We start from the raw sequence: 144,179 nt of genomic DNA, 5'->3' as shown, positions 1-144,179 counted from the left end.
ATGAAGGTTTTAAGGGGAAACTATAGATTTTAATGATGGTTTACAATGTGTTTTAATCAGGGGTAGTCTCTGTCTTCTTCCGCTCTCCAGTTTTATTACCAGATCTTCCAGATGAGGGAGTGTGAATGACAAAATAAATTGTGGGCGCAACGTGCACTCTTGCAATCTTTGTGTTGAAAATACTGTCTACTACAATAGACATCCCTTCCGAACCATGTTGAGGACACAACGTCCTGTCCAGGACACGGTGAAAGTTCCCCTCTTTCAAATATAAATTCTAAAACGACCCTCCTACCGACAAAAGAACAGTAGGGGTCAAAGCCCTCACTTAAACTAAGCTGCTGTCAAGCATTTTATATTACTTCCGTTGTGTGAAGTGAAGCCTTCAGTGGAATGAGGGATAAACTTTGAGTTTTATAGTTTGGAACAAACTCGAAATTTTGCTGCTATTCACTTATTCAGTAGGTAATTAGTACTGCCCTATTTGCTTAGAAAAAATGATTTAACAGACCTATCTGTAAAGAAGAAAGTAAAATGCATTCCAAATGATCTACAAGTTCTTCAAAGTATTGAAAATGACCAAAAAATGCCGAAAAAAAATATAAAAATGACCTATTAGTTCAAAAACGTCAAAAAATGCAATGTAAGGAATCATTTTTTAACGTTTATATTAACATAGAAGGGATTTCTATATTAATAGGCATCGTCCTAATGTGAAAAATAAAAAGATGACTTTTCATCAACATCCGACCCCTAGTAATAATACTTAACATGTGCTATTGTCAGGAAGTGAAAAGGAAGATAGCAGGAAATAGGAATGATTAGAGAATGCTGAGTTTGCAGTGAAAGACCTGCCCTTGGACAGAAAACTATAAATGAATAAATAATAATGTTTAGAAATTTGATCCGAACAAATGTAACATTTGAAAATTGCTTTCCAGAATGAAAAGTTACATTTGTTCGGGTCAAATTTCTGCACATTTAAAGGAGAAAACTAAAATATTTTACTCATTTATGTCATAAAACAATATTTACTTACTTACTTACGGAGGTTTATTGCCGCCATCACATAAGCCCGCCATCGGTCCCTATCCTGAGCAAGATTAATCCAGTCTCTACCATTATATCTCACCTCCCTAAAATACACTTTAACATTATCTTCCCATCTACGTTTCGGTCTCCCTAAAGGTCTTTTCCCCTCCGGTCTCCCAACTAACACTCTATATGCACTTTATGGATTCGCCCATACGTGCTACATGTCCTGCCCATCTCAAACGTCTGGATTTAATGTTCCTAATTATTTAATAAGAGTCTAAAACATGTAACGTCGGGTGAAACACGCCCCCTTGTCTGGATGCAAACAACTGAACAACTATACAACTATGGCATTCACCACGACGAATTAGACTGCGTGCTCTCCCACCAACAGCATTTGCATCACAGCTTCTCCATCTCTTTTAAATTTATACATTATATTTAACATTTTAACATAGTTAATATCGAACTGTACAAATTAATTTTAATGACACGATCTAATGAGAATACTTAGCCCTTAATTGTATAAGGTTAATATCATGCTGTGCCTTCTCCTTGTCTTATATACACACGAAAATCTAGCATCAGTGTTCAGCTTTACCATGTACAGTTTACCTCAAGAGGCACGAAATTTATATAATTGTAAATGCCAGTACGTGCATTATTTACCATGTTATTAATTCCTAGATCAACTTATCACCTATTTTAAATATTGTTTGCATCTCATGCACCTGAAGATGACTTTTTAAAGTCGAAAATATTAGTGACTTCGTACTAAATATTGTGATGTAACAGATTATCTGACCTCACAAATTGAAAAGTGTATTTGACTGAAAATTTATTATTATATATAATTATTAATGTCTTTCAAAAAGTTCCTAATTATGTCAGGTGAAGAATAAAATGCGTGCAGTTCTGTGTTGTGTAACTTTCTCCATTCTCCTGTAACTTCATCCCTCTTAGCCCCAAATATTTTCCTAAGCACCTTATTCTCAAACACAATAATAAAACGTCAATACTCTAGGGGAGATTCGAACTTAAGCGTGGTTTCCCAGATTGTTATTCCTGCTGCTATTGAAGGTCGCTCCTAGACAACTAAATACATCAGGGCTAGTGAGAAAGAGGTATTCGAGCATTACATTTTATACAAGTAGGCTATTTTATTTTTACCAATGTGATATCAACTTCATTATAATTCTTTACATACTACATATAGACTGAATTGAATTACATTAGCTCATAAATTATTACTTTTTCGTGTAGACTTTATCTCAAATTAAATAAACACGAACTAGTCGTTAAAACTTAACTGAAGAATTTTGCTGGAGAATCTTTTTAAGTGTATTGTAAATATTCATAATTGAATTGGTCATTGCTAAAAGGCCCTTTCTCCGTATTTTTGCAAAAATGAGTTAACTACAGATTCAACATCCTTACACATAAACACACAATCTGTGCTAAAAGGACTTTCCTGAAGCCTTCATACACACGCACAGTTGAGCATTTCATTTTTCGTGTCATGCTAAAATGCCCTTACTCCAGGATAGAGGGCCTTCTAGCTGTGAACTTGTCATTTAGCGGTGTTTCCATCTGATGACAAACCTTTATACTTACTATACTATCAGCTATCTTCATTGTTTGAAGCGGTCTGTTTATTCTGCTCTGATCTTTATTTGTGTTTTAATACAAATTATTATATTATACGCAATTTCGGCTAATTAAAATGGAGACTGAGAGTTTGAAAAGCAAAAAGAGATGTAGTGATACTTGCAGTTGGAAACGAAATATATTAAAGAAAGCCAAAGTTAAAGACACTGAACATGTGACTTACTCTGGAGAATTGGTGGCTGAAAGACGAACTGGTGAGGATTGTAGGTAAGTTCAGAATATTTACACTGAATCACTGACGTAAATGAATATTGCACAAAAATGTTATATCCTTAGGCCACAAAAATCTTTATAGGCTATATAAAATATTTATGCATGCACAAAAATAAAGTCACTCATTAACTGGTGGCCCATGTTTTACAAAAGAGGTCTTTCTGTAGAATCTTATGGTAGAAAGGTACCTCGGTGTTCGAAGTTGTCATTCGCCCCTGCGAGTTATTATGAATATATGTACAATGCCACTCTTCCTCATATTGTTTCAACATCCAAGTTCATTGATGGTTGTATTAGGCATACCTTTGCTCTTTGTCTACCTGGAATTGAAAACGTAGTCCTTCCCCAACGTCCTACTTATGATGAATTGATTGCAATCAACCCAGACAAAAATGCAGGATATCAAGAAAATTCTATGCTACATTCCCCATGAACAGTTACCATATTATGAGAAAGTTGTAAATTCTCCACTAGCAGAACATAGAGAAAATACAGAATGAAATCGTCAAGTTAGATTTAAAACAAGGGCCTAAAACTTTGTAATACGTAATTAAAATATATTTTAAGAAGAGAAATATCCTTTTAACTTGAAATAATGGTAGTTTATTTAATTTACAATCCTGTATTTTATTACAGTACTCCATTTTTAACCAAATGTGAAATTATTTTAAGTTCACTGCTAAAAGGCCCTTAAATTTGAAATTTTAATTAATAGTATTATACAAACTACATATGACAACAAAATAAAAATTGTGCTTCCAGAAAGCACAAATATACCTTTATGATGGACAGTCACCACATTGCTCTACGAAGATTAGTATTTCTTAAAAACAGTTTTTTTCGATTTATTCAGAACTAACATTTTTGGACAAAGGGCCTTCTAGCAATGATCAATTCAATTTAAATATGTATGTCACTATTGTATTGATTAAGGCTGGTTGTGTGAAAGAGAAGGCCTAATGGCCTTAACTCTGCCAGAGAAAATAAAACATTTTATTCTAGCCACACAGTAAAATCTTTATTTTTAAGAATATGCATTATTATAAGGCCACCACGAGAAAATTCTTGACCACATTGTGTGATTCTATCTATATATCACCTGGTCTAGTGATCAAGGTTGTCTGTTATTGTTTGAAGTCCTTTAAGAGGAATCTCATGTGGATAGAGAATCTATAATGAGAGTTTTATGAATTCCGAAAACGAAGCCTCAAGTTTCCCGAGGTCGTCTGGATGTCATTTCCGATACCAATACACGAAAGTCATGTTCATATATATCAAATAGTTGAAAAGCGTACAGTGTAGGCCTACCACTCAATAGATATACAACTTTTGATCGATCCAAAATACGTTTGTGCAGATCGTGTGTATTTGCTTGGTTTCCGCACAAAACCAATCCGCGGAAAGTCTAAAATTCCACATTCAGTATTCCCAACCCAACACACATAACAATTTCACTCTTCTTACCGCTTAAGTGACATATTGATTTTACTGCTTTAGGCTTTTAACATATTATTTTTAGAGACGTTCAATATAGTAATAATCAGGGAACGGATTTATATGGACTAAAAATATATGAAATATGTAAATATATATGTAGTTATTTTTACCAAAATATGGAATTAAATATGGATTTTTACCAAAATATGGAATTAAATATGGACTTAAAATTATAAAAAAATGACTATGTACGTTAAATATTGGTACATTTTAATCAAACTAAACAAAAAATATAATGGACGTACCTTATCTTCCAATGTAGTTTCAACAAAACACAATTTTTATTGTCTGTTACCATAACAATAGGTTACAAACATTTCTTTCAAGTGCTGAAAAGTGAATCTTCTTCTATTGTCTCTGAGGATAGATTTATACTGACTAAAAGAGCGTTCGACGTCACAAGAAGTAACTGGTACATAATTCAATTTCACAATGTCTGCTGGGGATAAGTCCAAGTTAATCTTCACTGTTGATTCACCACTCATCACAGTAACAACCTTTTGTAGTTCTTCATATCCAGGGTTTTTTGAAAGTACAGTGTCCACCTTAGCTCTTACTGCATCTGCAACTTTACCTCTACCACGATTCAGTTGTTCCACAGTACTATTTATAATTTCAAAACTTTCAGATAGTGAAAGGTGCCTATTTTGGAGACTTTTGAGCGTTTTTATGATGCATGAAAATGTATGCTGAATGTGAGCTAAGTCATTCTTCACACTTATGTCACAGGTAACTGTTTTCGCAGTATCAATTGAGACTGCATCTTCAGAGTCCAATGCAAGGAGAACATTGTTAATAGAGTCTATATGTTCGGCATAATATTCAACTGCTTCTAGCCATGTACCCCATCTAGTTAAAATTGGCTTTGGTGGCAATGGAATTTCAGGGTACATTTCTTTCAACACGTTAACTCTACTGGGAGCTTTGAGAAATACTTTTTTCACTGATGAAATCAACAAATCTACTTTAGGGAAATTGTCTCTGACCACTTCTGCCACACGATGAAATGCATGCGCCACACAAGTAAAATGAGTCAATTTAGGATATACAACAGATAATGCTTGTCCAGCTTTGACCATATAAGGGGCAGCATCGCTAATAAAGAATAACACATTATCGTACATAATACCCTTTGGCCACAGGATACCCATAGCTTCGTTGAACAGTTTAACTATAGTTTTGTTATTGCACTTTTCTAGAACATCACAATGTAAAAGAATTCGTTCAGAATATTGTTCACTTAACAAACCGATAACTACATTACCAACAAGTCTACCTTCTTTGTCGGGAGTCTCATCAATGGAAACCCAAATTGAACTATCTTTAATTTCATCTCTTATCTTCTGTATTGTCTCATCGTAGATGGATGGAGCATACGTCTTCCTAAGTGTTGACTCATCCGGGATTGTATGTTGAGTATATTTTTCAAGGAATTCCCTGAAGACCTTATTCTTTAGTTTGTAGAGAGGCATATCAGCAGAGATGAGAGAACGGCACAGGTCGATGTTAAACTCAGATCTTACATTCGATGTTGTTGGTTGTGTTAAAAACAATTGTCTCTGCTTGGAATTTAGTTGTTTGTTGGCCTGATGTTTACTAGTTGTAATGTGTTGTTGCACCAGGAACTTTTGTGTAGATGATACTGCACACTGACACAAATTACAAAATAATATTTTATTGTCAGTTGATAAACCATCTTCTTTAAATTCTGAAATGTAACTTGTTAGTTTTGATTTTAAATTGACTGAATGACGTACTTTTGGCATATTTACCGTCTTTATAGTATGATTTACAAAACTGAACCTATGTGTACTCTGACTGGCATTTAACTGTTGAGCTGCACAACTGAAGTCTGTTAAAAATTTTAAATTAAATTAATACAGTTTTGTAACTTACTTTCCCATTGTTGATAGGACTGCTAATTTTCAAATAACTCTGATGTTAAAGGGATTACTGAACATGTGTTTAAATCTCTATTGTTGAAATGTATTTTTAAAAGTTAATGGAATTTTGTTTTGTTTTATTGTTAAACCTAATATAATATGGACTGTTTTATATGAAATATGGAAAATATATGGAAATTAACGAAAATATGTACTAAACTCTAAAATATGGAAAAATATGGAAAATAAAAGTAGGATTTTTCAACCCTACACATTGTGAAACATAAAGATAATGCAAAATATAAATTATATTAGCTTTATAAGTAAATATGTATTTACATATAAATCCTTTCCCTGGTAATAATTATAAATTGGAAACTTACCACTGCAATTTCACCTAAATTGCACTGTTAACTATTGTTTTTAAATATTTGCAAAAATTAAGTAAACTCTACAACTCCACTAAAGTTACTGCATTCGTGATGCAAGTAACATTAAGGAAGCCCTGAAAAAATAAAAAAGATTCCAGACTCATCATAGACTGGGGAGGGGGGGGGAAGACAAACGTATATCACGGCCTGCTGGAGTGCTGGAGTATAGTAAACACAGAAAATATTTTAAAGCAACAATGTTGAAGATAGATATTTTTGTTTTGGAAATTTGCCGTCATTGAACAGAAACCAAGATGGAGATTTAATTGCAACTAATTAGAAATTCCTCTTTCAGGTATGTAATAAACGATCTTCGCACAAAATAATATACGATACACGAGCGGTATGTTTTCTTTCAATTCTCGGAAATTAAAAAAGCTCAACTACGTTTCGCTTTTTGAAACTTTTTCCTCGAACATGAAAACTTCAACATACCGCTCTTGTAACGCATATTACAATTTTACTCTTTTATAGTAATTTACGTATTTAAAAGTACAGCAGTGATACAATCTTTTGGTCACTGTAATTAACGCAATTAAATGCGACAGATAAGAATACACAATACAATTTCACACAATAATCACAATTAATAATAAAACATAAATAAAATACCTAATTTTGCAATACAACCTACATATGTATAGGTCCTACATAAGTTTCAATAGTCTTTCACTTTACTCTCATCTCACTCACTGTAGTTGCACTATGACGCATTTCACTGACACTTTAGGACACATTTCACTGACACTCTATAACACATTTCACTGACACTATAGAACACATTTCATTGACGCTATAAATTATCACTGATCAGAACTATTCACTGCACTGTAAAACCATAACTTCACTTCACTGACTCACCTCGCTTCACTGATACAACAGTTCAAATAAGTCAAATAATTACACCCTTATGCATACTTATAAACAGAACTACATTTAAGCTAAACATTTCTAGTCTAAGGCCCTCTTACACGCTATTTTTAAATAATTTACAATTCAAACCAAGGAAGTAACTCGTCAGGCTAAATAAATACAGGTCACCTTAAAAAATTAATGAAGAAAAACTCAGGAAAACTAGCTCGACTGAAGACAGAAGAGGCAGTAAGTTTAATTGTGTCCCTACAATTCATGAGGTTGCACGCATGGGCCCTCGAAATGAATAATGTTTCTTTTTATATTTGACTTATTTTAAATTAAATTGTAATTGTATATATTTGACCATGTCTATGCATATATCATGCCTTCGACAATAAAGTTAAAAATAAAAAATGATAATCCATGTAGTGTATGCCATGTGTAAAGCGATCGGTCTGGAAGTAAATCCCGAAAAGACAAAGTATATGATTATGTCTCGTGACCAGAATATTGTACGAAATGAAAATATAAATATTGGAGATTTATCCTTCGAAGAGGTGGAAAAATTCAAATATCTTGGAGCAACAGTAACAAATATAAATGACACTCGGGAGGATATTAAACGCAGAATAAATATGGGAAATGCCTGTTATTATTCGGTTGAGAAGCTCATCCAGTCTGCTGTCCAAAAATCTGAAAGTTAGAATTTATAAAACAGTTATATTACCGGTTCTTCTGTATGGTTGTGAAACTTGGACTCTCACTCTGAGAGAGGAATATAGGTTAAGGGTGTTTGAGAATAAGGTGCTTAGGAAAATATTTGGGGCTAAGCGGGATGAAGTTACAGGAGAATGGAGAAAGTTATACAACACAGAACTGCACGCATTGTATTCTTCACCTGACATAATTAGGAACATTGCATCCAGACGTTTGAGATGGGCAGGGCATGTGGCACGTATGGGCGAATCCAGAAATGCATATAGAGTGTTAGTTGGGAGACCGGAGGGAAAAAGACCTTTAGGGAGGCCGAGACGTAGATGGGAGGATAATATTAAAATGGATTTGAGGGGGGTTGGGGTACGATGATAGAGACTGGATTAATCTTGCATAGGATAGGGACCGATGGCGGGCTTATGTGAGGGCGGCAATGAACCTTCGGGTTCCTTAAAAGCCATTTGTAAGTAAGTAAGTAAGTGTATGCCTCTTAGGCCTATGTCATCATTATGGAAAAAAAAAAAAATTAAAAGTGAATAATAAAAATCGATAAAGTACTGTATTAGTGAATAAAATATAAATCACATTTACATAGAGTTTTGTTATAGTCTGGTTTGGGAGGACCTTGAATCTAAATTTGCGGAGAATCACACTGATCTAAGAATAATTTGTATGCAAAAAATAAAACAAGAAACGAAAAGGCGAAATCAGAACTTTTTAGTACTCTACGTATAGGCTCAGAATTTATATCTCCTAATGCAACAAGAAAACCTTGGATGTCTGGATCGGTATGGATTTCTGCGGTCTTGAATATGCACGATGATCTCATGGTCAAGCTGTTACGTGCCTCGCATCATTGCATGTATAATTGCCTCCCCATCAGGCCACATTTCGACCGAAATCTACAGATATTATCTGATAATGACTGCTCTATATACAGAAGATTGTTCCCTTGTAATAAATGTGAGCAATGGAAACTTGAATCACGCTTACAGAGCGTGGGAATACACAGTATATCGGTTCTTGCCTTCGATCTGTCGGAGCTTCCTTAGAAGATCACAACAAATACTGGCATTTTTCTCACATCGTTACACAACGGAAGGTAGAGTACTTTAAGTAAACAAATATTAAATAAGGGTAAATTTTAAACAACTTTCCCTTACGATTTAGCATTTCATGTTGATTTTCGTGCATGTAGCGGCTTAGATGATGCTTGCAATCATAGTTTTTTTTGCTATCATGCGAACCACAAGTTACAGCAGACGTATCGTGTGAAGATCTACCGGGTGTTAAAAAAGTATCCAATATTTTAGGAGGTGATAGTATGCATCAAAACAAAAAAGTCTAATAAACATGGGTCCTACAACACATACTTTCTGAGATCTGAGCACTTGTTCACAGGAGGTGCTCAATGTGACGTACATTTATGGCAATGCATTCCTCTGTCCTACAATACAGCAGACTACCAAATAATCATAGAGTAATTGATGGAATACTGATACGTCGCAAGGAATACTTAAAACAAAAGTTTCGTTGCGGATATGAGCGGAGTTCAGCAGAGATGGTGTTGTGAATTTTCGTAATCAGCATATGTGGGCTGATGAAAATCCCCATGCAGTTGAAGAAACAAGGCATCAGCACCGATTCTCAATCAACGTATGGGCAGCGTTCTTGGTGATAGATTAAGGGCCATTCGTGCTACCACAGAGATTAACTGGGGCTCGCTATCAGGACTTTCTTATTAACGCATTGCCTACCTTGCTGGAGTATGTGCCATGTCAGCAAAGGCTACAGATGTGGTTCATGCATGATGGCACACCACCACATTTTTTCCGCAATTAGCGTGAACACCTGACGCTGGCATTTCAGGACCACTGGATTGATTGGGGAGGCCCCACACCTTGGCCTGCTCGTTCCCCAAATCTAAATCCCCTAGACTTCTGATTATCAAGAACAACCAGGTCAATTTCAACGACTGTGTGATTTCTTATGCCGAAGGGCAGAGGAATGCATTGCCATGAATGGACGTCACATTGAGCACCTCCTATGAACAAGCGTTCAGATCTCAGAAAGTATGTGTTGTAGGACCCATGTTTATTACACATTATTTTCTTCTTTTGATGCATACTATCACCTCTTAATATTGGATACTTTTTAACACCCTATATAGTTAGATTGGGAGTAAAATAAATCAAGATTGATTATATTTTACATATTTTTTGTTTTTTAGGGTTTACATTTGTGCTTTACTTTTAAAGAGACCTATTACTGTCGGATAATACCAAAAATATAAAAAGAAAAATTGAAATAGAAAAGAAAAATGAAAAGAAGAGAAAGAAAATAAAAAATATGAGAAGAGAAGAGAAGAGAAGAGAAGAGAAGAGAAGAGAAGAGAAGAGAAGAGGGGAGGGGACGAGACGAGAGGAGAGGAGAAGAGAGAAGAGAGAAGAGAAGAGAGAAGAGAAGAGGGGAGGGGAGGGGACGAGACGAGACGAGAGAAGAGAAGAGAAGAGAAGAGAAGAGAAGAGAAGAGAAGAGAAGAGAAGAGAAGAGAAGAGAAGAGAAGAGAAGAGAAGAGAAGAGAAGAGAAGAGAGGAGAAGAGGGAAGAGGGAAGAGGGAAGAGGGAAGAGGGAAGAGGGAAGAGGGAAGAGGGAAGAGGGAAGAGGGAAGAGGGAAGAGGGAAGAGGGAAGAGAGAAGAGAGAAGAGAGAAAAGGGAAGGGAAGAGAAGAGAAGAGAAGAGAAGAGAAGAGAAGAGAAGAGAAGAGAAGAGAAGAGAAGAGAAGAGAAGAGAAGAGAAGAGAAGAGAAGAGAAGAGAAGAGAAGAGAAGAGAAGAGAAGAGAAGAGAAGAGAAGAGAAGAGAAGAGAAGAGAAGAGAAGAGAAGAGAAGAGAAGAGAAGAGAAGAGAAGAGAAATAAATGCAAGAATTATGCAAAAAAAAGATTAAAAAAGCAATGGAGAAAATAAGCAAAGAAACGAAGAAAATAAAAAAAAAATAATGAAGAACCAAACTCAGGAATAAATAAACGAAATCATTTTGAAATACCTTGGTACGTAATTATGTGCACAGACTTTAGATGTCCTCATTACCACAGCTTGTCGCACACATTAGGTACTAATGCAACCAAACTTGTTATTAATAAAACATTTATTAAAATAACTGAAAGGTTATTTATTTATAACATTTATTTCTTTAACACTGATTGCATTTGGGAACCGAGGTAGCGTCGCAGTTAAGGCGTAACTCTGCAAGTCGAAAGGTCGCGGGTTCGTTTCCCGGTGAGGTGATGGATTTTTCCATTGATCTAATTCTTCCAGCCGCATTATGGCCCTGGGTTTACTCTGCCTCTGACCTAATAATAGCAGGAATTTCCCATATTTATCCTGCGTTGAATTCCCTCTCGAGTGTCATTTATATAGTGCGATCGAAAAGTTCCTCCGCAGCTCTATTAGTTCTAGTAATCCTAAAATACAACCCTGTAGAAAGTTGGTACTCCCCCATTCATTCCGGTTTGACAACCTCACACTCTCAGTTCATCATATGCTTAGCGGCCAATGCTGCCACTTGAATTCTCTACCTGGTGGATTCTCGGCTACACAACCACTGCGGAGAGACTTCTCGATCGCACTGTATTTCTTACTATTGCTCCAAGGTATCTGAATATTCCAATTTTTATTTTTCCATTTCGCACTATATTCTGGTCACGAGACATAATCATATATTTGCTCTTCCGGTATTTACTTCTAAACCTAACTCATTACTTGCTTCAAGTAAAATTATCGTTTTCTCTAATAGGCTGGTTTGTGGATTTTTTCTTAACATAGTAGTAGTAGTAGTAGTAGTAGTAGTAGTAGTAGTAGTAGTAGTAGTAGTAGTAGTAATAGTAGTAGTTTTAATTTGCCTGGCAGAGTTAAGGCCATGAGGCCTTCTCTTCCACTCAACCAGGTTTCAATAATATACATGGAATACAAAATTAGATTACAAAACAACACAAAAGAAGATACCTTAGAAATTACATAAAATATAGTAGAAAATTACAAATAGTCAAGAACAGTTACATAATATAAAATTACAAATAGTCAAGATCAGTTACATAATATAAAATTACAAATAGTCAAGATCAGTTACATAATATAAAATTACAAATAGTCAAGACCAGTTACATAATATAAAATTACAAATAGTCAAGACCAGTTACATAATATAAAATTACAAATAGTCAAGATCAGTTACATAATATAAAATTACAAATAGTCAAGATCGGTTACATAATATAAAATTACAAATAGTCAAGATCAGTTACATAATATAAAATTACAAAAAGTCAAGATCAGTTACATAATATAAAATTACAAATAGTCAAGATCAGTTACATAATATAAAATTACAAATAGTCAAGATCAGTTACATAATATAAAATTACAAAAAGTCAAGATCAGTTACATAATATAAAATTACAAATAGTCAAGATCAGTTACATAATATAAAATTACAAATAGTCAAGATCAGTTACATAATATAAAATTACAAATAGTCAAGATCAGTTACATAATATAAAATTACAAATAGTCAAGATCGGTTACATAATATAAAATTACAAATAGTCAAGATCAGTTACATAATATAAAATTACAAATAGTCAAGATCAGTTACATAATATAAAATTACAAATAGTCAAGATCAGTTACATAATATAAAATTACAAATAGTCAAGATCGGTTACATAATATAAAATTACAAATAGTCAAGATCAGTTACATAATATAAAATTACAAATAGTCAAGATCAGTTACATAATATAAAATTACAAATAGTCAAGATCAGTTACATAATATAAAATTACAAATAGTCAAGATCGGTTACATAATATAAAATTACAAATAGTCAAGATCAGTTACATAATATAAAATTACAAATAGTCAAGATCAGTTACATAATATAAAATTACAAATAGTCAAGATCGGTTACATAATATAAAATTACAAATAGTCAAGACCAGTTACATAATATAAAATTACAAATAGTCAAGATCAGTTACATAATATAAAATTACAAATAGTCAAGATCAGTTACATAATATAAAATTACAAATAGTCAAGATCAGTTACATAATATAAAATTACAAATAGTCAAGATCGGTTACATAATATAAAATTACAAATAGTCAAGATCAGTTACATAATATAAAATTACAAATAGTCAAGATCAGTTACATAATATAAAATTACAAATAGTCAAGATCGGTTACATAACATAAAATTACAAATAGTCAAGATCAGTTACATAATATAAAATTACAAATAGTCAAGATCAGTTACATAATATAAAATTACAAATAGTCAAGATCGGTTACATAGTATAAGGACAATATAAAATAAAGTAGAAAATTACATATAATCAAAATCAGTTACATAACATAAGGGGAATAGACACACACACAAACACAATTTATAAGACCTAAAATGCTCGAGATAAATTCGACGATTAATTCACTTGAGATATATTATACAGTTAATATACTAATAGGAGAATACATAGGGTTACAAGACATAAAATGTTGATTAGCAAAGTCGTACTAAATGGCATACAAATACAAATGATTAAGTAATATATCAAGATAATAAAAAAAGGAAAAAAAAAAAAGAGAAAGGAGAAAAAAATAACAACTTGGTCATTTAAGACTATTTATAGACTTCCGCAAGAGACTAGTTCTGTTCAATAAAAACATTTCTAAGTAGAATGTACTTAAAAGATTTTAGACTCCGACTGCTCCTGATTTCCTGTCATATTCACGTTATCCGCATAGACAAGCAGCTGATGTAACCCGTTCAATTCGAAACCCTCTCTGTTATCCTCGACTTTCGTTATGCCATATTCTAGAGCAAAGTTAAAAAGTAAAGGTGACAGTGCATCTCCTTGCTTTAGCCCACAGTGAATTAGAAAAGCATCAGACAGAAACTGGCCTATATAGAATAAACATGACACTTGGTTACAAAATGAAAAAGGGATGTAGAATAAAACTTAGTTACACATTTGTGTTTAGTGGACTGTGGCTATGCTGAATAGCTTTCACATTTGGTAGCATGTATTATGTACACCCTGTAGATTTCAATTAAAGAACTAAAAATTAATTTAAAATTAAAAAAAGAACGAAGAAGCAGGAAATTACGGAAGCTGCACGTGATAGTGTACTACGCCATTAGCGTTTTGCAGGAGAACATTTAAGCATACAAATTTGCGCAGGAAGCTGAGCATTCCTATGAAGAGAAAGTTTGCAAACTTACATTTAGCTACATGATAAGATAGGGCCGCAATTTATGAAAACCCGACTCATTAGCTTAATTTTTCGTGCCGTGTGGGTCGGAGTGCAGGAACATTCGCAGACCGGGTGTCTCGCTGCAACCTTGGGAGGAACGGAAACGAGTTAGCGTGCAGCTCATCAGAGAGCGGGTCAGTCGAAACGACTTGTGTAGGTGTTAGGAGAACAAACTGCATCTCTTGGGGCACGGCGGGCAAGGTCAATTGCCACATTCTGTCGTCTATGAATGTGCACTGATTTACAAGTTTATCGAGGATCATATTTTGTCTATGAAGCTACTTATAAATCAATAATAATAATAATAATAATAATAATAATAATAATAATAATAATAATAATAATAATAATAATAATACTTACTTACTGGCTTTTAAGGAACCAGGAGGTTCATTGCCGCCCTCACATAAGCCCGCCATTGGTCCCTATCCTATCCATTCTCTATCATCATATCCCACCTCCCTCAAATTCATTTTAATATTATCATCTTATCTATGTCTCGGCCTCCCCAAAGGTCTTTTTCCCTCCGGCCTCCCAACTAACACTCTATATGCATTTCTGGATTCGCCCGTACGTGCTACATACCCTGCTCATCTCAAACGTCTGGATTTAATGTTCCTAATTATGTCAGGTGAAGAATACAATGCCTGCAGTTCTGTGTTGTGTAACTTTCTCCATTCTCCTGTAACTTCATCCCTCTCAGCCCCAAATATTTTCCTAAGCAACTTATTCTCAAACACCCTTAACCTATGTTCCTCTCTCAAAGTGAGAGTCCAAGTTTCACAACCATAAAGAACAACCGGTAATATAACTGTTTTATAAATTCTAACTTTCAGAATTTTTTACAGCAGACTGGATGATAAAAGCTTTTCAACCGAATAATAACAGGCATTTCCCATATTTATTCTGTGTTTAATTTCCTCCCGAGTGTCATTTATATTTGTTACTGTTGCTCCAAGATATTTGAACTTCTCCACCCCTTCAAAAGATAAATTTCCAATTCTTATATTTCCATTTCGTACAATATTCTGGTCACGAGACATAATCATATACTTTGTCTTTTCGGGATTTACTTCCAAACCTATCTCTTTACTTGCTTGAAGTAAATTCCCGTGTTTTCCCTAATCGTTTGTGGATTTTCTCCTAACATATTCAAGTCATCCGCAAAGACAAGCAGCTGATGTAACCCGTTCAATTCCAAACCCTCTCTGTTATCCTGAACTTTCCTAATGGCATATTCTAGAGCAAAGTTAAAAATTAAAGCTGATAGTGCATCTCCTTGCTTTAGAATAATAATAATAATAATAATAATAATAATAATAATAATAATAATAATAATAATAATAATAATCACCAGGGAGCGAAACTTGTTACCCGATGGAAGAGGGGCGAGTGGTTTCAGATTAACTGTGTTCTAGAGTCCCTTCTGTCTACAATAGCAGGCGGCGTGGGTCGTGCCCCGTTGAACTACTGTGCCTTAGTTGTTCGGTGTTTACTTGCTTTGTGTGTTACAGTCGGCGAGTAACTTTTCTGTAATTGTTTTTTTTACGACGCTTTATCAACAGCGACGAGTAACTTACAGACGTGTGCAAATTATTAGACTCAAACGATAATATCTGCAGTGCTCGGGAAAAGTAACAAAAGTCAGTATCCACAAACATGTTTTAACAATTTATTGACAACTGACGGAACATCTGCTCGCTTGGGAAAAGAGACATAGTCTAAGTATTTCTCCCATTACAATAATGCATACAGAAGAAAATCAAATCGACATAAACCAGTGTAAAGACAGTTTTTTTTTCCTTCTCCTGTAAAATTAACATTTTTGACTTGTGCCACTTTTCCCGAGCACTACAAATATATATGAATCAAGTAACATTTATTCTACAAAAGCCATTTATTACACTCCATTTGCAACAATTAATATTTAGTGTGAAACCCTTTGTTCTTTATCATCAATTTTATGCGGTTCGGCATGCTGTTCATGAGATTTTCAGATTGTTTTTTGATGTCTTCATCCCTGTGCCACATTTGGATAAGTGCTTCTATGAGGTCCACCTTGAAGGTAATCGTCGTCTTTTTTTAGTTTTCTCTTTACGATAAACCAATGATTTTCAATTGGATTTGCGTCTGGGCTGTTACCTGGCCACGGAAGGACGTCTTCATTATTTTCAGCCAGAAAGTTAGTTACTGATCTGGCTTTGTGATAGATGAAGACACATTCACCATCAGGGAACCAGTCTCTCATTTGTGAAAAAATTAGGGTTTCTAGGACTTTTTTCCACTGATCCTGTCGCATAGAGTCTGTGGGTGGGTGCCGTTATTGAGGCCCCACGTTGGACGCCATTTGTGGGTGAGTGGTTATTGTGACCACACGTTGGGCGCCATTTGAGGGTGGGTGCGTCTCGATGTTGCGTGAGATTCACTCAGGGTAGCCGAGGTACGGTTGCGGTGCAGGTTGATGTCGGGAATAATACCAAGCCGGCTACTTAAATAAAAGGCAGCGTAAACTTCAAAACTATAAGTTTATTGTCGTATCCACTTGGTAAACCCTAGAATATGTATTTCCGGCTGACATATAATTCAATCGTTGGTCGCACTTCTGTATCGACTCTATGGCGGCTCTGAATAAGCTCTATCCGATACTACAAATTCAATACTCTGTCGAGTACACTATGACACGAAGCGAAATAGTAGTCCTGTCGACACCAAACGAAGTAGTTATTCTGCCCTGAATGTAGGGCCGCCGACACGATGTAAAGTTGTTTTGATGATCTCCGCTCCGAAGCGGAATAGTAGTCCTCATCTCCGCTCCCCGTCACCCTTATTTATAAAAACCTATCCTACGCTAAAACTAACTATCCTATTGGTTAAAAACTACGTCACTAACTGGCCTAAAATCTATTCCCTATTGGTCCAAAGTGACCTCATAAGCTGGACCAAGATCTCTTCTTATTGGGCGCGAAATATGTCATCTCTAAATTTAAACTTTGGATTTCCCATAACATCTAATTAGTTTGCATATCTCACAAGAATACCCGTTCTTTGGAAAACCCAAGCTTGGCAGTATCTTTCCCACGGGTCTAGTCCGACTCCGGCTTTTATGCTTCATCGAGTCTATACGAAACCCCGCTCAAGGTGGCCCTAAATCTGTCCGATGCTGACAAGTGACGAAACACCTGTGTGAGGAAGCTAATTCTAACGAAGTCGCCAGAACATCCCCGCGAATACATGTAATAAAAATATGGAGATATCACTTCGCTAATAAATCGGTCTCTCCCTCTCCTAATTACTGCTTCAAGTCCTACAGAATTATTTTGTGGCCAGCAATTCATGATAATTTATGAAAATGTAAAACATGTAATCCGCGTGTTTCAAATCCTGCTTGGCCTAATAATTACTATGTTATGTTCTTATTCGGTTTTTTTTCCAGCTGAAAGGCGAATATCAGACTATCACATGACAAATCTCGAATTAATCTCACCGTAATATCAATTCCGCCGACGGTAGATAACCTCACTATGATGCTACGATTTTATACAGTTGTGGTGCCGTTCTGAAAGTGACATGGGCAAATAACAGTCCACTTAGCAGTGATTCAGTGCGTGAGTTTTCAGCAATAATATCTAAAATTTTGAAGTTTTATTAGTTTTGACAGTCTCCCTGTGGAAAGAGGATAGGGGTTTTTGTTTATAATTCAATTATTAAAACAATTGAATTTACATTAGTTGTGGTACCGGTAACTAAGTCACTGTAAAAAAATTAGTAGAAAAAAATATTTTTCATTTTTAGTCATAATTTCCTTATCACTGTAAATAAATACAGGGACATCATTTTATTTTTACTCTAATTTTTATTGTACCTCAGTTTTTGAATGTACTTCACTCCTACCCCTTCTATTAATGAAGATCAACCGTCCTCCACACAGATCCAAGACAGCATATATAGTCATAGTAACCTTACGGTCATAGTAAAAAAATACGTTCCAAAAATATGTTCGCGTTTTCCAGTGACGAAGAGCTTTCAATATTGAATCATTTTCGCATAGGTACTGTCGTCCATTTGCCTAAGTCGTATCCCGGTTTCCTCCACCAGTTTTATTCGTCAGCTAGTGGCTAGGCTGTCTTAGCTCTTTTCTGAGAACATTAATTTCCGTTAGGAATTGGACGTCTACGTAATATTATACCCATACAACTGTTCAAAATAACTTAAATAAAAGGGCCTAGATAAGTAATTAACTGTCACGTGATTTCCTCCCTTTCTACGATCCTACGACATAACCACTTGGACGGACAATGGATAGTATGACTGAATAATTTTATCTTTTCGGATCGGGCAGAAGTGAAGATTGAATTTACAGTACGTAAGGTACTCTTTTATATAGTAGGTACAGAATTATTTCAACGTGAGTTACTAGTACGAAGGACGAAACTGGTAATTGGGATTAGGTACAGTAGTCTATAGTGCGATAATATGCACATTAGAACTGAAGCCTGTATCGAAATGAAGGGCCACCATTTTAAAAAATGTGTTTAAATATCCATATTATGATTTTTTTCAATTTAACTTCATTCTCTATATTGTACGCTAATGTGCTGTAGACAGTATAATATACACTGCATAATGAATACGTTCGCATGGACAGCTCAGTTCGTGAGTAAAAACATTTATTGTTAATACTGTACTGTATTTTGATTAAACAAAAACCTAATGAAAATTATCAAACTCAAAAGCGCGATATTTCCTAGTTTACGTAAATGGAGAACTACTTTTCTTCCCTCCTATACCTAGTAAAGTGATTTGTTTGTATATTAAGCCAGTATCATCGAACTCCAGTCGTGGAAGGGGGTAGCAAACGGCGTTGATCCAGAGGTATAGCCAAGTTAATATTAAAAATGTTGGTAAAAATAAAATTATGTCCCTGCATATATTTCAAGTGCCGAGGACAGCTTCGACATCGGACTCGCTCTGACAAACCGTAAAAAATGTGTAGTTGATGTGTAGCATAAATAATTTAATCTACATATCCATTTCAACATGTGCTTCATTTTATCGCATTAGTGTGAAAAGGCATTTCATTACGACATTTTTATGAGTTTCACATCTATACTAATAATAAATCTGTAGCCGAAATTTTTCTAGTAATTTTCGATTTTCCAAAAATAATTGGTCCTAACATATATAATCAACCATCCTGAAACAGAAAATCGCATTTTTGAAATTTTTGTTTGAATGTCTGTCTGTATGTTTGTTACCTTTTCACGCGATAATGGCTGACCCGACTTATATGAAAATTGGAATATAAATTAAGTTCGTTGTAACTTAGATTTTAGGCTATATGGCATTCAAAATACTTTATTTAAAAGGGGAGTTATAAGGGGGACTGAATTAAATAAATCGAAATATCTCGCTTATTATTGATTTTTGTGAAAAATGTTACATAACAAAAGTTTCTTTAAAAATGATTTCCGATAAGTTTTATTCTTTACAAAATTTTGATAGGACTAATATTTAATGAGATAAATGAGTTTTAAAATTAAAATAACGCCATCTAAGACAGTGGAATGAATTAAGAACAAATGACTTCGTCTATAAGGGGCCTTGGACAACAACAATCGAAACAGGGGCCTTGGACATCAACAATCGAAAGCTATTAAACATAGCCTACAGAGAATGTTTCTGTGTTTGTATGAAGTAATATCAGAAGCTAAATTAACCGATTTGTATAATTAATTATTATTTCACCATTGAAAAATGTAGTTTCTCTAGATGGACATAATGCTATAATGTTATTACAGTAACGTCTGAGTAAATCGAGGACAGGTAAGATTAAAATAGCTTCTTATGCACAGAAAATTTGATAGGCTATTTTGTACATTCGTTTTCTGTATTTCTTAAAATAATATTTATGTACACTCATTTTAATCTCAGAGAATTAACGAACAACGAGAGTGTATTGATTTAGTATGCAGTAATAGTACGTTAGCTTAGCAATCCATTATTTTGTAATTCAAATTTTAACTATGCTCAATTGAATCGTGTTAAAATATATAAAATATATATGCAATAAATGGAATGCAAAAGAATTGGGTAATGAGCGAAGCAGATTATCTTGCGCTGTTGTAAAAGTTGTTCCCTGGATCAAACGTCCTATTTTAATTATGTAATTACTTTATATTTATTTCTTACAGGTGCAGCGGAGCGCACGGGTACGGCTAGTTACGTAATAAAAAAGATAAAGAATTTTACCGACAATAAGTGTTACTTACTGTAGTTCTTTTAATCTAGTAACTGTCTATCTTCTTCTACCTTACAGAGTCGAGGTTTTATTTTTCTTTGGCCTACTACATGTTAGACGGACATACAAGAAGGTAATCTCAAGTCTTCGACATATAAAAATGCATACCAACACAATGGCAATAGATAAAACATCCATGTCCTAAAAATAGAATTCGAACACAACCGTGATCTTCATCTAACGCCACAGTTGCTCCTTAACTGCCGCGTACAACTCAGCAATATCTGAATTATTACGATTTTTTATGTGTTAGAGAAGATAAAAAGTTATGACTGCATTGATATTTCAAACAGACCCATAAAGGCGGTACGTGTTGTTGCTATAGAGAATTTCTCCTTTGCTGAGCAAGGTTAGCCTGTCAGATTTCTCTGAGACAAGTGATAAAGTTCCTCATGGCTTTCTTCACTTAACAATAGAACTGCCAGGGAGTAGGTCAGGGTCAATTCGCTTTAACAAGTAAACAAACCGTCACTCATAATCACCGCGGATTTTTAATTCTACAGCTTTTACAACAGAGTACAATAATCAATAAAGTTAATGCCAGGTACATATTATTTTTCGTCTAGAACTTTGTCTCATCAAATATTAAATATAAGATTCCTAATAAAGTTTCATCATTTTCTGTATAGTAAACTAGCGGTTTCAATATTTAGCTATATACGGAAAGAAATGTATGTATTTCGCTACTGCATGTGCAAAATTTAGTAACAGCATGATAATTTTAGTAGTAGTAGTAATAATAATAATTACTTACTGGCTTTTAAGGAACCCGCAGGTTCATTGCCGCTCTCACATAAGCCCGCAATTGGTCCCTATCCTGAGCAAGATTCATCCATTCTCTATCATCATATCCCACCTCCCTCAAATACATTTTAATATTATCTTCCCATCTACGTCTCGGCCAACCCTAAAGGTCTTTTTCCCTCCGGCCTCCCAACTAACACTCTATATGCATTTCTGGATTCGCCCATACGTGCTACATGCCCTGCCCATCTCAAACGTCTGGATTTAATGTTCCTAATTATGTCAGGTGAAGAATACAATGCTTGCAGTTCTGTGTTGTGTAACTTTCTCCATTCTTCTGTAACTTCATCCCTCTTAGCCACAAATATTTTCCTAAGCACCTTATTCTCAAACACCCTTAATCTCTGTTCCTCTCTCACAGTGAGAGTCCAAGTTTCACAATCATAAGGAACAACCGGTAATATAACTGTTTTATAAAGTCTAACTTTCAGATTTTTCGACAGCAGACTGGATGATAAAAGTTTCTCAACCGAATAATAACAGGCATTTCGCATATTTATTCTGTGTTTAATTTCCTCCCGAGTATCATTTATATTTGTTACTGTTGCTCCCAGATATTTTAACTTCTCCACCTCTTCAAAAGATAAATTTCCAATTTTTATATTTCCATTTCGTACAATATTCTCGTCACGAGACATAATCGTATACTTTGTCTTTTCGGGATTTACTTCCAAACCTATCTCTTTACTTGCTTCCAGTAAAATTCCCGTGTTTTCCCTAAATGATTATAATAATAATAATAATAATAATAATAATAATAATAATAATAATAATAATAATAATAATAATCCGTGATGCCGATCATCCAACCAGAAAAGCATCTTATAAAGTGAAAAATACCTCGAAATATTGTCTAAATCATATAAACAATTTTTGTTACGTCTATGGTTAGTTAACTTTGAAAGCACATAGGCGAATTTTACTTTACTAGTTAAAAGAGCTTACGGGTGTTATTTTGATTGCAAAATAAATTAGGATAGGAACTGGGCCCCTGAAATCTGTTGTGCTCCATGTATAGGGCCTACTTTCCGCCTGGGATCTGCAAGTTTGAGTGACGTCACGCAGTGGGTAGAAACAGTAGGGGAGTAGTGGGTACAGTGAGACACAAAATATTAAGACATATGTATTCAAGTGAAATTTCAAGTATTTTTAAAATCAAGTGCAACAGAAATATACATTAGAACATGGAGTACAATAATACATAAACAGAAATGTTAATAGATAAAGGACATAATATACAATGCGTGTTTGTCAAAAAAATGCAAATGACTCACTGTTCCCATTATGGAGGGTACAGTGAGACACCAGTGTCTATTAACGGACATTGAAATTATTTACATTTATTTCAAAAGAAAAGGAAGCTTGCTGTATCTTTATGTTGCCATGTTCTGTAGACTTATTTAGAATCATTTTGATGTCTGACTTCGAAACCATTGAAACATCTGGAACATTTGGAAAAGTGAATTTTCCATGACTTTTCAAACTTCTGTTAAAAATAAAATGAATTTTTGGTGACAACAAAGCTTATAATTATAAGAATTTAATTTAATTCTTTATTATTTTTTAATATTTTTAAAATTTTGTGAATAATTTTTTATTTAAGAAACCATTAAAATGTAATGTATCCATTATTTTAAGCTATAGTTCTTAAATTAGTTACTAGTATGTCCATTTTTAATGTTAGTTACCGGTAAATGTAATATAATTACAGTTTAGTTTTGCAAATCATTGGTAAATGGGAACAGTGAGACGTCTCAATGTACCCTTCAATGGCATGTCTCACTATTCCCTTTACGCATAGTTCGTTTAAAAATGGCACCATCACTTCAAAATCAAAACAAGAAAGACGAAACTTTGCAAAACATAATGTCAAATACTATATGATTAGGTAACAAAACATTCATATTTCTATTTAATTTGTATATCCAATAAAACCTTCATTAAACACAAGCCAAAATTTTACTTGTAGAGTGAAAAATTACGAATTATTTTTTCATCACTCACCTTTATAACTACAATAAAATCGAGTATGAAAATACCGTTACTTTACTCATGCAACATACAACTCCACTGTTACAAACATTTCAACATCAAAATTTACCATCTAATAAAAAATGTCTCACTGTTCTCCCTGTCTCACTGTACCCACTTCTCCCCTACTGTAGTATATGCTCGCGCATGCGCACTCTCTGTTTTACAGACGAAGCTAACGGCCGTTATGCTTTCAGATTCCAAGCGACTAGTATAATTATATTAACTGATTGGCTGGAATGATTCCGTCATATGCCTTTTCCAGTTCCAATGATATTCCGGGAACCTAAGGATCATTCAACAGACTGTTACTTTCTAGGAACCACAGATCAGAAGATTACAGAGAACTTGTCAGCGAGCTGATTCAGAACTATAACGTGATGTCTGTCAAAATATCTTCTTGGATCCTAATCTAATTTTTCTTTCCCCAAAACCTTCGAACGTGTGAAGCATTTTCATCAGGACTTTTCTGAAATGGAAAGGCGATACCAGAAAGAATGGAGACCAAATATTCTGGCAGACTACTGCTGGACACTCAAAAGAGATGTTTCTCAAGCCAAGTATAGCCTAAAATCTATTTCACACACATTTTAAGTAAGAAAATATAATTTTAGGTAAAATGTTACAAGATTTCAATACTAGAAAAGTTTGAACTATATTTCATACAAGTACTCAAAAACCCAGGGTCATAGAGAAATTTTGAAAACAGATTTGAAATCAGCACGAAAAATACTATAAGAATCGCCCATTATTTATATATTAACAAATATATGTTTAATTTTGTTGACCAATGCTGTTAGCTGTCTGGTGGCTATCTAGAGAAAACAGATGGGTTCATTCGCTTGGTAGTTGCTAGGCAACACGTCAGGTTGCAGACCGGTCTCGATTGTTCCCGAGTATTCATTTACTTGGATTACTCATCCAGGCGACTACCCAAGGATCAAGCGATAAGCAAGCCTATTTCGGTGTGACTGCAAACCTCAGGCAGATGGTCTACAACGCTTATGATGAATAATGAAGGATTTAGAGCAGGCCTGCACAAACAGCGCTCAACGAGCGCGCGCTCTCTTTCGGAGCGGGAGAGCCGTGTTTACCGCTCGCCAAAACGGAGAGGAAGATACGTCAGAATGACATAGACTTGCTATAGGTAGAGGAGAGGGAAACGACCACTCAGCTATCTAGTGGAGTGCAGTGTGTAGGCCTATTCTCAGTAACTGTTTCACGTTGCTTACCTACTGCTATAGTACAGAATGGAGGAATCTAAAAGACGGAACGTAACATTTAACGATTTACAGCTCGAACTTATTGATCTTCAATGTGACCTAAGAGCTAAAGATCGTTTGAATAATACTACTAGCCTGGTTGAGTTTTACAAGACTAAACATTAGCAATAATATCCACGACTACACAGGCTGGCTGTGAAAATGATTGCTATGTTTGGCTCAACATTTATATTTGTGATCAACTGTTTTCTATAATCAACTTTAATAAAGACAGACATCGAACATATGTAACTGATGTTTCATTACGATCAGTAGGCTACTGTTCCTTTCAGCTGCCAACAGCATAAAACCTCGTTTTGATGTACTGATAAATAAAACTATAACAAAATGATATTGTACATTTAAGTAGCTATATAATTTCTATTATTTCTGTAAAATAAATATTTCTTTATTAATTAATAATAGTCCAAGATAGTTTTGCAAACACTGAACGGGAATTCATTTCATAAGCACTCGTAATAGTACTTCCTTTTGTGTATATTTTGTACGAGATCATCCCTTCTTCCAGTCCACCCTTATACAGAGCGCAGCTAATATCTGCATTCCGCTCAAGAGCTGTGAGCCGGCTCGGAGAGCGCAAACCTTGTGCAGGCCTGATTTAGAGGAATGATAATGGGGAAACTGGAGTATATCGCGAAAATCTACTACCTAATTCGTCTTTGACCACCACAAATTCCACATGGACCCTCTGGGACACGAACACGTATTACCGGCCTGGAAAGCCGACGCTCTAGCAGCTCAGAGGACAACGCGCTATAGTGAAACATATATTATCCCAAATAATTAGTAATATAGTGTTATTGTACGAATGATTAATATGGTGGTTATGGTGATGATTGTGACTATGTGGTTAAAGTGGTCATAGTAATGATGATTATGATGATGATGATGATGATGAGGAGGCGGAGGAGGAGGAGGAGGAGGGAGAAGAGAAGAAGGCTATGGCAAGAAATAACGGTCATGAAAGAGTTCTTATAATATTTTCTGAGGCATTAAACTGAACAAGTCAAGAAACTGAATGAAATCAGCATCATTTTAGTATGTGTGGACATATGGGAATATTTCCCGCATCTGTTTCCCACATGTATTGCATAAAAGATGCGTTCGAACATCAAGCGCCCGTTGCTCGCGAGAGTATAAGCTGAACGAAGCATGGAAATCTGCAAGAAACGGGCTGACTGACGGATAACTTCCGACAGGCTGACAACGGGCGCTCTTTGCTGTAGAAGGATCCAAGTCTCAAAGAAATTCCCAGAAAATTATCGATTCCATAATCCAGCTAGTAACTCATGGTCTATTGTTCAGGTTTTCAGAAGAGAGTGGGTGTTCGCAATTCAGCATAAAACCACAAGCTTCGCTAATGTATGGATTCTAGGATTCTTGAGTCATTTCACAGGAAAGTTTGGCAATGTATTAAACTTCAGTTCCTCCATCATGACCCAGAAACAAATCATAAAGTTCGATGCGATGTGGGAGAAGTGTAGATAAATTTCCACTTCCTAAAGACATTATTTTCATCATAATTATGTACATTTCAATATTCGATAAGTATTATTTCCCGGTTGTGTACCTAAATTACACCCAGAAACTACATCCAGCGGACTCGAAAAATCCGGTTTTCTTCAATGTTCCCCAGGATATTAATTGAGAAGCATTTACTTTCTTACAAATGGCTTTTATAGAACCCAGACATTCATTGCCGCCCTCTCATAAGCTCGTCATCAGTTCCTATCCTGAGCAAGATTAATCCGGTCCTTACCATCCCATCTCCCTCAAATCCATTTTAATATTATTCTTTCATCTACGTTTCGGCCTCCCCAAAGGGCTTCTTCCCTCCGTCCTCTCAACTAACACTCTATATGCACTTCTGGATTCGTCCATACGTGCTACAGGCCCTGCCCACTTAAACGTCTGGATTTAATGTTCCTAATTATGTCAGGTGAAGAATACAATGCGTGCAGTTCTGTGTTGTGTAACTTTCCCCATTCTCCTGTAACTTCATCCCTCTTAGCCCCAAATATTTTTCTAAGCACCTTATTCTTAAACACCCTTAGCCTCTTTTTCTGTCTCAAAGTGAGGGTCCAAGTTTCACAACCATACATAACAACTGGTAATATAATTGTTTTTCGAGAGCAGACTGGACGACAAAACTTCTCAAACGAATAATAACAGGCATTTCCCATAAAATTTCTTCTGCGTTTAATTTCCTCCCGAGTGTCATTTATATTTGTTACTGTTGCTTCAAGATATTTGAATTTTTCCACCTCTTTAAAGAATAAATCTCCAATGTTTATGTTTCCATTTCGTAAAATATTCTGGTCACGAGACATAATCATATACGTTGTCTTTTCGGGATTTAAATCCAAACCTATTGATTTACTTTCTTTAAGTAAAATTCTCGTGTTTTCCCTAATCGTCTGTGGATTTTCTCCTAACATATTAACGTCATCCACATAAACAAGCAGTTGATGTAACCCGTTCAATTCCAAACCCTCTATATTATCCTGGACTTTCATAATAGCATATTCTAGATCAAAGTTAAAAAATAAATGTGATAGTATCTTTTTGCTTTAGCCGCAGTGAATTGGAAACGCATCAGATAGAAACTGGCTGTACGTTTCAGTGAGACACATTTTAATTAATCGAACTAGTTTCTTGAGAATACCAAATTCAATAAGAATATTAAACTGGGAAGGCATACAAACCAAAATCTCATGCACGTTTCTGTCATGCTGAATCTTATTATGCAACACATGTATAGTAATATTGATTTGTTCACTTCATTCAAACACACTTTTAACAGGATATGTCATTCAGCGTTAATAAAATTATACAAGACAAGAGGCAAAGAAAACGACTAGCAGCGTTAAGTTTTGATACGGACGAAATATGGCGGAAAATATCGTATATAATCTCATCATGTTATTCTTCAAACGTATAACACGTGACCCCCGACAAAAGATGCAATACTAAGAAGTTTAATTGTTGTAACAGAAATTTCGTCCTCGATCGTTTACGAGCCAAGAAACCCCTAATCTACACAAATTTAATTCACTTCATATCTTACATCTGTCTCCCGAAATCCAGTCTCCGATCCCTCGTCCACTGACTACGCTGTACCTGACCCTCAAAGGACGTCTTGCTTAAGACGAAAAATGCATTGACCCCACCACAGTTTCTAAGTGACATTTTGGAGAATGGAAGTAAATCAATAATCTTAAAGATCTCGAATAACATTTTACTCTAAAAATAAACCACCACCTTCAGCGTTCTAGAATTAGAAATCACGTCACTTCATTGCACGCACATATGCGGCATCACATTCAGTGACGTCACATAAAGTTTATGCAGATTACTTAGCCAGATCTTCAAAATGTCTGTACAAACAGCTTTCACTTTTCCATAATTTATTTTTATTGTTGCATTTTCAATGTGAGCGGCTGTCAATTATTTTATTTCAAGAATAATTTGTATGAAACTAATTAATATGTAATTCTATTGGACTTGCTCCACTTTATTCATACAAATTTGAATGTTTATTTAGAAAATACAAATCAATATATTTAATAAGTATTATTATGATCAATATGCTAAAAAGTAAGATTTTTCAAGAAAATCAATAATATGCCTTTGTACTCCAACATTTTTTTTTCGTTGTTGGTAACTCTATAGCATCTATTAGATGCTTTATGGTTGTGCTAACAGATGGAGTTACTTGTCAACAATGTGACGCTGAAATGTGTGTTCAAGTTACTGCCCAGCGACAGTCCTGATGTATTTTCATATGTGATGATTGGTTAATTAATATTAACCCGGCGGCACACTCACAGTCACATAAATTTCCAGACTCCAGACACCCAGGGAATTCCTCTTCTTCAAGAAAAATTCACTGAGAGCCGAGCCCGGGAATCGAACCCGGGACCTCCTGATCCCTGATCTGGAAGCCAGAATGCTGACCAACAGACCACGTAGGCAGTCTACTCCAGCATTGTAAATAAAAACTGTTTACAACTGTTATCTTTAGTGAAAATCATGCGTAATATGCGTATGCCACAATATTATTGTACGCCACGAGAAAGACAGGCTTCGGCACGAATTGGAGTCACGTGTTTATCATGGTCCAGCCATGGCCATCTTGACAACCGCCTAACGTAAATACATGTTCAAAGTTCTAAAAAACAAAGAAATGAATTTGTTCAGCACAGAGCACGCTGGGGCTAGTCTGCCTTACCCGCGGAAAACGCAGTGCACTATAGTGCTCTCGTAGCTGCTAGCCGGTATGCTCTCTATCTCTCCCTCTTGCACGACAGTGCACACGGGACAGCACCGCGTACGCTTTGCACATTTCAGCGAGTGCTGACGACCACTGATTTACAATATTAATGTTATTTCTTCATTAAATGTTTTACAAATTATGATGTACAGCACGTTTATAATATTGTATAGTATGTAGGATAGTTATTGCATTTGTCAAAATCAGGCAACTCGCTTCACTCGTACCCTAACATTGACTCATGCAATGAGGTATAATATTATAAACTAGTTTCATAATACTTACTTACTTACAAATGGCTTTTAAGGAACCCGAAGGTTCATTGCCGCCCTCACATAAGCCCGCCAGCGGTCCCTATCCTGTGCAAGATTAATACAGTCTCTATCATCATACCCCACCTCCCTCAAATCCATTTTAATATTATCCTCCCATCTACGTCTCGGCCTTCCTAAAGGTCTTTTTCCCTCCGGTCTCCCAACTAACACTCTATATACATTTCTGGATTCGCCCATACGTGCTACATGCCCTGCCCATCTCAAACGTCTGGATTTAATGTTCCTAATTATGTCAGGTGAAGAATACAATGCGTGCAGTTCTGTGTTATGTAACTTTCTCCATTCTCCTGTAACTTCATCCCGCTTAGCCCCAAATATTTTCCTAAGCACCTTATTCTCAAACACCCTTAACCTATGTTCCTCTCTCAGAGTGAAAGTCCAAGTTTCACAACCATACAGAACAACCGGTAATATAACTGTTTTATAAATTCTAACTTTCAGATTTTTGGACAGCAGACTGGATGATAAGAGCTTCTCAACCGAATAATAACACACATTTCCCATATTTATTCTGCGTTTAATTTCCTCCCGAGTGTCATTTATATTTGTTACTGTTGCTCCAAGATATTTGAATTTTTCCATCTCTTCGAAGGATAAATTTCCAATTTTTATATTTCCATTTCGTACAATATTCTGGTCAACTAGTTTCATAATATACTATCATAAGTAAAATTATAAAACTGTAGAACATATAACATAGTTTTTGATCGGTTATTTAGCGACGCTGTATCAACTATTAGGTTATTATGCGTCGATGAAATTTACGATGGCAATTTCACATAGAATGATATTTACCTATTCAAATTCACGATGTTTTACATAGCAATATTAACACTTTTAAGTTAATACCTATAAGCCTATCAAAATTTAGTAGTACCTGTTTGAAACAAATATAAACGAGTGGGAGCTTTATTTCTTTAACTGAGTCCATTTTTCTATGTTCTGTTGTTAGGTAATATCTGAATTAATGTTTCTTTTGTTGTCGGTTTCACCCTCTATGTAATATAAATCCCCCGGGGAAAAAAGTCTGAATTCAATCTGTACAGCATGGTTAAGAAAACTGCTTAAATTAGAGTAAAGATGGAAGAGTAGAAGAGCACCAAGATAAAGGTGTTATCTGCTCATTTGCCGCGTCTTGGCATTAGTTCAAACTAAGTCAGTCACCTTTATCGTCAAGGTCAACGAAGCACAGGTGTGAGAGAGTGCGAAACGCTTAAGAGAGAGACAGTGATAGAAATACAACGGGAGATAACGTAACCAAGAAACGGAACAACCAAAACCCACCCAACTAGCATACAGATCGCTTGACCGCAAGCAGGCTGGCTTTTAAAAGCCAACTCGAGTTACAGTGAGTGGTGCGGAGTTTAAATAACAGTGTATTGAAATGAACAGTTTGCAGGTGGCAATAATTGTATGGCAGCACGTCCAAATGCGTGGAAACCTGTCTCTAGTATCTGCCGTCACCCATTGTAACAGCAGATGACAAAGTGGCGTCAAATTATTCTGTTTACACACGTGGATGTTATGTCTGTGTTCTATTTATTCCATAGCGATCAAACTGATGACGAAAGTGACAATTTAGAACTCAATTATTTGTCTGTGAACGACTGTGAAGTTTCAACTCTTCTAGTGAATACTCGTCAAAATATGGATTAACATCTGGTATGTACGTACAGTGTACCGGTATACAATATCTCACATTATTTGTTAAAAATTTCCATCCTTGGTTGTGGCTCAAGTTGTAGCATTCCCAGTTATAAATAGTAAAAATAATAATAAATAATAATGATAAACATAGAATCTTCGATCTCGCTACACACCACACATGAGACTGACATGTGATGTGTTACTACGCTATTTCACAATGAAATTAAACTGAGAAATGTTATAACTAGAGCCCGTATGTTTAGGAATTTATAACAGTTAAAATAAGCAGGCAAAAAAGGCACAATAATCTTTGAAAAAGGCATTATAAATTTTAAAAAGGCAGAATATATTTTAGCAATACATTTAAATTATATCAACGTAATTCACATATTTACTTCGTAGGTGACACATGTTGACTTATAAAATACTTTTGTGCGAGATCGTGCGTATTTGCTTGTTTTCCGCACAGAACCAATACGCGGTAAGTGTGAAATACCACATTCAGTATTCCCAACGTAACACACATAACAATTTCCCTCTTCTTACCGCTTAAGCGCGACATCCATTTTACTGCTTTAGGCTTTTAACATATTATTTTAGAGACATTTAACATAGTAATAATTATAAATTGGAAACTTACCACTGAAATTTCACCTAAATTGCAATGTTACTTGTTTTTAAATATTTGCAAAAATTAAGTAAAGTCTACTACTCCACGAAATGTATTGCATTCCTGATACAAGTAACACTAAGGAAGCCGTGAAAAAATCAACAAGTTTCCAGATGCCGATGTTATTACTGCAATATGTTATATAAATAATATTGTTAAAATATTAAAATGAAAAATAAATCATTACATAACCTTACCGTTTGTTTTAAGTTCGCATTTATAGACTTAGGGGAAAAAAAGACAGACGTATATCACGGCCAGCTGGAGTATAGTAAACACAGAAAACATTTTATAGCAACAAAGTTGAAGAAAGATATTTTGGTTTTCCGAAGTTGCCGTCATTAAACAGAAACTAACATGGAGATTTCATTGCAACTAATTAGAAATTCGTCTTTCAGGTATGTAATAAACGATCTTCGCACAAAATAATGTACGATACACGAGCGGTATGTTTGTTTTCATGTTCTCGGAAATTAAAAAAGCTCAACTACGTTTAGATTTTTCAGTCTTTTCCTCGAACATGAAAACGTCAACATACCGCTCTTGTAACGTATATTACTATTTTCTCCGTGATTAACTGTCTTTTCACAAATCTTACATAACAAAACTGTTCCATCGGTTGAAAACACATGAGCACCAAATTTCACTAGTAAGCATGAAGTTTACTTTTCAATAGTTTACTGAATTTAGACATTCTTGCTAACCGATCTTATACATTCTGTCACCCGACAATAACTGACTGTTCCTCACTCAAATTTCTTTCTCCTACAATAATAAACACGTTTAGCACAAAATTGTAACGGTAAGATTTGAAAATATGAAAGAAAACAATTGGAAATGCTACGTGACAACTTCTATGAGAACGGGCTTAATATTTAAAATTATAAAGCTGATTGTTGGTATCGTGAAGACATGACAATAACTTATTATATTTGTAATTGTGGATTGTCCATTATTATTCATATTACACCAATAGTATTAAAACACGATTATTAGCAGAAGAAGCACCGAAATGAATTACTTTTATTTAGTCTTGTTAGTAAAGTTAGTCATTGTTTCAAATATTTAAATTTCATACACATTACATTACAATTAATTAGAAAATTGCAAATAAACAATAAATATTGCTTTAAAATAACAAAACACCTTAAAAAGGCAAAATAGGCAAAATAAAAATTGGTCCTATCACTTTGATTTACTCCAAATCACATTATATCTATGCAAATAATGATTGACTTGCACCCAGTAAAAAAGGCATTTTGCCAAACAACAGGGGTCTAGTTACAACATTACAAATATACTGTAGAGTGCATATACCTGGAAAAATAAATAAGCGAGTTTTCGTAAGGTGGAATATCAACGACAGGGTTAGGTTTGGTTTGTTCAGGCCTTTGGTAGGCTTTGCATATACGCTTTTTGATAGAGAGGTATACAAATAGATTTACTCTGGATCGAAGGAAAGAATGTTTTCCTGTGCAGTGCAACATAATAGTGGTACCACTGGGTTATGCACTAAAGATGTCCATTATATGCATTTTAAGTTGTTATATTTTTCTTGTACAGTAATTTGAGAGATTTAGTTCTTGAAATTGTAAAAGTATTGAGATACATATTTTGGTTAGAAGTCGTTAAGAGATTGAACTACGAATATTATTTGCGAAGTTAACGATTGTAATAGCTATGCACATTGGAATTGTAAGTTGAATAAGAGGAGAAAATAAGGGTAGAACATTTATTTCACTTTTCAATAAATAAGATATTCACAAAAAATAAAATACTTTCTCATAACATTTTTAAATGTATCACCATATTACCACTACGTACCACCGAGATAATTACCATCAACATTAACTGCATTCTAAGACTGAACCTTTGGACTCATTTTGTTTTCGTATATAAGGACTTTGAATCAACAGATTGTTCGTGTCACAATTCTTAAACTGTGTGAGACTTTTATACAGGGACATCATTTTATTTTTACTAACATTTTTAATATTAACCTGGCTATATCTTTGGATCAACACCGTTTGCTACCCCCTTCCACAACTGCAGTTCGATGATACTGGCGAAATATGCAAACAAATCACTTTGCTAGGTATAGGAGGGAAGAAAAGTAGTTCATCCATTTACGTAAACTAGGAAATATCGCGCTGTTGAGTTTGATTATTTTCATTAGGTTTTTGTTTAATCAAAATACAGTACAGTATTAAAAATGAGTGTTTTTACTCACGAACTGAGCTATCCATTCGGACGTATTCATTATGCAGTGTATATTATACTGTCTACAGCACATTAGCGTACAATATAGATAATGTAGTTAAATTGAAAATAATCATAATATGGATATTTAAATACATTTTAAAAAATGGTGGCCGTTCATTTCGATACAGGCTTCAGTTCTAATGTGCATATTATCGCACTATAGACTATTGCACCTAATTCCAATTACCAGTTTCGTCCTTCGTAACTAGTAACTCATGTTGAAATAATTCTATACTTATTCTAGAAAAGAATACCTTACGTACTGTAAATTCAATCTTCACTTCTGCCCGATCCGAAAAGATAAAATTACTCAGACTTACTATCTACTGTCCGTCCAAGGGGTTTTGTCGTAGGGTCGTAGAAAGGGAGGAAATCACGTGACAGTTAATTATTTAACGAGGCCCTTTTATTTAAGTTGTTTTAAACAGTTGTCTAATATTACGCAGACGTCCAATTCCTAACAGAAATTAATGTTCTCACAAAAGAGCTAAGACGACAGCCCAGCCACTAGCTGGCGAATAAAAGCAGGTGGGGGAAACCGGGATACGACGTAGGCAAATGGACGACAGAATCTGTGCCAAAATGATTCAATATTGAAAGCTCTTTCGTCACTGGAAAACGCGAACATATTTTTGGAACGTACTGTTTACTATAACTGTAAGGCTACTATGACTGTATATGCGGTCTTGGATCTGTGTGCAGGACGGTTGAACTTCATTAGTAGAAGGGGTGGGAGTGAAGTATATACAAAAATTCAGGTACAATACAAATTGAAGTAAAAATAAAATGATGTCCCTGTATATTATGTACGTAGTAATCAACCCAACAAAAAAGATTGGTAGACTAGTAAGTAGGCCACAAAAATGAACGTCTTTGTTCACAAAATTAGTTAATAAAATAGCCACAGTTGAATGTAACAAATTATCGGTGTTATTTACAGCTCAGTGATGTGAAGTTACCACAAAAATGAATCGTTATTTGTTATCAAACTACATTCTGAGATACATTTATAGCATACAATCTGCTGTTTGGAGGGATTTCTCCTGAAATTCTAATTTCAACATCATCCCATTATTACGTATTTTTATAATTGGTTTAAAATGTGATTGTGACGTATGTGATGGATTTATTTAAAAATTTGCAGTTTTTATTGTTCCGTTTTTTTACAAAATGTCCCAGGTTTTTAAGTAAACAAACTGGAAATGTTCCAGGTTTTTAAAAATACATTATGGGAACCCTAATCTATACTGAAGTAAACATATAACGTTTCAAAGGTTTGTCTATCAGCTCTTCAAGTTAAAAAAAAAAGGATGAGAAACGCATCCTACATGTGCCTAAATATACATAACAGACCTCATACAAAATAAAGGCAATTTTTTACCGACATTCTTGGTAGCCTATATTACTTATGAAACTCCGTGTAATGTGTTGATTCTCAGAATAGATGAATCGTACTTGAGAGCCGAGATAAGATCGTATCTGACACATAGCGTGTACATAGTCGACACTAATAATTCCATAGGCAGAAATTCTGATGCGGCAAAACTTTATGTTGAAAATGGAAAGCTTAACACACGATTTCGAAATTTATATATAATTCACAAACTAGCATTTTAGCGACAAGAGAAATTACGCCTATGTATTAACTTACATTCTCCGTTTCTGCTCAAAGTAAGAAAGTCATGATTAGAACCCGGAAGTTCACGCCCTGAAAACAACTAAATATTCATGCAAATATGCCCCTAAAAATGTAAAATGTGCCAATAAATATGCACTAATAAATAAATAGAAATTACGTTTCTTCTAACAGCACGAATGATAATGAATATGAACTTAACATTATTCCTTAGAAACTGAAGCAAAGGTAATTATTTCGTCTAAAATCAGCTAAGAGTTACAGTTCACAACCAATGCGTGGCTGAGGTGTTCGATTGAGTAACTACGTCTGTTGTCACTAAAACTTCTTCCCATGTCCCACGAGAATGGTGTTCGATTGAGTAACTTCGTCTGTTGTCACTAAAACTTCTTCCCATGTCCCACGAGATGGTGTTCGATTGAGTAACTTCGTCTGTTGTCACTAAAACTTCTTCCCATGTCCCACGAGATGGTGTTGATTGAGTAACTTCGTCTGTTGTCACTAAAACTTCTTCCCATGTCCCACGAGAATGGTGTTCGATTGAGTAACTTCGTCTGTTGTCACTAAAACTTCTTCCCATGTCCCACGAGATGGTGTTCGATTGAGTAACTTCGTCTGTTGTCACTAAAACTTCTTCCCATGTCCCACGAGAATGGTGTTCGATTGAGTAACTTCGTCTGTTGTCACTAAAACTTCTTCCCATGTCCCACGAGAATGGTGTTCGATTGAGTAACTTCGTCTGTTGTCACTAAAACTTCTTCCCATGTCCCACGAGATGGTGTTCGATTGAGTAACTTCGTCTGTTGTCACTAAAACTTCTTCCCATGTCCCACGAGATTATTAGGGTGTATGATGTTAATTCTGTGTTGTTTGGATAAAGGGAGGTAAGTCATAAAATGAGTTTGGAGATAAATGAAAATTAAAGTTGGAATAATTTTGTACACAAAACACATCAACTGCTAGTATTCTTTTGATTTTTGTACGCTCACTTGTATAATTTAAGAGATTAGGTATAGCAACAACAGTGAAATTTTGGAACTATTCAACATTTTTTTCCTCCATTATTGTATCTTGTAAAATAATGAAAATTATTATGTCTAGAACACTGTCCTTCTGCTATATGAAAAACAAATATTTTTACGATTTAAAAAAGATATTTACACTTTTTTTTTTTTTTTTTTTCAAAATTCAGTTCACTGTGCAGAGATGAAGCGTTTCCCGCATAACTAACAAACTACCCAACATTCTGAGATGAATTTTTTGTGTGTATTTATGCATGTCATATCTACAACATGAGACAAGATCACTTCTCTACCTTTGATAGATTGTTTGATAAAAAATAAGTTCATAGTCTGATAAAAAATAAATTCATAAAAAAATGATCAAATAACAGTATTTTCGTCTAACACAAAATAAAAAAAAATATTTATTGAGGAATGTAGTTGAAAGAGCATGATATTGTAAACATGGGTTTCAGCAATAAAATAAAAAAAGAGAGAACATAAAAAAGTTAACAAGTTTATGAGTTATGAGGGCACTTTTCATCACTGCACAGAGAACTACCACCATTATTAATTTTGAAAAAATACATATAAATAACTTTTTAAATGGTAAAAATATTTTTTTTCATATAGCAGAAGGAAAATGTTTTACACATACAAATTTTCATTATTGTACAAGATACAGTAATGGAGGAAAAAAATGTTGAATATTTCCAAACATTTTACTGCTATAAACTGTACCTAACCCCTTAACTTGTGTTTTCATCTGGGGAACAAATTTCCATCTGCAAAAAAAAAAAAAAAAAAAAAAAAAAAAGACATCCCCTTTACCCGAACACCGTAGAATTGTTCCGCAGATAGAGATAAATCTTTTGGTTCGTTAGAGATTTTTCCTTCGAGAATATATCGAATATAACAAAGCTTTTGGTAAGCCTATAGGCCTACTGAATTTTTTTAAATAATGTTGGTCACCTTTTTCTTTACTTTTTGTCCTATATTTGCTGGAGCAGAACTCATATTTCGCCTCTTAAAAAGAGGCCAGTGACACATGTAAGGGAGAGAGCCAACAGTTTCCAGTGATGTAATTGCTTTCGGTAAATCGGATTAATGAGCAGATATAAATATAAGATTCCCTTCCAACTTATTGTTTGCCAGTATATTTTGAGCTGTCTCAATAGATTTAACCAATATGTTTTACTACGACAATCTCTAACCGACCACATACAAGATGTTAAGGGAGATAACCAGTAATTAGTAGTAAAATAAAACGACACCCAGATTCATAGGTGATGATTTCTAGAATGAATTATTTTTTTATGCTCGACCATGCCGAAATGTAGTAATTATACACCTGGTAGCAGTCCTTTAATGTATGTTATTAAAGTACACCTATTCATTAAAGTTCAGGTTTTCGATTATTCTCGGATATGCAATCGAAAGACAACTAGCAAAATGTCACGCAGGTGGAAATCCAATACTGTCGCAGAAGGTTATGTTCTGTTACTATAATAATTAGCGTTAATTGTAAATAATATTCAAATAAATTCAATTTGTCATCTCGTTTTTCAATGTCGAATTCAAATTCAAGGTTATATCAAGTTTAACGTTTATCTTACTTTCTAGAATCTAGATTATATCAAGGTCGTCGACATTCGTTGCCCGGAAAAATCAATACTTTTGCGTCTGCGCACATCTCACAATTTATGAGATTGCACAAGGTCAGTTCGCTCCCCAGTCACATAAGAATAACATAAAAACTTATGAATAAATTCAAGTTAGAAATATGGTCGAGCATAAAAAGTCGTATGAAACTTGCCTATAATGGTAATTAAGACGCTCGTATGAAAATTATGAAACTCGCTTGCGCTCGTCTCATAAACATCCTTGCGTCTTAATTACGAGGGTATTCATAAAGTAACTTCCGTTTTCATATAGCGTGCGTAACAACAGAGGCAGTGGCGCCGCTCTTGCGAAGGAGTGTACCTTGAAGAAGTACACATCGAGCAGCGGTAGAGTCAAGGTCGTGTCTTTGTTCCTCTCTGAGCCACAAGCTGTCAAAATGTGTGCTGCAATCGCAAGTCCCGCCAGGTGTGAGGTACGTCCTGTAATAAGATTTCTTGTGACCAAAAACTGTAAAGCTAGTGAAATTCATCGCCAACTTTGTGAAGTTTATGGGCGAGACGTAATGAGTGAAGGTGGTGTAAGACAATAGTGCTGTATGTTCAAAAATGTACGAACCAATGTCCATGATGAAGAGAGAAGTTGTCGACCGAGTATCGCGAATGCAGATCTGATTCGTTTGGTTGACGAAAGGGTTAGAGTAAACCGCAAGTTCATCATGAAGACATGGCTTGGCTCGAAGCGCTTTGACGATGACGAAGAGTTGAAAACCAGCGTCGTAGGTTGGCTTCAGTCGCAGGCGGCCGAATTCTACGATTGCGGAATTTCAAAGCTCGTCAAACGCTACGACAAGTGTCACAATGTGATTGGAAACTATATGGAAAAATAAACTAGAGTGTATACTTTCAAACGTATTGTAACCAAATTCTGTAACGTCATTCACAGGTTTGTAAAAAATAAACGGAAGTTACTTTATGAATAGCCCTCGTACTACCATTATAGGCTCGTTGCATAATGTACTAATTTGGATTACTTGGAAAGGGATGATGGTGAGCGTGAAGCTATGTTAGTGGAAATAGGGAATTCTTACCAAGTACTAGGTGACAGAAAATTTCAGGAGAGATTTCATTTATCGAAATATACCGTGAATTTCTGCTGCAACAGATGGATCACTTGGAATATACGAGGGGGATCCAGGAAATAACGACCGTTTTGTTGTAATAATTAAAAAAATATATATTTATTTGAAAAAACAAAGTCTGTTACATAACTGAAGCTTCCTTTACTTCTCTAAATAATCACCACCTACATTTAAACATTTGTCGTATCTGTTCACTAGCTTTAGAATTCCCGTGTTATACTCCTCTGCCGCCATTTCTTTAAGCCAGGTGTTCACTGTCTTCTTCAACTCTTCATCACTTCCAAAACGCGTACCACCCAGAAAGTCTTTCAGCTTAGTGAAAAGGTGAAAATCGCTAGGAGCAAGGTCTGGACTATAGGGCGGATGATCAAAGATTTCCCAACCGAATTGATCCAGCAATTCTCGAGTTGAAGCAGCAGTGTGCGGGCGGGCACAGATTTTGTGGTAGCCAAGATGTTGCGACACAATTTCACCAAGCAAAGAACGAGAAATGTCAGGAAAGGCAATATGCAATTCGTCGAGTGACGTGCGCCTGTCTTGCAAGACACTTTAGTCTTCAGGTCTTCTGTGATGAGTGATGGGCGTCCGGGTCGAGTTTCATCGTGGACATTTGTTCGCCCATTGTTGAACATTTTGCACCATTTTCTCACATTTCTTTCATTCATTACAGTATCACCGTACACTTCTTTCAATTGCCGGTAAATTTCTGCAGGTTTCAAATGTCGGGCATTCAAAAATCGAATCACACTCCTCACCTCATAGTCGGCGGGATTATCAATCACGTCGTTCATTTTGAAGCAACACAAAATGCACAATGGCGACTTGTTGCAACCAGTATTCACAACATTATGAGAACACATGTTAAGGAAGCCAGTTGACCTTCAAACAAGGAAGGGGAGTCAGCTGCGCGGCGGGTATGCGCGAACGGTCGTTATTTCCTGGATCCCCCTCGTATTAAAAAACAGAAACAATCCTCTTTCTCCTATGAACCAGCTGCTTACAACATTACGAGTTATTCAAATCATGTGTTGAATATTTTAAGAAGGAACACTGCATAAATGAATATAGCAACTACAGTACGAATCATTCACGATGTAGGCCTAAGTAAAAGGTGTATGCCTATCTCCTTATCTGCGTCGCAGGCTGGACGAAAGGAGATTATGGGTGAATTCTAGGATACTGCACAGTTTCTAGGCGTAATTGGGACCCTGGGACATTCGCATTAATCTCCTGATGGTCTATGCTTCATCATTTTACTTTATAGTTAACATATTCCGTTTTTTTCAGTTACATGTTTATAAGATAATTAATTCTACGAGAAGACGAAAATATAAGATACGTTCGCTTACACGTCACTTTCAAACGTGACTATCATCTTTGTAGAGGTATAGCTATTCATATTTCGGCCTACGCTTTTATAAAGGGTTAGATATAGCTTACAGCAGTAACATTTTTGGAAACATTCAACATCTTTTTCCTCCATTACTGTATTTTGTAAAATAATGAAAATTTCTATGTATAAAACACTGTTCTTCTGCTATATGAAAAAAAAAAATATTTTTACGTTTTAAAAAATTATTTATATGTATCTTTTTTCAAAATTAAAAATGGTGGCAGTTTACTGTGCAGTGATGAAGCGTTTTACTCATAACTCATTAACTTTTTTATGTTCTCTCTTTTTTTATTTTATTGCTGAAACTCATGTTTACAATATCATGCTCTTTCAACTACATTCCTTAATAAATTACATTTTTTTATTTCGTATTAGACGTAAATACTGATATTTGACCATTTTTTAAATTAATTTATTTTTTATCAGACAATCTATCAAAGATAGAGAAGTGATCTTGCATCATATTGTAGATACGACATGCATAAATACACACAAAACATTTTATCACAGAATGTTGGATAGTTTTTGAGTTATGTAGGAAACGCTTCATCACTGCACAGTGAACTGAATATTGAAAAAGAAAATAAATAAATATATATTTTTTTAAATCGTAATAGTACATTATGCAACCAGCCTTTAATGAAGGTAATTAAGAAGCTAGTATGGATATTTATGAAACGAGCGCAAGCGAGTTTCATAATTTTCATACGAACTTCTTAATTACCATTATAGGCGAGTTTCATACGACTTTTTATGCTCGACCATATTTCTAACTTGATATTATTAATTTTCTTTGTTTCTGACCTGGAGCAATGTCCCGTATGTTGTGAGATGTTGGCAGACGCGAAAGTATTGATTTTTTCCGAGGAACAGATGTTCACATTTACCTTGCTAGGCCATAAGAACCTACAGAGATAACATTGAAATTAAATTAGACATTGAAAAACGAGATGAAAATTGAATTTATTTGAATATTATTTACAATTAGCGCTAATTATTATAGTAACAGAACATAACCTTCTGCGACAGTATTGGATTTCCATCCTCCGTGACTTTTCGATAATTCTCTTTCGATTGCATATCCGAGAATAATCGATACTTGCGGTTTTATAACGGTAGAAAGCTGACCTGTCATTGGCTGAACAGTTGTAACCTGAGTCGTCATTGGCTGAAAGACCTGACCTTTAATGAGTAGGTGTACTTTAATGACATGCATTAAAGGTCTGCTACCAGGTGTATAATTAGTACATTTCGGCATTGGCGAGCATAAAAATATTTTTTCATATAGCAGGACAGTGTTTTACACATACTAATTTTCATTATTGTACAAGGTACAGTAATGGAGGAAAAAATGTTGAATATTTTCAAAATATCTCTGCTGTAAGCTGTGCCTAACCCCTTAATCGTGGTTTCGTTACTTGTGGTTACTAGGTTTTTAATCGAGATTAATGCACTTCGCCAAGAGTGTAATTCTCTAGAATAGATGGTCTCTTCTTGAGCGAGGTTATGTTCAGACATATCGTAGGTCTGTATCACAAAATTAGTGTTATATTGCTGATAGTATGGTGTCGGTAATGATAGTGGTGCTAATACTGATATCAGTAGGAGTAAAAAGTAGAATGGTTCGACACCTGATACTTTCTGAACCCAAGTTCAGTTCCGTCGTCTTCCTCCGATTGACTCAGCCTTGCCCTACCTTCTTCCCCGCCCCTTGACATAACCCAGGACTTGTAATAAGTGTTAAACAATGCGGGAAGGGTCATTACACTGTGTGATCAATAGAGGAGCCATGCACAGATCAAGGTCCTGATAACTTGTCCGCTCTAAGTGCTCCCGTGTCTATGCGATATTGTCAATAACGATGCTATACAAAGGTCATGAACTCTGCTTTTTATTAACTTCGTGATACACCCTCGAGTGTCGAAGTAACAGACGCCCACACCTACAGTGACGGAATCAAGTCACGGAAGTATTTTTCTTTGGGCATATACGTACATTTTTTAGTTTTCGATTTCCAGCAAATTTTGAGATATGTGGTGATCAAAGCGACCATAGGGCATAACTTCTCTGATTATTTTGTGTTTCCTGCTATTATTATTCCATGATTCTTCCATTACTGCTTTTGTAATTTTTTAATGAAACTCGAGTAAAGAATTAACTACTAAAATTGTACATTAAATTACTATTTACAATTTTCAGCATACTGTTTAATTTGTTTTTAACCTGATAACTTAGAAGACGAACTTATTCAGTAATATACGAAGGTGTACAGTCTCAGATTAGATATATTTCTGCAGGTGTACCTCAAGGGAGCATTCTAGCCCCTTTTCTCTATTTAATTTACACTCATGATATACCAACACCTAAATCAGATTCTCTAACTGTAGCTCAGTTCGCTGATGACATTGCTGCCTTAGCAAAGGAGATACTGGTGAACAAGTGACAACCAATCTACAAAACTTTCTACAAGAAATTGAAATATGGAACAAAAAATGGAGAACAGTATGAATACAAATAAGTCATCAACAGTAACATTCACATACCTCAAAAAAGAAAAAGCACTTCCATTATACCTCAACTGTTCACCAGTACCACAGCATGAAGTACGATATCTTGGACTCATCCTAGACAGTCGCTTGACCTGGAATAAACATCTCACTTACACCCTCCAGAGATTAAGATACAGGCTTCATCGATTGAAAGCAATACTTTCCAGCTCTTGTCTTTCCCTTTCCAACAAAAGGTTAATATATGTAATGCTTCTCAAACCTATTTGGCTTTATGGATGTTCATTATGGGGATCGGCTTCTATCAAGCGTATTCAAACATTCCAAAATCGGGCACTAAGGATAATCACTGGAGCCCCATGGTACATACGAAATTAAACACTTCATTCAGATCTAGATCTAGCCAAAGTAGAGACTGTACTTCGTTCTTCCTACACACGGTTATATGCAACATTGTCAACACATTCTAACAGCTTAATCAACCAGATTCCTCGGAACCTGCCCCCTGCACGGACTGATCGTCGCCTCAAGAGGAAAAGACACACTGATTTGTTGATGCTTTGAGGAACGTTAATGGACGTCACCCTCTCCACAAGTCTCATATTGTTGAAATGTTAATGTACAAAAATTGTCAAATAAATTTAAAAAAAAAAACCTGATAACTAAGAATACATTTTCAAAAAAATTATACTGACTTTTTAAATTTCAGCTGAAAATTGTAAATTATGCAACCGCCTCTCCACTTAGAGTTCTGAAACGTTACTGTGAGTTCTGAAACAGTTATCGTGCGAGAGAGAAGTATGAAAGATAGGGATGGGTAGAACAGCTTCCACTCCGTCCCAATTCCAGAAACACTAGAGTCGACGGCAATTCGGAAGGCGGTAGTCTGCTAGCGTTTGCATCGAGAGAGACAGATAGAGAGAGCAAGGCAGCGTACAACATTGCCACATCGTACTTCACGAGCACGTGCAATACAAATAGTGCAGGGGAGAATTTAAATTATCAAAAGACAATAATGACCTTAGCCGTTGATTACTGTAAGCATGACACCAAACAAACCCTCTTTCCTTCACTAACAACATTCTTTGCACGGTTCTCAATCCCACACCACATGCTTCTGTAGTCGTTTCTTGGGTGTTGGCAACGTTGCTGCCAGCATCAAGATGGCCGGCAGCGTTCTGCTCGTCAACGTTTTTAAAATAATTATACACCTTAAACACTATTTTCCGCACCTGCTTGTGTAATACTTGCCTTTTTATAGACTCTTCTTCCATTTATTTACCTTACATACACACAGTAAATGTTAGTTTTACTTATTCAATGTATTGAAACACTCACACGTGAACAGACGAACTCTGGAAGTACTTGTTATAGACTGATTCTGATTGGTTCTACTGTACAAGCTTGTGACGTCACATACCAGAAATGCTACGGCGCATATACTGGGTGTTCAGTTCAAAGTGTGTCGTGGCTCGCTGTATGCCGTCATATGGCTAGTCGATGAGCCTAGAGAATTCAATCTTCCTACACTTCCGCAGAGGTGTATTACCTATGTGTCAGAGAAGTTGCATAGCAAGTACGGCATTCATTCTGAAGAGTACTTACTGATATGTATGGTAACGCTGGTAGTGGCAGGAAAGTGAACTGTTTGGAAACATGTACTGAGATGGGTTTTTTCTTGCTGTCAGGATATGGGGAGAGGGTTAAGACGATTTCTTACGTATTTGTTGACATTAACTTCGATGGTCAACATGGACACGGAGCATTTGATTTGAATTGTGGAATGTTGCCGTACGCAACCGATGATAACAAATACCCTGCGTACGACTTGACCGTGCAAAACACAGTTCGAAAGAGGTTATGGTAGCACACAGACAGTACGGACCGCCATCTGTTGCTACGACGTTCAAGTTATTGTAATACACGTTCTCAAGTTCAGATTGAACGCCTTGATTAATAGGCAACTTCTCTGACATAAAAGCTGAAACTCGCTTCAAATCGCTGACTCACAACAGTGACGTCATGACATACTTTGAAATGAACACCCAGTAGAAGCTAACCGCCTTCCGAAATGCCATCTAGTCTAGTTGTTAAAAAAAAAAAAACACACACGTTTATAATTTTACGTACCAGACATATATTAAAATAAAATAAGCATAAAATAAGAAACTCTATATAAGAATAATTCATAAACACTACTTTCTTCTTAAAACTATAGTCCGGATCAGCTTACTTCATACCCTAAGTGTGAAACCTAACCACTTTTCCTCCCATTGCTACATATGAAGAGTCCACTGCAAGATTGATGGATGTCACTTTCTTGTCGAAAATAAACCAAGACTGTCAATGTATAGCTTAAGACATATAGAATGTACATAGAGAGTTACATGGCATTAACACTGATAGTCATTGTCCAGTAATGATCGGAAAATCACAGTTAAGCTTTGAGCGCTAAGCATTTCAAACTTTCAATTGTTTCTCCTGCAAAATGCATTCCAAATGACATCCATCATTCTTGCAATGGACTCTTCATATGCTAGTGGATTATGGTGATTTTCTAGTTTGAAGGTTGAATTTTCTTTTGCCAACTTCGCTTGTAATTTCGATACAGAGAAATACTACAACTGGTAGTGATTTTCTAACGGTTATGTTGGCAGCAGGAACAGCTGTTGTCGGCAGTGCAAATTCTGAAAATTCAAATTGTTCTAGATTTCTGAGTCGATTACTGGAAGCTAGTGAAATTCGAACATAATATTAATTAATTAATATCGGTATTATATTAATACATAATTAGCAATCTTACGGTTCAAGTGAATATTTTGACTTAGAAATGTCATAGTTGTTTTGAAACTGGAAAAATGAAGAACATCATCTCATCTGTAACATCCGTGACAAGATGTGTGTAACATCCGTGACATGGAAGAAACAGGTATAAAATATTTACCGATTATGTTTTTGTGAACTGATTGGATGCCATGAGATTTACATAGCTTTCACATGGACACTATGAGAATGAATCTCTTTTTGCTTGAGGCAGAGACCTGAGTTTTACACTTTTTGATAATAAGATGTGAAGTGAGTTCACAAATCTTGAAACATCTGTGACGGAACCTTTTCTTTATTTTATGCTTTAATAATAAATTTGATTCAAACAACTTTTTTCTGTAAAATGATACTGATCTTGTAAATTGATTCTAATAATAAAAGTTGACAAAAGTCGTTTCATTTTCAATGTAGGCTATAGACTTTCAGTCTTACTACTAACAGTTTATAGTTTTTATACGAGACTTATGCAGAGTTGAGACAAAAAACGTTACTAATAAAACGTGAATGAGCTATGGACGTATAAATAGGCTGTAACTATACAATGGGAATTGCTTTGCAGTAGTTATATACACGAAACCCCTTGTTTAAGCGTTGTATATAGGGAAAAAATGGCCGCCCCTCTAACAGCTGTTCGTATCGACTGTCATTTTATGATGATGGTTATCTTGTAACCACAGAAGAACAAACCAAATATCATAGAATTATTAGAATAATATTGCTGTAGCTTGTACTCTTTGACCAAAATGTAGTGTGGTAATCGATTAGAGCCAGTTGTACTATCGATATTTAACACGCCACACTAGAGCGCTCTACCGGATGCAATAGAGAACCTCAGATATTCTATTACCTTTCGTAACGAAGTAATGACGAAACTATGACGTAGCTATGTAACAGTTATACTGTTATACACGACGTATGTAATGATTAATTATTAGTAAGGAATTTACACACGACGTATAAACGAGCCACTCATTGTATAAGACAGTTAAACGTCTTTATATAGGGTTTTTATTAGTAAGACCGTTTGAAAATAGTAAAAATGTAACATCCATAACGCCCACCGCTGTGGAGTAATGGTCAGCACGCCTGGCTATGAAACGAGCGGGCCCGGGTTCAAATCCTGGTTGGGGTTTTTTCCGGGATTTTCCCTCAACCAATTGAAGCAGAATTTCTGGGTAATTTTCGGCGTTAGACCTCGGACTCATTTCGCCATAATTAATTCACAAATCATCATCCATACAATAGCCCGGGTTAAGTTCATGGTGCGGCGTGCAGTACTTGTACAAGAGCGCGGCCATTCGGCTACCCAATCATTCACAGAGTAGGAGTGGTAAGCACAATAAGCCTCAGGCTGCAGTGTAAGCCTTCGGGTCCCTCCTCAGTACAAAGAAGAGAAAAAAAATATTCGTGACAACAGGAATGGCTGCTCTATGAATTACATATTCTTGTACAGTAGATTAAATACGTACGTGTAGGTACAATTTTATTATTTGGGTGCGTTGTTTGCATCAGTTACGTCAGAGAACGCCTCATTGTTCTGTACTACGCAGTACGCACTTCGAATTCCATGACTCACCATGCATTTCCTTATTTGTTTAGTGAGATATGTTATCTCTATTTTGTGACTTGACTACCTTCAAGAAAAGGAAGGACTGCATCTCAATTGAAGCCAGGGTTCCTATACGTACGACTATTTTGACTAATTGTACGAGGTACGACCGAACTCTAAGTCGTACGAAATTTTGTACGACTATTTTACTGAAGGGACAAAATTATTTTGGAACTGAAAATGTCGGACTATAATAAAAAGTAAGTTAATTTGCCCCTTTTCTAGACAACTTTTCTTCATTCAGTATGTCATTGATTAATATCCCTGATCACACACATTATATGCTTTAAAGGGATAAAAGATGCTTTGAAAATCAATATGGTGACTACACTCTTTCCATGCAAATCATAAATTCGACATCTCGAGCTCCAGGTTTCATGTACGGTGCAGTTATATCAAAGTAACACGAGTTCAGAGATCTGCTAACTTCAGGAAGTATTTTTATGAATGAAATAGTACCGCGCTAGGATTAAGAAATCTAGACGCGCTGACATTTTAGCGGTATCGGATTTGAGTCGACTGCAGGTGGATTAATTTGATGTAATCATCAGCTGCCGCACTGATTGATATTACTCGTAAATATCTGCCGTTGTGCCGGCCAAAGATAAACTTTCTGCTGGCTGTTGTTTCCGACCAAGCGTCATCGTGCATGCTTTACCGAAAATGACAGTATTGATGAAGAAATGGTAATTTGAATGCTAAATGCCATTGTGGATATTAACTATAAGTACTAAAATTCTTGACTGACTGGAGAAATGGATAGGAAATACTGGAGAATGCTGGGTTTGCAGTGAAAAATCTGCCCTTGGACAGAACACTATGAATGAATATAAATTTATAGGCCTATGAACCACTTTTTTTGGTGTTAAGTGAAATATATTCGTGCGCACTACCTATGAAATAGTAAAATGATGAATGTACGACAATTTTATGCTAAAGTAGGACTTTTTCATAAGTTGGTACGATTGCGTTTCATTTATCTGGCAACCCTGATTGAAGCATCGAGTTTATAGTTTTTATAGTAACGAACAAGACACTGCGTTAATTCAAAAGCAAACAACAGCGTTACGTTAGCTTGCACTTCGAAGGAAATAAAGCCTGAGACAGTGAACTATAGGGGAGAGTGGGTAGGAATGGGACATTTTTCAGAATATTTGAATTTCAACAAAAATTTAATTACTTATTTGATGTTGTTAAATCTCGGTACAATCTTTATTTGTTGAACATACTTGGAACCTAATGAGCTCCACCCAACTTTAAAAAATATTTATGAAAATCACTGTTATACTTTGTATTGCATATTGTGCCATTTCTCCCACAGAGTAGGAGGAATGGGACAGCTTGCAGGAGCTTTGAGACACCACTTAATGGACATTAGCAAACATCTGAAAACTAACTCCAAATGAGTAAAGGCACCTAGATCTCTGTGTCCCACCACACTTTGAAGGATGTGGCAACTTTGTAACTACATCAGATATTTGAACACAACTGATATCCTCCTTGTCTGGGAATATAAAATCTTTAGACTCCTGTTTCCTCTTAATAAAATTCACTATCAAATCTCCATGTCTTTCTACTTCTTCAACTCTACCTACATAATGAACAACTGACTTTTCTCCCTCAAATTTAACAAGAACAAAATCGTTCTTTTCAAAATCTTTACTATTGAAGTCAAAATCTTCTTCATTCTCAACTTCAAAGTCATTGTCAGATGAGTCAATATATTCTATTTGTTCAGAGCTGCTCGAATCAGTGACAAAATTCACAGACTTTACGGAACTGGTATTTGTTGATTTAGGTGCACTCTTAGTCTTCTTTCGGCCTGCCTCTTCTTCAATGTATTTCTTCTCAGGAGTGTCAGTTATAATTCTCGTTCTTGCTCTTTTTCTTCCACGAGCGGAGTTTTCTTTTCTGACTCCTGCCTTAGGATAAGGACGAATATCTTGAGGCGTTAGTTAAGGATTTCAATGCACTAACATGCCTAGCAAGAGCAGATTTTAAATACTCATTTCTTTCGCTACAGCTCTAATTGATCGACCTTCATATATGACTTGTTGGAGAGCAAGTCTTAGTTTACTTTCGTTGTTTCTAACTCTCTGAGTTTTCTTTTCCCAAACCTTTGGCATTTTTCTGCACCTAATAAAATAAAAATATTTAATCTGAAACCAATTATTTATATTCATGTTACTAAAAATTACATAATATATAGTATACATTATGTAACAACATGCCAGGAGGCATGGGACATGTCCCATAGCTCCTGCAACTTGCTGTCCCATTCCTCCTACATACACAAAAAATTGGTGAAGGTGCCACATGTTAAATCTAGTTGTAAGGTTAACCTAAACTTATCCATAAATATATAGCCCATCCTTATGGCTTTGTATATAATAAGTATAAAATGCATACCTTCAACAATGAGATGACTAGAAGAGTTTGTAAGAACTACTAAAATATTACTTTTTACTCACAAAAACACAAAATATGGACAGCATAAATATTAGCAAGCCTTGTGCTGTCATACAACATAACAAAGTTGCTTCAAGAGACATCTATGGGTGGATAGAAGAACTTCTAACTGTGCGCCAAATTCAAAATGAAACTTATGTCCCATTCCTCCTGTGTCCCAAACCTACCCACTCTCCCCTATGCGCTCACTAGTGTGTATGACTGACTTTTTAAAGTAATCTATTATTTTAACGAAGGAATTCACGCCAAGACATAAGGCTAATTACTTAGACATGAAAGTATATTCAAAGGAAATAAATTATGTATATAATGAACAGATGCATAGCTTTACTATGCTGCATAGAACTACGTTAGGGTCGTGCGAGAAAGGAAATGAGGTTGTATATGCAGTCATCATCTATTGCAGGGCTGGGCACATTACGTGATTCTGAGAAATGAGCGCTGTGTGCTTTAAAGAGCGGGTCTTGCGAGCGCTGTGACGTATGCATACTGTACGTCATTCAGTGTCGGTGCAGTGGTGACTGTGCAGTATGACGGCGAACTTTGAAGACGGAGCTTCCGCTCATACACTAAAGCGTCCCGCTACTCCCAATGCTTTTAATGTATCATGGGAGGAGGAGTTCTTTTTGGTAGAGAGCAGTGGATTAGCAAAGTGTTTAATTTGGCATAAAACACTTCAACTGGTTAAGAAGTTCAATATCCAACGACATTATTCTTTACAACATGCTACTGAATATGACAAATATGTCTGTAATGAACGCCATAAATTAATACAACTTAAAGAAAATGTTTCTCAGCAGGTACATTATATTAGAGTATCTATTTGATATTTACATTGCATTATAAGTTATTATACATTTAGTAATATATAATTTTAAATTATACAAGTATTATGATATATAATATATCATTTTATATATCATGAACTGTAATATACTATACTATGATATATCATAATATTTGTATAATTTAAAATTATATATTACTAAATGTACTATAATAACTTATAATGCAACATAAATATCGAATAGATATTCTAATATAATGTACCTGAGAAACTTTTTCTTTAAGATGTATTAATTTATGGTCATATCATATCATATCATATCATATCATATCATATCATATCATATCATATCATATCATATCATATCATATCATATCATATCATATCATATATCTCGCATCGCATCACATTATATTATATTATATTATATTATATTATATTATATTATATTATATATTAGCAGGATGACAATAATGCACTTAGAGAATCGGCTATGAGAATTAGCTACAAAATTTGCCACGAAATTGCAAAGGAATTGAAAACATTCAACGAAGGTGAATTCATCAAGCGATGTTTAATTATATTGGCAGATGAACTCTGTCCACAGCAAGTAGGGGAAGTGGAAGCCATACGCCTTCTCGTAGAACCGTGGTGAGGAGATTGCAGTATGTGCGTATGGGTTATGTAAATAAGCCTAATGATTTGTGTGTGTGCATAGAGCGAAGTTTATTCCATTAAATTAATAAGAGCGTTATAAATTCTGTAATGTACAATGGATTGATGTAATATCCTTATAAACTATTACGTACTGAACAACCGTGGCTCTTGTTACATTAATGCAGGGAAGGTAGCTGTAATGCGAGTCCGCCACTGCGTGAGCGTTCTTCTCTGGCTTGAATTGAAGTGCCTTGCGGAGCGAGAGCAGCTCTGGCCGACTAGACTGAGCCGCTCTCTTGCCCGGGCCTGGTCTATTGGGTGATAAAATATGGCAATTTACAGATTCAATGGAATCATACACGGCAAGAACAGGGCGATGATATGCTAAATATGAGTATCGTATGTGGTCGCAAGCCGTCCAAATTTCTTACGAAAACCATGCCGATGGACGAGATCAAGGAGAACAAAGACAATGGGAACAAGGCGAATACAGGGATAACAAGGGGAATACATGGAGAACAAGGAGATGTCAAGAATGACGGTACTACAAGGAAAACAAGGGGATGACAAAAACAAGGTGAATGCAACTGGTACAAGAGAGTACATAGCGAATAAGAGAACGCCAAGAATGGGGGACTACAGAACAAGGAGAATACAAGGAGAACAAGGAGAATATATCCAGAACTAAAAATAGATCCTATACTTCATTTTGTTCAACGATATAGACTTCAGTGGAAGAAATATTCCGAAAGGATGGATAGCACTAGATGGCCTAGACAAATGTTTGCCTATGCACCAAGAGGAAGGAAAAATTTGGGAAGATCACGAAAACGCTGGCGTGAGACCGTAAGGAATCCAAATAGGGTCTAACACGTGAAGGATATGACAATATAAAACATAAAACATTACATGAAAGTACCCCGAAAGAGCAAAGCTCGTGTTCGGGAACAGTTCCGTTTTGATAAAATAATTTGAGAATGACACAAAATTTTACATAATTCACAAAAATATCACTTTTTATCTGAATTAAAATTTAAAATTCTAATAGCAGAGTATTACATAGATCATAATACTTCACAAAAATAAAAGTGTCTGTTGTTTTTAAAATAAAATGTAAAATTCTTATACCAGGATCAGATTCTTAAGAGGAGTAGATAGATAAAAACATATATAAATCATAAATATAGATACTTTGTAGACTTAAGGCTGGTTCACAATAAACCGGAAACGAGAATCGGAACGAAAACGAAAACGTTAAAATTGTTAAAATGTGTACATTTAAATGTGAGCATTCACAATTAACGAAAAGCTTGCCGGAGCCCGGGATCGGGAACGGAGAATTGGCCAAGTTTCAACTTTGGCGTTCACGTTTCCGATCACAGCCCACTAGATTCATTCTATTGCCATCTAAAAGCTATTTTGTCGTCGTATATTTTGTAGCAAGAAGACCGTGACATAACCTATGCATTATTTTGTTCTGTGCTGTGCATCATGGAGCAAGTTTTATTTGATGAGATTCTAATATTGAGTGTTGAGGAAAATCCTCAAGTTTACGATAAGCGGCGCGCCTCATATAAAGATGAGAAAATGAAGGAGAATACGTGGCTTTCAATAGCTGCATGTTTGAACACCGATCGGAAGCCAATCATATTTTATTACTGTATTGATTGTATTACACACTACATATTCATGCTTAAATTCAATAACTACTGTTGTGTTCATTTTCGATCTATTACAAATGTTTCTTCTCTAATTATTTTAAGTTATGGTAGACTTAAAATAGATTGTGATAATAAAGATGCATGGGCATATTTATAGTACCCTACCTAATGAAATGTTCCAGTTGAAATTTCGAAGTTGGTTAACCTGTGTTTATGTTGGCTGCCTTGTACTCATGAGAGAACGCCATTGGTCAATTATACACAAATAACATCAGAATGCGTAATATCGACTTTAGATATCGTTATTGACATACATATCGATATGCATTGTCGTCTACGTTCTCGGTTTATTGTGAATAAAAAATTTTCATATTCACGTCCTCTGCTTTTCGTTTTCATTATGGTTCTCGTTTCCGGTTTATTGCGAACCAGCCTTAACATTTAAACACCAGGGTAAGATACTTAAGAAGTAGGCTACATAAAGATTATGATAATAAAGTTAATAAAAATAATAGTAGTAATGATTGAGATAATTTATATTATAATTTCAGAGTTAAAAAAGAGATGGTGTTGAGATTGATGATGAATTAATAATAATAATAATAATAATAATAATAATAATAATAATAATAATAATAATAATAATAACAACAACAATAATTATATTATATTATATTAGGCTATATACAATAATATATTATTATTATTATTATTATTATTATTATTATTATTATTATTATTATTATTATTATTATTGTTATTGAATTATTATAAGACTCTTGTTCACAATCTGAAATTAATTTTCTTTTCGATCTAAATATTTTTCCTCTAGAGTATCCCTCAATTTTATAAAATTAACATCAAGCCGTCTTCTGTTTTCAACGTCACACCTGGAAGATAAAGATATGAACTCACGCCCCAATGAGATAACACGATACCCAGCATAGACATGAGAGAATATCTCTGTATAATGCAGAATGCAGATCCTCATCCAAAGGTTCCACATGGCTTCACAGCTACGCCTTTGACTGCTCTCTCTCTCTCTCTTAGTGTTTTTATTATTTATTTAATGACTTGTCACTGATAAAACATGTCAATTTGAAGCCGACACACGCCTTTGCGACGGCATTAACAAGTCACTCAGAAAAGCAGAATGCATAAAATTACGGAGCCATACACTGTTGCCGATATTTCGCGACACTGCTATTCATTCAAGACATTTTGTATTCTGTCAATGTTAGCTGAGAAACTGAGTTAACTCTGTTAAATTTTCATAATGTCATTGTATTAGATGTTGCTACTCAAATAATCGGCATAATAGTATACACTAGTAATCGTAATTTTGAAAGGTTAAGTAGCGTTATAGTTTGTTTATAATTAATAAGTCAGTTAAGTCACAAAGAAGAATTTATCGGAAGTTAGGTTAACCAGGTAGCCTACGTCTTGTCTCATGAGGTCAGCCTGATTTACTCACAATTAGTGAAATCAGTCAGTCGGGTCGGTTAAGGCAAGCAGTCTCAATACATGAGATCAACAAACCAGTCAGGCAGTAGTCGCAATACATGAGATAAACATACCAGTCAGTCAGGAAGAGTAGTCTCAATACATGAGATCAACAAACCAGTCAGTCAGGAAGTAGTCTCAATATATGAGATCAACAAACCAGTCAGTCAAGGAAGTAGTCTCAACACATAAGATCAACAAACCAATCAGTCAGGAACTAGTCTCAATATATGAGATCAACAAACCACTCAGTCAGGAAGTAGTCTCAATACATGAGATCACCAAACCAGTCAGTCGGGAAGTAGTCTCAATATATGAGATCAACAAATCAGTCAGTCAGGAAGTAGTCTCAATACATGAGATCAATAAATCACTCCGTCAGGAAGTAGTCTCAATATATCAGATCAACAAACCACTCAGTCAGGAAGTAGTCTCAATACATGAGATCAACAAACCACTCAGTCAGGAAGTAGTCTCAATACATGAGATCAACAAACCAGTCAGTCAGGAAGTAGTCTCAATACATGAGATCAACAAATCAGTCAGTCAGGAAGTAGTCTCAATACATGAGATCAACAAACCAGTCAGTCAGGCAGTAGTCTCAATACATGAGATCAACAAACCAGTCAGTCAGGAAGTACTCTCAATATATGAGATCAACAAACCAGTTAGTCAGGAAGTAGTCTCAATAAATGAGATCAACAAACCAGTCAGTAAGCAAGTAGTCTCAATACATGAGATCAACAAACCAGTCAGTCAGGAAGTAGTCTCAATACATGAGATCAACAAACCAGTCAGTCAGGCAGTAGTCTCAATACATGAGATCAACAAAATATTCAGTCAGGAAGTAGTCTCAATACATGAGATCAATAAATCACTCAGTCAGGAAGTAGTCTCAATACATGAGATCACCAAACCAGTCAGTCGGGAAGTAGTCTCAATATATGAGATCAACAAATCAGTCAGTCAGGAAGTAGTCTCAATACATGAGATCAATAAATCACTCCGTCAGGAAGTAGTCTCAATATATCAGATCAACAAACCACTCAGTCAGGAAGTAGTCTCAATACATGAGATCAACAAACCACTCAGTCAGGAAGTAGTCTCAATACATGAGATCAACAAACCAGTCAGTCAGGAAGTAGTCTCAATACATGAGATCAACAAATCAGTCAGTCAGGAAGTAGTCTCAATACATGAGATCAACAAACCAGTCAGTCAGGCAGTAGTCTCAATACATGAGATCAACAAACCAGTCAGTCAGGAAGTACTCTCAATATATGAGATCAACAAACCAGTTAGTCAGGAAGTAGTCTCAATAAATGAGATCAACAAACCAGTCAGTAAGCAAGTAGTCTCAATACATGAGATCAACAAACCAGTCAGTCAGGAAGTAGTCTCAATACATGAGATCAACAAACCAGTCAGTCAGGCAGTAGTCTCAATACATGAGATCAACAAAATATTCAGTCAGGAAGTAGTCTCAATACATGAGATCAATAAATCACTCAGTCAGGAGGTAGTCTCAATACATGAGATCACCAAACCAGTCAGTCAGGAAGTAGTCTCAATACATGAGATCAACAAACTACTCAGTCAGGAAGTAGTCTCAATACATGAGATCAACAAACCAGTCAGTCACGAAGTAGTCTCAATAGATGAGATCAACAAACTAGTCAGTCAGGAAGTAGTCTCAATACATGAGATCAAAAAACCAGTCAGTCAGGCAGTAATCTCAATAAATGAGATCAAAAAACAAGTCAGTCAGGAAGTAGTCTCAATACATGAGATCAACAAATCAGTCAGTCAGGAAGTAGTCTCAATACATGAGATCAACAAACCAGTCAGTCAGGCAGTAGTCTCAATACATGAGATCAACAAACCAGTCAGTCAGGAAGTACTCTCAATATATGAGATCAACAAACCAGTTAGTCAGGAAGTAGTCTCAATAAATGAGATCAACAAACCAGTCAGTAAGCAAGTAGTCTCAATACATGAGATCAACAAACCAGTCAGTCAGGAAGTAGTCTCAATACATGAGATCAACAAACCAGTCAGTCAGGCAGTAGTCTCAATACATGAGATCAACAAAATATTCAGTCAGGAAGTAGTCTCAATACATGAGATCAATAAATCACTCAGTCAGGAAGTAGTCTCAATACATGAGATCAACAAACCAGTCAGTCAGGAAGTAGTCTCAATACATGAGATCAACAAACTACTCAGTCAGGAAGTAGTCTCAATACATGAGATCAACAAACCAGTCAGTCACGAAGTAGTCTCAATAGATGAGATCAACAAACTAGTCAGTCAGGAAGTAGTCTCAATACATGAGATCAAAAAACCAGTCAGTCAGGCAGTAATCTCAATAAATGAGATCAAAAAACAAGTCAGTCAGGAAGTAGTCTCAATACATGAGATCAACAAACCAGTCAGTCAGGAATTAGTCTCAATACATGAGATCAACAAATCAGTCAGTCAGGAAGTAGTCTCAATACATGAGATCAACAAACCAGTCAGTCAGGAAGTACTCTCAATATATGAGATCAACAAACCAGTTAGTCAGGAAGTAGTCTCAATAAATGAGATCAACAAACCAGTCAGTAAGGAAGTAGTCTCAATACATGAGATCAACAAACCAGTCAGTCAGGAAGTAGTCTCAATACATGAGATCAACAAACCAGTCAGTCAGGAAGTAGTCTCAATACATGAGATCAACAAAATATTCAGTCAGGAAGTAGTCTCAATACATGAGATCAACAAACAAGTCAGTCAGGAAGTAGTCTCAATACAAGAGATCAACAAACCAGTCAGTCAGGAAGTAGTCTCAATACATGAGATCAACAAACCAGTCAGTCAGGAAGTAGTCTCAATACATGAGATCAACAAACCAGTCAGTCAGGAAGTAGTCTCAATACATGAGATCAACAAACCAGTCAGTCAGGAAGTAGTCCCAATACATGAGATCAACAAACCAGTCAGTCAGGCAGTAGTCTCAATACATGAGATCAACAAACCAGTCAGTCAGGAAGTAATCTCAATACATGAGATCAACAAACCAGTCAGTCTGGAAGTAGTCTCAATACATGAGATCAAAAACCAGTCAGTCAGGCAGTAGTCTCAATACATGAGATCAACAAACCAGTCAGTCAGGAAGTAATCTCAATACATGAGATCAACAAACCAGTCAGTCAGGAAGAGTAGTCTCAATACATGAGATCAACAAACCAGTCAGTCAGGCAGTAGTCTCAATATATGAGATCAACAAACCAGTCAGTCAGGAAGAGTAGTCACAATACATGAGATCAACAAACCAGTCAGTCAGGAAGTAGTCTCAATACATGAGATCAACAAAATATTCAGTCAGGAAGTAGTCTCAATACATGAGATCAACAAACAAGTCAGTCAGGAAGTAGTCTCAATACAAGAGATCAACAAACCAGTCAGTCAGGAAGTAGTCTCAATACATGAGATCAACAAACCAGTCAGTCAGGAAGTAGTCTCAATACATGAGATCAACAAACCAGTCAGTCAGGAAGTAGTCTCAATACATGAGATCAACAAACCAGTCAGTCAGGAAGTAGTCTCAATACATGAGATCAACAAACCAGTCAGTCAGGCAGTAGTCTCAATACATGAGATCAACAAACCAGTCAGTCAGGAAGTAATCTCAATACATGAGATCAACAAACCAGTCAGTCTGGAAGTAGTCTCAATACATGAGATCAAAAACCAGTCAGTCAGGCAGTAGTCTCAATACATGAGATCAACAAACCAGTCAGTCAGGAAGTAATCTCAATACATGAGATCAACAAACCAGTCAGTCAGGAAGAGTAGTCTCAATACATGAGATCAACAAACCAGTCAGTCAGGCAGTAGTCTCAATATATGAGATCAACAAACCAGTCAGTCAGGAAGAGTAGTCACAATACATGAGATCAACAAACCAGTCAGTCAGGAAGTAGTCTCAATACATGAGATCAACAAACCAGTCAGTCAGGAAGTAGTCTCAATACATGAGATCAACAAACCAGTCAGTCAGGAAGAGTAGTCTCAATACATGAGATCAACAAACCAGTCAGTCAGGAAGTAATCTCAATACATGAGATCAACAAACCAGTCAGTCAGGAAGAGTAGTCTCAATACATGAGATCAACAAACCAGTCAGTCAGGAAGTAGTCTCAATACATGAGATCAACAAACCAGTCAGTTAGGAAGTAGTCTCAATACATGAGATCAACAAACCAGTCAGTCAGGAAGTAGTCTCAATACATGAGATCAACAAACCAGTCAGTCAGGAAGTAGTCTCAATATATGAGATCAACAAACCAGTCAGTCAGGAAGTAGTCCCAATACATGAGATCAACAAATCAGTCAGTCAGGAAGTAATCTCAATACATGAGATCAACAAACCAGTCAGTCAGGAAGTAGTCTCAATACATGAGATCAACAAATCAGTCAGTCAGGAAGTAGTCTCAATACATGAGATCAACAAACCAGTCAGTCAGGCAGTAGTCTCAATACATGAGATCAACAAACCAGTCAGTCAGGAAGTACTCTCAATATATGAGATCAACAAACCAGTTAGTCAGGAAGTAGTCTCAATAAATGAGATCAACAAACCAGTCAGTAACCAAGTAGTCTCAATACATGAGATCAACAAACCAGTCAGTCAGGAAGTAGTCTCAATACATGAGATCAACAAACCAGTCAGTCAGGCAGTAGTCTCAATACATGAGATCAACAAAATATTCAGTCAGGAAGTAGTCTCAATACATGAGATCAATAAATCACTCAGTCAGGAAGTAGTCTCAATACATGAGATCACCAAACCAGTCAGTCAGGAAGTAGTCTCAATACATGAGATCAACAAACTACTCAGTCAGGAAGTAGTCTCAATACATGAGATCAACAAACCAGTCAGTCACGAAGTAGTCTCAATAGATGAGATCAACAAACTAGTCAGTCAGGAAGTAGTCTCAATACATGAGATCAAAAAACCAGTCAGTCAGGCAGTAATCTCAATAAATGAGATCAAAAAACAAGTCAGTCAGGAAGTAGTCTCAATACATGAGATCAACAAATCAGTCAGTCAGGAAGTAGTCTCAATACATGAGATCAACAAACCAGTCAGTCAGGCAGTAGTCTCAATACATGAGATCAACAAACCAGTCAGTCAGGAAGTACTCTCAATATATGAGATCAACAAACCAGTTAGTCAGGAAGTAGTCTCAATAAATGAGATCAACAAACCAGTCAGTAAGCAAGTAGTCTCAATACATGAGATCAACAAACCAGTCAGTCAGGAAGTAGTCTCAATACATGAGATCAACAAACCAGTCAGTCAGGCAGTAGTCTCAATACATGAGATCAACAAAATATTCAGTCAGGAAGTAGTCTCAATACATGAGATCAATAAATCACTCAGTCAGGAAGTAGTCTCAATACATGAGATCACCAAACCAGTCAGTCAGGAAGTAGTCTCAATACATGAGATCAACAAACTACTCAGTCAGGAAGTAGTCTCAATACATGAGATCAACAAACCAGTCAGTCACGAAGTAGTCTCAATAGATGAGATCAACAAACTAGTCAGTCAGGAAGTAGTCTCAATACATGAGATCACAAAACCAGTCAGTCAGGCAGTAATCTCAATAAATGAGATCAAAAAACAAGTCAGTCAGGAAGTAGTCTCAATACATGAGATCAACAAACCAGTCAGTCAGGAATTAGTCTCAATACATGAGATCAACAAATCAGTCAGTCAGGAAGTAGTCTCAATACATGAGATCAACAAACCAGTCAGTCAGGAAGTACTCTCAATATATGAGATCAACAAACCAGTTAGTCAGGAAGTAGTCTCAATAAATGAGATCAACAAACCAGTCAGTAAGGAAGTAGTCTCAATACATGAGATCAACAAACCAGTCAGTCAGGAAGTAGTCTCAATACATGAGATCAACAAACCAGTCAGTCAGGAAGTAGTCTCAATACATGAGATCAACAAAATATTCAGTCAGGAAGTAGTCTCAATACATGAGATCAACAAACAAGTCAGTCAGGAAGTAGTCTCAATACAAGAGATCAACAAACCAGTCAGTCAGGAAGTAGTCTCAATACATGAGATCAACAAACCAGTCAGTCAGGAAGTAGTCTCAATACATGAGATCAACAAACCAGTCAGTCAGGAAGTAGTCTCAATACATGAGATCAACAAACCAGTCAGTCAGGAAGTAGTCTCAATACATGAGATCAACAAACCAGTCAGTCAGGCAGTAGTCTCAATACATGAGATCAACAAACCAGTCAGTCAGGAAGTAATCTCAATACATGAGATCAACAAACCAGTCAGTCTGGAAGTAGTCTCAATACATGAGATCAAAAACCAGTCAGTCAGGCAGTAGTCTCAATACATGAGATCAACAAACCAGTCAGTCAGGAAGTAATCTCAATACATGAGATCAACAAACCAGTCAGTCAGGAAGAGTAGTCTCAATACATGAGATCAACAAACCAGTCAGTCAGGCAGTAGTCTCAATATATGAGATCAACAAACCAGTCAGTCAGGAAGAGTAGTCACAATACATGAGATCAACAAACCAGTCAGTCAGGAAGTAGTCTCAATACATGAGATCAACAAACCAGTCAGTCAGGAAGTAGTCTCAATACATGAGATCAACAAACCAGTCAGTCAGGAAGAGTAGTCTCAATACATGAGATCAACAAACCAGTCAGTCAGGAAGTAATCTCAATACATGAGATCAACAAACCAGTCAGTCAGGAAGAGTAGTCTCAATACATGAGATCAACAAACCAGTCAGTCAGGAAGTAGTCTCAATACATGAGATCAACAAACCAGTCAGTTAGGAAGTAGTCTCAATACATGAGATCAACAAACCAGTCAGTCAGGAAGTAGTCTCAATATATGAGATCAACAAACCAGTCAGTCAGGAAGTAGTCTCAATACATGAGATCAACAAACCAGTCAGTCAGGAAGTAGTCTCAATATATGAGATCAACAAACCAGTCAGTCAGGAAGTAGTCCCAATACATGAGATCAACAAATCAGTCAGTCAGGAAGTAATCTCAATACATGAGATCAACAAACCAGTCAGTCAGGAAGAGTAGTCTCAATACATGAGATCAACAAACCAGTCAGTCAGGAAGTAGTCTCAATACATGAGATCAACAAACCAGTCAGTCAGGCAGTAATCTCAATACATGAGATCAACAAACCAGTCAGTCAGGAAGAGTAGTCTCAACACATGAGATCAACAAACCATTCAGTCAGGAAGTAGTCTCAATACATGAGATCAACAAACCAATCTCGTGAGGTTATTCAGTCGTTTAGGTCAGATTCATCAGCAAATCAGCCATTCCTTTTAGTAGGTTATTTTACGACGCTTTATCAACATCTTAGGTTGTTTAGCGTCTGAATGAAATGAAGGTGATAATGCCGATTAAAAGAGTTCGGGGTCCAACACCGAAAGTTATCCAGCATTTGCTTATATTCGATTGAGGGAAAACCCCGGAAAAATCTCAACAAGGTAACTTGCCCAACCGGGACTCAAACCTGGGCCACCTGGTTTCACGGCCAGACGCGGTAACCGTTACTCCACAGGTGTGGACTCAGTCATTCAATTTGTAAGTCAGTAAGTCCGGCCAATCAACCCACTCAAATTGATTAGTCAAACAATAGCGTCAGACAAGTCAAGTCAGTCAGTACTATTATATCACTCAGTGAAGTCAGGTTAGAAATGTTGGTCAACAAAAATGACGTCAGGTAAGTCATGTCAGTCAGCCAGTCAGTCAGTCAGTCAGTCAGTCATTCTGTTTGTAAGGTAGTAAGTCCGGCCAATCAACCCCGTCAAATTGGTTAGTCAAACAATAGCGTCAGACAAGTCAAGTCAGTCAGTACGATAATATCACTCAGTGAAGTCAGGTTAGAAATGTTGATCAACAAAAATGATGTCAGGTAAGTCATGTCAGTCAGTCAGCCAGTCAGTCAGTCAGTCAGCCAGTCAGTCAGTCATTCAGTTTGTAAGTTAGTAAGTCCGGCCAATCAACCCCGTCAAATTGGTTAGTCAAACAATAGCGTCAAACAAGTCAAGTCAGTCAGTACGATAATATCACTCAGTGAAGTCAGGTTAGAAATGTTGATCAACAAAAATGATGTCAGGTAAGTCATGTCAGTCAGTCAGTCATTCAGTTTGTAAGTTAGTAAGTCCGGCCAATCAACCCCGTCAAATTGGTTAGTCAAACAATAGCGTCAGACAAGTCAAGTCAGTCAGTACGATAATATCATTCAGTGAAGTCAGGTTAGAAATGTTGGTCAACAAAAATGACGTCAGGAAAGTCATGTCAGTCAGTCAGTCAGTCAGTCAGCCAGCCAGTCAGTCAGTCAGTCAGTCATTCAGTTTGTAAGTTAGTAAGTCCGGCCAATCAACCCCGTCAAATTGGTTAGTCAAACAATAGCGTCAGACAAGTCAAGTCAGTCAGTACGATAATATCACTCAGTGAAGTCAGGTTAGAAATGTTGATCAACAAAAATGATGTCAGGTAAGTCATGTCAGTCAGTCAGTCAGTCAGCCAGTCAGTCAGTCATTCAGTTTGTAAGTTAGTAAGTCCGGCCAATCAACCCCGTCAAATTGGTTAGTCAAACAATAGCGTCAGACAAGTCAAGTCAGTCAGTACGATAATATCACTCAGTGAAGTCAGGTTAGAAATGTTGATCAACAAAAATGATGTCAGGTAAGTCATGTCAGTCAGTCAGTCAGTCAGCCAGTCAGTCAGTCATTCAGTTTGTAAGTTAGTAAGTCCGGCCAATCAACCCCGTCAAATTGGTTAGGCAAACAATAGCGTCAGACAAGTCAAGTCAGTCAGTACGATAATATCACTCAGTGAAGTCAGGTTAGAAATGTTGATCAACAAAAATGATGTCAGGTAAGTCATGTCAGTCAGTCAGCCAGCCAGTCAGTCAGTCATTCAGTTTGTAAGTTAGTAAGTCCGGCGAATCAACCCCGTCAAATTGGTTAGTCAAACAATAGCGTCAGACAAGTCAAGTCAGTCAGTACGATAATATCACTCAGTGAAGTCAGGTTAGAAATGTTGATCAACAAAAATGATGTCAGGTAAGTCATGTCAGCCAGTCAGTCAGTCAGCCAGCCAGTCAGTCAGTCATTCAGTTTGTAAGTTAGTAAGTCCGGCCAATCAACCCCGTCAAATTGGTTAGGCAAACAATAGCGTCAGACAAGTCAAGTCAGTCAGTACGATAATATCACTCAGTGAAGTCAGGTTAGAAATGTTGATCAACAAAAATGATGTCAGGTAAGTCATGTCAGTCAGTCAGCCAGCCAGTCAGTCAGTCATTCAGTTTGTAAGTTAGTAAGTCCGGCGAATCAACCCCGTCAAATTGGTTAGTCAAACAATAGCGTCAGACAAGTCAAGTCAGTCAGTACGATAATATCACTCAGTGAAGTCAGGTTAGAAATGTTGATCAACAAAAATGATGTCAGGTAAGTCATGTCAGCCAGTCAGTCAGCCAGTCAGTCAGCCAGTCAGTCAGTCAGTCAGTCAGCCAGCCAGTCAGTCAGTCATTCAGTTTGTTAAGTTAGTAAGTCCGGCGAATCAACCCCGTCAAATTGGTTAGTCAAACAATAGCGTCAGACAAGTCGAGTCAGTCAGTACGATAATATCACTCAGTGAAATCAGGTTAGAAATGTTGATCAACAAAAATGACGTCAGGTAAGTCATGTCAGTCAGTCAGTCATTCAGTTTGTCAATAAGACCAATTAAGTCAGTCGTATTAATTGGATAAATGAGTTAGTTTAACTACTCAGTTACGTTAGTCGGTCAATTACTCATCCGTGAGACCAATCAGTCAGAACAAGCAATCAGGAAAATCTGTTACATCAGTCATATCACTTTGCCAGATCAGTCAGAAAATCAGTCGACACTGTAATTTTTTTATCAGATACGGAATTACACTTTCGAGCGAGACTTGATGGGAGTCCACCTGTATGTATGCAACAATTTCGCACATCTGTCCACAAGTAGCATATATACAGGTGCTCTTGTTTCTGCACATGTAAGGTAAAGTTGCCTAATCCCATGATACTCCTAATTTTGTGGCACGTTTTTTTTTTTTTTTTTTTTTTTTTTTCACTGCATTTCACGGGGTTGAATATCTTGCTAGGAAGTTCACCGATGTGTCAAAAGTAGGTGAAAGATGCACTCTTTCGAGAAATATGTCTCGCGCTATGGTCGAACGCAAAACTTTGACTGACATTCAATTCTAAAAAAGTAGCACGGAATTAGGGATATCACAGACATAGGACCCTACAGTGTGTTGTAAGCGAAACATATAATAAGGGAGCTTCAAATTTTATTTCCGTATCTGTACACATATTACAACGCTAGTAGATTTTGGTCCGGCTCTGTATACATGTTGATGACATTCATATACAGGGACATCATTTTATTTTTACTTCAATTTTTATTGTACCTGAATTTTTTAATGTACTTCACTCCCACCCCTTCAACCGTCTTCCACACAGATACAAGACCGCATATACAGTCATAGTAGCCACAGTACGTTCCAAAAATATGTTCGCGTTTTCCAGTGACGAAAGAGCTTTCAATATTGAATCATTTTCGCACAGATACTGTCGTCCATTTGCCTACGTCGTATCCCGGTTTCCCCACCAGCTTTTATTCGCCAGCTAGTGGCTGGGCTGTCTTAGCTCTTTTCTGAGAACATTAAATTCTGTTACGAATTGGACGTCTACGTAATATTATACAACTGTTTAAAATAACTTAAATAAAAGGGCTCCGTTGAGTAATTAACTGTCACGTGATTTCCCTCCTTTCTACGACCCTACGACATAACCACTTGGATCTTTTCGGATCGGGCAGAAGTGAAGATTGAATTTACAGTACGTAAGGTACTCTTTTATAGAGTAGGTACAGAATTACTAGTACGAAGGACGAAACTGGTAATTGGAATTAAGTACAATAGTCTATAGTGCAATAATATCCACATTAGAACTGAAGCCTGTATCGAAATGAACGGCCACCATTTAAAAAAATGTGTTTAAATATCCATATTATGATTATTTTTAAATTTAACTTCATTCTCTATATTGTACGCTAATGTGCTGTAGACAGTATAATATACACTGCATAATGAATACGTCCACATGGACAGCTTAGTTCGTGAGTCAAAACACTCATTGTTAATACTGTACTGTATTTTGATTAAACAAAAACCTAATGAAAATGATTAAACTCAAAAGCGCAATATTTCCTAGTTTACGTAAATGGATGAACTACTTTTCTTCCCTCCTATACCTAGTAAAGTGATTTGTTTGATATTACACCAGTATCATCGAACTCCAGTCGTGGAAGGGGATAGCAAACGGCGTTGATCCAGAGGTATAGGTAAGTTAATATTAAAAATGTTAGTAAAAATAAAATGATGTCCCTGTATATATCGTAATATAGAACAATATATCAAGAGAAGTATGGACAATATGGAAGTATGGAGGATAATTTAACCCAGAGCATTATTCACAATGGACGTTTTAGAATGGGGATTATTTCATTAACAATATACAGATAGATATTATGACTGGTGATCGGCAGTTACTTTCACATTCGAACCCACTACCAGTTGCATGCGGAACCCGCATTCCCAGATATAGCCTAATTGAGATGCTTCGTTCAAATATCCAACATGTAATTATGGGTATTTATTAAAGGCGCCACTAAAATCAGCTTTATTGCAACATCTACATAGGGGTGAAATGGGGATAACAATTTCGTTCATTGACGTATAAAATTACATTTCCTCTTTCACACACTAACGATAACAATATAACCTTGTCCTATTACCCAGACCTATCCTACTAAGACAGGTATGCTCAAAATTGTAAAAGCCCCGATTACACGAATGATGCTGCACTGCATAACACACACAGTGTACGGACTGGGCTCCGCAACTACATTGCAGCACCGCCCGTGGCATCGCTCTTACACTGTTACAAATACGGATAACAAACTGAATTTAAAATAGGAAAGAATATATACTATAATATTCAGTTATTACATTGTGTATTATATTTAATATAGTTACAATATTATTATTATTATTATTATTATTATTATTATTATTATTATTATTATTATTATCGCCCGACGCGATGTTGTACACCGAACGTAAATATAAGGGTCTCAGCCTTTTCAAAGCTCAATGGGAAGCATATTTACAGCATCTCAATATTTGCAACACATTATTGAGAACCTCGAATCCTCTTGTCGTTTCTACAAGGAACATAGCAGCAGAAAAGAAAGTATGTTCCAGGAAGTTAAAAATTCCACCTGAAGATCTGGATATAAGTAACATCAATGTCCATAAACTACGACAAAATCTTAGGAAACAAGAGTGCGACAAATGGTGTGCGCTTCCACATAAAGGAAAAGGTGTTATTTTATTTCAAGAATATACTCCCGGAAATAAATGGATTTTTTCTAAGGAGGGTCTATCTTCCTCTGAATGGCGGGACGCAATTAAGATGAATGCTAACGTAGCACCAGTGAGAAGTCTTCATGGGAGATCCTTGGACGGTTTCCGTTGCAGATACTGCAACGAGATTGAAACCTTAGCACACGTCCTAGGATCCTGTCAGCATGGAGAACTCCTGAGAAATTCACGCCATCATAACATCCGAAAACTAATAGCACAAGCCCTTAGAAACAAATCCTTCGAGGTCCATGAAGAGGTGCACTGCGTTGCGTCTGAAGGCGGCGGAATTAGAAGAGCGGACATCGTGGCTCTAGACAAGACTAATAGTAAAGGCTTTATACTGGACCCAACTGTTAGATTTGAGATGAGCCAGACCCAACCATCCGAAGTCAACAAAGAAAAACAACAAATTTATGAGCCTACTATTCCGTATTTTCGAGAAAAATATCAGATGGAAGGCACCTGGGAAGTACATGGTTTAATGATCGGAGCAAGGGGCACCATCCCACGATCAACTGTAAACACTATCAAAACATTTGGAATCCATGACATCATTCCAAAAATAATTACTTCAACCATTAAAGGGTCTGTGGCAATTCTGAAAAATCATTTATACGGAATATCATAATACCCCCCCCCCCTTTTCTATTCGTTAGTGTGTGATTGTTACAAATATATGTACAAATTTATTATTTCTTAAACTTAAGCTCCTAGTTCACATTTAAATTTGGCTCATCTATCTTACTGTAATCATTACTATTCTTATATGTGTGTTATTCTGTGTTTTTGGCAACCCAGGATGCCTGGGCAGACTATTTCTTGAAATAAATTATATATTATTATTATTATTATTATTATTATTATTATTATTATTATTATTATTATTATTATTATTATATCATAGTTAATGTTATTTTCATATTCCACCATACATTGCGGTCTGTTCAACATGTGCATAGTTTTCTGCAAGTAATCGGAAATCTATTTCCAGCGAATTTATTCAATGCGCAGCTGGCTCAAAAAATGCTCATCTGTTAATCGGGATCTATGTTTGGATTTAGCAACTTTCATTCTGTAAAATAATTCTTCGCACACATAAGTCGAGGCAAAGATACCTAACATAGTAGCAGCAAATAAGCTCGTCGTGGGATATTTCGTTTTGTTCATTTTTTAATACTTCTATGCTTGTCAGGTCATATTCTCTGCATTTAGTTCTCAATTCTACCTTACTTTGTAAATCAATTAACTCGTCCTGGAACTGCACTCTCACGGATTGTGCTAAATTTACTACGAAAGGATTAACAAAAAGATTAATATCACTTTCCATACGTCTAAAATCACTAAATCTGTGTTTTGTGAATTAAAATGAGTTGTTCCAGTACACAGATATAATTAACTATATTTTGTTCAGGCACCATACATCTCTTTACAAGTTCACCATCCGTGAAGGGTTTTAGCGCCTTAGCTAATTCCCAACATACTACATAACTTGCTCCAAAACATAGACTCTGAATTGTTCGACTCTCTTCAATGTTTGGCCTTTCATTAAGTGCTTTCAATTCTTGAAGCTGTACTGCCTCTGAAAAATTATTTTATCATAACACGTATTTCTGTTGTAATAAAATCACAATAATAATAATAATAATAATAATAATAATAATAATAATAATAATAATTTTAATATACCTAACAATAGTAATAACAATACTACTACTACTACTAATAATAATAATAATAATAATAATAATAATAATAATAATAATAATAATAATAGTAGTAATACTAATAACAACAACGTTGGTATATGAATACATATTACAGAAAACAGTTCCCTGTCACTTCAGCATGTTCTGGATGGCAGAGCGTGTAATGTCATTTTATGTTGCTCAGTAATATTCCTGACAGTACCTTACAACATAGTAGGTCTAAACACTTTACCGAACGCAAAACAATATGGTATAGGCTATGTCGTTTGCTTACAGAAAGTTTTGACTGTGTCATTGTCCCGCACTGTTCGTACTTTACTAAGTACTTGAACTGCCTTCCGCAGTCATCCGTCGAGCTTCGAACGGGGAACAGCACGCTCTACATTCGAAGGTCGTGATTACAGAACGTAATCGGGAGTCAAAGAATGAGCATACCTGTACTAAGACAACAGTAACGTGAATTACATTACGCACAGAGGTTTCCATTCCTGTAGCGGGTTTCTATATTTCTCTAACCCAGCCGTGGCGAAAATGTGATAGTGCGCCGAGCCACTGTGTAACCTGCAACGTGCATAGCACCTATGGAGGGAGGCGGACACCCGAAGGGGAAGTGAAGCAACTGTCTGACTTATTAACGGATTTTCATTTTCCTTACGTCAAGCACTTAAATATAATTTTATACAGTACAAGGCTACAAACTAATGTTTAGTACGTGTAACGAAGAAAGAAATGAACAATAAAACATAGAACACATTATCATAACCTAAAATTAACTGTCTTCAGAATGTCTCTGCGACAGAGTTTCAAAATCAGGAATTATGTCACTTACTGCCAGTCGTAGTTGATCACGAAGGTATTTGTCTGTCAGTCGTGATCTAAATTTGGTTTTTACTATTTTCATTGTTTAAATAATTTTTCACAAACGTAAGTTGTAGCGAACGTGACTTCAACAGAGCAAGCGAAAGAACGAAGCTTCGGATATTTATTTTTTGGCAAAGATTTGTAAAGTTCAACATTTGTCAAGTCCTTACATCTAGCTTTTATTTAACATCGCATTGTAAATCTGTGAGATTAAATTGAAGATCTAACCGCATTATTCGGTACATCTGCTGAAAAAGGATCGACGTACAGAGATGATGATGATGATGATGATGATGAAGATGATGATGATGATAAATATAATAATAATAATAATAATAATAATAATAATAATAATAATAATAATAATAATAATAATAGCACAAACTTTCAATGTTTCATCACGTAGTAGGAACCGTTTTATGTTACAAACCGTTTTCCTCGTAATACTTGTGAACAAATCATACATTTAATATTCTCATCATATTGGCAAGAAAAAATGCGACCTCCCATCCTACTTGAAACTTTCGTTTTTGTAGAGGTACATGGTTCCGAGCGAGACATTGCAACGATACGCCACTCGCAGGTCAGAGACAAATACAAATGGAACGGAGTTTGACTCCAGTGAGTGAGAGAGTGGGGGTTATGGGAGGTAGGAAGCAAGAATCATTGCGAGCCACAATGTGCTCGCGAGTCACATTTTCGCCACGGCTGCTGTAACCTACAACATACGGAAGTATACACATGGAATCAAACACGTCAGTTCTTCATCCAAGAGAATAAAGAATAATAACAATGACAACAAATAAACGTCCATGCCAGACACGGGATTCGAAACCATAACTATGAATTACATACAAATATTGTTGCATTCCTTAGCCGTCGAGTAGACTGGCATAATAATAATAATAATAATAATAATAATAATAATAATAATAATAATAATAATAATAATAATAATAATAATGGGTCATACCATGCAAAAAAGTATGTTTTTGAACCATGATGTCTCAAAAGTTAAAAATATTGTAGTAGGTTATTTTGTATGTTCTAAATATGAATTCCACGCATTATTATATTTATATCCTTCATAGTTTGGCAGCAATCAGAATTTAAAATATTGGTTTAGCAAAGAACACGGTTTCATTCATTGAAGTTTTCTTACTATGAGAAGGAAGGTGGAAAAATCATTTCAATACTTACAAATGGCTTTTAAGGAACCCGAAGGTTCATTGCCGCCCTCACATAAGCCCGCCAGCGGTCCCTATCCTGTGCAAGATTAATCCAGTCTCTATCATCATACCCCACCTCCCTCAGATCCATTTTAATATTATCCTCCCATCTACGTCTCGGCCTCCCTAAAGGTCTTTTTCCCTCCGGTCTCCCAACTAACACTCTATATGCATTTCTGGATTCGCCCATACGTGCTACATGCCCTGCCCATCTCAAACGTCTGGATTTAATGTTCCTAATTATGTCAGGTGAAGAATACAATGCGTGCAGTTCTGTGTTCTGTAACTTTCTCCATTCTCCTGTAACTTCATCCCGCTTAGCCAAAAAAATCATTTCAATGCAATTCGAAAAAGGAGAACCTTGTTTATAAATGCCCTTAAAATGAAAAAAGTACATAATTTTTAAATAGTTACCCACCGTAAAATAATTTAAAAAATATAGGACAAAAAAATGCACCTCATTTTTACAGACGAAAAAACATGTGTTTAATTTTTTTAGGGTATATTGATTTTACTGTGAAAATTTCAGAATGTAGACTTGAATATCATGTCAGTTTTTAATAAAAAATAACTCACCGGAACAAAGGAGCTCAGCAGATAGGTTCTCCCATCGTACAGAATGTTGCGCGATGAAGGTCAGGGAGATGGACGTTTGAGATCACTCATCGTTATGAAGTCTCGCGAACGCTGCGATTGCCTCACACAGCAAGCGATTTTCGACCGTCGGAACAAAGATTAATAATTTTGTTAATTTAATTATTCACAGGTTTTTTGAGATTATGTCATAAAACGTGGGAGATGGATTAGGAAAAAGATTTTCTTTAATACGAATGAAATTCGCATGAATTTAAATTGGCGCATTCGAATATAAAACTATTTCTTTTTTCAATGAGGTGTTTTTATGAGCATGCCTTAATATTATTCGGATTAGTCGTTAAGTATTAAAATATGGTTATTCAGGTTTACAATGGCGTCTGTTTAGTTTCGATGACACTTCATATAGGGTGTCTAGAATATTTTAAATGATGGATAACATATAACTGCCATCCGTATGACTAAAATATTAATATACCACTAAGTTCGAGAAAAATTCGTACCGGCACCGGGAATCGAACCCAGGACCTCTCAGCTGTGCGCGCTGAGTGCTCTCTAACCAAGTGAGCTATGCCGGGACCCGATTCACGACGCCGGCCGAACTCCTCTCGTAGTATCGTGTTACGGCCTTACTGCCTGCACTTGAGACGATACACGTCATATGTATACAGGAGCGCATATTACATGACTTTATGGCCATATTCAACAACAGTTTCTTTAAACTGTTAACATCATATATGTATCAAATATGAATGAGGTCTCGCCCACCTCATTATATTTTGCTCGACTAGTATGACTAGTCAGTTTGTTTTTATACCATTAAGTACGAGAAAAATACGTACCGGCACCGGGAATCGAACCCAGGACCTCTCAGCTGTGCGCTCTAACCAACTGAGCTATGCCGGGACCCGATTCACGACGCCGGCCGAACTCCTCTCGTAGTATATTGTGTTATGACCTTACTGCCTGCACTTGAGACGATACACGTCATATATGTACAGGAGCGCATATTACATGACTTTATGGCCATATTCAACAACAGTTTCTTTAAACTGTTAACATTATATATGTATCAAATATGAATGAGGTCTCGCCCACCTCATTATATTTTGCTCGACTAGTATGACTAGTCAGTTTGTTTTTATACCATTAAGTACGAGAAAAATACGTACCGGCACCGGGAATCGAACCCTGGACCTCTCAGCTGTGCGCTCTAACCAACTGAGCTATGCCGGGACCCGATTCACGACGCCGGCCGAACTCCTCTCGTAGTATCGTGTTATGACCTTACTGCCTGCACTTGAGACGATACACGTCATATATGTACAGGAGCGCATATTACATGACTTTATGGCCATATTCAACAACAGTTTCTTTAAACTGTTAACATTATATATGTATCAAATATGAATGAGGTCTCGCCCACCTCATTATATTTTGCTCGACTAGTATGACTAGTCAGTTTGTTTTTATACCACTAAGTACGAGAAAAATTCGTACCGGCACCGGGAATCGAACCCAGGACCTCTCAGCTGTGCGCTCTAACCAACTGAGCTATGCCGGGACCCGATTCACGACGCCGGCCGAACTCCTGTCGTAGTATCGTGTTACGGCCTTACTGCCTGCACTTGAGACGATACACGTCATATATGTACAGGAGCGCATATTACATGACTTTATGGCTATATTCAACAACAGTTTCTTTAAACTGTTAACATTATATATGTATCAAATATGAATGAGGTCTCGCCCACCTCATTATATTTTGCTCGACTAGTATGACTAGTCAGTTTGTTTTTATACCATTAAGTACGAGAAAAATACGTACCGGCACCGGGAATCGAACCCAGGACCTCTCAGCTGTGCGCTCTAACCAACTGAGCTATGCCGGGACCCGATTCACGACGCCGGCCGAACTCCTCTCGTAGTATCGTGTTACGGCCTTACTGCCTGCACTTGAGACGATACACGTCATATATGTACAAGAGCGCATATTACATGACTTTATGGCCATATTCAACAACAGTTTCTTTAAACTGTTAACATTATATATGTATCAAATATGAATGAGGTCTCGCCCACCTCATTATATTTTGCTCGACTAGTATGACTAGTCAGTTTGTTTTTATACCACTAAGTACGAGAAAAATTCGTACCGGCACCGGGAATCGAACCCAGGACCTCTCAGCTGTGCGCTCTAACCAACTGAGCTATGCCGGGACCCGATTCACGACGCCGGCCGAACTCCTGTCGTAGTATCGTGTTACGGCCTTACTGCCTGCACTTGAGACGATACACGTCATATATGTACAGGAGCGCATATTACATGACTTTATGGCTATATTCAACAACAGTTTCTTTAAACTGTTAACATTATATATGTATCAAATATGAATGAGGTCTCGCCCACCTCATTATATTTTGCTCGACTAGTATGACTAGTCAGTTTGTTTTTATACCATTAAGTACGAGAAAAATACGTACCGGCACCGGGAATCGAACCCAGGACCTCTCAGCTGTGCGCTCTAACCAACTGAGCTATGCCGGGACCCGATTCACGACGCCGGCCGAACTCCTCTCGTAGTATCGTGTTACGGCCTTACTGCCTGCACTTGAGACGATACACGTCATATATGTACAAGAGCGCATATTACATGACTTTATGGCCATATTCAACAACAGTTTCTTTAAACTGTTAACATTATATATGTATCAAATATGAATGAGGTCTCGCCCACCTCATTATATTTTGCTCGACTAGTATGACTAGTCAGTTTGTTTTTATACCATTAAGTCCGAGAAAAATTCGTACCGGCACCGGGAATCGAACCCAGGACCTCTCAGCTGTGCGCTCTAACCAACTGAGCTATGCCGGGACCCGATTCACGACGCCGGCCGAACTCCTCTCGTAGTATCGTGTTATGACCTTACTGCCTGCACTTGAGACGATACACGTCATATATGTACAGGAGCGCATATTACATGACTTTATGGCCATATTCAACAACAGTTTCTTTAAACTGTTAACATTATATATGTATCAAATATGAATGAGGTCTCGCCCACCTCATTATATTTTGCTCGACTAGTATGACTAGTCAGTTTGTTTTTATACCATTAAGTACGAGAAAAATTCGTACCGGCAACGGGAATCGAACCCAGGACCTCTCAGCTGTGCGCTCTAACCAACTGAGCTATGCCGGGACCCGATTCACGACGCCGGCCGAACTCCTCTCGTAGTATCGTGTTATGACCTTACTGCCTGCACTTGAGACGATACACGTCATATATGTACAGGAGCGCATATTACATGACTTTATGGCCATATTCAACAACAGTTTCTTTAAACTGTTAACATTATATATGTATCAAATATGAATGAGGTCTCGCCCACCTCATTATATTTTGCTCGACTAGTATGACTAGTCAGTTTGTTTTTATAACATTAAGTACGAGAAAAATTCGTACCGGCAACGGGAATCGAACCCAGGACCTCTCAGCTGTGCGCTCTAACCAACTGAGCTATGCCGGGACCCGATTCACGACGATACACGTCATATATGTACAGGAGCGCATATTACATGACTTTATGCGCTCCTGTACATATATGACGTGTATCGTCTCAAGTGCAGGCAGTAAGGCCGTGACACGATACTACGAGAGGAGTTCGGCCGGCGTCGTGAATCGGGTCCCGGCATAGCTCAGTTGGTTGGAGAGCACTCAGCGCGCACAGCTGAGAGGTCCTGGGTTCGATTCCCGGTGCCGGTACGAATTTTTCTCGTACTTAATGGTATAAAAACAAACTGACTAGTCATACTAGTCGAGCAAAATATAATGAGGTGGGCGAGACCTCATTCATATTTGATACATAAAATATTAATGATATGGCGGTCATAGTTGACAGTTTAATTTATTTTCATAATAACATTATTATATTAAAAGCCCCAAAAAAATTCATGACATCCCTGGCATATTCTTAAAATTTTGTATGGAATGACCCAATAATAATAATAATAATAATAATAATAATAATAATAATAATAATAATAATAATAATACGGAAATAATGGAATGAAAATGTTAGTACAGTACCGAACTGTAGTCAACCCCAAATTTGCCTATGCCTGAGATACGAGTAGCTTACTGCAGACTATTAGTTTCTTACTGGAATAAAATGAATATCTCGGAAAGTGCGCGTGTTCGAATAACTGAGATGACTTCGTCTTTCAACCACCACTGCAGGCCTATTACTTCAATTAACACCTCATTATTTATTTAGATTTGTTTCCATTTCACTATTTGCCAAATATGACAGATAACCTTAAAGACAGTTGTATCATTTTCATTAAACAATATTCCTACAAAATTTCACATCAGAAGTTGCACAGAGAAGTTTTGATAAACATAACCTTCGTGATTTACGAAATATTACATCATCATTCACAGTTTAGGAATATCATATGTTATTAATTTGTGGAGAAAGTCGTCGTAATTCAAGTGATGCAAGAAGGATGTACCGTCAACGTTTTCCTCAAAGAAGGTTACCTAATCGGCGAACTTCTGTAGCAGTTTCTTAACGATTACTAGAAACTAGGAGTCTCTTACTTCGTTTCGAAAATCACATAACCATAAATTTGTTTAAAAATGATAATGCTTTACGGAAAGGGAAGAGATTAAAATGTTGCATTAGAAAAAAAAGTTTGTGTGATTTTGTGCAGAAATCCAATATTGTTTACTTTTTAGACGTACAATTTAATAAATGGAGCACTATTGTTACATAAAATGTAAATTTACCATAATGTTCTACTAATGAGATTGAAAGTTTGTATTTGCTGCTCGTTTTATGTAAACAACAGTATTGTCATGGTCCGCTCCTGCATTAGAATAGAGCATCTGTTTTGTACCGATATGTCTGTACGTACCCCCCTCCACCCCGTTTGAGCTGTACTGTGTACTTCTAAACTCCCTCCTCTCCATCCAGCAACGTTGCAAAACGTCTAATATCGTAAACTTGAATAATTAGTTAAGTATTGCAATTAGAAAGAAATGTAAGGACATTTTTCTTCCTTATGACATGATTAATCATCAGTTAAAATAATGGCACTTATACCCCTTACACCCTGTATATTTTTGTTATGTGTGCATTCTCTATGCAATTTGTCTATTTTTATGCAATATGTCTTTCGTGTGTAATTTCTGTGTATTATTATTATTATTACTATTATTATTATTATTATTATTATTATTATTATTATTATTATTATTATTATTAAATATGAACTTATTTATATGCAATATTTCTGTTTTTTTCTTCATGTCATATGTATGTAATTTTATGTGATACGTCTGCTTTTATATATATATATATATATATATATATATATATATGTGTGTGTGTGTGTGTGTGTGTGTGTGTGTGTGTTTAATATGCTGTATATTAATCTTACATAATGTACTCGAATGTGATATAATTGTCTGTCTGTTATAAGTAATAATGTCCACACCGGTGGAGTAACGGTCAGCGCGTCTGGCCGCGAAACAAGGTGGCCCGGGTTCGAATCCCGGTCGGGGCAAGTTATCTGGTTGAGGTTTTTTCCGGGGTTTTCCCTCAACCCAAAACGAGCAAATGCTGGGTAACTTTCGGTGCTGGACCCCGGACTCATTTCACCGGCATTATCACCTTCATATCATTCAGACGCTAATAACCTAGATGTTGATACAGCGTCGTAAAATAACCCAATAAAATAAAATATAAGTAATAATTATGTATTCGCTAATAACCTTTGTGTATTTGTATCGGAATTATAATCGTAATATACCTTATGGTAAAATAGGGTTCAATAAATTTGGATATTCAATAATAAAATATAGAACTACTAAAAAGGATATTGCTTAAAAAGTCTATTGTCAAAATATTGACACATACAATATACAGTAGACATTGAATGCTAATCGATTTTTATAAATATAAGGTTATATATCTTGTTTGTAAAGAAATTCCATATAAATAACGAATATATAAAAATTTGTGTTTATTTTATATAAATCCTGTGAAATATAATTATGAATTTAAACACTGGAATACTCCATACAAAAATTCCTTATTTATAACCACAAATATTAACAATACACGTGATAAGCTTATATTTTCGACTTGTTGTAGAAGATCGGAATATAAATTAATTATATACGTTTTAGGTTATGTCTTCTAGTCCATAAACGAATTGCAATGAAGTAACAGGTTTCTTTACTGAAAAGTTAATGTCAGAGGTGTGTTTCCAACATGCAATATAGACATTGAATGCTAATCGATTTTTATAAATATACGGTTGTATCTCTTGTTTGTAAAGAAATTCCATATAAATAACGAATATATAAAAATTTCTGTTTATTTGTGCCCTCGGTTGTACATTGCTTTAACTAAATTACACCCAGAACTTCTAACATGTAACCCACTAACATATAACAAGAGAAACGTGTTAATATCTTCAATTTGATTAAATAAATTTATAGCCTATGTGTATGAATTAATCAACTTATATTATATTTGTATTCTATAATTTTGATATATATAGTCCTATTTTTCACGTGCGATATTATTCTTCTCTAGTGTTAATATTATATTATATAATTCCATTGCCGCTGTAATTTAAGTTTTAGTTCCTATTTTATTTTACTTATTTATTTTTATTATTATTGTTTTTTTTTTTATTTTCGGTAGTTTCCTAGTACTCGGTACTTGTTACATAGGTCGTTTTTGTGTTTACACAGTGGCTCCTTTCTGAAAAAAATTTTAATAGTTTGTTACTAGATGTGATTCTAGTCAGTTTGTAATAATTTTTGAATGCGTTCTTAGGTCAGGTTAGGTTAGGTTAGTTTAATTTAGTTTAGGTTGCAGTTCATTTCCGACAAAAAAAATATTTTTTATCGTTATCTACAATAATGTGTTCTTAGGTTAGGTTAGGTTAGGTTAGGTTGTAGTTCATTTCTGACAAAAGAAAATATTTTTATCGTCATCTACAATAATGTGTTCTTAGGTTAGGTTAGGTTAGGTTGTAGTTCATTTCCGACAAAAGACAATATTTTTTATCGTTATCTACAATAATGTGTTCTTAGGTTAGGTTAGGTTGTAGTTCATTTCTGACAAAAGAAAATATTTTTATCGTCATCTACAATAATGTGTTCTTAGGTTAGGTTAGGTTGTAGTTCATTTCCGACAAAAGAAAATATTTTTTATCGTTATCTACAATAATGTGTTCTTAGGTTAGGTTAGGTTAGGTTAGGTTGTAGTTCATTTCTGACAAAAGAAAATATTTTTATCGTCATCTACAATAATGTGTTCTTAGGTTAGGTTAGGTTAGGTTAGGTTGTAGTTCATTTCTGACAAAAGAAAATATTTTTATCGTCATCTACAATAATGTGTTCTTAGGTTAGGTTAGGTTAGGTTGTAGTTCATTTCCGACAAAAGAAAATATTTTTTATCGTTATCTACAATAATGTGTTCTTAGGTTAGGTTAGGTTAGGTTAGGTTAGGTTGTAGTTCATTTCTGACAAAAGAAAATATTTTTATCGTCATCTACAATAATGTGTTCTTAGGTTAGGTTAGGTTAGGTTAGGTTAGGTTGTAGTTCATTTCTGACAAATGAAAATATTTTTATCGTCATCTACAATAATGTGTTCTTAGGTTAGGTTAGGTTAGGTTGTAGTTCATTTCCGACAAAAGACAATATTTTTTATCGTTATCTACAATAATGTATTCTTAGGTTAGGTTAGGTTAGGTTAGGTTAGGTTAGGTTGTAGTTCATTTCTGACAAAAGAAAATATTTTTATCGTCATCTACAATAATGTGTTCTTAGGTTAGGTTAGGTTGTAGTTCATTTCCGACAAAAGAAAATATTTTTATCGTCATCTACAATAATGTGTTCTTAGGTTAGGTTAGGTTAGGTTGTAGTTCATTTCTGACAAAAGAAAATATTTTTATCGTCATCTATAATAATGTGTTCTTAGGTTAGGTTAGTTTAGGTTGTAGTTCATTTCCGACAAAAGAAAGTATTTTTATCGTTTCTCTTTTCAGAAAGGAGCCACTGTGTAAACACAAAAACGACCTATGTAATGAGTACCGGGTACTAGGAAATTACCTTATTTTCTATATTTCTCTTATATTAATATTGAATTATATAATTTCTGTAACTGTAATTTTAATTTTATTTCCTATTTTATTTCATTTTATATTCTCTTATAGGCCTATTAATATTATATCTGAACTGCGACCGAACACGAGCGCTGCTCATTCGGTCTCAAATTTTGTTAATACTACTGTATCTCCTTTTTATATTGTTTGTATTATTTTATTTCTATTTCTCTTGTTTGTTTGTAATTATATTCTTTATATTCTTTATTTTATAGAAATCCTGTAAAATATAATTATAAAATTTAAACAATGGAATACTGCATGCAAAAATTCCTTACTTATAACCACAAATATTAACAATACACGTGATATATTTTCGACCTGTTGTAGAAGATCGGAATATGAATTAATTATATACGTTTTAGGTTATGTCTTCTAGTCCATAAACGAACTGCAATGAAGTAACAGGTTTGTTTACTGAAAAGTTAATGTCAGAGATGTCTCCCGTGTAGAAGAGAATAAAAATGATTTTATTAGTGAAAATAGATGTAAATACTCACCGGTATGCGGGAGATGGTGACCACGGTTACTTCCACCATGTCGTTCCCCATGTCTGCGCACGATCACCAAGTACTGGACTGCATGTTGGACTGTTCGCGTTTCATGTGAAATAAAAGGCATGAAAGGTCGCCTGCGGCCAGATGACAAGAAATCTGTCCCGCTTTTCACTTCTAAGTTCTTAATATTGATTGACCAGGTCGTCGACCTCGACGGGACGCATTACCGGATTCGCATTTTGCACCGTGACCACCCCCACTACACATGTGTATCGCCGATTGATTAACGGCAAAACAAACTTTCTCCATCGCCTTGCTTCTGCCATCCCAACCCCGCGTCCGTTGAAGAGCGAATGCCCGTCCCCTCGGGGTGTATCGACCCCGGTCAGCTTTTCAAGTGCACCTTTACGAAGAGCCACAAAGTGCCCATAGACACGTCTGCTTCGTAATTTATGTCGGTGTCTATCAAACTGTGTTCCGCGAACCCTCGATTTTAGTCTGACTTAAAAATAGGAAAGGTAGTTAGGAACGGGGGCGGTAAACTGCACACACGTTTCAGGTATATGACCTAAAAGAAGGTAATTTACACACACCGATTTTGGATATGTAATCTGCACACTCAAACAACCCAGGTAATAAAAACAGGATGTAAATTGCACACAGAGCTATAATGGCATGTACAGGGATCAGTGGCGGCTCGTGGGTATTGAATTAAGGGGGGCTGCATACAAAAATAAACCAAGCAACTTACTTTATTTAGAGATTAGTTCCATGCGCCTTATCTTGTAAGTTGTGTTTAAACGAGACAGGCTCATGTTAGTAGATTTAATGGCATTTAAAAGAATCCTGCGGACAAAATTCCGGCACACCGGCGACGCTGATATAACCCCTGCTGTTGCGAGTGTCGTTAAATAAACCATAATTTAATTTTTTATATGCAGATTTGAACCTTAGAAATATCTAACTGGCGATGTTGTAGTTGGTTGTGTAATATATATACATGATACATCAATAAACGAAAAACATAACTGAGCCAGAAATTGAATTCAGGATATTCAAGAGTACGCACCAGGGCGCTTGCCTCATTTATTGTGATGTCAGATGTTTCAGATTCCATTATGGTTTGAAAACATTCTAGCAATGGCTCCTTCTTCTCATGAACAACATTTACTGTTCTTATTTTAAATCCATCTTGTTGTCCCAGCTGATGGAATTGTCTATGAAACACATTAATCTAATACAGGCTGTGTGGAGATCGAGAGAAGAAAGCAGGGATACTGGATAAATTATCAAAAAATGTGCGAGCCTTTGCATTTTGTTTAGTGGCTCTTTCCATTATGAGATTCAACTGATGGGCACTTAATTTCACATTTCTCCTGAATTGTTAAGGTACTGAACTGAATAGACTGTAAATATTGTTCAGAATTAAACATTGTTTCACTTGTTATACTCACAACATTAAAGAAAATGTATTTAAAACTGCGCGCTACTGACAAACTGCTGCAAATTTTGCAGCGCCTGGAAACTCTGGATTCACGGCAAGGGAGGAGGGGTAAAACTAACGCGTAAAGCATCCGAGACAAGACTGGCAGCTCCAGGGGAGGAAGTGGCTTCACCCTATAGTCCTTGTCTCTGGTTTCGCTCTGGCAGCACCAGGGGAGGAAGTGACTTCACTAACGATTGCGTGCATGATTGAGAGCGAAAATTTAAAAAAATTCGTGCCGCTAAACAGAGTCTGTAGAATAAATGTACTTCACAACATAAAACGAGACAATAGCAACAAATGTCTAGGGGTGCTGCAGCTCCGCAGCCCCTCTTCGAAAGCCGCCCCTGACAGGGACATCATTTTATTTTTACTAACATTTCTAATATTCACTTGGCTATACCTTTGAATTAAGAGTTGAGAACCGGAAATACCTTTTCCTACCCCCTTCCACAACTGGAGTTCGATGATCCTGGCGTAAAATACGAAGAAATCACTTTACTAGGTATAGGAGGGAAGAAAAGTAGTTCATCCATTTACGTAAACTAGGAAATATCGCAATTTTGAGTTTGATAATTTGTATTAGGGTTTTGTTTAATCAAAATACAGTACAGTATTAACACTAAGTGTTTTTACTCACGAACTGAGCTGTCCATACGGACGTATTCATTATGCAGTGTATATTATACTGTCTACAGTACATTAGCGTACAATATAGAGAAAGAAGTTAAATTGAAAAATAATCATAATATGGATTTTGAACACATTTTTTAAAATGGTGGCCGTTCATTTCGATACAAGCTTCAGTTCTTTTGTGCATATTATCGCAATATAGACTATTGCATCTAATTCCAATTACCAGTTTCGTCCTTCGTACTAGTAACTCATGTTGAAATAATTCTGTACCTACACTATAAAAGAGTACTTTACGTATTGTAAATTCAATCTTCACTTCTGCCTGATACGAAAAGATAAAATTACTCAGACATGCTATCTACTGTCCGTCCAAGTGGTTATGTAGCAGGGTCGTAGAAAGGGGGAAATCACGTGACAGTTAATTACTTAACGAGGCCTTTTTATTTAAATTATTTTAAACAGTTGTGTGGGCATAATATTACGTAGACGTCCAATTCCTAGCAGAAATTAATGTTTTCAGAAAAGAGCTAAGACAGCCAGGCACTAGTCTTTACAGGGGGGCGAACAGAAACGAGTGGGGGAAACCGGGATGCGACGTAGGCAAACGGACGACAGTACCTGTGCGAAAATATGATTCGATATTGAAAACTCTTTCGTCACTGGAAAACTCGAACATATTTCTGGAACGTACTATACTCACTAACTCAGTACTGTTTACTATATGCGGCCTTGGTTCTGTATGGAGGACAGTTGGAACTTCATTAGTAGAAGGGGTGGGAGTGAATAACATTAAAAAACTCAGGTACAATAAAAATTGAAGTAGAAATAAAATGATGTCCCTGTATATGCAGGTAGATAGATATGTAGGTATATAGGTAGGTAAGTAGGTATAGATATGTAGATAGGTAGGCCTATAGGTACAGACAAAGAGCAGGTGAATATAGGCCTATATAAATAAGCAGCTAGACCGAAAATAGATAAATAGGCAAATACATAGGTGGATACATATCTGGAAGAGAGGTTTAGTGAAGCTGGAATGCCCGTGTCGTAGATTTATAACACGTAAGATAACTCTGTCCCTGATACAGGGTTGCAGGCAAAATTTTTTCATCCATTTCTCCCCCATATGTAAATTTAGAGGTAGCACAATGGAACAGAATATATACCTCCCATTTAACTTCCTTTATTTTTTCTTAATGCGCCTTCTATTGTAATCGGTTATTTAACGACGCTGTGTCAAATGACAGGTTATCTAGTGCACTGGTATGGACCCATGGGATTACCTGGCATTCACTTTACAGTTCTCTGCTCGCGGTGGTTATTCGCCGTATACTTTTACAAAACAATATGTGAATTTTTATCATCAAATATACGTACATTTTCAGAATTTTTTTTTCACTGGACCACAGCTGAAATTAAAATTACCCATAAATCATCCTTAACCACATCATCAATTAAACTCACTTCTGTCCACCGTATGTTGTGTCCAGACATATCACATCTAGATACTTTTACTGGCTTAAGTAAGTAATGGTGTTTCAGTCCTGTACAGCCCAGTTACTTTATGGGGACAGCTCGTCGACGCGAGAGAGGAGAAGGTTCGACTGTGGGAGGGAGACCGATCCGAGACGGAGCGAATGGAGGGAGGGAAATACAGTCAGATCAGAAATGAAGTTTCACGTTGCAGCGTCTGCATAATTTTGAGCTCCTGTGACTGTGTTCACTTCATGCTCCGGAACAATAGTCACTAATAAACACTAATGTGGAAATACAATGAGCAGCAATCGAATCACTATATTTAACAGTTAATCACAAATTAACAATGAAATATACTCATGCGGAAATACCGGTAATGTTCATCAGTGCTTCACTGTTACCTTTCCCATCATCATCATCGTCATCATCGTCGTCATCATCATCATCATCATCATCCATGTAAAAGATGGAGCGGCCTTCTTCCCTGTACTTCTTTATTTTCCTCAAATACTGCAAACTTTTGGCCCTAATGCAGTGATGCTCCACCAGAATTTAGCGATTATTTTGTGTTTTTTTTTCTAATGACATCCTAATTTTATAATAACTTTCCTCAAAGTCGAGATACCTCCCTGAAAGTAGATAGTCTTTCAATTTCAATAATATGTTTTTTTAAGTGTGGGCCGCTATTTCTGTGAAATATAGAACTCGTGCTATGGTTTATCTTATGACAGCTTCATTAAAGTTGTCCACAGTTGATTTTGGCGCCGATTATCAATGTCTTTAGTCTCCCTTATTATTTGGCTAACACAGCGGTAAACTCTGCTACAAGTTTTCCAACATTTATTATGTTTTTTCTTCCGACGCTATCTTCATAAAGCGCTACACGTTGCTCACAACTTCTCGCGACTGCGAATGCAATACCCGACCTTCCAGTTTACTTCTAACAGGCAGCATTTTCACAAACAGAAAATAGCAGTGAATCTAGACAATAGGCCTAAATACTACACACTAAACAATACAAAACAGAAGCACTACAATTATTTAAGTAACTAAATGAAATGTACGTAACAAACACACTAAATTGCAATACACAAGACAGTGGTGGTGTAGTACGTCCTTAGCGCGACTGTACGCCCACACTAACGCTCCCGAGATGTGACCGTTAGCGCAGCCAGGGGAAGACTAAAATGAAAACCCCTTCGAACAAACAGTGAACTCGCCCAAACCACTGCTTCGCCAGGCCAGAGCTGTCACCATAAAGTAACTGGCCTGTACAATCCTACAGCTCACAAATTATGCGAAACTTATATGTAAACTAATTTTTCCCCGCCACCTCCACTTTCCGCGCTACTTGTTAATTGTCTTTCTCTTTAATATTCCCAGTGCCGTTACTTAACAATTAGCGACAGTGTCGTAAAATGTTTATGACTCCAGCATATTGAACTTTCCACGATGAATCCATTAAATATGGTCTACTTTTGTTCTACTAACATGAAGTAGTTCTGATCTTCTAGTTGTTTTGTGCAGGGACATCATTTTATTTTTACTTCAATTTTTATTGTACCTGAGTTTCTGAATGTACTTCACTCCCACCCCTTCTACTAATGAAGTCCAACAGTCCTCCACACAGATTCAAGACCGCACATACAGTCCTAGTAACCTTACGGTTATAGTAAACAGTACGTTCCAAAAATATGTTCGCGTTTTCCAGTAACGAAAGTGCTTTCAATATTGAATCATTTTCGCACGAATGCTGCCGTCCATTTGCCTACGTCGCATCCCGGTTTCCCCCACCAGCTTCTATTCGCTTCTGTGTAAAGGCTAGTGGCTGGGCTGTCTTAGCTCTTTTCTGAGAACATTAATTTCTGTTAGGAATTGGACGTCTACGTAATATTATACCCACACAACTGTTTAAAATAACTTAAATGAAAGGGCCTCGTTAAGTAATTAACTGTCACGTGATTTCCTCCCTTTCTACGACCCTGCGACATAACCACTTGGACGGACAGTAGATAGCATGTCTGAGTAATTTTATCTTTTCGGATCGGGCAGAAGTGGAGATTGAATTTACAGTACGTAAGGTACTCTTTTATAGAGTAGGTATAGAATTATTTCAACATGAGTTACTAGTACGAAGGACGAAACTGGTAATTGGAATTACGTACAATAGTCTATAGTGCGATAATATACGCATTATAACTGAAACCTGTATCCAAATTAACGGTCACCATTTTCAAAAATGTGTTTAAATATCTACATTATGATTATTTTTAAATTTAACTTCATTCTCTACAGTGTACGCTAATGTGCTGTAGACAGTATAATATACACTGCATAATGAATACGTCCACATGGACAGCTCAGTTCGTGAGTAAAAACACTTATTGTTAATACTGTACTATATTTTGATTAAAAAAAACTGATGAAAATTATCAAACTCAAAAGCGTGATATATCCTAGTACACGTAAATGGATGAACTACTTTTCTTTCCCTCCTATACCTAGTAAAGTGATTTGTTTGTATATTACGCCAGTATCATCGAACTCCAGTCGTGGAAGGAGGTAGAAAACGGTGTTTACGATTCTCAAACGTTGATCCAAAGGTATAGCGAGGTTAATATTAGAAATGTTAATAAAAGTAAAATGATGTCCCTGTATAATTTACTTTTTAATAGCTCATCAATTTTATAATATACATAAGGGAGAAAATCATTATCAATATCAGAGAGTAAATTTAGAAGGAGTAGGCCTAGAGTCATGCGCACATGTCCGCTTTTTGATAATGAAATAGTCGTCCGCAAACATTTTTGGAAATCCTCTAATTTGTCCACGTTTTTTATATTGAAGTCGTATTTATTCATTTTTGTTTCGTTTGGTTTCATGTTGCTGTGACCTGTGAGAAGCATATTGCAGTGTGTGTGATTGTTAAATGCGTAAATGCTGTTTATCCAGATACATCCTTCATTTTGTTAACTGTAAATAGCAGTGAACTCATCAAATAAGTTATTAAGTTCAATGAATTACACTTACCACCGAATCTGTGAAAGACTTGTTTCAGTAAAATTTAATTTCTGAAACTTTACATGCAAAGGTATGTTTGACTATTTGTAGGCCTGCAGTAAGTAACAAGAAATATTTACTTACTTACAAATGGCTTTTAAGGAACCCGAAGGTTCATTGCCGCCCTCACATAAGCCCGACATCGGTCCCTATCCTGTGCAAGATTAATCCAGTCCCTACCATCATATCCCTCCTCCTCAAATACATTTTAATATTATCCTCCCATCTACGTCTCGGCCTCCCTAAAGGTCTTATTCCCTCCGGCCTCCCAACTAACACTCTATATGCATTTCTGGATTCGCCCATATGTGCTAGATACCCTGCCCATCTCAAACGTCTGGATTTAATGTTCCTAATTGTGACAGGTGAAAAATACAATGCGTGCAGTTCTGTGTTGTGTAACTTTCTCCATTCTCCTGTAACTTCATCCCTCTTAGCCCCAAATTTTTTTTCTAAGCACTTTATTCTCAAACACCCTTAATCTCTGTTCCTCTCTCAAAGTGAGAGTCCAAGTTTCACAACCATACAGAACAACCGGTAATATAACTGTTTTATAAATTCTAACTTTCAGATTTTTTGACAGCAGACTAGATGACAACAGCTTCTCAACCGAATAATAACAGGCATTTCCCATATTTATTCTGCGTTTAATTCTCTCCCGAGTATCATTTATATTTGTTACTGTTGCTCCAAGATATTTAAATTTTTCCACCTCTTCGAAGGATAAATCTCCGGTTTTTATATTTCCTTTTCGTACAATATTCTGGTCACGAGACATAATCATATACTTTGTCTCTTCGGGCTTTACTTCCAAACCTATCGCTTTACTTGCTTCAAGTAAAACTTCCGTGTTTTCCCTAATCGTTTGTGCATTTTCTCCTAACATATTCACGTCATCCGCATTATGCATCCTAATGTACAGTCTTAAAGAATTTATAAGAGTGGCGTGATTTGTAACAACTTTTGTGATAAATGCGTAAGAAAATGTAAGTTTGTAGTTAAAAATCGAAAAAAAAAAAAATCTGTACGATGTAAGTATGGAGTTCACAACACATTTTTAGCTTGAGAATATTAGCTAATTAAATAAATGATACTCCTCAATAGTTCATTCTTTATCCGTAATATTCTTTTATCCTTAAAAACCAGTGGCGGCTCATGATAAAATATTGTGTGTTCACAATTTTCTGTTCCAAAATCGAAGAGAATTTGAAATCATGCGTTTAGCCTAATATGAAATGTCATGATTCCAATGTTTCACTATCGAAAAAACCATATATAAATTCAAAACAACATATAATAATAATAATAATAATAATAATAATAATAATAATAATAATAATAAAACCCAGTCTTTTTATTTCCAATTTTTCCTGGTAAGCCAGTTTACCTAGTTTTTTTACTTATATATATATATATATATATATATATATATATATTGATGTACAGAAGTACATATGATATTTCCATGCAGATATTCTGCGTCATCACATGATGAAAGAGTTATGGAGCGGAGAAAAATTCTCTCCGGCGCCGGGATTTGAACCCGGGTTTTCAGCTTTACGTGCTGATGCTTTATCCACTAAGCCACGCCGGATACAATCCCGACGCCGTTTAGAATCGTCTCAGATGTGATGACGCAGAATATCTGCATGGAAATATCATATGTACTTCGGTACATCAATATATATATATATATATATATGATATGCGTAATAAATCACTTTGTGATTTAAGACGGCGCCCATACCGTCGGATCCCGGCCAATCAGTCACTCATCTGAATGCACCTCAACACATGTATGGACTTCGGTCCTGCGTTCATAGACATCTATGACGTAGTGCAGAGGGCGGCCACCAGAGGGAACCCAAGAGATGGAGCTTAATCTGAGACGATTCTAAACGGCGTCGGGATTGTATCCGGCGTGGCTTAGTGGATAAAGCATCAGCACGTAGAGCTGAAAACCCGGGTTCAAATCCCGGCGCCGGAGAGAATTTTTCTCCGCTCCATCACTCTTTCATCATAGTTTTTTTACTGTTCAAAATTACTTGAACAGAGTTCATTGTTTACGTTTGTTAAAAATTAATACATACCACAGTGCCGTTATTTAGAAAAGCGTGTGTTCAGTAATACATTTTGATTCACAACACACTGATACACTATAGCCTATACCAGTACTGTAATCCCATTCGCATAGATTGATTACTATAAATACATGCCAGTAAATATTATTCTTAAATAATATACATCACCATACAGATATTTATATTCATACCAACATCATATTCAGCCAGCACGTGTTTGAAAGCCAAACTATGCTACAGTATAGTAATTCACGAACTACATTCTCGTGGCAGAACTGTACACACATCCACATAAAGTAAACGTTCCGACAGTGAGATGCTGACACCTGCAGGCTAAAATACAGACTTATTAAATGTTCTCCTCGAGATATATCACGTGAACGATAGACATCAATGCACCTGATATCTGTAGGATAGATTCACTGTTCACTTAACGCTTTGTGCTCTTGACGAGTCATAAGCAGCCAGCGAAAGACAATTTTCTCCCGCGCATACGTGAAATTCCTGTAACCTTCTTGAAAAGAGCACGGCTTGTACGTGAACGGATGTTGCCAAGTTTACATAAGACGTTTATGTAAGATGCGGGAAGTTTAAAATACTCGATTCTGATATTATACATCCCCACTACGTCAATACGGTATTAAATAATAAAACTAGTCGCGCATTCATGGAAACAAGATGTTCACGTGCTCTTGTGCTCTTATTGACGCACCGCCACTGCTTAGAACTCAAGAATAATAGTGTTTTACAAAAAAAAAAAAAAAAAAAAAAATCAAATTAGTGTAATTCTGAATTACACTAATTTGATTTTTTTTTTTTTTTTTTTTGTAAAACACTATTCTGTATTGACATTAGGACATATGTTTATATGACTTTTTTGCTCAGAATGTCTTCAGAAATAAGCTCCGTAAGGGACGGTAAATCCTCGTGAAAGTGTTAAAAGTGTGTATCCAACAATGAAGAACTTTTAAATTGAACTTTAATATGTTCGTTTCCTGTAGCCACAAGGAACATATCACATTCGTCCTCTCTAATCATACTTATACTATCCAATTAAGTTTTATGATATCGCAATCTATTTCCCTTCAACATTGTTTTCCTATTTCATCTCATCACACCTTATTTCAGCGGCGAAAATGTAATCGTGCGCCGAGTCACTGTGTAACCTGCAACGTGCATAGCACCTATGCAGGGAGGCGGACACCCGAAGGGGAAGTGAACCAACTGTCTGACTTAGTAACGGATTTTCATTTTCCTTACGTCAAGCACTTGAATATAATTTTATACAGTACAAGGCTACAAACTAATGTTTAGTACATGTAACGAAGAAAGAAATGAACAATAAATGAACAGTATCACAACCTAAAATTAACTGTCTTCAGAATGTCTCTGCGACAAAGATTCAAAATCAGAAATTATGTCATTTACTGCCAGTGGTAGTTGATCACGAATGTATTTGTCTGTCAGTCGTGATCTAAATTTGGTTTTTACTATTTTAATTGTTGAAAATAATTTTTCATTTCACAAACGTAAGTTGTAGCGAACATGGCTTCAACAGAGCAAGCGAAAGAACGAAGCTTCAGATATTTATTTTTTGGCAAAGATTTGGGAATTCAACATTTGTCAAGTCCTTACACCTAGCTTTCATTTGACATCACATAGTAAATCAGTGAGTTCAAATTGAAGAGCTAACCGCAAATATAAACCTTTTGATTACCCAACAAAATTAATTTTTCAGGAATTTGGTGTATCAAATCTAGAACAAATTTATAAACAAACATTACTGATTTACTTCCATAAAAACCACAATAAATTTAAATTTGATCCTCACGAATACCATACGAGACAAAACTACAGTTTCTTTCTAAATACTCCCAAATGCCACACAACTGCTGGATTAAAACACAGCAGAAATTTTGGATCCAAAATATATAATGCATTAATTAGAGATTACCCTGAGCTAAGTACATTTAACACACATAGATTTAAGAAACAAATCAGATTAATTATTTAATTGTTTAAGCTAATTGAGTTAAAAATTGATACTCTAATATTCATGTACTTTTGTATTTTCTATTTGTATATAGACCCTATTATTACATGCTGTATTATTTTACCATTTATTAATGTTATTGTGCTCAATGAACTCTCTTAATTTTGTGATATATTTTGTATAACTGCTCTGAACTGCGCCCGAGCACGAGCTTCTGCTTTTTCGGGCTGCAAAGCCTAATGTAGCTCAAGTGTGAAGTATTAAATAAATAAACAAATAAATAAATAAATAAATTATTCGTACATCTGCTGAAAAAGGGTCGACATACAGAAATGATGATGATAACAACAACAATAACACTTAACCTTTTAATGTTTCATCAGTAACATGTAGTATAATGCCGTTTTATGTTATACAACCGTTTTCCTCGTAATACTTGTGAACAAATCATACATTTAATATTCTCATCATATTGACAGCAACAAAAAAATGCGTCCTCCCAGCCTACTTGGAACTTTCGTAGATGGTTTCGAGAGAGACATATGCCACTCGCAGGTCAGAGACAAATACAAATGGAACGGAGTTTGACTCCAGTGAGTGAGAGGATGGGGGTTGGCGGAGGTTAGAAGCAAGCGAAATGCACAGCTATCACTGCGAGCCACAATATCTCGCGAGTCACGTTCTCACCACGGGTTGGGGACAACTCGCCAAAGAAAATTGGCCACAGAGGCAACTCGCCACATAATTGAAATTCGTATCAAAGACAATTAGCCACACATTAAAAGTCAAGACAATACCCAAATTCGCAACAATTTATAATATATTTTATGATAACACAAGACAAATCCAGAAGCTGTAAACTAATTCGGAATTATGGCGGAAGAAATTCGCTTTACAAAATCAGAAAGAGGCTCTGACAAATTAATATATCTTGGCTACATGTACACGAGACTTAGAGAAAATAAGAATGGAGTTGTTGGGCGCCGTGACATGCGTGGCGGTGTAATGCAGCAGTCACGTTATCAGAAGATGGAAGCAGTGTCGTCAAAGAACCGTCTGAACACAAGAATCATTCTGCAGGCTGGGGAAGGATTAAGGCAAAGGAATGTGTAGAGAACATGAAGGCAAGGGCGGGGACTTCCCGAGAACCAACGTCTGTCATTATTCAAAATGAGTTACAGCGTATTGCAAGCTAAGCCAATGTGAATCTACCGAAGAAACCATCTATTAAAAAAACTGTGCGCCGTGCCAGGAAGCTGCACCTACCACCTGAACCAAGGAATATTGACGAACTGGACGTTATAGCCGACAGACAGTGTTGCCAACAGTTGTTCGTATAATCCCGCTAGATGACTTTCGAAAACCCGCGATTTTCTAGCAAATATCTCTAGATTTTAATGTATACTTACTATTCAATAATAATAATAATAATAATAATAATAATAATAATAATAATAATAATAATAATGGTTAAGATAGAGCATCCACCCGCCAATGTAACGAATATTGCGTACTTTTTTCATTCCCAATGTGGCGCTATGAAGCAATTTTGAATACTTTTATCACGACACAACATATTTAAATTCTTATCGAATATATGTTACCGTTAAAACCCAAAATCCGACAAAACCAGTTTCAACTAGTAAAAACTAGTTTTAAAATATAGATAGATAGAGAGCGAATTTTCGTAAGATCTAGAATCAATGACAGGTTAGGTTTGGTTTGTATAGGTTTTTTTTTAGGCTTTTACCAAACAAAACCTAAACAAATCAAACCTAACCTGACATTGATTCTAGATTATACGAAAACTCACTTTCTATCTCTATTTGCTTAAATTAGTTTTTACTAGCTGAAACTGGTTTTGACGGATTTCAGGTTTTGACCGTAAGTGGAATTATCACTACATTAACACATACATTATTTCACAGAACACACACTGAACGAATTAAACGTAATTATAAAAGCCGCTTATAATGCTAATATGAATTTCATTTCAGAAATTTTAAAGATTAAAAACCGCTAGTATTCCCGCTAAGCGGGATAATATAATTTTACCCGCGAGATGGTTATCCAAAAAAGCTAGATTTAGCTGGAAAACCGCTGAATTGGCAACACTGCCGACAGATACATAGAGAGATTGGAAGGTGGTCATTCTCCTACCAAATGAAGCAGAAGTACATCGACATGGGCAGACGAATATCACGTATAGTTGAAGAATACCCCTGGTACAAGGAGAAGGCACCGTCATCCGGTACTTGAGAGCTGTAGGCCACAACCTAGAAGGACATTTTTGAAGCCAAATTTACATATACGTAGCAATTCACATACTTGGTGGAATCTACAATTATTAATCTCTGTATCCATTCGCACAATATAGAGCATACATGGGCACAATTTTCGGTTACGTGAGGCACTCGATTTGAAATAGTTTGTTTACTAGGACAGGAGACTGCAGAGTAGGATGGGAAATATAAACTGCTGTGACCTGCGTCACTTTATCGTAATCGCTAAAGCGGTCAGTGGCGAATTATTAGGAAAGCGCTTGGTTAACGTGAGAGACTCGAAAACTTTTATTCAATTTGGAAAATTAATTCGGCAGCTTTAATCATAAACCTCTTTACTATTTCTCCATCGTTGAATTGATTTAAATCACAGGCGAGGAATTGCGTAACTAGCCAATAATATTCCATCACGTTGTCTACGTTTATTTTCTTGAATATTCTGGCGTTTCTCAAGTTTACTTAATAGATTTGGACGTTCTCGACCTAAAATAATTTCAGAAAATCATATTTCGCTTTCTACGCACATTGATATATTTCTTTTATAAATTTCTTTTGGAAATAATACGTACAAACAACATTTAATTCCTCGTACCTTTTAATGCAGCGTGTTTAAGGTATAATGTCGTATTTAGTATACTATGCAAATGTTAAGATCATAAATTTTCTTCGGAATAGTACGAAAAATAAAATTTAATTTGTCTTACCTTCTAATTCAGCATGTTCTTTACGACATAAGGAGTAATGTCGTTGTATATTAAATTTATTAATACCTAATAGGATTATCGAGCATAACATACATCGTATGTTCTCCCCTTCTAAACAGCAAAAAAACTCTTCCTCTCATTTCTCATGAAATAATCGTTTTCTAACGCGTACACACTGCTTTGATAATGCCATTATGCCACCACTGATATTGCTTATGAAACTGATAAAGAACCTGACCACGCCTAGGAGCTGCGTGAGGGAGGAACGGGGATTGTGAAGATGATGTCACTCAGAGCGATAAGCTCTGTGAAGGTCAGTGAGGCACAAATTCTCAAGTGAGGCACGATGCCCATCCATGATATAGAGCTTCTGGAAGTCATGGATTTATCTTCGTATCTCAATGTGGCAAATTGTCTATCTGTGGCAAATTGTTTACCTGTGGCAAATTGTCTATTTGTGGCGAATTGTCCCTGTTACCAATTTTCTGTGGCCAATTGTCCCAGTTCCCAAGTTTCTGTGGCCAATTGTCCCAGTTCCCAAGTTTCTGTGGCCAATTGTCCCAGTTCCCAAGTTTCTGTGGCCAATTGTCCCAGTTCCCAAGTTTCTGTGGCCAATTGTCCCAGTTGCCAAGTTTCTGTGGCCAATTGTCCCAGTTCCCAAGTTTCTGTGGCCAATTGTCCCAGTTCCCAAGTTTCTGTGGCCAATTGTCCCAGTTCCCAAGTTTCTGTTGCCAATTGTCCCAGTTCCCAAGTTTCTGTGGCCAATTGTCCCAGTTCCCAAGTTTCTGTGGCCAATTATCCCAGTTCCCAAGTTTCTGTGGCCAATTGTCCCAGTTCCCAAGTTTCTGTGGCCAATTGTCCCAGTTCCCAAGTTTCTGTGGCCAATTGTCCCAGTTCCCAAGTTTCTGTGGCCAATTGTCCCAGTTCCCAAGTTTCTGTGGCCAATTGTCCCAGTTCCCAAGTTTCTGTGGCCAATTGTCCCAGTTCCCAAGTTTCTGTGGCCAATTGTCCCAGTTCCCAAGTTTCTGTGGCCAATTGTCCCAGTTCCCAAGTTTCTGTGGCCAATTGTCCCAGTTCCCAAGTTTCTGTGGCCAATTGTCCCAGTTCCCAAGTTTCTGTGGCCAATTGTCCCAGTTCCCAAGTTTCTGTGGCCAATTGTCCCAGTTCCCAAGTTTATGTGGCCAATTGTCCCAGTTCCCAAGTTTCTGTGGCCAATTGTTCCAGTTCCCAAGTTTCTGTGGCCAATTGTCCCAGTTCCCAAGTTTCTGTGGCCAATTGTCCGGAACCGTCTCGCCACGGCTGCCTTGTTTCATTTACAACGATTTCATTAAATAGCATTTCATTTTATCCAACTGAACCCAATGCTATCTCATCTGCCATCAAAAGGTATCATTCTTCATTACATCGCATTCCATGAAAATGTCTTGAAAAATGTCTCAACTGCGGTTTCTTGTAACGTATTCTATCCGACTCATCCCACACACCTGCTTTCATAGCATCTCATCCATCGCTCTGCATGCAATATGGCGTGCCGTGGAGTGAACTTGTGAACTGAACTTGATGCGTCCGTTTGCTACAGCCATAAAAGATGCGGCTCCGTCTGGTCCGGGTGCAGAGTTCATACCTGGTTGGGGTCGCCACGACGCTGGTAATACTGTTCTACCTCCACTGCAATGTTCGCGATCCACGCGAGAGCGGCAGCGAGATGGTGAGCGAGCACAGAGTCCACGAGAAAGAGTTCGATGGAAGTACGCCCGAGCTCAGTAAGTACATTGTAAGTATCAGAAAAATCCATTAACTCACAACTCCACATCACCATTACATGTACACAATCCTTACTTCGATTAATGACGCCGGCATGGCAACGGTTACCCATTACACGATATATAGCGGAAGTAGACGTAATTCAATTGCTTCTCATCAAAGGGACCGGCGATCGATCCATGTCAGATTCTGTGAGATGTACGATAGGATTGCGACATGCATTTTCTCCTCATATTGAACTTAGGCCTACTATTTTCATGGGCAACATTGTACCGGGGGAAATAACGAATGATTAATCAGGTTTTAAGGTATATATACACCTTTACATACAAAAAATTTTGTTTTGTATAATTTTGCTCCGTAAAATTTTTATACAATTGAGAATGGTACCAGAAAGAGAATGAAGTGAACAGATCCCTTGAAATTATGTCTAAATTGTTTTTAAAAATTATTTTGTTTATAATTTTGACATGCAACTTGAAACATGATAGCTCATGCAGTTTTAAAGATAGAGCCACAGTATTTTTTTTTTTTCACTGCTTTATAGCTAAAACTATTCTTCAGTGCCTGACATAGAGCTATTTTTAATTTTTACTTACTTACTGGCTTTTAAGTAACCCGGAGGTTCATTGCCGTCCTCACATAAGCCCGCCATTGGTCCCTATCCTGAGCAAGATTAATCCATTCTCTATCATCATATCCCACCTCCTTCAAATCCATTTTAATATTATCTTCCCATCTACGTCTCGGCCTCCCTAAAGGTCTTTTTCCTTCCGGCCTCCCAACTAACACTCTATATGCATTTATAGATTCGCCCATACGTGCTACATGCCCTGCCCATCTCAAACGTCTGGATTTTATGTTCCTAATTATGTCAGGTGAAGAATACAATGCGTGCAGTTCTGTGTTGTGCAACTTTCTCCATTCTCCTGTAACTTCATCCCTCTTAGCCCCAAATATTTTCCTAAGCACCTTATTCTCAAATACCCTTAACCTATGTTCCTCTCTCAAAGTGAGAGTCCAAGTTTCACAACCATAAAGAACAACCGGTAATATAACTGTTTTATAAATTCTAACTTTCAGATTTTTTGACAGCAGACTGGATGATAAAAGCTTCTCAACCGAATAATAACAGGCATTTCCCATATTTATTCTGTGTTTAATTTCCTCCCGAGTATCATTTATATTTGTTACTATTGCTCCAAGATATTTGAACTTCTCCACCTCTTCAAAATACAGTACAGTATTAACAATAAGTGTTTTTACTCACGAACTGAGTTATCCATGCGAACGTGTTCATTATGCAGTGTATATTATACTGTCTACAGCATATTAGCGTACAATATAGAGAATGAAGTTAAATTGAAAAATAATCATAATCTGGATATTTAAACACATTTTTGAAAATGGTGGCCGTTCATTTCGATACAGTCTTCAGTTCTTTTGTGCATATTAACGCACTATACTCTATTGCATCTAATTCCAATTGCCAGTTTCGTCCTTCGTACTAGTAACTCATGTTGAAATAATTCTGTACCTACTCTATAAAAGAGTACCTTACGTACTGTAAATTCAATCTTCACCTCTGTCCGACCCGCACAGATAACATTACTCAGACATGCTATCTACTGTCCGTCCAAGTGGTTATGTCGCAGGATCGTAGAAAGGGGGGCAATCACGTGACAGTTAATTACTTTTATTTAAGTTATTTTAAACAGTTGCGGGTGAGGGAAATCGGGATGCGACGTAGGCAAACGGACAACAGTACCTGTGCGAAAATATGATTCAATATTGAAAACTCTTTCGTCACTGGAAAACGCGAACATATTACTGGAACGTACTGTACTCACTAACTCAATACTGTTTATGTTTACTACGACCTTAAGGCGACTTTGACTATATACGCTTGGTTCTGTGAGGAGAACAGTTGGAAGTTCACTAGGAGAGGAGGGTGGGTGTGAAGTACATTCAAAAACTCAGGTACAATAAAAATTGAAGTAAAAATAAAATGATGTCCCTGTATAACAATATGATGAGCAAGTTAGGCAACTCCATTTTTTGCGATTTCGAAATATTGATTGTTTCTCATAGAATTTTGTGTGCTGAATGCGATTCTGGAACTGTTTAAGTTAAAAAACGGACAGAACAGGGCGAAAATGGCACTTAATTGTGCTAGAATCAAAATGTAGATAACTCCACTGTGGTTTGGTTTCAAATTAGGACAATTCCTTCAGTAGCTAATAAAAAGCCCACATTCGTATCAACTTTTCCGATCACGTATCGTGAATCCAACATGGCTGATTGTTTATATAATCGGTTTGTGGATGAATTACTGTTTTACGTAAATTTGCTTTGAAACCGAGTTAGAAGAGACTTAGATTCAAAAGTATACAATTTCACTTTAAATATGGGTTCGTTTGGTCTCAAAAACAGACAACTCCACTTTAAATATGGCTTCATTTGGTTTCAAAAACAGACAACTCCACTTTAAATATGGCTTCATTTGGTTTCAAAAACAGACAACTCCACTTTAAATATGTCTTAATTTGGTTTCAAAAACAGACAACTCCACTTTAAATATGGCTTCATTTGGTTTCAAAAACAGACAACTCCATTTTAAATATGGCTTCATTTGGTTTCAAAAACAGACAACTCCACTTTAAATATGGCTTCATTTGGTTCAAAAACAGACAACTCCACTTTAAATATGACTTCATTTTGTTTTCAAAAACAGACAACTCCACTTTAAATATGACTTCATTTTGTTTTCAAAAACAGACAACTCCACTTTAAATATGGCTTCATTTGGTTTCAAAAACAGACAACTCCACTTTAAATATGGCTTCATTTGGTTTCAAAAACAGACAACTCCACTTTAAATATGACTTCATTTGGTTTCAAAAACAGACAACTCCACTTTAAATATGGCTTCATTTGGTTTCAAAAACGGACAACTCCACTTTAAATATGGCTTTATTTGGTTTCAAAAACAGACAACTCCACTTTAAATATGGCTTCATTTGGTTTCAAAAACAGACAACTCCACTTTAAATATGGCTTTATTTGGTTTCAAAAACAGACAACTCCACTTTAAATCTGGCTTTATTTGGTTTCAAAAACAGACAACTCCACTTTAAATATGGCTTTATTCGGTTTCAAAAACAGACAACTCCACTTTAAATATGGCTTCATTTGGTTTCAAAAACAGACAACTCCACTTTAAATATGGCTTCATTTGGTTTCAAAAACAGACAACTCCACTTTAAATATGGCTTCATTTGGTTTCAAAAACAGACAACTCCACTTTAAATATGGCTTCATTTGGTTTCAAAAACAGACAACTCCACTTTAAATATGGCTTCATTTGGTTTCAAAAACAGACAACTCCACTTTAAATATGGCTTCATTTGGTTTCAAAAACAGACAACTCCACTTTAAATATGGCTTCATTTGGTTTCAAAAACAGACAACTTCACTTTAAATATGGCTTCATTTGGTTTCAAAAACAGACAACTCCACTTTAAATATGGCTTCATTTGGTTTCAAAAACAGACAACTCCACTTTAAATATGGCTTCATTTGGTTTCAAAAACAGACAACTCCACTTCAAATATGGCTTCATTTGGTTTGAAAAACAGACAACTCCACTTTAAATATGGCTTCATTTGGTTTCAAAAACAGACAACTCCACTTTAAATATGGCTTCATTTGGTTTCAAAAACAGACAACTCCACTTTAAATATGGCTTCATTTGGTTTCAAAAACAGATAACTCCATGACTTAGTTTCAGAGATCGACAACTCCACTTTTTAAACTTAAATTTCGACCTGAATATTAATTTTAATCACATTTTGAGACTGAAAAAATATTTCTATGACCCATGAGAATGTTTAAAAAAAAATGTACGTATAACGGTGACATTAGTTTCCAAGCATCTAGTTTTTCGTCTCTCCTGTAAAAAAAAAAGCGAAAGTGGAGTTGTCCAAATTTGATACCAAGCTTCTCAATACATAAAAATAAACTGTCCAAGTGCTTGGGAAAAGTGGCATAAGTCAGTTTCCACAAATATTTTTAATAACTTATTTATAACTTACGGAACATCTGCTCGCTTGGGAAAAGAGACATAAGTATTTCTCCCATTACAATAATTCATACAGAAAAAAATTAAATCGGCATAAACCAGTGTGAAGACAGTTTTTTTTCCTTCTCCTGTAAAATTAACATTTTTGACTTTTGTCACTTTTCCCGAGCATTACAGAAATACACCATCGACTGTAAGTTAAGAAAAATACATTTCATATTACACTAGTGGGATTTTTGTGAATCTTGTAGAATGATCGAATAAAGGCAAGCATAACTGAAGTACTAAAATACAAATTTCTTGCATTACCTTTCTAATCCACCACAAAATCTTATTTATTTTGTCAGAAGTCTAATCCACGAATTCAGCATGGAAAATCGACGCTATTGACATTTACTTGTAGAATTTGCTGTCCGAATTTACACACAGACGTTTCAGCAATTTTCAAATAGTAAAAGTGTAATACTTTTCTCCAGAAATGATCGGGACGAAATTGAAATACAAACTGCTGAGACATTTATACCCAAACCCACGCTTTCAGAAGTCGAAATTGCGATAGAAAATCTGAAAAAGTACAAGTCTCCAGGTATCGATCAAATTCCAGCAGAATTAATACAAGAGGGTGGAAGTGCGAAATTTATAAACTTGTACTTGCTATTTGGGAAAAGGAAATTGTACCACAACAATGGAAGGAGTCCATAATTGTACCTATTTTTAAAAAGGGGGACAAAACCAACTGTGGTATCTTTCGAGGAATATCACTTTTGTTGACGTCGTACAAAATTTTGTCCAATATTCTTTTGAGAAGATTAACTCAGTAAGTAGATGAAATTATTGGGGATCATCAGTGCGGTTTTCGGCGTAATAGATCGACTATTGATCAGATTTTTTGTATTCGACAGATAATGGAGAAAAAATGGGAGTATAATGGTACAGTACATCAGTTATTCATAGATTTCAAAAAGGCATATGACTCGGTTAAGAGGGAAGTATTATATGATATTCTTATTGAATTTGGTATTCCCAAGAAACTAGTTCGATTAATTAAAATGTGTCTCAGTGAAACATACAGCAGAGTCTGTATAGGTCAGTTTCTATCTGAAGCTTTTCCAATTCACTGCGGTCTAAAGCAGGGAGATGCACTATCACCTTTACTTTTTAACTTCGCTTTAGAATAAGCCATTAGGAAAGTTCAGGATAACAGGCAGGGTTTGGAATTGAACGGGTTACATCAGCTTCTTGTCTATGCGGATGACGTGAATATGTTAGGAGAAAATACACAAACGATTAGGAAAAACACGGAAATTTTACTTGAAGCAAGTAAAGCGATCGGTTTGGAAGTAAATCCCGAAAAGACAAAGTATATGATTATGTCTCGTGACCAGAATATTGTACTTAATGGAAATATAAAAATTGGAGATTTATCCTTCGAAGGGGTGGAAAAATTCAAATATCTTGGAGCAACAGTAACAAATATAAATGACACTCGGGAGGAAATTAAACGCAGAATAAATATGGGAAATGCCTGTTATTATTCGGTTGAGAAGCTCTTATCATCCAGTCTGCTGTCTAAAAACCTGAAAGTTAGAATTTATAAAACAGTTATATTACCGGTTCTTCTGTATGGTTGTGAAACTTGGACTCTCACTCTGAGAGAGGAACATAGGTTAAGGGTGTTTGAGAATAAGGTGTTTAGGAAAGTATTTGGGGCTAAGCGGGATGAAATTACAGGAGAATGGAGAAAGTTACACAACGCAGAACTGCACGCATTGTATTCTTCACCTGACATAATTAAGAACATTAAATCCAGACGTTTGAGATGGGCAGGGCATGTAGCACGTATGGGCGAATCCAGAAATGCATATAGAGTGTTAGTTGGGAGACCGGAGGGAAAAAGACCTTTAGGGAGGCCGAGACGTAGATGGGAAGATAATATTAAAATGGATTTGAGGGAGGTGGGATATGATGATAGAGATTGGATTAATCTTGCACAGGATAGGGACCGATGGCGGGCTTATGAGAGGGCGGCAATGAACCTTCGGGTTCCTTAAAAAGCCATTTGTAAGTAAGTAATACTTTTCTACCCACCCCTGACATCTGCGTGGAAACCAAGTTTGAACACATTTACAATCCTGGGGTAACCCACGAACAGCTGAGTAACGCGGTCAATAGAATTCATATGGCATGTTGCACGTTACAATGAAGCAAATTCAAAACAGCCTCCAAAATAACTTCTCCTGCAGGATTACGGAAAGTTTCCAAACCGATCTGTATAGAACAGAGGTAGTACGATACGTATGACGTCTGGAAATACAAAATTCGGAGTTTTGGATATTTTCCAGACTCAAAAATCAAAATATCTCACTCGAGACCTGTTTAGTCTACATGCCTTGTTAGATGAGCTCACGTAAAGAGTTTAAAATGATGCCAGTCCAGTTTCTGAACAAACTTGAATCGTTCTGTAACATTAAAATTAATTATTGTAATAATAATAATAATAATAATAATAATAATAATAATAATAATAATAATAATAATAGCCTAATGTGTCCCTTGAAGGGTAAAGGCCTCCTGCTAGAGGGTAGCTCTGTTTCACTAACGCGGTGAGCTACTCCGCGTTAGGTTGTGTCTAGTGTTTCTTTGTCTGGTTGGAGTTGATTTCGCTGTCACTTTGATTAATTTGATTTCACTAACACTTTTATTATATTGAATGCACTTTCACTGAGTCAACTTGGGATGTTGTTTGTGGCTGGCACTGTCTTCGTTTGTAGTCGACTTCCAATTGTTCTCCATGTTCCCCTGCTTCTTGCTATTCTGGACCATTGCTGGCCTGCTTGTGTTGTGTAGAAGTCTGCCCACCTCTTCCTTGGTCTGCCTCTGTGCCGGTCTCCTGTGCGCGGGTCCCACATGGTGGCTCTGTATGTCCATCTTTCGTCTTTCATCCGCGCGATGTGGCCTCCCCACTTCCACTTTGCTCTTTGTGTGACGTTTGTTGTTGATGCCATTTGGGACAGCGAATCATTGGAAATTCTGTCTCTCATAGTTATTCCCAATATCTTTCGTTCCATTTTCCTTTGGCATATTTCTAGCGCATTCATCTGTCCGTTTGTTGTCGACCATGTTTGGCATCCATAAAGTAGTGTTGGGTAGACGCAGGTTTGTAGTACTTCGAATTTGAGTCTTCTGCTGATTGTCTTATCCAGAAGTATGAACTGGAGGGACCAGAAGGATTTCCAAGCTAAGGATATTCTTCTTCTTATTTCTTTTCCAGTCTTGTCTTTAAAGGAAATTAGTTGGCCTAGGTATGTGTATTCCGTTGCATATGGTAGCGTTGTTCCGTCAATTGAGATGGGGATTTCTTGTCTGTTTGTCATCAGCTGTGTTTTTGTCATGTTCATTGATAGACCTGCGGTTTTGCTTTGTGTACAGAGTTGTTGGAGCATTGACTGTAGTTCTTCTGGTGTTTTTGCGAACAGGACTATGTCGTCCGCGAATCTTAGGTCTGTTAGGTGTCTTCCGTTTATGTTTATTCCCTGTTGCTTGTTCCTGTTCATTTTTCTGTATACATTTTCCAAAACGCTTGTAAAGAGTTTGGGAGAGATTGGGTCACGTAGCAGGACCAAAAATATCTTGTTACACTTCAAGAAAAAATAGCTGATTCCTATGGAATGACACAGAAGACTAACTTTATGCAGAATAATAATAATAATAATAATAATAATAATAATAATAATAATAATAATAATAATAATAATAATAATAATAACGGCTTTATTTAACCTGGCAGAGTTAAGGCCGTAAGGCCTTCTCTTACACTCAACCAGGATTAAAACTTGCTTATATAGTTGAACATACAACTGGATTGGTATTAAGTAATTACATACTGATACAATTTAGGTACATAATGAGATCAAAAGAGGTAGTTACATAAAAATTTACCTCATAATATAAAAATAAACATAGTGGAATACATATTAATGTTGTTAGAATCAAATACGAATCAAATAAAAACAGAAGCCGATAATTCAATAAAAAATGTACACAGTAAAAATAAAAATAAACACATTAGTATACATATTAGTATTAGATTACAAATAAATAGGATTCACATAATTAAACCAGAAACCGACAATTGAATAAAATGTACACAAAAAACATAGATTACAAATAAAAAACAACGCAGTGGGATACATATTGGCATTAAGTGATAAAGAAACACGATTTACATGATTACACAATAAAAATAATAAGAAACAAAAAAAATAATAAAAATAAATACAGTGGAACACATTCCATTAAATATTTGCAATGCGTTAGGTCTGGCAACTCATTATAGATATTTTTCTAATTTACATTTAAAGGAAATTAAAGTTCAGCAGCCCTTGACTTCAGGCGGCAGAGAATTCCAGTGACGAGAAGTAGCAACAGTGAAAGATGAAGAATAAAGAGATGATGTGTGCAGTGGTATTTCTAGCGTGTTATCATATTATTTTTAGAGTATGAGATATCACAGAAACCTTCACTAGTGATTCGTCCTTATCATTTTATAAGATAAACGATTGTATCAGTAAATCTAAATTTTGAGGTATTAACCTGGGACATTTTGAACTGGATTTATTTTTATAGATAAATCGGAAACTGTTACCACATTAAAATAGAAGTTATTCACATGACTGGGTGCTTTTCACCGATCAATAGGAACAGAAGACGATAAGACTCCAAGTGAACTCGGTAGGTTAGTCCCTGGTAAATTACAAAAAGCATATTTTCGGTTTATAAGAATATATTAGACTAGCCGTACCCGTGCGCTCCGCTGCACCTGTTAGAAATAAATATAAAGTAATTACATAATTAAAATAGGACGTTTGATCCAGAAAACAACTTTTACAACAGCGCAAGATAATCTGCTTCGCTCATTACCCATTTTTTTGCATTGCATTTATTGCATATATATTTTATGTATTTTAACACGATTCAATTGAGCATAGTTAAAATTTGAATTATAAAATAATGGATTACTAAGCTAACGTACTATTACTGCATACTAAATCAATACACTCTCGTTGTTCGCTAATGCTCTGAGATTAAAATGAATGTGTACATAAATATTATTTTAAGAAATAAAGAAAACGAATGTACAAAATAGCCTATCAAATTTTCTGTGCATAAGAAGCTATTTTAATCTTACCTGTCCTCGATTTACTCAGACGTTACTGTAATAACATTATAGCATTATGTCCATCTAGAGAAACTACACTTTCCAATGGTAAAATAATAATTAATTATACAAATCGATTAATTTAGCTTCTGATATTACTTCATACAAGCACAGAAACGTTCTCTGTAGGCTATGTTTAATAGCTTTCGATTGTTGATGTCCAAGGCCCCTTATAGACGAAGTCATTTGTTCTTAACTCATTGCACAGTCTTAGATGGCGTTATTTTAATTTTAAAACTCATTTATCTCATTAAATATCAGTCCTATCAAAATTTTGTAAAGAATAAAACTTATCGGAAATCATTTTTAAAGAACCTTTTGTTATGTAACATTTTTTACAAAAATCAATAATAAGCGAGATATTTCGATTTATTTAATTCAGGCCCCCTTATAACCCCCATTTTAGATAAAGTATTTTGAATGACATATAGCCTAAAATCTAAGTTACAACGAACTTAATTTATATTCCAATTTTCATATAAATCGGTTCAGCTATTATTGCGTGAAAAGGTAACAAACATACAGACAGACAGACAGACAGACAGACATACAAACAAAAATTTCAAAAAAGCGATTTTCGGTTTCAGGATGGTTAATTATACATATTAACACCAATTATTTTTGGAAAATCGAAAATTACCAGAAAAATTTTGGCTATAGATTTATTATTAGTATAGATAATGAGTAGCGAAACAGATTAAAATAATGATGTATCCGTATCATATTTTGAGTTCGCCCCTGCCATGTCATGCGTTGTAGAAATTAGTTTTTCTCAGTATAATCACTAGAGCTCGGAAGTTGAAAACCTATAAATTACCTAAAAAGACCTTTAAAAGATCTAAAGATATCCTAAAAAGAACCTTAATGCCCACGTGCATCAACGTCAGTTGGTGTAACCACCGGTTAAAATTGTCACCTAACCTCTGGTCAAGCATTTTTACAGTGGATCGACCTCGGTTACGACTTAAATAGGAGGTTAACCACAGTAATCTCTAACCTGCCATATTCGAGCGGTTAAAAGAGGTAACCAGTGATTAGTAGAGCAAGTAAAGCAAAATGGTGGCCAGAGCCACAGATGTTTATTTCGAAGACGATTATTATTGTACAGTACTTGAATTACTTGGATAGAGCGTGAGCGTGTAGTTTCTATAGTGGAAAGAGAGAATTCTTACGAGGAATTAGGTGACAGAAAATTTCAGGAGGGATTTCGTTTATCAAAATCTACAAATGGATCACTTGAAATAACACAAAAAGTCATATTTCTCCTATGGTTCGGCTGCTTGTATTACGATTCTATGTAACTATTATTTTCTCTATTTTAAGAGGGAATACTCGAATATCTCTTTCTCTATGTCACTGGCTGAACAAAGAGAAGTAATGGATGGATCTTAGGATAATGAACAGTTCCCTCGTGTAAATGGGATCCTGGATCGTATACACATTCCTATTAATCTTCTGCATCCTTTTTCTTTATAGATATTCCATCTGTTTATATAATATATTTGAATTCTAGTAATTAAGTCTAGCGATACTTCAACCACACATTAGGATATAATCATTTTTGCATTCAATTTTCTATTTTGTACGATTTTAACCTAACAGCAAAGAAATGCAACTCGTAAACATAACAGCGCCCAAAGGCAAACAAATGCAAAGCGAAAATGTAGGATACGTTCATTTCGATGTAGAACGGAGTGAGCGCAGTCATTTTTAGACGTTGACTATTACCTTTACAGCGGTATGGATGCTTTCCTTTAGTCATTTTGTAGAAACAGTACACCAGCATAGACTTTACTCTGGTTAAATGAGGTGTCAGCTAGCCATGTTTAAGTAATCTGTGATTATGAATAGTGCACACAAATTACATTTTAACCACTGTTACTGTTTAACCGTCGTTTCATAATCATCGATTACTGCGTTTTTAACCGATGTTGATACACTTCGCCATAAGACTGGAAAAAGGGACGTAAAAAGTGATCCAAATTAATTAATAATTTCAGTTTCAATTACACTTGTAGCGTAATGGTAGCGTTCCGGGCTGGTAGTCGTAAGATCGTGCGTTCGAATACCACTGAGTGCTTTGTATGGTTTTTTTTTTTTAAGATAGAGAGGAATTATAATTTCTGCACTCTCTTTTATGACTGTTTTAGTGGACCTAATTGACATCAGGTTCATGAATACATTACGCCGTGCCTTTATCATTATTTATTATGACATTATGGCTGCAAATGGAAAGAAAGAGAGAAAAATTTTATACTCAACAAAAATATCTTTTGTGGCACAAACAAAACAAGCATACTAGCGTCTGCTTAGAAAATTCAAACAATTAAAAGCTTAAAAAAAAAATCAAACCAAAAGCCACGATTAAATATTTAGTCCATCTTCCTCCAATGTCGATCACATTTTACAGTCGAGTGGAAATGTCCTGGACGAGCTTCCACAAATCATCAGGACGTCTTGGAGGGGGAATTGGGCCAATTTTTCCGCATATTATTATGCTTCTTTACTTGTGTATCCGTGGCTCAGTTGGAAAAATGTCTGAATTCAGATGTCAAGATCTCAGGCTCAAATCCTCGTCGTTCTTTTCATGTTATTTTGTTACAGGATAGTATAATTTAATAATATAAGAAGAAAAAAACTAACACTAGTATTATGCAACTGTATTTTTCAAAATATAACATTAAATTTATATTATTTATATCGCTAATGAACATAACAGAATATAAATGATAACTTGAATATTATTTATTTCGCTAAAGAACATAAGAGAATATAAATGATAACTTGAATATTATTTCGCTAAAGAACATAACAGAATATAAATGATAACATGAATATTATTTATTTCGCTAAAGAACATTACAGAATATAAATGATATATAAATGATAACATGAATATTATTTATTTCGCTAAAAACATAACAGAATATAAATGATAACGTGAATATTATTTATTTCGTTAAAGAACATAACAGAATATAAATGATAACATGAATATTATTTATATCGCTAAAGAATGATAACAGAATATACATGATAACTTGAATATTATTTATAACGCTAAAGAACTATAACAGAATATAAATGATAACTTGAATATTATTTATATCGCTAAAGAACGATAGGAAAATACAAATAATAATTTTAATATTATTTATATCGCTAAATAACAATAACAGAATTCAAATGATAGCTTGAATATTATTTATAATGCTAAAGAACTATAATAGAATACAAATGATAACTTGAATATTATTTATATCACTAAAGAACGATACAGAATATAAATGGTAACTTGAATATTATTTATAACTCTAAAAAACTATAACAGAATATAAATGATAACTTTAATATTATTTATATCGCTAAAGAACGATAACAGAATATAAATAGCAACTTGAATATTATTTATATCGCTAAAGAACTATAACAGAATATAAATAATAAATGAATATTATTCATAACGCTAAAGAACTATAACATAATATAAATAATAACTTGAATATTATTTATTTCGCTAAAGAACGATAACAGAATATGAATGGCAACTTGAATATTATTTTTAACGCTAAAGAACGATAACAGAATATAAATGATAACTTGAATATTATTTATATCGCTAAAGAATGATAACAGAATATAAATAATAACTTGAATATTATTTATAACGCTAAATAACTATAACAGAATTTAAATGACAACTTGAATATTATTTACATCACTAAAGAATGATAACAGAATATAAATGATAACTTGAATATTAATTCTACCGCTAAATAACGATAACAAAATTCAAATGATAGCTTCAATATTATTTATAATGCTAAAGAATTTTAACAGAATATAAATGATTTGAATATTATTTATATCACTAAAGAACGATAACAGAATACAAATGGTAACTTGAATATTATTTATAACACTAAAGAACTATAACAGAATATAAATGATAACCTGAATATTATTTATTACACTAAAGAACTGTAACAATATAAATGATAACTTGAATATTATTTATTTCGCTAAAGAATGATGACAAAATAAAATGATAACTTGAATAAGGCACGAACTCGCAACCTTTGAAGCATTAAGCGAGCACTCTACCGTTACTCTACAAGACGCAGATATCGAATGGCTCCTTAGTTCCGAAACTGCTTGTACAACCGCGAGCATCGTGTAACATCACCGTGATCCGAAGTGGACTTAGAAAATATTCGCTGTTCACGAGTGCGGCTACTTTTTTTTTTTTTTTGACAGTTGTACGTATTCTTACGTGCTGCTCATAGTCATATCTATAGATGTTGCAGTTAACCTTGCGGGTTACAAACTCCAAATGCACTCTTTAATGATGATGATAACAATGGAAAAGAAGATAAAATACTCTATGTGGATGGAGAGGCAATAACGTTGGATTTTCAAGAGACAAATTCAAAATAAAACTTCGAAAATGTTTAGTGAAATTTGCAATGAGCAAAGACATTTTACGGGATGGCATTCTCGGATTACTCCTATTTTGTTGTCAGTTCACAATCTTGCATTCATTATCCATAAAAATAAAATAGTACATTATGCAACGAGCCTATAATGGTAGTAATTAAGACGCGAGTATGTTTGTTTATGAAGCGAGCGCGAGTTTCATAATTTTCATACGAGCGTCTTAATTACCATTATAGGCAAGTTTCATACGACTTTTTATGCTCGACCATATTTCTAACTTGAAATTATTCATAAGTATTCATGTTATGATTATGTAAGTGAGGAGCGGAACTGACATAAATTGTGAGATGTGGGCAGACGCGAAAGTATTGATTTTTTCCGAGGAACGAATGTGTCATTGACCTTGATATAATCTAGAGAATAACATCAACATTAATTTTGATATAACCTGGAAATTGATTTAGAACATAACATTCTGCGACAGTATTGGATTTCCAGCCTCCGTGACGTTTTCCTATAGTCCCGTTGCTCTAATTTCCGGTAGCCAATCGCGTTGCAGGTCGGCTACATTTAAACGTGTGCGTCCTGTGATTCGCTGATTCATTTCTTAAGGCTCGATAAATACTTAATATAATCGCCCGCCATTTTAGCTCTTTCGTTGGCGTTCGCAGAAAGCACACAGAGACGTTATTTGCCCCTCAATTATTTGCTGAATTACAGTGCGTTTGATTTATTATCATAGGAGCTACGACATGATAATGTTTAACGGTGTGGCAAATAGATTCCTCGTATGGTAGCTCGGCAACGTAAGAACAAAAATGGCGGACGATACTACCTACCTAGATTTTATAGAGCCTTCACTTTCTAAGACGTAAGCAAAGAGGCGGAGTCACGCCGGAAATAACAGCGTCGGGACTATAGTTGTCTTTCGATTGCATATCCGAGAATAATCGAAAACCTGAACTTTAATGAATAGGTGTACTTTAATGACATGCATTAAAGGACTGCTACCAGGTGTATAATTACTACATTTCGGGATGGTCGAGCATAAAATAATAAAGAGTATTACCTTTGTTTTATTCATATAAATCTAACACACACGCTCGACTATGATTCTCTGCAATGCATATCGCCTTACACAACTAATCTATTTTAAAAGATAAATAATACAACTGATTTTGATTCAAGGACGTTATAAAATTATATTTTCAAAATAATATCAATTTTATATTCAAACTCTCTTCCTCATAATAATACAGTCGAGCTAAATACTCCATCTTGTACCACATTTTGTGTCCTACTCTAGAAATCGTCCCGAGCCGTAAAGTATAGGAGATTTTACTGCCAGTAATCTTAAAAGTATTGCATTACATACGAATCAATAAGCATATATGGCCATATCTACAGCCTTGAAACGTCATGAATCATACATGACTCTGCTGCATCACATGAAACTCCCACGGAAAATTTACACTATGTTGTTCTTTGTATGTTTATGCAATATATCGACACGAATGTATCAACTAATAAATATGGCATTGTAAGGAATTTTTTTCCCTCTGCTTGTGGATTTTCCGACATCGCTTGCAAAGTCTCACTCAAAAGCATGGCCAACGTTTTCTTCATCTACCTGGATAATAAATGGGTGAAAGAATTTTATTTTTGTCCTTCAAATGTGTAGAAATTTGACCCGAACAAATGTAACTTTTCATTCTGCAAAGGAATTTTGTGCGAGATCGTGCGTATTTGCTTGGTTTCCGCACAAAACCAATCCACGGAAAGTCTAAAATTCCACATTCAGTATTCCCAACCTAACACACATAACAATTTCCCTCTTCTTACCTCTTAAGTGACATAGCCTATTGATTTTACTGCTTTAGGCTTTTAACATATTATTTTAGAGACGTTAAATATAGTAATAATTATAAATTGGAAACTTACTACTTGCACCTAAATTGCACTGTTAATTATTGTTTTTAAATATTTGAAAAAATTAAGAGTAAACTCTACAACTCCACTAAAGTTACTGCATTCGTGATGACACGTGCTTGGACAATGCCCCAAAGGCGAGCTGCTAATCAATGCTAGACATCATCGTGTACGACATGCTTTGGCGATATCGTTAAAAACTTTAAATTGGGAGATTCATGAGGAAGTACATTGTGTATCATCAGATGGTTCTTTTAGACGGGCAGACATTATTGCTATCAACGGACGCTTAAAACGGGCTCTTGTTCTTGACCCTACTATCCGTTTCGAAAGAAACCTAAATCAGGCCACCGAAGTTGATATCGAGAAGAAGTCCATATATGAACCTTGTCTGCCGTATCTTTCTCAAAAGTACAACGTCCCTCTTAAACAATGGTCCGTCATTGGTTTGCTGTTTGGCAGTAGAGGTTCTATTACAAAATTCATATGGAATTATCTTAAGGAACTTCACATTCCTTTTGATTATGTAATGTCTATTCTTATAAATATTATCAAGGATTCTCTTCAAATATTACATCATCTCTATTTCAATTAATCAACTTATATTTGCCTTCAACAATTAACTTTCTTTTTTCTTTAATGTATCACATCACATTATTGTACATGTTTATTGTATTCAGGACCCTTGTGGTCACTCAAAATTCTTTGAGCTGATGTCTATAATTTAGAAATTTATTTAAGGAAACCGTGAAAAAATCAACAAGATTCCAGACTACTCATAGACTGGGGGGGAAAAAAGACAGACGTATATCACGGCCTGCTGGAGTATAGTAAACACAGAAAACATTTTAAAGCAACAATGTTGAAGATAGTATTTTTGTTTTGCAAATTTGCCGTCATTGAACAGAAACAAAGATGGAGATTTCATTGCAACTAATTAGAAATTCCTCTTTCAGGTATGTAATAAACGATCTTCACACAAAATAATGTACGATACACGAGCGGTATGTTTTCTTTCAATTCTCGGAAATTAAAAAAAAGCTCAACTACGTTTCGCTTTTTCAAACTTTTCCTCGAAGATGAAAACTTCAACATACCGCTCTTGTAACGCATATTACTATTACAATATTACATTTGTTCGGATCAAATTTATGCATATTTAAGGGGTTAGGTACAGCTTACAGCAGTAAAATTTTGGAAATATTCAACATTTTTTTCCTCCATTACTGTATCTCTATGTACTATATGAAATTTAGTATTTGTAAAACACTGTCCTTATGCTATATGAAAAAAATATGTATATTTTTACGATTTAAAAACATTATTTACATTTATTTTTTCTAAATTCAATTCACTGGGCAGTGAAGAAGTGTTTCCCACATAATTCAAAAACTATCCAACATTCTATGATGAAATTTGTTATGTGTATTTATGCATGTTATATCTATAATATGATGCAAGATCACTTCTCTATCTTTAATATATTGTCTGATAAAAAATAAATTCATTTTAAAAATTGGGTAGATATCAGTGTTTCTTCTAACACAAAATTAAAAAAATATATTTATTAAAGAATGTAGTTGAAAGAGCATGATATTGTAAACATGAGTTTCAGCAATAAAATAAAAGAGAGAGAACATGAAAAAGTCCACACCTGTGGAGTAACGGTCAGCGCGTCTGGCCGCGAAACCAGGTGGCCCGGGTTCGAATCCCGGTCGGGGCAAGTTACCTGGTTGAGGTTTTTTCCGGGGTTTTCCCTTAACCCAATACGAGCAACTTTCGGTGCTGGACCCCGGATTCATTTCACCGGAATTATCACCTTTATTTCATTCAGACGCTAAATAACCTGAGATGTTGATACAGCGTCGTAAAATAACCCAATAAAATAAATAAATAAACATGAAAAAGTTAACAAGTTTATGAGTTATAAGGGAAACGCTTCATCACTGCACAGTAAACTACAACCATTTTGAATTAAAAAAGTATATATAAATATTTTTATCAACAGTAATCTCACCAGAGGTTTTGATTTTATCGATAAATCTGCGAGTGGAACACGAGCAGATTTATCTAGAGAAAATCAAAACTCGAGTGGGATTTAATTGACTATTACACGATTAGAAGAAAGTAGGCTATATAAAGATTAGAAGTAACAAAGTGTACAATAAAATATTAATTGGCTTACGAAAATACAACTGTCTTCAAACGTATTATTGTACCATCTCAATATTACGCTAGATGGCAGTAGTGTTTTATGATGTTGTTTTCTTGTTACCGGTATCAGTTGTGCCAACTATGGAATCATCATTGAACTCTGTGGCCTGTTACTAGTCAAGAAGGCTTTGTTGATTCAGTTTCATTTTTATTAAGACAGTTGCATTCCACTTCAATTATCCGAATCCCAGTAATCAACGTCACTTAATAGATGATTTTCAATAAATCTTAATATTAAACAATCTCTGATACGTGACTATCCATAATATCATATAGCAGAAGCTATAACATAACCTAACTAATATACACAAGTATTAGAAAAGTTTTATTTAACGACGATGACATAAAAAATAAACATGAATAATTTTAAAAGGAATAATTATTGAATGTACAATTTTCAAATTTGAATGTGGTTGGTGGTTCAATTGATGTTATATTGGACGTGTGCATAATAGAAGTGGAACTCGTTGATTTAGGCCTACATGGTGTATTCAACTTATTCAGGATTTCCGAATGAATAATTTTAAAAGGAATAATTATTGAATGTACAATTTTAAAATTTGAATGTGGTTGGTGGTTCAATTGATGTTATATTGGACGTGTGCGTAATAGAAGTGGAACTCGTTGATTTAGGCCTACATGGTGTATTCAACTTATTCAGGATTTCCGAATGGTGCTCTTCATTTATTTGTAAATCGGATTTCAGAAGATGCATAGGTATGATCAGTGAATTTGATTAATTCTTGTTCTTGAATGCCAATGCGAGTCATATTTGAAACTGCTGTGCATCGACTGGAGTGGTTTGTAATTATATATATAGGCCTATATATTTTTTTTGACGTCCAGACCAGCGCAGTTTCAAATGTTGGCAAACAAAGAAACAAATGCTAGGGACGCGATAAAATTAAACAAATGCTAGGGACACGATAAAATTAAACAAATGCTAGGGACGCGATAAAATTGTGCGATAAGCAGCCATGATTGGTTGAAATACGCCCTTTCGTACCGTTTTATTGGTCAAAAGTAGTATGACGTAGTAAGAGTGTAATAGTCGTAGAAATATTTTTTTCTTAAAGCAGGACATACCAATTTTCATTATTGTACAAGATACAGTAATGGAGGAAAAAAATGTTGAATATTTCCAAAAATTTTAACCCCTTAAAGGATAAAACTAAAATTCGGACAACACTAAAATTCTTTCAATCATTTATTATCATAATACACTGCTCTCTTAAAATTGACTGAGCATATTGGCAATTAAATCAATGGCTTTCACAAAACACTATATGAAATGCTTCATATGAAATAATTTTTATTTCGAAAGGAAAACAGAAACCGAGAAAATTGTATTAAACTTTTTTGTTTAAAAAATCTCAAAGAATAATCCTCTGAAATTAATGATATTAAGTTACGATACCGCTTCGGTTGAGAAGCTGTTCCACGCGCGTGAAATAGGGTAAAGGTTGGCAATATTGTGATACTAATAATATTATGATAGTTCTTTTTGAGAATTTTTTTACAATTTTAATGAGCGAGAGAAGGACCAGTTTTGTGCAGAAACTTGTTCACGAACATTCCCTTAATATGTTAACGCAAAAAACTGATCTTCCTCTCACTCAGTAAAATTGTAAAAACATTCTCAAAAGAACTATCATAATATTATTAGTAGGGGGCGGATGTTGATGACCTAAAAATCTACTTAAAATGCTAATTAAAATGCCCTTAAACTAATGGCAAAATAATACGATGAAAGAGTAATGGAACGGAGAAAAATTCTCTCCGGCACCGGGATTTGAACCCGGGTTTTCAGCTCTACGTGCTGATGCTTTATCCACTAAGCCACACCGGATACCCACCCCGGCGTCGGACAGAATCGTCTCAGTTTTAAGTTCCAACTCTTGGGTTCCCTCTAGTGGCCGCCCTCTGCACTACGTCATAGATGTCTATGAACGTAGGACCGAAGTCCACACATGTGCTGAGGTGCACTCGTTATGAGTGACTAGTTGGCCGGGATCCGACGGAATAAGCGCCGTCTTAAATCACGAAGTGATTTACGTATATCTTATATATTATTTTAATGTACCGAAGTACATATGATATTTCCATGCAGATATTCTGCGTCATCATACGATGAAAGAGTAATGCAACGTAGAGCTGAAAACCCGGGTTCAAATCCCGGTGCCGGAGAGAATTTTTCTCCGTTCCATTACTCTTTCATCGTATGATGACGCAGAATATCTGCATGGAAGTATCATATGTACTTCGGTACATTAAAATAATATATATAATGGAAAAATGACATGAAATTAAAAGAAAATGGCATTTAATTATTATTCACCGTACTCGCACCACAACTTCTTAAAAATTAATCACTTTGTTTCAATGACTGCTCTGCAAATCTCGGAGAGAAGAGGCAACTTCCTGGAATTTGGCTAAGATAAAGGAAAGATAATGCAACAAAATTAAGGTTTTAAGGAAAAACTATAGATTTTAATGAGAGTTTGCAACATGTTTCAATCAGGGGTGGTCGGTGAAAGCCGTCACTTAAACTAAGCTGTTTTCAAGCATTTTATATTACACGACTATACTGGGTGTTCATTTCAAAGTGTGTCATGACGTCACTGTTGTTGGGTCACCGATTTGAAGCGAGTTTCAGCTGATATGTTAGAGAAGTTGCCTATTATTTAAGGCGTTCTTCAATCTGAACTTGAGAACGTGTACGGTATAACTTGAACGTCGTAGCAACAGATGGCGGTCTGTACGGTCTGTGTGCTACCATAACCTCTTTCGAACTGTGTTTTGCGCCGGCAAGTCGTACGCAGGGTATTTGTTATCATCGGTTGCGTACGGTAACATTCCACAACACAAATCAAATGCTCCGTGTCCATGTTCACCGTCGAAGTTAATGTCAACAAATACGTAAGTAATCGTCTTAACCCTCTCCCCATATCCCGACAGTACGTATTTCCAAACAGTTCACATTCCTGCCACTACCGGCGTTACCGTACGTATCGGCACGTACTCTTCAGAATGGACGCCGTACTTGCTAGCCAACTTCTCTGCCTCTTAGATTATACACCTGAGCTGCGGAAGTGTAGGAAGATTGAATTCTCTAGGCTCATCAGCTAGCCACATGACGGCATGCAGCGAGCCATGACACATTTTGAACTGAACACCCAGTAGATGCAAGCTACTATAGGTATGCATGTTCTTTGCGTAACCTACGCCCCGAATGCAAATAATTACTTTATCTCTTACTGGTGATTTGGCACTCCAACCTACAAGCAATGTTAATAGTATACAAGTAACGACATCAGCACCTAAGTAAACAAAAGTTGATCGTGTTATACACAGTATAGGGGAGACTGTTGTACCTTTAGCATAGTGTACCTTTGAACATTTTTTGTTTTTTAATGTTTGCTGCTACCTAGAGGACTGAAAATGAAGTAGATTGTAGAGAAAGCCGCTAAGTAGCTCTGGTCGTAGTTTCAGTTTGATTTATTGCAAAGTGTGACTTCCGTGGACAAAAGAATTTTTCTAGTACCAAAAGTAAACATTTCGTTCATTGATGTATGTTTTCTAACACAAAACCAGATTGCATTTGTTAATATCTTTCAAGTACGATGTGTTCCATATCATCTGGTGAGTAATAACATATTTTAATTTCCATGATTTATTTGACTCTCTAGTTTTGGGAGCCATATTTGTTTAAACGTGCACCCGCTTGTACCTTTGAACACAAAACATCTTGTACCATGCAACATGTTCCAACTTACACGATACTATCGGTTTTTGTTTTTCTTTTATTTTAAGGTCATGTCACGAAGTAAGTCTGGAGTTAAGAGGCCCCCAATTGATACGGATGTCTTGAAGAAAGCTGTTGAAGCAGTTATTGCTTCTCCAGGAAATAAAATCTCAATCAAAGAAGCCTGCTGTGGTTTATGATTGCAAATACATTGTAAATATGATTGTCAGTTCTTACAGCTATATTCCCACCTATATTCCATGTGTTCCAACTTACAAGAGGATATGTTCCAAGGTACATGATCCTGTTGTACCTTTGAACACATTACATATCTCTTCATTTTATTTTTTCCATCCTTAACAGATCTGTAAAACAGGAAAGTACATACAGGAAGTTGTAAAGGAATCTTCAGTAATTATTTCAAGCATTTTTTCATTTAAAAAATTTCATTTCCCAAAATTAAAAAAAAAATAAAATGTGAAAAGTGTTTAAAGGTACAACAGTCTCCCCTACGACAGTCACTGATCAATGGTGGCAGAAAACAAGGGGAGATAGAAGAAATCGACGTAGCCTACAGCCACTTCGTCCGCTATAAATTTCATAGAACTGCTTGAAATCTAAATTTAGCTCTCTTTTGTGTTGAGTCTCGTACTGGCTGAGCAGAACCGAAGTGTGTTTTGCGAATTTATCTACATCATGCAAACCCTTATTAAGACATCTGGAAGGTAGGGAAGTCTATTTCGACAACGGAATTGCGGAGTATCCTCCGAACAAAAGTTCTCAGTATTTGCGTGACGAAAATATAAAGATTACGAATTGAAAAAGTTTAAGAGGACACTTTGCAATCTGACGAGATGCTTCATTTCCTGTACATGCGATGCGAAATTGTGCTGTTTTAGAGAGAAGCGGAGGCGGAGAACAGCAGACGACTACAACGGATCCAACAGGTGTGTCACCGCTACAACCTGGGGCTGTACAAGCACTCCGCGGAGCCGCCTAAGATGAAGCATCCGCCCACGCCTCAGTACAGCGTCTTCTACATTGACAGGTAGGATGAAGCGTGACGCAGGAGGTTCGTTCCAACAAGCGGTTCATGGATCAGTTCAAGTACGGTTCCTGTACCATCTTATGCGCATGCGCTAGTTGAGCATCTGCTATGGGATTGAAACTGGACTGGACGCTGTTGGAACGCTTTCGCGGATCGTTATGTACTAAATACAGAGATGCTATAACTGTGATCATCTTTGCTAAGAACGGGATGCTTATTATTATCGATTCGCAGCTAATTCTAATTGCAGAAAATATAATTTCGATCATTTTCTATAAAAATGATGACAAAAAATATGCAAGGCAAGAATTCCGCTAATTCAATGTCGTGTACTGGGGGACTTTCATCTAAAAATAGTTCTTTATAATTATTAATGTATGTACGTTATTTATTATACTTTTAATCAAAGCTGCATGTTGAAATTGTAATTAACTGTTTCAATACTCAAATAATTTCCATTCCCTTTTTTTTTTTTTTTTTGGCGAAAATTTATATTAAATCTCTAATTTTATTATTCGTCTGCACCAGGCTCCGCCAAGTCGACTCAAGATCGCGAGAGGGCGTACAGGCCTGCTCAGGGCTTCCACTGCGGGCAGTACACTTTTGCACGCTGCAATCTATCAGTGGTGGAACCTATCGAGGTCGCTTGAGGGCAGCGGGCACTGCATTTCGCACCAGGAATATTTATGTGCAAAAAACATGAACCTTAGCAATGTAATGGATGTCGTTGTGCGAACAATTAATTTCATAAGGTCTAAAGGACTTAATCACATGGAGTTCAGGGCACTACTTGATGAAATTAACAGTGAGTATGGGGATTTACTCTACCATACCTAGGTAAGGTGGTTAAGTCGAGGAAAAGTTCTGGAACGTTTTCTCGCACATAGGAATGAAATTGCCTTATTTAGGCTGTACATGGGAAACCTGTTAGAAGCCTTGAAAGATATATAAGAATAATGCAACAATTGTGCGAAGACTTCGAACGTAAATATCAGGAAATAGATAACTTGAACAACAATTTAAGATATTTGCAACACCTTTTTCAGTGAGTAGTCTCGATATTCCTGCTGAACTACAATTAGAAATACTTGATTTACAAAATGATATTGAGCTAAAGGATAAGTATCAAAACAGAAAAAGTATTAACCATTTCTATATTTTTTTTTCACGAGAAAGGTTTCCTAAACTGCACAATCTCGTTGCAAGAACGTTGTGCATGTTCGGGACAACCTACGTATGCGAAACACTATTTCCTTTAACGAAGTTTACAAAGTCACGTCACAGAAGCCAATTAAGTGATGAACACTGAAAGCATGTTTGCGATTGGATGATACTAAAACAATAGCTCCATGAATTGAAAAGCTGCTTACTTACAGAAAAATGCAAAAATCGCCGCGGATCTCTGATGTATAAGAAAAAGTACTATTATTAGAGATTTGAATAACAACGTTTGTACTGTTGTTTTATTTTGTTAATTGAACTGTATAGCAATGAGAAGAAGACAAACAGTGAAGAGTTTTATTTGGTAGTATGTTAATCTCTATAAAAGTGAATATTTTGTTTTGTTTCATTGTTGTGCAAACATGCAAAAAATTATTTCGTATATAGTTAGTTAACTGTACCAAATTGTGTAGAGTACCGTTTTCAGTATAGTGCAATTAACAGTAAAAGTGTGCTTCAATTAAAAGCTGAAATTAATTTACATTCTTATCACAAATTTGGTTCTCATACAAGTTGTTAGCTCCGCCACTGTCGAAGCAGCTACCCTTGCCCGCAGCCGTACGTCAGGGCTTGAGGGTTTGTACGTACGCACCAGAGAGTAGTCACTTGACGCTCCCTGGTCTGCACTGTCACTTTTCATATTAACCTCATTGATGTCAGCAGTCTATCATGTTTTTCTCCTGTATCCAGGAGACGTTTGTGAGCTTATGCGCATGCGCGTCTCTCGTATTCTTCCGTACGAGGTTCGTTCCAACAACAGTCAGGAACCGTCCGTAACCATCGTGAGCATGCGCAGTACAGAAAAAGCGTTCCAACACAATCCGAACCAGTCCTGAACCGGAAACATGTACTGCAGTCGGGCATTCCAACAAGCTTTTGACACGGGTTCGGAACGGTCAAAAATAGTCCGTGGATTGAGGCATGTACGGAAGAGTACGCAAGACGCGCATGCGCATAAGCTCACCAACGTCTCCTGGATACTGAAGACAGACATGATCGACTGTTCACATCATTGAGGTTAAAGATGAAAAGTGACAGTGCAGACGAATAATAAAACTAGAGATTTAATTTAAATTTTCGCCAAAAAGAAAGGGAATGCGAATTATTTGGGTATTGAAACAGTTAATTACAATTTCAACATGCAGCTTTGATTAAAAGTATAATAAATAACGTACATACATTAATAATTAAAAAAAGAACTATTTTTAGATGAGAGTCCTTCAGTACACGACGTTGAATTATCGGAATTCTTTCCTTCCATATTTTTGTCATATTTTCATAGAAAATGATCGAAATTCTATTTTCTGCAATTAGAATTAGCTGCGAAATGATAATAATAAGCATCCCGTTCTTAGCAAAGATGATCACAGTTATAGCATCTCTGGATTTAGTACGTAACGATCCGCGAAAGCGTTCCAACAGCGTCCAGTCCAGTTTCAATCCCATAGCAGATGCTCAACTAGCGCATGCACATAAGATGGTACAGGAACCGTACATGAACTGATCCATGAACCGCTTGTTGGAACGAACCTCATGCCTCAATCCGTGGACTATTTCTGACCGTTCCGAACCGGTGTCAAAAGCTTGTTGGAACGCCCGACTGCAGTACATGTTTACGGTTCAGGACTGGTTCGGATTGTGTTGCAACGCTTTTTCTGTACTGCGCATGCTCACGATGGTTACGGACGGTTCCTGACTGTTGTTGGAACGAACCTAGGAAGGCAAGTTGTCCACACTCAGCCCGTTCGTGCAGAGTTTGATAGGACCAGTTCCTTCCCACGCTTATGAATAGGGACCGGATTTTTATGTAATATCAAGGTGTGAAATATGTACATGGGCTATTCCATATGAAAATCGATCAGTAAAAAATCTCGCATTTTTTAATACTCCAATTTTTTCCCCTATTTATACAAGGTGCTGAGGAGAGTGCATTTTCAAAAATATACTATCGAAAGTCAAACGGTTTTCATACTATTGAGCGACTAATTTAGCGTATTTTATAAAAACAAACCTCTTTCAGCGCTCAGAACTCTGGAACCGTTTACTGCAGAATATTGAACGGGAGCTCATTTTGAAGCTGACATTTAGTAGGTTATGATAAGAAGTAATACTTATTTTTATTGTATACAGAGAGACAGATAATCTGATTTTACTTACTTTAGGCTTTTTGCCCATTTGTAAAAATGTAAAAAAAATATTGAGAAAAAACCTTGCATTATTAAGAGGGATTCGGCATTGTTTGCTTAGTGGCTCGGCAATAAGTTTCGAGGGTATTAAATAGATTATTTTCACACGCCTAGACTTTAACGGCTCAGTACCCCAAGCACTGGCCGAGAGCTGAATATAAGTGAGCATTGGACGTCATTTTACTACTGTGTTTATGAAAACTTGTGATAAAGCTAGCCCAGCCATGACTGCTAGACGACACATCACGTGTTTGTCTCCTGGCCCTGCTTGTCTCGACTACCTACAGTCAGCTGGTTAGTTCACGCGCGTACTATTTATTTCTTTATTTGATATTTTCAATACTTTCTTATCAACGGTGCACTAGTAAAAAATATGTGTTTATTTGTACTTTCAATACGGAATCTAACCATATATTTTTAAAAAGTTTTTTCGTGGGCAAAGGCGTCTTAATGAAGAAAAATCTAAATTTCTCCATTTCCATAAAAAGTAAGAAAAACTGTTTACATGTCAATATAAACTTTAATTTCTCAGCATCAAAATAAACCATGATTTTGATCATTGGGTGAAAGGGTTTCGGAGCCACAACAGTTTAAAGTTGCTAATTTTATGAAAATACGATAAATTTAAATATTTTTCATTTAAACACTATGAAGTTCTGATGCCTCAAACTTTGCACAAAGCATTGTATCACAGTTGTCAACGGACAGAAAAAGTTTCATTGTATTTAAAAATTGCAAGGTCAATTTTCTCTATATTTCGGTCGATTTGAGTTGGAATAGCCCACATATTTATGTAAGAAAAATAACTGAATATGTACCTAAATATGTAAAATCATGAAAATATTTAATATTTCAGGTATAGGATAGGTAAGACTCTCCAGTTGTGATTTCATAGACCACCCGACTTTTTTACCGCACACTTGACACATTACTATTTTTCCACCTGTACTGAAAGCTTCGTCCATCGCAATCCATGATTTTATTTTTGTCGTTAGGGCTGAAGATGCAGGGGCCGTCACCCTAGGTGGCACAGGCAGTATAGCGTTGGCCTTCTGTGCCCGAGATTGCGGTTCGATCCCGGCCCAGGTCGTTGGCATTTAAGTGTGATTATTTTCAAGCTTTCGAGGCAATATGAACTAAAAATTCTGAAAACATTGTTTCAAGGAGCCTTTTTATTGACGTCAATATAAAATATATTTAAAAAAATATATTTTCAAAACTATTAGCCCTAATGGTACCAAATTTTGTACAGATGATGGTACTGTAGGCATGTTTATGTAGTTTAAAATTCATAAATTTTTTATGAAAATTAAGTATACCCTTAACATCTGTAGTCATATCGCGTGTGTAAGCTCTTAGGATATATCAGTAGGCTGTTTTTACTATTGTTGAGTTTATGTTTCTATTGTCGTGTGTTATAGATGGCTTGTATTCATTAAACTGATTTTAGATTTCGATTAATATTTATGACTAGCCGTACACGTGCGCTACGCTGCACATGTTAGAAATAAATATAAAGTCATATTACATAATTAAAATAGGACGTTTGATCCAGGGAACATTCGTGTTTGATAGAAGGATAAATCGTTTACCATGTTACTTAATTGAAATTGCATTTAAATAATTAAAATGCGATCATTTTGGTCCAGAGAGCACTCATTTCGTGCAATGACAATTCCTTTAACATGTTTCTTATTTGTTATTACATGCAACCATAGTTTAATGAAGATTGACATATCATTTAGTTTTAATGTGTACTATACTTTATATTACTTGCTATATGTTTCCATTGAATTATGGTAATAACTTAATTTTAATCATTGTTTTTTACGTCTTCAGTAAATGGCGCTTGGCCCACCATGGTTCTGAACCCTTCAAATAACTTAAATAGTGATACAGCATAAACAGTGATATGTAGGCTAATTATATTTCTTTCTTTCGAAAATGTAAGAGTTCACGATCTCCTATGTACCATTATCATGGAATGAATAAATGTTTATTCTCCCTACTCAAAATTTTTATATTTTGCACATAGGAGTTACTGCAGGAACAACAACGCTATAATCTGAGGCGGCGGTGAAAATGTAGTGTATTGTTATTTTAAAAGTCTTGTATATCCTTAAATATCAGTCCTATTAAAATTTTGCATAGAATAAAACTTATCGGAAATCATTTTTAAAGAAACTTTTTTTATGTAACATTTTTCACAAAAATCAATAATAAGCGAGATATTTCAATTTATTTAATTCAGGCCCCCTTATAACTCCCCTTTTAAATAAATTATTTTGAATGCCATATAGCCTAAAATCTAAGTTACAACGAACTTAATTTATGTTCCAATTTTCATCGAAATCCTTTCAGCCATTATCGCGTGAAAAGGTAACAAACATCCAGACAGACATACAAACAAAAATTTCAAAAAAGCGATTTTCGGTTTCAGGATGGTTAATTATACATGTTAACACAAATTATTTTTGGAAAATCGAAAATTACCAGGAACATTTTGGCTACAGATTTATTATTAGTATAGATATTGGTGACTGAGGTGGTGATCAATCATGGTATGTAAATTTCCAATCCGACATTTACCTTTGTGACTGAGGAAAATCATTAAAACCCCCAGTCAGATTGACGGGTACGGGATTTGAACCAGGGACCTCCTGAATGCGAGCCTCAAACGTTATCGTCTGAGCAAACTCGCTCGATCTATTCAACAATTATCATACAATTTCTTTTGTATTGCGTAGACTAAACTAACAATAAAATGGATCACCTAGTAACGACGAAGAAACATTTGGCTAAGAGAAGAGGCTCGGAATACATCTTATAGTGTATGTAGTGGTCAGCATTATGCCTCGATAGTTTTCACATTTTCAGTGGTCATGAATATGATAATCTTAAACGTAATAATTAATGCAGCTGATAGTACTTTTGAATAAAATTATCAGGCAAGAACATCCGTGTTTCAGAGAGCACAAATTGACTTGGTGCCCTATCTACAAAGCTGCCTCTTCCACGTGGATGTACAACATGTGTCTCCTAGCGGGGTACACGGAGGAATTCATGGAAGGCAAACACAAACAAATCAGCGAACTGGCGCGAGATGCGTTCCCTGAACTTGACCGAACTGAAGCAGAAGAGGTAGGTATAGTCTGGATTTTGTAACTATTCTTCTACGCAGTATCAAACTGGAGCAGTGGCGATTCCTCCATGAAGGATATGAGGATGATCCTACAGTTTAATTTCGTGCCTCTGAGGATAGAAAATATATGTTAACTCCTGCCAAAACATTTTAATTACAGATTTTAATTTTCAATGCGTCCCGACGTATTAATTTTCTTTAAGCTTCCACTTTCTGTCGTGAGTTGTCGCCACTGCACAGCTCAGAAATAATTTCCGAGGAATCATCGAAATATCTTACAGCAAACGGTATTTTTAACATTGAAGTTGTCCACACCTGTGGAATAACGGTCAGCGCGTCTGGCCGCGAAACCAGGTGGCCCGGGTTCGAATCCCGGTCGGGGCAAGTTACCTGGTTGAGGTTTTTCCCGGGGTTTTCTCTCAACCCAATACGAGCAAATGCTGGATAACTTTCGGTGCTGGATCCCGGACTTATTTCGCCGGCATTATCACCTTCATTTCATTCAGACGCTAAATAACCGAGATGTTGATACAGCATAGTAAAATAAAATCTACGTTCTTCAACATTGAAGTTAGTGGACAGGGGAGGGTGCGGAAGGCGGGGTATGGCTTGAGTTTAACCGTGTTTGAGGATATGACCGCGTATCCTAATACTACGACCTTTCTTTCTGGGTGATGGAGACCCTCTCAGAGACTACAATACGAATTTTCAAGCACCCTTATATTCTTCTTAATTGCAGTTCATTGGTCATTTTAAAAGAATAGAATAAACAAAATAATAAATAACTTAAAAAGATATAATATAAAAAATAAAATGAATAAAAAACAAAATTACATAAAAATAAATAAAATAAGCTATAATAAATACAAGAATTAACAGGACTTTCAGATGACAGGACAGCCGAAAGAATATCTGAAGTTGTATTTGATCATTTAGAAGAATTTAACTGTAGCAAGAAATTAATTGCGCAAACGTACGACGGAGCATCGGTAAATATCGGGCAGTACAATGGCTTAGGAGCCATCTTCGCAACTAAAAAGAGGAGGAGAATCTAACTTCATTACAAATAAATTACTTCTTCCAGAATGGTGAGTCAAAGACTAACATAGGCCTACTTGTATTGATTTTGCAAGCTCTATTATTATATTAGTATTATTATTATTATTAGTTTCTGTCTTAGTCATCAGTCGTCAATCTCATATCCTACATACAAAAAATATCACGAGTCGCCACTGATCTGGAGCACAGGAGGAATGGCTTCAGATTTATGATATTAGACTTCTGCGCAGTACAAGAGTCACGTCCCGAATTTTAAATAGTCTTATGCACAGTTAAAATACGAAGTAGGCCTACGGAAGATAAAGTTTGAAAATTGTATCCAGTCTTTTACGCAAAAACGGACTTAAGTTCAGTAGGTACAACTTGGTGGATGTATAATCCCGTCGCTCTAATTTCCGGCAGCCAATAGCGTTGCAGGTCGGCTACATTTAAACGTGTGCGTCTTGTGATTCGCTGATTCATTTATTAAGGCTCGATAAATACTTAATATAATCGCCCGCCATTTTAGCTCTTTAGTTGGCGTTCGCAGAAAGCACACGAAGACGTTATTTGCCGCTCAGTTATTTGCTGAATTACATTGCGTTTGATTTATTATCATAGGAGTTACGACATGATAATGTTTAACGGTGTTGCAAATAGATTCCTCGTATGGTAGCTCGGCAACGTAAGAACAAAAATGGCAAATGATACTACCTACCTAGACTTTATAGAGCCTTCACTTTCTAAGACGTAAGCAAAGAGGCGGAGTCACGCCGGAAATAACAGCGTCGCGACTTATAAGTAGAGCTTTGCGCAGTATTGAACTGAAGAAGAAAATATATAGCATAGAAGTTGGAACTAGATATCTGCCCAATTCTGTCGGCAATAATATCATGATCAGTTGTCGTAATACTATCAATTCAATTCTAAAAAAAATATATTCTTAAAATTGTTCAATAGCGAAAGTTATTTATCTATAAAATATTGTTAATAAATTTGGCACTTTGCACCTTTCTGCTGTTAAGTATCCAATTAACCTCCATCTTGTGCAATATGAATTTCCTGATTAAAAGAGAGGCAATTGTTGCAGGCAAAGGTGGTTCATTGCAATGCAAGTGATAAATGAGAAATCCACTTGCAAGTCACTTAGTGTAGCTATTGAGAACAATGTCTTAAATGTATGCAAGATTTTACAACCTATCTTAATTTTCAGGCATTCCACAATACTCTGAAGTTGCTGGTAGTTCGACATCCATTTGAACGCCTTCTCTCAGCATACAGGGATAAACTGGAGAACACTAACATTGGCTTCGAGCAAGGAACAGCTCACTTTTACCGAAAGTATGGAAGACGTATTGTTGCTAAATACAGACCCGGTGGAAACAAAACTCGCACCCAAGCTCTTCTTAAACCTGGACAATACCTGTGGGATCCCGATTTGCCGGAACCAGCTGGCATTGAGCCGACCTTCAAGGAATTTGTTAAGTATGAATTATTTTATTATAATTTTTTTTTTACAATTCTATTAAATTGGTCAGTGTATCCTAGTATTCACAGGCACTAAATTTTACATAGAAGCATAAAGGGGTAAAGGGGAAGAGAAGGCCTCATGGCCTTATTTCTACCAGGTTAAATAAATAAATACTAATAACTAGACATGTATAATAAAATTCAAGTTCCATAATAAGCAGTACCTAAACAAAAGAAATTTAAAAGCATAGTCAACAGGTTGCTGCTGCATCATATGCCATATATCAGTGATCGTCAGTACCCACTGAAATGGGTAACAGGTAAAAAGTGTATTGGAATATGCACCGTCGTGCAGAAGGGAGAGGAACAAAGCATACCCGCCAGCAGCCACAGATGCATGCTAGTGCGTCTCTTATCTGTGGGTAAGAGACGCTAGTCCGAGGGTGCACTGTGCTGATGACAGCTGTCATATATTGTACTCAGAAACTACAGCGTGATCATAATGCGTGCGTCCGCTTCATTTGTAATGCTCGATACTATGATCATATCTCACCTTCTTTCGAGAAGTTATCATGGCTTAGGTTACATGAGAGGAGAAATCTGCACTCACTTTCTCTCTTATATTGAATTATGCACACTTCATCCCCCTATTATTTATTCGCTTGTTTTCATAATCTCTCTCGCTATCATAATATTAATACTCGATCACAACGCGATAACACGCTAGAAATTACACTTCACACATCATCTTTGTATTCCTCATCTTTCACTGTTGCTACCTCTCGTCACTGGAACTCTCTGCTGCCTGAAGTCAAGGGCTGCCAAACATCGAAATCTTTCAAATCCAAGTTAGAAAATTATCTTATGACGAGTTGCCAAACTAACTTACTATTATGACAAGTGTTGCATTGCATGTTTCCACGTATTCACATTTTTTTTATGTTCTAGTGATATTTAACTTATTTTATATTTTTGATTTCATATTTTCCGATAATGGTATACCTATAATGTGATAAGTTGAGCTATACATAATCATAATTTTCCTTACTGTGTGTACCTAAAAATATTGTATTCATTGTATGATTTGTACTGCACTATTTCATTATTACTATTATTATTATTATTATTATTATTATTACTATTCTTATTTATTATTATTATTATTATTATTATTATTATTAGTATTATAATAAATAATTGTCTTATTTTTTTATACTTTGTATGTCTCATTTATTTTGACCTGCTGTTCACATTTTATTATGCTTTTTCCTTTCTTTCTGTATGTTATATATTATGTCTGATTTCTACTTACTTGTTGTTTACATTTTATTATTATTATCTTATTCAGTTTTGTGTATAAAATTGTAGTGTACTTTGTAAATTTGTAGTGTTTTTGTAACGCAGTTTTACTCCTGGTTGAGTGTTAGAGAAGGCCGTTTGGCCTTAACTCTGCCAGGTTAAATAAATCATTATTATTATTATTATTATTATTATTATTGTAGAGGAATCTATGTCTTTAGACCTTGCATGAAAGTACTAATATGTAATTGTGAAAGCATATAGATTGTTATTGCTATTAAGAATATGTACAAGAAACAAATTAAATATTTCCATCTTTACTTATCAATGTTTCTTTTTTATTTTTATTGTTATTTATTTATTCTTTCTTTAATTGCTTTGATGTGGATAAGATTGTTCTGTTTCAATGTTTTCCAAATTTATTATTATATTATTTATTATTTCATTATGCTCTAATTTTGCATCCCTATATTGCTTTCTTGTTTCAGGTTATTTAAATATTCCTTAATTATTTTGGTGGTTTTATATCTTAGATAATCTTTACTTTCATGTTCACTAATTTTTATTATGTTCTCAGTGTCAATTATTATACTATCATCTTCAAAAAGTGTTAAATTCATGTTACTGCACACATATCTATCAAAATTAAGTCTTCTTTCGAAAATGTAAGAGTTCACGATCTCCTATGTACCATTATCATGGAATGAATAAATGTTTATTCTCCCTACTCAAAATTTTTATATTTTGCACATAGGAGTTACTGCAGGAACAACAACGCTATAACCTGAGGCGGCGGTGAAAATGTATGTATTGTTATTTTAAAAGTCTTGTATATCCTTAAATATCAGTCCTATTAAAATTTTGCATAGAATAAAACTTATCGGAAATCATTTTTAAAGAAACTTTTTTATGTAAAATTTTTCACAAAAATCAATAATAAGCGAGATATTTCAATTTATTTAATTATATTATGAAGCAGAGAGTTCCATTTTTTCCATTGAGATTGTGTTATCAAATTTTGTTTGTTGAAGTCTAAGTACGTAGATTGAATAAATCTTTTCACAGAGTAATACGTAGATTTAGTAACAGTTTCATGAAAGTAAATGTAAACAAACTATAATACCATTAATAATTAAGTTCATAGTCCCATGTAGAGAAACATAACTTTGTTAGTATACATATGAAATGGCAAAAACGTGCATTTGAGAAGACGAAAATGCGATATTTGCATAAAATGTTAATAAAACCTATAAATTCCAACCGATAGTGCTAATTCTTTCAGAAAGTGTTAAATTCGTGTTTCTACACAGTTTTCTATCAAAAGTTACAGGGTTCGATGAAGAAAAACAAAAATACCGGTATTAATTCTACACTTCGCGATTTTAGAAAACATTCAAACTATAATAAAATCTATAAATTCCATCCAATTCTACTAATTCTTTCAGAATTGACTGTTCTATTGATAGTAGTTGTCTGTGTACTGTTTTCTTTTTCGTTCTTATGTGCAAGTAACGTTTTAAATGTCTTATTTAAAGTTTCATATTTTGTTTCGAAAATTTTGTTGATTTTCTCGTTGCAGGAAATATATATATCATCCCAATTTTTTCCAATAACTTTCATCGCTCTCAGATGTATATAACTTAATATAATTTGTTGTTAAGAGCATCTTTATTTCTTTATTGGAATTTGATTTCATTATGTAGCCATTTACTTTGGGTTTGATGTTTAGTTTTTATTTCTGCAAGATTTTTGTTTTTTGTTCATATAGTAGCTTATTGGATTGACTTTATTAGCTAACATTGTTTATTATACCAAATATTAGGCCGTGTCTCAAAGCTATATTTTCAGCTGAAGTGAACTAGATTGTTGACTAAACAGCCGGATGTGACGTCAGAAGTCATGATCCAAAGCTACATAGTGCATAGCAATCAAGTCCGTAGTAGCTAGTAAACGAAAATGCTTGCTTGATTGATGACTTGTTCACTAAACAAACATGGATACCTCATCAGCAATTGCGGTTATGAAATCTGAAAATGCTTTGGAAGTGAAATAATGTATATATAATGTAGAATAACGTTAACTTTGAACACTGGCATTTTTAGTATATTCTGTACAATGTTTTAAATATTATTGTAATATATTAAGTCCTCATCTTTCCCACATAATTCGTAATGAAACTGCATTAGGATACTGCCTTCTTAATTTAGTGCTGCACCGCGATGTCATGGTTTTTAGAAAAATAAACTATGAAGAAGGCCATGTTTCAAGCATACATGTCCAAAGCTCCCTAGTGTGTAGTTTACAAGTCACCTAGTTGCTAGTCACTAGTGTGTAGTATGGACTTGAGCTTTGAGACACGGCCTTAGCCTTGGTTTTATGCAGTTTAGTCTTTGTTAAGTAAAGACGGAAATATTTAAAAAGAAATTTGTTACAGAAATACTTATCTGAATAGCAAAATGACTTTGAAAAAAAAAATCTGCGATGAAGTTATGAAAATGGGTGGTGATGCGAAAAATCTCATTTCTCGTGCAATATGCCAATATCAGAATATTTAAGATTTAGTCCACTGTAGTCTATTCAGTTGTTTTTCACGAAAAATGAGGGGTATTTTGATCGGTGTTCATTATAGATGCCTGTTGCTAGTAGCCAGAGGTGGGGTGTAGTCAATATATACTGCAGGACTGTGTCTTCTGCAACTGGTACTGATGATTTTAATTTACTTCTTTTGTGGTTTGTGGATGGACAGTATAGAAGAGTGTGTTCCAGATCTTCATCATGATTATTACACCACAGACAAGTAGGATTATCAGAAATGTGAAATCAGTGTAGGTACAATTGAGTGACAATGTGACCTGTTCTGGCTCTTGTTAAAAATGTTTGAACATGTCTGGGCAAGTTTTTGTACATTTCCAGGTCATTTGGTTTCTTTTGTACAGACTGTAAAATTTTTCCTGTCAGAAGAGAGCAAATTGTTGATCCATAGGTTTGTAAAATGAGACTTTACTGAAGCAAAAGCAATGGATAGAGATATCACTTGAAGAGGTCTTGGTTGCACATTGACTAGGTATCCATTGAAATGTTATTTCCTTTTGGAGTTCTTTTAGTTTACTTAGTTGTTTCTGAATTGGAATAATTCTATGTGCGTATAGGTTTGGTACATATTTAATTATATTAAATATAGCCCCCTTGGAGTCGGTAAGTATACAAATAGATTTTTCAGAAATTTGAGTAACACACTGAAGAGCAGCATCAATAGCTAGCAATTCAGTGTCAAGACTGGAGGAGGATGAACATGGTATGAAATACCTTTCTTGATATTTTGGAATATAATACCCTGCTCCTGATGCCCCATTATTAGGATTTAGAGATCCATCTGTATAAATTTGAAGGTGATCCTTATATGTACTGCAGAGTAGTTCCATGGAATCTAACTTAATGTATGGAGGATCATTTTTTGGAATGATTTCCTCGAATTTGTATGCTATGTTCTGGATGAGCAATTTAAGTTATCTATTACTTTTGAAAAACCTTATATTACTACTATTACTTGTACTACAAAAATGGTAGAATTATCACCTAAGAAATGACAGTACTGTACCTCAACAACACCTTTTCCAAAACAGTCTTTATGCAAATTTCTCTTGACAAAGATATAACAGAGATCTCTAAAGTGAAATGCAGATGTTCTAGTCTAGCGATTTGGCTAATGATATGCCTACCAATTAAACAAAATAATACTTTTAATACATTTACAGGTACCTGATTGATGTGGATGTAGTTTTCTACTCAGATGACCACTGGATCCCCTACTACTTGTACTGCACCCCTTGTCTACTCAACTATGATATCATTGCGAAAGTGGAGACAATGTTGAGAGATCAAGTGTACGCAATAAGAGCTGCTGGTCTTCAAAGCATCATAAGACCAAGATGGAGACATAAAACTTACCACGAGCAAGGAAACGATACATCTAAACGATATTTCTCACAACTCACGAAAGAAGAAGTGAAAATGTTATATAATAAATATAAACTTGACTTTGAATTGTTTGATTACAAAGTTGATGATTACCTACAGTTTGCTACAGGAGAATGATGATGTCTGTGCAATCATGGATGTGGATGCAAATGTTACAAGGCGAGTGAAGAAAATAAAGACTTTATTATTTAAAAACTCTATGTTAAACATGAAATGTTTATTGAATATTGTTGAAGTTTTCCGAAAATATTAATTTTGTTATATAAAATTTTTATGGAACTAGTAAATGAAATTAATGAACTTCTGAAATATTACCACAAATTTTATTCACAGTTATTGAATACAATCTTTGTAATATGTCAGTGTCTTAAAAACTCTCTTGAAACCATTTTAGTTTCATGAAAGTAAATGTAAACAAACTAGAATACCATTCATAATTTTCTAATTTTAAGTTTTATAAAGAGATTGTAAAAGAATTGAATAGTTGAGAAACCCTCGGGAGAAATGCAACAAGATAATCAGCCCAAGAGGGATTCAAGTACATGTCTGAGAACAGGTCCAGCTCAGAAGATTAATTCTTTATCCCTGAGCTATGGCCAGAAGAATTGACTCTAACAGTTATACAGTATTTTGAATATGTACAAAATCTAGTCAATGCATTATAAGAAAATGCGTTACATAGCAGGGCAGTTAGACAGGCAGACAATGTGCCAAAAATAATGTATATACAGTGAAACCTCTCATTTACGGACATCGAAGGGACGTAACAATCTGTCTGCATCTGGGAGGTGTCCTTTATTGGGAGGGAGGCTCCCCAATCCAACAGTAAATTTATAATAATGCATTATTCATCCCTTCATGCTTTGAATTAAATGTATTACTGTAGTTTAATTCTAAATACAATATACTGCACTACTATAAATTCTTTGCAACTTTGAACTACAGTAGATAAAACTGAAAAAGGAAAATACTGTACTGTGCCATGCAATTTTATTCTAGGTCTACAGTTACGCAGTACTGTAATTTGTAGTTTTCAACTTAACCTTTACGTTCAAGTGCCATGTCTCTCGAAACAGAACAACTGATTGAAGTGAAGAGAATAATCCTACTAATCCTATCATGTGTCAAATGCAATTTCACGATCGCGGAAAACTTGGACCTTTCCGACAGGTTAAATTTTATGACTTTGTTTATCCTCCCGCTCCAGCTAACAAGGGGTATCTGGCTGGGCTAGTGGTAGCCTACGAGACCCTTATGTTATGTTTCATGTTAAGGAATTCCTGTACAGTTCTCAAAACTAGATTTTCCATTATTGTAACACATTAGGTCTTGAAATCCAAGTTCTGTCCGCAGTCAGGAGGTAAAGCAAACTTTAGGACTGTGAAACAGCTGTCCGTGCCCGTGTCTGAGAGTGTCCGTAAACGAGAGTTTAATTTATCATTATTTCTATATTACTTCAGTTGGGACTTAAAAATCTGTCCGTATATGAGGAGTGTCCGTATCTTGGAGGTATCCATTAGGAGAGGTTTCACTGTATAAATAAACAAATACATATTTGCAATACTGAAAATAAATCTCGAAATCGACATTTTGAGGAAAACAAAATACTTTCTCTGCATTTCACGTAACAAGAAAGTACTGGTAACATACAGGGTGATTCACGACTAATGACCTGTGTTTTAGGAATCAGCTCTCAGGGAATGAAGAAGATGGCAGAGCTAGCCATCGAAAGCTTGAAAGCAACTATCCAACTCACCTGACTGAGAACCCGAGAAGAGTATTCTAAATACTTTGTTTTACGAGTAAATGAAGCACGTATTTAACCTTCAAAATAAGTCAGAGATCGTATCTCTGTGACAACTAATACCAGAAATGTTCAGACTTAACTACAACAATGAACGCATATTTTAGGAATCTTAGTATTTCCTATTTACCAAATAATCAAGAGAGAGGTTAATAAAAATACCCGTGTTTCATATTTTCACTCACAGAACATGTAAATTTTATTTCAACGAAATCAGACATATAAAGGTCAAATTTATTTGACATGAATTGACTCAGATACATAGGATATCTAAAGAAATTTTGTTAACAAAGAACTAGTACACTAGAAATAAGAAAAAGCCTTCTGTCTGCTGGAAGGATATATTATAGAATTTTCTATAGGATAAAATAACCTCACAAGACTAATATTCAAGTTAATGATGACCATGGCAATGACTATGCTCAAACACTTCCAACAAACTCCAACTTTTCACAGTATTCATTATGAAATCTAATTTAGAATAGTCATGTCTAGGTTGCGGATGTTGATGAAAAGTCATCTTATTTTTCACATTAGGACGATGTCTATTAATATAGAAATCCTTTCTATGTTAATATCAACGTAAAAAAATTAATTCCTTATATTGTAATTTTTTACGTTTTCGAACTAATTTTTTTCGGCAATTTTGGTCATTTTTAACATTTTGAAGAACTTTTAGATCATTTTGAATGCATTTTACTTTCTTTACAAATAGGCACGTTAAATCTTTTTCTAAGCAAATAGATCAGTAGTAATTACCTACTGAATAAGTGAATAACAGTTTGGAACAAACTCTAAAGTCCATCCCTCATTCCACTGAAAGCTTCACCTCACAAAATGGAAGTAATATAAAATGCTTGACAACAGCTTAGTTTAAGTGAGGATTTTAACCGCAACTGTTCTTTTGTCGATACGAAGATGTCTTTAGAATTTATGTTTGGAAAAGGGGGGGGGGAACTTTCACCGTTTCCTCGATAACAGGACGTTCTGTCCCCAATATGTTTCGGAAGGGATGTACTGTAGTAGACAGTATTTTTAAAATAAAGATCGCAAGAATGCACGCTGCATCCACAATTTGTTCACACTCCCTCATCTGGAAGGTCCAGTAACAAAAGTGAAGAGTGGAAGGAGGAGGAGACAGAATGAAGGCACTGACATGGACTACCCCTTACTGAAACACATTGTAAATCCTCATTAAAATCTATAGTTTTCCCTTAAAACTTCATTTTGTTGCACACCCTTTTCCTTTGTCTTAGTCAAATTCTAGGAAGTTGCCTCCTCTCTCCGAGATTTTTAGGACATTCATTGAAACAAGGTGACTAATTTTTAAGAAGTTGTGGTGTGAGTACTATGTATAATATATTTAAATGTAATTTTCTTTTAATTTTATGTAATTTTTCCATTACTTTAAGGACATTTTATTAATCACTTTAAGTAGAATTTTAGATCATCAACATCCGCCCCTGGCATGTCTATTAAGGTACCAGGACAGAACAAAACAAAAAGGCATCAAATACAAAGGACACTAAAGTCACACGTGATATCAGTAATGACTAATGTCTTTTGTTTCATAATATAAAGTTAAACAAAAAATTTTATGATTAATATGAAACACTGTTACTGACTAGCAGAAACATTACAAAATAAAATCAAACTTGTAATTTTATGTTGGTCTAAAACCTGTGATTATACTGTTTATAACACAGTACAATAACACAGATTCCTTAGCGTAAAAACTGTAGTCTTCATATCAAAACTTCTGAGGTCTGACTAGTGTAATGTGTAGCTAGTCGGTAGAGGCCGGCAAACTATCGATCAGGCTTGCCCATGACTGTTTACGTCTGTGAGCAGGCTTACGCTTTGTATCGTTCGCCCACCTGCAACCTTCCCTCTCAAGCAGGCAGGCAGTGTGGTTGCACGTGATTTCCAAACAGTCCTATTAGTGACCCGAAAGGACTGTTGGGTTCTGCTGACCTGCAGCAGACTGCTGCTTTCAGATGCATGATAAATATGAACCAAGTCATTCAAACCTGACAAGAAGCCTATAGATATAGACAAACTACTGAAAACTTAATTTGTTGTCTTCTGAAACGTACCGTTAATAAAGACAAAGAAAACTATTTCTCGTCAACATAATATCCATTAAATGCCAACAGTTATTATAAATTACTTGCACTTTCCTTTTCATCGTAGTAATATAAATTTAATGCAAACCATTCAAACTTTCAGCTTCATAAATAAAAAGAAATCTGTCCCTCAGAAGTTAAATAGCAAATCAATATTCTGAAGAACGAAAAACTTTTATACATTTTACAGGTATTCATGAGGTTTGTAATTGTTGATAAGGAAAAAGTTAAAATGAAATATTTTTCTATAATAGTTGTTGATATTCATAATAATTGTTACCAATATCTTTTCAACATATTTCCTCCTCTCCTCTCCTCTCCTCTCCTCTCCTCTCCTCTCCTCTCCTCTCCTCTCCTCTCCTCTCCTCTCCTCTCCTCTCCTTTCCTCTCCTCTTCTCAACTAGTCACAAGTTACGAAATGTTACTATTTTGTTGAGTTAGATGCACTTTGCAGGAATATGAAATGTATAATATTGTCTTATTACTTTATGAATTCTGTAGCGCAATAAATCGTAAAACTGTGTTTCTTTAATCAAGAAATATCTACCATGTTGGACCATAAGATAAAGATTTTTTTGAAGTGACTAAATAGCCAACGAACTTAGGTATCAAACTAGTAGTTTCATCTTAATCAGCGCAGACTGGCTTCCGTGAATGCAAGTCACTCTACCTTATAATACGAGCAAACAGGCAGGCTTTCTTGGGTCCCGCCTGGACTGAACCTATAAAACCCGGGCTCAATGGGTTCAGGCTAAAAGTTAACTTGCTTTGTAGCGTCACCGGAACCCAAGCCTGACAGCAAGCAGGTACGGGCGTGAGTCTTGTCTGATTTGCCGGCCTCTACTAGTCAGCGATGTATACAATGGAGGGGGGAAAGGAACTGGCCACCCTACCCCATTAACTCCTGACCTAATTACCTCATAAGTGATATCTTCTTGGTATCAATTGTGAGGTTCATACATGTCTTCAGACAGTTGACTAAACAACATATCAAAACTTTTAAGTTCGAATAAGTGAAAACAAATGCCCGACTACCAATTTTTTTATTATGTGTATCTGATGAAAGGAGGAGTTTATGTGACAAACAACAAATTGAAGTTTAAAATAAAAGAATTAAAAAAAATCAATGTATGTTATATGACTATTTTGCCCCTTATCATACTTTAAAATCGATCATTTAACATCATCTTTACTTCTTGTAGGTATTTCAAAATGATTATATTTACTTATGTATTATTTATTTAATTGAATAGTAGTGTATATATTAATAGGAAGAAGATTGTGAAAAGAGATATGTATAATTATATAATACATACGGTATGAGAAATATCTCATGCTAAAGTATTGTCACAAATATGCCACAAAATACAAATAGGTACCATTACACCGTAATACATATAAATCTTTTGGGCTTAACTTATAGAAAACAAAAGATGAGTTTATAATTCTTAACTATACAAAACAATTTAAATATTTGGCAAGAAAAGAGAAGTAGCATTATATATATATATATTTTTTTTTTTACTAACTCTTAAGATATAAGTTAATGTGTGGTAACTTTATTTTACACTTCTCATACAAAATTTTATAATCACACTTAACAAAACCAATCCATATGGAGGACATTTACCATATGATGAACAGAACTATAAATGTCTTGCTTTGTTTCAGACTGTAAATCTGATTGAAACACATCAGTACTCTACTGTAGACTAAAGAAAGCACTGATTGAACAAATATTGTTAATGTAAAGGCATTTCTTTCTTAACACTGGAAGAAGAAGAAGGAAATATTTTATATTGATTGTAAAATCAAGGTGGTAAATTATTCACAAACTTACTGCTTGGTTGACTTTCAGTGCCTCCAGAGAGAGACAACCAAGATCTTTCTGAATTCTACTACTGTGGTAGACCTCAACGATTTGAGTGACTGATTAACAAACTTACAGAATACCAATAACTGTAACCTTCTCTCCTGAACATGGTATCACTAATGGCTTTAAATTTTAATTATCAATACATACATACAATTTTATGATTGAAACTTGTTATATAATGTCAAAAGATTCAAATAGTGTGTTCATCACTTTATATAACTGTTAGTTTAAAAACTTTACAAAATGTTTTATCATATTAAAATGACTTAGAACCACATTTTATATCATATTGTTTTTAAAGAGTTTTTATTTTTATTTATGATTGTGTATATAGGCCTATATATATTTTTTCTTGTTTTTCACCTATGCTCAATTTGTCAATTTATGTCTCTCCGCCTGAAGATATTTGTGGATATATAACCTTGTGATATGAAATAACAGAAAATTGTTTCTGTATTAATTGATACATTGTTGACTGAAATTATATAACAATTTATTATTATTATTATTATTATTATTATTATTATTATTATTATGCTGAGACGTAGATGGGAGGAAAATATTAAAATGGATTTGAAGGCAGTGGGATATGATGAGAGAGACTGGATTAATCTTGCACAGGATAGGGACCGATGGCGGGCTTATGTGAGGGTGGCAATGAACCTGCAGGTTTCTTAAAAGCCAATTGTAAGTAATTATTATTATTATTATTATTATTATTATTATTATTATTATTATTATTATTATATACTTCAACTTGTCTGAAATCTTAACCTCAATATGACTTTCAAATTTAGACTGAAACTAGCCAACAAGGTACCATAACTTAATATTTAACACATGAAACCGTTAAACTATATATAGTAGAACCTCAATTATCCGTGGTAATGAAGGGGTGGACTGAACGGTTAATCGAAAAAATCGGATAATCCGTACCAAAAATATTTTCATAAATTAAGCATATAATACTTGGTTTCATAATTTGAAATTTCTACCTACTGCAACTATTGGTGTCTTCTTACTACAAAGTATACAATGTTATGCTCGTTATAAATAATGAAAATAGTGAAATACAATAATACGTACTACTTTGTTTTATTCTATTACACTGCGCATATTTCTAATGCCAATCTTGTATTCTGATGCGTTATGAGCCACAGTTTTTCCTTTCCCAAACAACTCAACACGTTTTCTTTGGACATTTTGCACAGAATGACTAAATGATGCATAGGTTTGCAGTTGTGTGAAGGTTCTTGGGGTCAAGCTGATAGCGACTATTTTACAAGTTGTGAAAAAACCTTCTCCCAAAAGTGTTTCTACTGCCGGTAATGGTAGCATTCCTACTACATACTGTGTAATGGTAAACAATGATAATAACCTTCCGTAGAAAAAATGCGTGTTTACATATTGTACAATACTTAGTATTTTTCTGCAGCAAAAAAAAAAAATAGCGAGAGATACAGTCGGATAATCCACCAATCGGTTAATAGGGTGACGGATAATCGAGGTTCTACTGTATTACGAAATTATAAAGTAATAAGGAATTATATAAGTGCAAAAGTTAGAAAAATAAAGCAGAATTATCAGGAACCTGTGCTGGCAGACCGAAGAGAGATTTTTATGGATCTCAAAAACGAATATGGAAGATGATCAGACACCATCAGAAAGCATACAAAAATATAAGCATAAACTGAATTTTATTTTTGGATAAGACCTGTTATGCTAGTTAATGATATGGGTAAGCAAAATTTTGAAGAAAATAAACTAATTATATGATAGTATATCTGAATATAATTATTATCTGACAATAATTGAAGCTACAGAATGAAACATTATCCTATAAATTCATTACAGAGAACATTTCAAATTTTTATTGGAACAAAATAGATTAAATATGCAAAAAAAAAAAATCGTCTTTCAATTTAGTACAAAACAAGTTTTGCTCGAGACTTTCCATTAAAGATGCATAAACCTTGTTATAAGAACGGATTTGCTCAGAACTCCATGGAAGGTTCACGCAAATTTTGCATCATATTTTATAATGGAATAGGCGAGTTATGAATTTCGTAACAATTTTCGAGATCTCATAGAACTGTAAATAGGCAAGTTTTGACATAGAAACAAATTCCATATGGCAGTGAACATCATCAAATAATCCATGTTGAATCTTTCGTACACTACTTTTAACACTTGAATATAAATAATTGATTAAATGGCGATCTTACTCGTGTTAATTATGTAAGCATGTGCAGCTTACAGCTGTTTCGGTGCTACTTGACACCATCCTCAGAGCCTTCTGTGTCTCGGTGCCATCTCAACTTCGCTGCCTGTTGTGTGGGTGCGTTCGTGTGATGAAGAGTTGTGTCAGTTGCATACAGAGTTGTATACACACACACTAAAACACACCCTAATCAAACTCTCAACACACAGATCAATTTCAGAACACACACACTATCTGACACAACTCAGAGCTCTGAGGATGGTGTCAAGTAGCACCGAAACAGCTGTAAGCCGCACATGCTTACATAATTAACACGAGTAAGATCGCCATTTAATCAATTATTTATCATCAAGTATGCGCTACCGTAAATAATTTTATTTTTAAATGCTGGATAAGACGAATATTGCATCAAATAGCCTCCCATGTGTAAGGAACTTATATATAATTTGTAATTTCAATTAATTAGAGACAACAAAAATATACGTAGGACTAGTATCAGCTCATCAACACCTGCTTCAAATGTTAGGCTATATGTATAGCTCTCAAATTTTCACTCATTCACTTCGTAAGAAAGCAAAAAGTTACCAACTGAAACTTGCATAACGAATTGCACACAACTGGACAATCATAAAAATTAATTTTAATCATTATGAAAAATGAAGTTGCACTGAATCCCAAGGAAAAAAAAAAAGAGTAGCATTGCAGTATCTTACAGGGTGGCACACGAAATGTCATATCATTTAATTATCTCATTAAAATTTTAATATTGTAGTTTCGATGTTTCTATCTGCGCTACTGGATGCCGAAATTCATGGAAAATCCGATAGGTAGCATCAAAATTCAGATGTAACCATAGCTACGAGCACAAACATCAATTTGTGAAATGGCGGACAATGGGCGATTGACTGTTGAACACAAGGTGAAAGTTGTTCTGTTTTACGCCGAAACGAAGAGTGTTGTGAGGAATCAGAGAGATTTCGTACTCACTTTAATACAAGATGGATTCCTAGCAAGCAGACAATTTACAGATTGTCCCAAAAGTTTGAAACTAACGGTTGTGTTGGAAAAAAAAGAGGCCTACAGATAAGGCCTACTGTCATGTGAACGGTGTTGTGAATAAACAAAACGTTCGATTCTGAGCGAGGGAACCTCCTCGCATACTGCATGGAAAAGAAATGTTTGGAGCAAAAGTTTCTGTATGGGCTGCAATTTCGAGCCACAGAATCATCGGTCCAATTTTCTTCGATGAAACTGTCAACCAAGTGCGATACAAAACCATGTTGGAAAGCAGTTTTATCGCCCATCTCATGACAAAAGGTCTCACTATGGAAACACAGTGGTTCATGCAGGATGGAGCCCGTCCACACACTACAAACACCGTTCTGGATTACCTGCACGAGATGTTTGATCTTCATGTGATGTCACATCGGTTTCCTGAACAACATGGCTGCAGCAAAATGTGGCCGCCTTGCAGCCCGGACATTAATCCGTGCGATTTCTTTTTATGGGGATTTTTAAAAGAGAAAGTGTACCAAAGGAGGCCAGACAATGTGGTGCAGCTCAGAGCCCTTCTAGTGGAGTTGTGCCGTGCGCTATCTGAAGATTTGTGTCGAAAAGTGGTGACGAATGTAAGGGTTCGTTTGCAAGAGTTTGTTAGGCAAAATGGAGGTCACATGGAACATGTTTTGCATTAGAGATAAAATTCCAAATCCTAATTATTAATTCTGTATAATTTTGTAAGGCTTTAACCTTTTGAAGCGCAGTGGTTACAGTACATAACCACCTTTCAAATTTGAGTTTCCTGCCTACTTACAGAGTGATTTTTATTTCAAAACTACTGCACTGCGTTCACTGATCCCTAGTAACTGTAGAAGAATTTTATTTTCCCTATATTTGTGTTGCTCCACTAAGATGACTGATGTTGTTGTGTATAGTTGGGGTGTGGAAGACTCACTACGTGTTTTTATTTCAGTTGTATGCTAAAATATCACAGTTACGTAAGTTTCTCCTATTATTTGTCTCTCGGTCTTTTAGAACATATTTCAATAACAAGATTGTAATTTCTTCGACACATGTGGTGTCAATATAGAAATAATGTGGTGGTTTCAAAGGGTAACTACTATGCAAACAGTGTAGTTATGCTTACCATTTCCAACAAAATGTTCCATTTTCGTGTCAGCGTATTCATCATGGCTACAAGGAAGAGATGGTTGATGACAATCACAAAGTGTTTTTGGCAACTTTTTCACAAGTTTGAATCTGATGATCTCTCTAAGGCAGCAAAATATCTATGCATGTGGTACAGTTAGATGTATTGGTTTACCACACGACGAAAGAAGAGACCGCGACATGAAACGTAAGAGCGATAGCTGTACGTCATATGCTGGAGTGTCCTGGCTCAAGTGGAAGGATAGAAGGTCCATTCTTTTCCTTTCTAATTACCACGCAACACATGTGAAGTGGCACCTTGCCTTAATGAAACCAGAAACCGTTTCCTTTTGTAGCATTCGCAACAAGTCTGAAGACATTGTGTTCTGCAGTATTGCATAGTGATTTTACCATGAAACCACCCATTTTCTGTGTAAAAAATGGAAGTTTTTTAAATTTTTAAAATTCGAGGCACTTCTCTTAACCAAATAAAAGTTTAATTTCATTGCAAACACAATTTTGTATTTCCTTCCCAAATGCGTGCATCAAAGGGTTAATATAAATCAATACGTGTTATGTGTAAAATAAATGGTATGACATTTTGTGTGCCACCCTGTATTTTAATTATGCTCTCCACTACAGCATCGAAATTCAATGTGCATGAGAAATGACAAACAAATTTTGCCTGCAGCTCTCTACCATGGACAAAGTTCTTCCACACACACACTAAAATCTACGACGATCTACAGCTTTGCTTCCCTTGCAGAGGAAGCCAAGATAATGATTTGATCGTCCTCAGCTGGATTTAAACCTGCAAATCTTGGATGCACGGTAACCATTACATAACCGAGAATAACTCGAATAAACTTGAAACTGTTTAATCTGACTCACA

General features: G+C 35.7%; 1 protein-coding gene across 1 annotated transcript; it reads left to right on the top strand.

The window, feature by feature from the left end:
* Positions 1-30,903: 30,903 nt before the first annotated feature.
* LOC138700303 (carbohydrate sulfotransferase 11-like) lies at positions 30,904-136,657 on the top strand. The gene is made up of 6 exons (XM_069826830.1): positions 30,904-31,299; positions 95,922-96,116; positions 118,630-118,778; positions 125,155-125,326; positions 127,579-127,850; positions 132,890-136,657. Exons 2-6 carry the CDS (start codon positions 95,931-95,933, stop codon positions 133,227-133,229), a joined length of 1,119 nt encoding a protein of 372 aa, XP_069682931.1. The 5' UTR covers positions 30,904-31,299; positions 95,922-95,930; the 3' UTR covers positions 133,230-136,657.
* The last annotated feature ends 7,522 nt before the right edge of the window (positions 136,658-144,179 follow it).

Source organism: Periplaneta americana, chromosome 5, assembly GCF_040183065.1.
Source record: "Periplaneta americana isolate PAMFEO1 chromosome 5, P.americana_PAMFEO1_priV1, whole genome shotgun sequence".
Lineage (NCBI taxonomy): Eukaryota > Metazoa > Arthropoda > Insecta > Blattodea > Blattidae > Periplaneta > Periplaneta americana.
This window is presented reverse-complemented; position numbering and strand designations above follow the sequence as displayed.

Coding starts and splice junctions, on each gene's coding strand:
- LOC138700303 (XM_069826830.1), top strand. CDS start 95,931: ATGCGGCTCCGTCTGGTCCGGGTGCAGAGTTCATACCTGGTTGGGGTC. Junction 125,327..127,578: donor ACCGAACTGAAGCAGAAGAG/GTAGGTATAGTC, acceptor CTTAATTTTCAG/GCATTCCACAATACTCTGAA. Junction 127,851..132,889: donor ACCTTCAAGGAATTTGTTAA/GTATGAATTATT, acceptor ATACATTTACAG/GTACCTGATTGATGTGGATG.